This window comes from Symphodus melops (assembly GCF_947650265.1).
Source record: "Symphodus melops genome assembly, chromosome: 5".
NCBI lineage: Eukaryota > Metazoa > Chordata > Actinopteri > Labriformes > Labridae > Symphodus > Symphodus melops.
This window is the reverse complement of record NC_136695.1, coordinates 7,432,731-7,550,973: the sequence shown is the minus strand read 5'-3', so window position 1 is coordinate 7,550,973 and position 118,243 is coordinate 7,432,731. Positions and strand designations below refer to the sequence as shown.

The 118,243-nt window shown below is 41.5% G+C and overlaps 1 protein-coding gene across 1 annotated transcript; it reads left to right on the top strand.

The window, feature by feature from the left end:
• The first annotated feature begins 13,617 nt into the window (after positions 1-13,617).
• Positions 13,618-80,622, top strand: ubr5 (ubiquitin protein ligase E3 component n-recognin 5). Its single transcript, XM_079343123.1, has 58 exons — positions 13,618-13,906; positions 29,894-29,938; positions 30,041-30,122; positions 33,231-33,307; positions 36,569-36,688; positions 37,285-37,585; positions 37,765-37,924; positions 38,087-38,236; positions 38,982-39,193; positions 39,464-39,580; positions 39,705-39,815; positions 41,756-41,910; positions 43,646-43,763; positions 43,920-44,104; positions 44,450-44,559; positions 46,689-46,801; positions 46,949-47,095; positions 47,217-47,328; positions 47,453-47,607; positions 47,694-47,891; positions 48,116-48,326; positions 48,604-48,730; positions 49,930-50,081; positions 51,275-51,370; positions 51,773-51,896; positions 52,065-52,162; positions 52,860-53,017; positions 53,393-53,484; positions 53,578-53,724; positions 53,851-53,969; positions 55,010-55,136; positions 57,419-57,548; positions 58,939-59,099; positions 59,269-59,508; positions 60,091-60,214; positions 60,456-60,567; positions 61,026-61,157; positions 65,164-65,421; positions 65,523-65,791; positions 67,776-67,987; positions 68,129-68,362; positions 70,138-70,211; positions 70,338-70,510; positions 71,905-72,018; positions 72,384-72,601; positions 72,741-72,861; positions 75,016-75,361; positions 75,545-75,632; positions 75,724-75,868; positions 76,176-76,306; positions 76,454-76,514; positions 76,743-76,921; positions 77,062-77,146; positions 77,245-77,400; positions 78,656-78,769; positions 78,868-79,012; positions 79,188-79,273; positions 79,921-80,622. The coding sequence occupies exons 1-58, from the start codon at positions 13,845-13,847 to the stop codon at positions 80,131-80,133; spliced, it is 8,502 nt and encodes a 2,833-aa protein (XP_079199249.1). The 5' UTR covers positions 13,618-13,844; the 3' UTR covers positions 80,134-80,622.
• Positions 80,623-118,243: the final 37,621 nt, after the last annotated feature.

The following is a 118,243-nucleotide window of genomic DNA, read 5'->3' as shown; positions in this document are numbered from 1 at the left end:
CAAAATAAGTATGGTCTTATGGCTCCTCTGCTTCCAGGAGAAGGCAAACCTTGGTGACAGGCCTATCAAGGTAGCTTGTCTTGGTCTTGGTACAAGTCCCTTTTTATCTGGCATAGTTTGAACAATCTTTCCAATGATCCAGGAGTTACGTGGTGCTGTTTCATCGACAATTAACACAATATCTCCAAGATTAATGTTCCGTTTTACTCTCAACCATTTTTGACGCTCCTGAAGAAGAGGCAAGTACTCTTTAATCCACCGTTTCCAAAATAAGTCAGCCATGTACTGAACTTGTTTCCATCTGCGACGGGCATAAAGGTCCTCCTTTTGAAACTGTCCTGGCGGCAAACAAGGTTTTGTCTTCAGCAACAGAAGATGGTTTGGAGTGAGGGCCTCCAAATCATTCGCATCAGTGGATGCTCTGGTAATCGGACGGCTGTTGATAACAGCTTCTGCTTCACAGAGAACAGTATGAAGGCCTTCCTCGTCAAGGTTTTGCACCTTAAGGCTGGAATTCAAGATCTTCCTCACAGATCGTATCATTCTCTCCCATACTCCTCCATGATGTGATCCAGTAGGGGGATTGAAAGTCCACTTTATTCCTTTCTGAAGGAGGGTGTTATTGATCAGAGCATGATTCCATTTTTCAATTGCCTCCCTCAGTTCACGCTCAGCTCCAACGAAATTCGTTCCATTGTCTGACCTCATTTCCAATACTTGTCCACGTCTTGCAACAAAGCGTCAGAGGGCATTAATGAAGGAATCCGTGTCCAAAGATGAAGCCATCTCAATATGGATAGCTCGTATTGTCAGGCATGTAAAGAGTACACCATACCTTTTTACTGTACTCCTTCCTCGCTTCACCTCAAGCGGTCCAAAATAATCAACACCAACATAAGTGAAAGGAGGTGCATCTGGAGAAACTCTGTCACTTGGCAAGTCTGCCATCTGCTGGAGTCCTGGAGATGCATGCAGTCACCGACATACAACACATGAAGACAAGACTTTCTTTATTGCCACACTTGCACCAGGTATCCAATATCTCTGACGAAGGCTAGAGAGCATATGGTTTCGACCGCTGTGTCCTACTTCCTTGTGTATATGTTGGAGGATAATTTTTGATATATGAAGATCTTTTGCTAATATAGCAGGATGTTTGGCTTCCTCAGGCATAGCTGCTCTATGAAGTCGACCTCCAACTCTGAGAATACCTTCTTCGAGGACTGGATTGAGTTTGTAAATCTGGCTTATCCTCTTTACAGCTTCTCCTTTTTGCAGACTGTTAATTTCACCTGGGAACTTCTTTCCTTGACAAAAGCGAATAATAGCAAGCTCCGCTTCCTTGAGTTCCTCCACTGAAAGAGAGCCACTTGCAATCTCAGTTCTAACGCATTGCATCTCCTTTTCCATCTCTACTTCCTGTTTGTCTTTTTCCAGAAGTGACTGAGCCAGATTCAGTCTCAAATGTTTTCTTCTTCGACAAAGACATAGTAACAGGCTCTTAAACTTAAGAATCCAACCAACCATTTTCTTCAGCTTGGTCCAAGAAGAGAAATGATGGATCAGGCGGGATGCTGCATCATTCTTCTCCTCCTCAGCCTGAACAGAGTTTACCATTAAGCTTGTTTTGACCTCAGGGTCATCATCTGAAATTTTGCAAGAATTGTCAGGATTTACAGGCCACTCTTCCTTAGGTTCAATCAGGAAACGAGGTCCAAATATCCATGCGTCATTCTTTAGCAATGTCTCTGCCTTGACTCCCCTAGAGGCCAGATCTGGGGGATTGTTTCTGGTATCAACATATCTCCACTGAGACTGGTTAGACACGGTAAGTATCTTTGAAACTCTGTTTGCTACAAAGGTTCGAAATCTTGATGTTTCATTCTGAATGTACTTTAATACAGAAGTGCTGTCTGTCCAAAACACTGAATCCTTTAGAGACATCTGCAGCTCCTTTCTCCACATTACATCCATATTACTTGATACCATAGCAGCCGTCAACTCCATACGGGGTATGGTGATAGGTTTCAATGGAGCTACTCTGGCCTTTCCCATAATAAATGCACAGTGTGCTGTGTTGTGGATGCTGTGTAATAACAGGTAAGTAACGGTCCCATAACCATTTTCACTTGCATCTGCAAAGTGGTGCAACTGTGCACAAGTTACTTCTCCAAAATCCACTGGTTTCAGGCATCTGTCCACTTTCAAATCTTCAAGCTGAGTAAGCTCCTGCAGCCAGCCAGCCCATTCTTGTGCAGAAGAAGCGGGAACAACATCATCCCAACCAAGCTCTTTTCTGCATAAGTCCTGTAGGATCCTTTTAGCGGACAAGACCACAGGTGCCAGGATCCCTAAGGGATCATAGATAGAACTTACTGTGGAGAGGATCCCTCTTCTGGTGAAGGGTCTGTCTTTTATCGTAATCTTGAACTTGAACACAGTGTGTCATTGTCCAAGTCCAGATCCTTGACATCTTTGGCTCTGTCCTCTGGGGGTATAGCAGCAAGCACCCCACATCTGTTGCTAATCCATTTGGTAAGTTGAAAGCCCCCTTTAGCAAAAAGTGCACGTAGGTTCTGATACAGTGCCACTGCTTCCTCCTCTGAAGTTACAGATGCAAGACAATCATCAACATAGAAGTTATGGAGGACAGTTTCAATTACTTTGGGGGGAAACTGCTCCTGGTTGTCCTCTGCACACTCTCTGAGGGCATAACTTGCACAGCTTGGAGAGGATGTAGCCCCAAACAGATGCACGACCATCCTGTGTTCAACCAGGTTTTGATCATGGTCCCCATTTGGCCACCAAAGAAACCGCAGCAGATCTGCATCCTCCACAGGTACTCTAACCTGATGAAACATGGCCTCAATGTCAGCCATGAGTACTACAGGTTCCTTTCTGAACCGGGTCATGACTCCGATCAATGTGCTAGTGAGGTCTGGTCCTTGCAAAAGTTGTGCATTTAAAGAGGTTCCTTGAAAGGTTGCAGCACAATCAAACACAACCCGAATCTTATTCTTTGTTGAATGATATACACCGTGGTGTGGTATATACCATACACGACCATCCCTGCACTCCAAATCCTCCATTGGTACCACCTCTGCATATCCTTTAGAGATTATGTCATTCATAAAATCTGTGTAATCACCATGAAATGCAGCATCCTTTGAAAACCTCTTCTTGAGGCTCAGAGCTCGTTGTTCTGCCACTCTCTTGTTGTTGGGCATTTTCACATCTTTCTTCTTCAAAGGTAACCCAATACTGTAGTGTCCATCCACCAACTTAGCAGAGGCAGTTACAAACGTCATAAAATTCTCATCCTCTCTTGAGAATCCAACCTGTTCATCCTGACTGCATTCGGGAAAATTGAACTTCAAATGTTGCATCCACATATCATTCAGTTTTGCAAAAGAGATCCTGTTAACAGTGACATCATAAGGTCCATGAGAAATGTCACTGCTTTCAACTCCTCTGAGGGGCCCATTCACAGTCCAGCCCAACATAGTTTTAACTGCATATGGTCCTCCATCTATACTCCGAATAACTTGCCATGGCTCCAATGCTTTTGGAACATTTGTCCCGATTAGCAGGTCAATTCCTGAATTAATCTCTGTAATCTTAACATATTTCAGGTGTGGCCACATTTGGATATCTTCCTGACGAGGGATGTTACCTTGATGAACGGGCATGCTTTTCTGTGTGAAGACATCAGGCAGCTCACAACAACAATCATTGTCCAATGCAGCTACTTCCAAGTCTGAAACAACATGGCTGCCAACAACTTTCTCCTGACCCATGGTACGAAGAAGAATACCTGTCCGTCTTCCTCTGACATTTAGTGAGTTCATTAGCCGTTCAGTACAAAACGATGCTGAGCTCCCAGGATCTAGGAAGGCGTAAGTAATCAGGTTCAGATCCCCCTTTTTGGACTTGACACGAACTGGTACAATGGATAGTGTACAGTTATCTACACCGGCCCCAGTAAGAGCACTAGACTGGACAGGTATGAGCTCCATGCCTTGTTCTGTCCCAGTGTCTGTCGTTGCTTGCATTGAGTCACTGCTTTTTACCTTTTGGTGAATATGAAGTATACTTGGATGTTTTAAACTGCATACTTTGCATGACAAACGCTTCCTGCAGTCTTTGCTCATATGCCCAAAACACAAACAGCCAAAACACACTCCATGTTCCTTTAAGAAATCAATTTTTTCACTGTGCACCTTTCTTTCCAATTGAAAGCACAGATCCAATGTGTGTTCCTGCTTTTGACAAGCAGTTTCTGAATCATGAGAGGTATTGAAATCATGTTGTTTGTTTAATTCATCATTTGTGGCCAACTGTTTTCCATTTGTCACTTTTCTTCCAGTTTCAGAAATCCATTGTTTTGTATCCTCGATGAAACCAATGTTATATTTCAGTATACTTGAAAACCATTCCTTCTGTTTTTCCTGTTCCTCTGTTGGAAGTAATGGAATCACAGATTCGTGTAACAGGGTTGTTTCCTCCATCAGTTTCTCCAGATCCTGTAGGTGTGAGTGCACTCCTTTAGCATTGTCATCCTTTTGCATGAGTTCTTTGATTGTTTTTATAACTCCTTTAACTTTATGAACCTTTGTTTGACGATCCTTTTGAAGCTTTTCCACCTTATGTGCCAAGGCCTTTGCAGTGGGTTTGATTTCTCTTTTATGTTCATCCATTTTGAGCCATTGACATATGCGCTCCACAATCACTGCGCTGCGCAACAGACGCGTAAAACAGGAAATCCACACGGCACAGTTCCACAATTAATACAGCCACTTCTGTCTCATAAACACCCGACAACAACCAACAACACACACAAGCAACAACACGTCCCCAATGGACAAGCAGTAGTAACAAATCCAAACTGTGTTCAAACAAAACAACTTACACAGAAAGAATTCACACTGTGTTACATACCGCTTCCAGTGCTGTGCTGAGTGGCGTCGGGTTTGCTCTGTTGGGCCTGATGAACATTCCTCCAAAAAACAGCTGATTTCCGTGTCCTCAAAGCGATCCAAAGGCTCCGCAACGCGGAGATCCACTGCCGAAAGTCGGCTTCATTGCTTTAAAACAGCGATGTTTTCTGTTGACTAAATATTGCAGCTATATCGGCCTTTGCAGGTCGTCACAAAAAAAGGGTGCCGCGAGGGACTAAACACGGGAGGAAAGGCTATGACGCGCTGTCGTTATGAATGACTCTCCATCAATATGCTTTCAGTCATTTATTCGTCCCAACAATCAAAAACAGACGAGACACTGACTGCGTAAAAAGCAACTTGTGCAGTACGGTGTATGGCGGTCAACAGAAATTTTCCGCTCCCATGCTCACCCCCTCTATCCATCCAAGACAATCAACCAGGTGAACAGGTGAGTGCAGCCCATATAGTGGCGGCAATCACCACAATGATTTCCGGTAAACACACCCACCACCAGAAACAATAAGATTGCAAACAATAAACAAATAGGTAAACAAACCATTAAACCAAACACACAACCAACTTACATTTATGGCTCCTACATCGTGGCTGTCCCATGGTGTTACGGGTGAAAGCTTTTATCCTCTTCAGGGTGGAGAAGTTCCTCTCTGCCTCAGATGTCGTCATTGGTGTTGTTGTAACAATTTTCAGCTGAGTGACTGTCTCAGCAAAGGCCTCCTCTAAGTTGTTCTCAAAGATGGATGTTAACAAAGACAGAGCAGTCTTACCCGTGTGGAGCTCACTGTGACGGTACAGAGTAGTCAGCTCAGACTTCAACTTGTCCTTGTCTCCAACAGGCCACAGTTTCACAGCACAGTCAAGCTCAGATGTTGGGAATGACAGGACAAACTGAGGGAAATTTGTGCTGTCAAACAGCTTTGCAGCGATTAGATTGTCACTCTGTGAAAACCTCTGTTCCACCCGAGAGATGACTGTGTCACATGCCTCTTTCATCACTGGCGCTGTGTTGGTTACACGTCGGCCAGGCTCGTCAGCTCCATCATGAACGGTGGCGGCCAATGCATCAATTTGCTTTCGGATATTTTCAACATTGTCTTTGAAACGGGTGAGTGAACAGCTCACTCCAGGTGCATCAATGTTCTGTTTTTGCAAAGTGCTTTACAAAACATCCACTTCAGGCATGAGTAAAGAAAAAACTCCAGGATTTGCAAAAAGGCTCTGTCCCAGAGTTTTCTTGAAAGTCCATAAGCCTCACTTATGGTGGCCTCATCCCATCCTGGTTGTGTACGCATGTCCTACATTGAAGCAGCCCAGCGCGGTTCTCCCAAAGTGCATTCACAGTTCTGCTTTTGAAGTTCCACCTCACTGCTGGTGGCCTTGGAATGCGTCTGTGTGTTGTCTCGGCAAGAGCTGCAACACGTTTTGCGGCGCCAGAGAAAAATGTGGAAAAAGCCGTCAAATCTGCAAAAAAAACACCTTCAGCACACTGATCCTCGCTGAACAAAGTTGTTGTAAGGTCAGGTTAAGCTGATGGGTGTAGCAGTGAACAAACTGGGCATGTGGGTATTTCTCCCTCATTAAGGTCTGTACACCACGGACGTTCCCTCTCATCACAGCCGCACCATCATATGTCTGAGCAATAAGCTTATCTTCCAGCTTCAGTGGTTCCAGCACAACTTTGATGCTAGTAGAAAGGCCGACTGCACTTTTGTCTTTGACCTCAACGAATTCCAAGAACCTCTCTGTCACTGTATTGTCAATCAACATATATCATAGCACAACCACCATCTGTGATTTGCAAGAGACATCAGTTGTCTCGTTAGCTTGTACAGCAACAATGGATGTCTCGCCCACTTGTTTGGCTATCTCCTCCCTGTACACTTCATACATGCAATCTAACAGTTCGTTTTGTATGGTGCTGGATGTCCCTTTAAAGATGGGCTGAGTATCATAGTGCCTCTGAAGTCTCGAATCACCCTCACACATCGTCTCAAAAATGCAACAGAAAACGCCTGGGTTAAGTGAGTCCGCCGACTCGTCATGGCCCCGCAGTGTAGTTTTGCATTTTCTGCATAGTTTTATACAGGTGATGATTCGATTGAGAAAGTACCTGTTCTCCTCCACCTGCCGGTTATGCTGCTCAATGGATCGCCTGTCAGCGCTGTCAATTTGAGCCGCGACATTCACTTTTCCCAGTAACCCCAGTTTTACTGCACAGTCCAGGTGACTCCCGCTGCTCTCATGTTTTGAGATCCTCTCCGAAAGATGTTTCAAATCTTTAAACCCCATCCTCGACCAAGTGTCATAATCACCGAAAAGCAAACATGGAAAACAGAAGAGCGCCTTCTTCTCGGTGCTAACCGTTAGCCACTTTTTCTTTAAAAACCAATCCATATTAAATCCTCGGTTTGTTTTACCGGCAGTTTGAGTGATGACAATATCCATTGGTTGGTGTGCTCCATTACGCTTTACCTCCAACTTCTCCTTCAAACTCAGTGTTTCAAATCTGTGCTCTAATAAAAAATCCACTTTATTCATCTTCACGACTCTGCTAGCTTTCAAATCCTCCCGCTTCTTGCCGATTAATTCATACGGTCTCTGACAGACAGCCAGTCATCCGTTCCCTTCTGAATAATCAGCCAATCAAATCTAAAAGAACGCATGATGTTTCAGTGGGGCTAGGAGCTGTGAGCCCCACTTGTCATATTTTTAATCAGATTTACATTACATATACACTATGCGCATGCATATTATCACTTTCCCCCGTGCAAGACACATTGCACTGTGCCAGAGGGGCTGGCCCGAGTTTGCCCCTCTGGCCAAAGAAAAAGAAAGAATCAAATGCAAAGTTCTACCATGGAGCTAGTCTCTGTTGTTTGATAACCTTCTGTTTAAGGGGGCGACTGAATGCAGAGTAACTCTCAGTGAATCCACTGCACTATCTACAAACTGATCCAGCTGAGAGGGACTAAAGTGATAAGAGTTTTCAACTGGGTTAGGGCATAGTACTGAATCACAAGCAGCTGAAATGGCTTCCTTAAATTGAGCTACAGCACTATCAGATAAACTTCTAGAGAGCACTTTTTTATCAAGAGGAGTTAATCCTGGTAAGAAGAAGTCAAACGTTACTAAGAAATTATCAGATATCAGAATATTCTTGAAAAACTGTCAAGTTATTAATTTCAATGCTAGAACAAGGTCCAGGGTGTGGTTAAATCGATGAGTATGTTTGTTTATGTCACATCCCCGGGTTAAGTGTCTGTTTATTTCTGTTTCCCTCATGTTTCATGTCTTGTGCCTGTGTCTCGTTTCAGGTCTGTTGGCTGCATGCCCTTCACCCAGGGTCTTTTTCAAACCGTCCACTACACCCTAGCCCTACCCACTACCCCTCCGTTTGCGCGTCCACGCGGAGGGCCCGCCATATTAAGTCCGTCTCAAACCACTTAGCGGGGAGTGGTAGTGGGCCATAAAACCCTCCGCCAGCGAGTCTGCACCGATGCTGACTTGATGATCACGTGTAACGCCTATTGCGTCCGGTAGTCACGGAAGGAGTGACCTGTACAAAAGTAAGTTCCGTGCGTTGGTGTTTGTACAAACCAAAACACTGCTCCAACTAAGATGGACATTTAATATCGTCATACAGACGCTAACAACTTCACCTGTTTATTGTTTTAAAGGTTCAAATAAAAGCCTACTCTTCTTTTCTTCCTTCTGTTGACGTGTTTATTTGATTGTGCTTTATATTTAAAGGGACTGTTGCAAAAACTAAAGAATATTAAGTCATGTTGCAGACAACTTCTCACTGTTATTTATTTATCATTGTTCTACTTTTGATTTCTTTGTAAAACTTAATTTCGGCTACAACAAAAAAATAAACGTTTTGCTGCTGTGATGTTCATTTATAGTCTCCTTGTCTGTGCTTTCATTTAAGACAACCTGTTCTTTGATATTACAATAAATTAACTAAACATTAAATTATAAATTACAATAAAGAATGTGGGCTCCATCTGATCGTTTTGCTACAAGTCTACGTTAATATAATTTACTAGAGAAAAATAATCTACATAAAGAATATTACATTAATAATAAGCCGTTCCCCCAGGATGCCGCTGAGAAACCATGGTAACACACACTTCCTGTTTCCACCAACAGGGGACTTCATTCAGCTGCGAGTGTGACTTCTGACGGAGTGCACTCCGTCACGGAGGGGGAGTGTGTAGGGGTTGGTTTGAAAAAGGCCCCCAGTGTTTCCCAGCCTGCTGATTACCTGATGTGTCTCACCTGTGTCTTGTTAACTCCACCCCCTGTTCAGTATTTAATGTCGGTCTCCCCCTCATTCTGTGCCAGTTCGTCTTGTCCCAGCATTCTTCTGTATAGCATTCTTGTTCTGACCTCAAGTGTTTTTTGCATGCCGATCTTGTAACTCTGCCTTTTTGGACTGATTACCGTGTACCGAACCCTGCTTGAATCAAACATTTTTGAGAAATCCCCCCCCCCCCCCCCCCCATATCTTGTGAACTCCATAACCTGTCAGCTGCTTCCCATATATAACTGCTGGTCAAAAACGGTCCACGAATCATACTGATGTCCACAATTGTTTAATCTTTGCAGAAGATTACAGTGACACCGTGAAAACTACAAAAGAAGAAAAAAAAGTTTTTAGCCATCAGCTCGTATGACAACAAACATGAATTGATGAATATGTTATAGGGTAATTTACGATCTTGGGTAATGTTAATGCGGTTTAGAAATATGTTTACGAATGTTACTTGTTCAGCTAATCCTAATATACTGAAAGTGGCAGCTAGCAGTTGTTCAGGCACCTGAGAAGTACAGCGGTAAACTAGGGTAGGGTAAACCGCTAATGTCAACTACAAGCAGTTTTTGAAGAAATGACTTCTGTGTTTGACCACCCTGTAGCCAACAAAGATACTAGTAATCAACTGCTCACACTTCGTCAGGGTTCCCAAAGCGTTGCTGAATATTCCATTGAATTTTGCACTTTAGCCATCGAGTTAGGGTGGGACAATTGTGCTACACAGGGGATATTTTTGTTGGGGTTAAACGGGGCGGTTAAAGATAGCCTGGTGGGTCGTCCTGAGACTGGCAATCTGCAGGAGCTCATCACACTCACGCTAAAAAATGTTGTTATTCTCCTAGTTCAGATAATAGGAGCCTGGTCAGGGACCACAGCAATCCTCCTGACTCAGAGGTCCAACTTGAAGTTCCCATGCAGCTCAGTCGCAACCAGTTAACCCCCGAAGAGAGAAACAGACGGTTCCAGATGAGATTGTGCATCTATTGTGGTGAGGAGGGACACTGTTTAGTCAACTGTCCAAACCATTTAAACTAAGTCACTCACAAGTCGCAGCCGGGGTTCTGGTGAGTAGAGCCGCAGTGCTTAGTTCCCCCTGTAGACGCCTTAATCTTGAGACGAGTATTTTCAATGATGGTAAACCCTTTACCATACTAGCACTTGTCGATTCAGGTGCAGACTCCAATTTTATTGATTGCGAGTTAGTTATTGGGATGCAGGCTTGCCTCTCAAGTTTGATGCGTTAAATGGTCAACAGTTGGCTTGTGCTGAGAGTGAAACCAAACTGCTACCTACTAGCAGGGGATCACCGCGAACAGTTGGCTTTCCACGTCATGCCTTCTTCCCATGCACCCATAGGTACGACTGCGCCATTGATTTGTTGCCTGGTGCACTCTTACCTACCAGTCGACTCTTCTGATCTGCTCCTGAGAAAGAAGCTATGGAGACGTACATTAGAGAGTCCATCAATTCGGGCATCATTCGCCATTCATCGTCTCCACTTGGTGTAGGTTTTTTCTTCGTGGATAAAAAAGATAAGTCACTTCAACCATGCATCGATTACAATCACATTACTGTTAAAAACAGATACCCATTGCCGCTCATTAACTCTGCTTTCGAACCTCTTCATGGGGCCACTGTTTTCACCAAACTTCAAATCTGCAACACTTATCACCTTGTTCGCATCAGGCAAGGGGGCGAGTGGAAGGCAGCGTTTAACACTCCTCTTGGCCACTTTGAGTATCAAGTGATGAGTTTCGAGTTGACCAATGCACCCCTCCGTGTTCCAAGCACTGGTTAATGACATTCTTAGAGACTTCTTGAACCACTCGGTGTTCGTGTACCTGGATGACATTTTGTTTTTTTCTCAAACTCTGGAGGAATACACGTCCAGAAGGTTCTTCAGAGACATCAGGCGAGACTTCAGTTCTTCAGAAAAATGCGAATTCCATTCATCCTCTGTGTCATTCCTTGGTTACATTTTAGAGAGCGGGCAGGTGAGGACAGATCCTGCCAAGGTCAAGGCGGTGATCTTCTCGCAAACAGCTGCAACGGTTTCAGGGATTTGCTCATTTTTACCGTTGCTTCATTAGGAACTACAGCCAGGTGGTAGCTCCTCTAACCAGACTTGCATCTCTCAACGTTTCTTTTGTTTGGTCACCTGCAGCTGAGAAGGCATTCCGGGACCTCAAGGAGAGGTTCTGACAGCACCCATTCTTGTGCAACCGGACCCCAAGAGACAGTTCATTGTGGACGCTTCTGACAATGGCGTGGGTGCAGTACTTTCACAACGAGCAGCAGGGGACCAAAAACTACACCCCTGTGCCTTCTTTTATCGTAAACTGTCCCCTGCTGAGAGAAACTATGATGTTGGTAACCGGGAGTTGCTGGCTGTGAAATTGGCGTTGGAAGAGTGGAGACACTGGTTAGAGGGAGCAGAGACACCATTTGTGGTTTGGTCCGACCACAAGAATTTATCTTACATTCAGACTGCTAAGAGACTGAATTTTGGATGTAATTAACCCATCTGCTGTCTGCCTCAGATGTCCTCCCGCGCTCAGAATTCACCTGACATTCCATGTGTTGCAACTTAAGCCTGTCAACACCAGTGAGTTCAGCCCTCCGGCCGTCGCCCCTCCACCCCCGTGTCCTCCTCGTATTTTTCTTTAAGTTTCGTTTCATTAAAACCGAAAATAAACACGGTCGCAAGTCTTGCGAAGTGACTGCAGGTCTATTTTTTTAGAACGGCATTTAAATGAATCGGAGCAACGATGTAACTTAGTCTTAAGAGGCAGCGTCAATCAAGTTATCATTTGTTGCAGCAAGAAAGGCAGAGGATGATCAGGCAAAGAGGAGAGGAGAACTTTGTATTTTGAACTTGATTTTTTTAGAAAGAGCTAAGAGAATGAGGAACGAATGAATGAGCCTATAGATGCAACAGATAGGCAATAAAGATGTAAATGTAGCCTGGGCTGAAAAATGAAAGGACATGAATCAGAATATTTGAAGTACATGTTCAAGGCTGAACAGCATTTTATAATATTATTTGGATGTTTGGATGCATAAGTAAAACTGTGACTAAACATGGCATTACAATTGTAATAATCATGACTCAGTATACTGAGGCTTTATATTTTAAAAATTTAATAGAGTATGAGACAGGAGGAGAGGAGAGAGAAAGAGCAGGAGAAGGAACTAGTGAGATGAATGTGGAGTCAGGTCCAGGAAGCCCATTATCAGCCCAGGACCCAGTTACATCCAAAGAGTCTCTCTATATCACTCAGTCAATCAACATATCCTATACCAAACACTTCATATATAGTTAGAGATCACCATAGTTATTTATTGTGAGGCAGCAACACCACACACACAAATACTTAAGTTATAGTTTTATATATTTTATGATTGCAGCAACACATTCATACAAAGACACACTAAACAGTTTTGCTTAAAATAAATGTTTTTCGAACGTTGTATACAGTATATATACCCAGATTAATTTTTTTACAGTAAGAAACCAAAATGATTCCTAGTTCTCTCTCTTCTTTGTCCAGATCTATGGCATCAGTCTTTTTGCAATCCTAGTGCACTGTGTAAGCATTAAATAAAGCAACATAATGCTGAAAATCACTCTCTTTTTTAAAAATGTTTTCACTGTCAGATCTTGAAGAGTAATATTCAGGTCAGGTAATGGTGGCTTTGTTAACTCCTCCTAATAACCTTAACACCCACAGTGACATTTCTTTTTTGCTATATACCTTGAGATTTAGATACATTTTATTTTGCTCCACAACTAAGATTTTAAAGTCTTAAGGAAGTTTATAGTATTATTTTTTTAATTAGTTATGGGGAAAATGAACTGCAATGAAAGAATATATTGCAATCTATTTTAATTTAGTAAAAATACAGTCACCATTGGGATTAAATATAGGAAGTACAGAATAATAGTATATGCGAAAAACTGTTAGATTGGTTAATTTGATTTAGGCTGCCCTGTTACTGGTAAAATAGCATTGCAAATATTAAATAATAATAATATAGTATATTTTTATTGGCCTACTTTAGCCTGTTGTCTTACCTTTTGTACTGTAGCACTTATTTTGTAAAGAGGTTTCCTCACTGAATCTGTCTTTAGCCTTTATACACTAATGTATTTAAAGATGCGTTGACTGGCTTTAATTACGTATACGAATTTAAATAAATTAAATTAATAAATAAAATAAACGTGTGCAGTTAGGGCTCTGGTTACGGAAAAATACTTTGTGTTCTCAAAGTCTAATAATTTTTTAACAGACAACGTGCCTTTCTCATTGAAGCCAATCCCCTCCAATTTCAACCTATTTCCTGTTTCTCCACGGGTCCAACCAGTGGAGCGGTTGCATGTGCACTAATCAACACACAGAGGAGGCTTGCTAGAGCTAAAATGGCGGCATGTCTGTGAGGAGGCTCGGATCAAAACTCGAGGTTTTTCGTCATCACACGATTCGTATGAATCCACACAAACAGACCGATTACAAAACAAAACATTTTCATAGTTTTTACACGCCAGTGAGGGATTTTTGATTGACCCCATGACATCTATTCACTTCGTGGTTCACCCGTTGCCCGGGACCGAGGATCAGCTCAATGACAGGTATTTGATTGCGGTCCGTGGTAAAGCAGAATAAAAATCAATAGTCACGAGCTGGGTTTGGTATACAGTGTTTTAGATTGTATTTATGGACGATGTGAAGATTGGGTCGCGTTTTCATTAATGTTTAAAAAATCGAATGACCCATGGTTGAAACAAGGCCCAGCACCATGAGCAGTCCTCGTTAGCCTGCTGCTAGCCACCGAATTGTCCTGTTGAAGATGCTAGTCGTGAACAGGCTACGAATAGCTAACGCTAGCAAGCTGTTTCCTTGGTTCTCTGGAAGGATTGGCTCGCAGTCAAAGTTGAGATAGACAATGCGGGTTGGGGGATGGGGAATGTGAGGGATTGAGATGCCGTAAAACACTAATTTTGAAATTATACTCAATTTTGTGTTGCATATGACATATTAACTGTTATGACACGTGTCATTGTTTGGAGAAGTTTCGTTGATTATCATTATCAACGATGTAATGTTAGCTAACGGCGGCTATCTAATAGCTCATTGCTACTATTAGCAAGCGTATTCGATAACACTCTTTCGAAAAAGCCAACTATGTGTGTTTCGGGGTCTTTTGTGTCAAGTATTATTGAACGTACATGCCACAGTTAGTTATATAACTTGTCTATTTAAAAAAAAAGACAAAAAAATGTAGTTGGTGACAAAAAAACGTATAGCTGACTCTGTATTTAATCTAGTTATCTACTTTAGTAAGGGGTAAAGCCAGGCCGTCTACATTACAAATGATCAGTGATGTTAAGGTATTATGGTATTTTCACTGTAAATGCGAAGTGGCCACGGAATGCACTTCTTATACTTAACATTATGGATAGATAAATAAATGGATAAACATAACAATACTTTATCTTCCATTGAGACAGAACTGATTAATATGGTCTACATGAAGAAAGACTATAAGATAAATGTTCTTTCGAAGACCTTAATAATATTTCTGAATTCATGCTTAAAGTAGGACCTGGAATGTCAGGAACCTCAATTTGATTTACAATTCTTTGGGTCACAGTTGGATGTTGTGTGGTTTTATATTCATCAATATGCTTTGACATCAGTTCAATAATATGCACAGATGACTGAAATACCCAGATAATTCATTAGTCACTTGTAATATAAACAATGTGTGCATTGTTATTATAGCTTAGGAACAAAGTGGCAACTTTTATTTACCATTGCATTAATAAATGACAGGATAACACATTGAACAGGGCCTGCTTTTTGACTCCCATTTGCTAATGATAAATTAGTTGAGTCTCCTTTTTCTCAGTACTCCTTGCAAGTAGTGTCAGACACATGCTCTGTCTTCCATATGCTACATGTCATTAACAAGGCTTGTCCACAAGCGGAACACAATGGACAAGCTAGAAAAAATGTAAGTCTTATTTTAATAGACTTGAAATTTAGCATATAGGCTGCTTTCCTTGTCTTCTGACTACTGAAAGCGCTTTTACACTGGATGTCACATCTATGCATTCATACCCCTTCACACACTGATTGGAGTGGTTGCTATGTAGTGTAACTAAGGCCCCGTTTACACGGCGACGCTGTGACAGAAACGCATCGAAATGACTCAACTCCGGATTCGAAGTACAGACAGTCTACACGGCAGTCTTGCCTGAGTGAAAATGATGTAGTTCTCACGCCCAGCCAGTAGTGGGCAGTGGAACTTTACAACACGACGCACGCGAAACTCACCAGTACAACCACTTCCTCCACAACATCCTCTTTAGCGGCTAGTTCTCCCAAGTCTTACCTAAATGCTGCGTATGGTCGCCCTGTGCTTGGGTAAAGGTTGAACAATTTGCCGCAAGTATTCGATGCTCTTTTGGCGGCGACATACACAATGTATCATATCAAGGTTCTGTTTATACAACGCGAATAGCTGCTGAAGCACATAGCACATGCGAATCTGCCGCCATTGTTGTTTGTTTGTTCTCGACTACTGCGCATGTCCAAATGTATGGGGGGAGGTGTGGTGAGGTCATCGCAGCCAGAGAGTCCGCTCCGTTTTGTTCACATGGCTGCGATACGACCCCCCTATTCGTTTCGCTCCACTCTGGAGGTCGAATTCAAAAGCTTGCGTTTTCACCCCGTGAAACACTGACGCCGTGTGAACGAAAGGCCAATCCGATACTCAAGTGTTTCGTTTAACTGTCACAGCGTCTCCGTGTAAACAGGGCCTAATCCATTCATACACCGCTACTAAAGCAGCGGGAGCAATGCTGGGTTAAGTGTCTTGCCCAAGGACACATCAGACCTGTTTGCTCAGCTGGGGATTGAACACTTGACTTTCTTGTTGAGAGACGACGACTCTACCAACTTTACACAGCTGGCCGCAAGAGGTGGGGCTGGACAAGCTGTTTAGAGGCAGTGTCCATAACACATAGACATTACCTGTTGTTGTTTTGTTTGTTTTTTTACAGCTGTTTTAATTGTCAAAAACTCAGCTCAGTTTTGAAGACAAACTTTTTTCAGTTTCGTCTTCTGACAGGGAAGTGACGTTATGACTCATACCTGTTCTGGCCTCTCTTCACTGGCTTTCTTGTTGGTTTTAGGATCCATTTTACTTTATGAATTGTTTTTAAATCCCTCAATGCACTGCTCCAGAATGTGTACGAGTTGTTGTACCTCCATGCTCCAGTCAAATGCAGTTGCAGTTAATACACCAGATGACCCTGGATGTTCCAAGGTGCAGAAAGGTGACAAGAGCTTTTGCTGTGGGTGCTCCCTATCTGTGGAACAGTGTACCGTAAATTCCGGACTATAAGCCACTACTTTTTTGTCACGTTTTGAACACTACGGCTTTTACAAGGATGCGGCTTATTTATGGATTTTTGTGGGGGGGACAATGAGCTTCTGTTGCAAAAACATTTCACCTCGTCACGTCGGATCTTTATATCAGTCATTTTGCGCTTCATGCACGCACCCTCATCATGGAAAACACACAGAGAAATGCATATGATGCAGCTTTCAAGTTAAAGGCGATCGACCTGGCTGTCAAAGAAGCTAATAGAGCTGCTGCATCTAAAGTTGACACTGACAGCGACAACGAAAAAGAGACTGAGGAAGTGAGTAATGAAGTCATTCTGAGGCAGTGAATGGATGGACTTTTTTTTGTGAAATATACAACGTGGACACCTGCGGCTTATCAAGTGCGGCTTATAGATGTACAAATACATTTATTTACTTATCTTTAGCCGGTGCGACTTATATCCAGGTGCGCTCAATAGTCTGGAATTTACGGTACTTGTTAATATAAGAACTGCTCAGTCCAGTGAAAGCTTAAACTCAATTCTTTGCTCTGGCTTTTTACTAAAGTTGAGTGTGACATTTTCAAATGTTATTTATGCTCCAATTTATTGTTTCAATCTTTATTAGGGACCGAAGCACTGACCAGTGCGAAGGACCCTATTGTTTTTGAAATGATTATTTTTGTCGTTTTCTTTTTTCTTCTTCCTCTTTGGAGCCACTTTTGACGGCTTGAGCGTGAATGAAAACTCATCAAAATCTCCAACATCATCGGGTCTGGCGAAAAATTTGATATTCTCGTCATTTCGTAAATTTTTTTCGCAAGATGACTCAGTGGCGCCCCCTTCAAATTTTCAAAAGGGCCTCCCCATTGACGTTTTTTCGTCGTACGTGCATGAAAATTTAGTATAATATCTTAATATAGTCATACATTCATCAAACATCACACACATGATCCCAGTGCAAAAATGAAACTAGACATGTTGGCACAAAAAGTGGCCGTGGCTAAATGACTCAGTGGCGCCCCCTTGAAATTTTCAAAAAGGCCTCCCCATAGAGGTTTTTTTGTCCTACATTAATGAATTTTTTTATGCTCATTGGGCATGTCAGGAGCTACATAAAATCCTCTTACACCTATAGTCATAACCAAACAGGAAGTCCGCCATATTTTTTTGAATGCAATAAAATTGGCCGAAATTCACGTTTCACAGGTTAGCTATTTGAACGAACTCCTACAACAGCGTTTATCCGATCATCGTAAACTCAGTGTCAGTGTGTTCTGGACATGTTCAAGATCTCTCGTTGTGCTCCGCACGTTATTTCGTTTAAGGGCGTGGCCATAGCGTACCATCAAACATTGATGTCTCGGCGCATCTCTATTTTACCTTTCTGAAAGGCCTCCCCATAGAGGTTTTTTGCTTTTACATGCATGACAATTTTTTTGTACATTCATAATGTCAGGACCTACAAAAAATCCTCTTACACCCATAGTCAATACTAAAAAGGAAGTCCGCCATATTTTTTTTTAATGGCGAAAATTCGCGTTTCACAGGTTAGCTATTTGAACAAACTCCTCCAAAAGCAATTATCCGATTGACACAATGAGAATGTCAGTGTGTTCTCGACATGTTGAAGATCTCTCGTTGTGCTCTGCACGTTATTTCCTCAAAGGGCGTGGTCATACGGACACGTTGTTCGTCACAAAAAGGAAGTAGTTTGTTACGGGCCTTAATATAGTCATACATTCATCAAACATCACACACATGATCCCAGTAGAAAAATAAAACTACACATGTTGGTATAAAAAGTGGGCGTGGCTAAATGACTCAGTGGCGCCCCCATGAAATCTTAAAAATGGCCTCCCCATTGAGGTTTCTTTGTCCTACATGCATGAGATTTTTTATGCTCATTGGGCATGTCAGGAGCTACATAAAATCCTCTTACACCCATGGTCAAAACCCAACAGGAAGTCCGCCATATTTTTTTTGAATGGCTAAAATTCACGGTTCACAGGTTAGATATCTGAACGAACTCCTCCAAAAGCGTTTATCCGATCATCGCAAACCCAATCTCAGTGTGTTCTAGACAAGTTGAAGGTCTCTCGTTGTGCTCCGCATGTTGTTTCGTCAGAGGGCGTGGCCACGGCGTAGCATCAAACTTTGATGTCTCGGCGCACTGCAATTTTTTTACCTTCGATGACTGTAAGGCCTGCTACTTGGCCTCGTGTCGTGGCTTCACGCCCACGGTCGCACTCTCGCGGTCGCGACACGTGCCGACATGCGTGGGGTGCTTCGGTCCCTTCATCACCGCTTGCGGTTTTAATTTTATTTGTTTTTACTATTTGTTTATTACACTTGTACACTTTGGTTAATCAGGGTTGTTTTAAATGTGACTGATTGGTTGAGCTGCTGAAGTCTATTTGACCGTCCAAGTTTAATTGAGACTGTTTTTAAAGAAATGTATTCATTAATTGTAACTTAAAATATATGGATGCAAAGTAGATAATGACTAAAAATGGCCTGATAGAACATTTCACGTCAGTTGATATTGCTATGCCTTTCAAAAAGGCAGATTTTTTTCCTCTCCAGATTGTGGTTTTACCTTCTTTATTGTGTGGATATGACAAACTATACATAAGCACTAGGCCTGTGCTCAAAAAATCGATTGGGCAATATATCGCCATGTGCTCCTTCCCAATACGTACATCAATGCAGATTTTACATTATCGGTACAGCCGCAAAGCTGTGAAGGCCGTTTATGAAAACTCATTTCCCATTATGCAGCAGTTCCCATTAAAGCTTATAGGGGGCAATAGACTCAAAACCACATGATGCATGGCACTTTACAAATAAAACCAAACATGGATAAGAAACTCAATGAGCAAAACTGAAAGCAAAGATTAAGCAAGTATTTTGTATTTTTACAAACACCACACAGTTTGGAGTTGGACATGAGTCATCCAAGAGTCACAAAAATGAGGTAAAACTAGAGCTGCAGCTATTTAATATTTTAGTAATTGAGTATTCTATTGAATATCCCGGTTGATTAATCGAGTAATCGAATAAATCATACTTTTGCTTCATTCAGGTTTAACTCGTTTTGGGTCATCCCTACAAACCTGCTTGTATCCTTTGCAGCTACCATGGTAACGTCTGCTTGTTACAACCAACAACCTCTGCTCTACAGCTGCTGATGCTCACCATATTACTGACAGGGTCCCAAATTAACTTTGATTCACTGGTCAAGGTGGCAGGTAGATGAATAATACAGGCCAAGCATGTTTTAACGGCTGAAAAAACATTTTGTCTGTTACAGTGTATTTAATTGAGAAAGCATTATGTTCTGTTGAATCAATCACAGATTGAAGTAACAGAATCAGTCATTTTATCAAATCAGGAAATTGTCCGCATTAACATTACAGACTAAAAACTAAAATCCATCAGAGAATAATAAATTATTCCACTAAATGAGTTCTCTCTTGATTTTAGCTTTACCAACATTAGACATTTCATATAATCAGCCTGCTCATTATTAGACGTGTGTATCTCTGTCTGCTCCTGCTGCGTGTGCAGAATGCTCACAGACTGAGACTGTGAGAGGACTTTGCTATCGCTATGTTATCTGCAGACATGGTGAGAGTGAACGGAGAAAAGGGGCGCTCGTATGTGCGTGTGTGTGCGTTAGCCCTAAAGGGTCTGTGTGTCCGACTCAGCGTGCAGCAGAGAGAGGAGCAGGTAGCTGCAGCTACATTAAACGTGTTTAATACTCATGGCATAGTTTTGATTACGCAAAATAAACAAGGCCTCGAGGCAGCGGAAATTCCTCGAAAAAAATTTGTAATCGAATTATTCGAAGAATCTTTTCAGCTCTAGATAAAACCCAGCAGCTTAGTAGGACATGGTCATGATCCAAAACTAACGCACATCGTATTGTGGCCTCAGTATGGTGATACATATTGTATCATAAGGTTGTGGGAAATATCCAGACCTAATAAGCATGGTGATGGAAAATGTTGATATGACAGCTTCCTGCTGGGGAATAACAATTACTGGTCCTGTACTTGATGAGGGTCCACATTGTATTTGGATGGGTTATATCGTTTGAAACTGTGGAAAAGATTTGTGGTGTCGCCCATTTTAGCTGCACTTGGATTTTGCGGCATTTCCATAGATTAAGATTCCCAAATAACTGATCTTTACCATGCCACTTTTTGGAACCCTTCCGTTGGGGTGCCAAGAATATTGAGCAGACCTGAAAAGGTAGAGCTCAACACTGCAGTCCGTTGATTGGTTGAAAGAATCGTCACTTCCTGTGTGACGTCGGCAAACAAAACTCTGCCGTCTTTAAACCACACAGCTGATTGTTTACGTCTGTATTTCTCCTCGAGGCACACAGCCTTCTCTGAAACAAAGCCTGATTGAGTTCTTGTAATAGAGTCACATGCCAATGAAGTCGATGAACTGCTGGATGTCTCCCGCATTGGTTTGTTTGTGTTGCATTTTTCTCCTTTTGTTGAATTTATTAGTTAGCTGCTATCATATGACGCTATTTACATAGCGGCTATCGTCATCCGGCTTACACACCGCCTACTAAATAGGTGGCTGTGGAAACGCAAACTGGATCGGGCTTAATCGAACCAAACTGTACCGATCTGTACTGCACTGCTGAGTGGAAACGGGGCTCAATATAGCTCAGGGTCTGAAATTAGCACCTGCCAAGTAGATTTTTTGTTTCCGTTTTCTGTTAGGATCACATCTAGAGCTGCAGCTATCGAATATTTTAGTATTCGAGTATTCTATCGAATATCCTAATCCAAATCATACTTTTGCTTAATTAAGGTTTAACTCGTCTCAGGTCATCCCTACAGCTACCATGGTAACGCCTGCTTGTTACAACCATAGTTACAATCAACCACCTCTGCTCTACAGCTGTTGACATTCACCATATTACTAACAGGGTCCCAAATTAACTTTTTGATTCACTGGTCAAGGCGGCAGATAAATTAAAAATACAGGCCAAACACGTTTTAATGGCTGAAATAACAAGTAGTGTTTTGTGTAGCCTACACATCTGTTACAGTACATTTAACTGAGAAAGCATTATGTCAGATCAGGAGATTGAGGAACTTTCAATATATATTTGCTAAATTATTATTCCACAAACAAGTTCTGTCTTGATTTAGCTTTGAAGACATCAGACATTTAATATAATCAACCTGTTCATTATTAGAAGTGTGCGTATCTCTGTCTGCTCCTGCAGCGCGCTCACAGACTACAGAGACCATAGACGTATGTCTATGACAGTGACTGTAAGAGGACGTTGCTATTGTTATGTGAGCTGCAAACACAGATAGTGAACGGCAAAAAGCCGACCGTTTGACAGGATCACATGTTCCTGAGTCGTATGGATCACGGATCAACTGTGTACTGACTAAAAGTTAAAAGGGGCGTGCCACGCTCATGTGTGTGTGTGCATGCGTGTGTGTGTTAGTGCTGAAGTGTCTGTGTCAGACTGAGAGTGCAGCAGAGAGATTAGAAGGTAGCTGCAGCTACATTAAACGTGTTTTATACTCATAGCAAGGTTTATATGACGCAAAAAAAAACAACAAAAGACTTAATGAAGCCTCGAGGCAGCGAAAATTCCTCGATGAATTTTTGTATGGAATTATTCGAGTTATTCGAGGAATCGTTTCAGCTCTAATCACATCTCTTTTTTTAGCCCCTTTTTGTGTTATTAAACTGACCATCTTTCAAAAAACAAATGCCTAATAAACCCTCAGAGATCCTATTCTCAAATTATTATTTTTTTACAACTTTATTCATACTTTTTCCAAAGCAGAACGAACAGAACAATGCCATTTGTTAAATATTTTTTTACAAAAGTTGTCTTTTTTCAGTCATCTCATAATTCTTCTTCAGTCTCATTTTGTAAAATAAATTGTCATGACTGTGAACATCACGGGGCACTCTGAAACCAACTTATTTCAGCGCACGCACGCATACTAACAGACACGTACACACTAATTAGCTTCAGATAGCAGTCAGAGATAGACTAAAGGTATGTCTCATAATGAGCAGGCTGATTATATTACAGGGATACTTCACCTATTTGCATTAAGCTTTGGATCATTAGATACATGGTAGTAGTGTTGAATGGTTGTGAATCCAGCCCTCATTTTGCCCTGAAACAAGCTTTTTTTTTTCTTCTTTGCCTGAAAGTTTTTTCTGTGACGCAAAAATCGGCACTTTTTTTGTTTATTCATTTAAACTCTATTTATCCCCGTGGGGCAAATAGCGCACCAATCGGTCAACCACAGGACCAGCATACACCCTAACAGAGCACGGGGAGATATTCGGGATTAAGTGTCTTGCCCAAGGACACATCGGACATGTTGCTCGCAGGGGCTGAGGATCAAACCCTCGACCTTGTGGTTGAGAGACGATGACTACCCAATGATCCACAGCTGCCCAAATTAGTGTCACCTAAAGAATTTTAGGCTGACGGGGAAGAACTATAACTCTAGTTTCTCATGTTTTCATCCACTGAAGCTACAGAAATAAAGTCTTACCTTGGGTGTCAGTTTCATCTGCCGCTGTATGCACCCGCAGCAAACGTAAACATTGCATTGCGTCCAAATGTCTAATCGGCAAGTGGTGAAAACTTACTTCTTGTCCTTGTTCAGATTAAACAACAGGGTACAAAACAATACTTCACCATTTTGAAAGAAAAACAAAGTACTGTACGTTCAGAAGTCTTAGTGGATCAGCAAACAAGTTTGCTTATTGCTTGTAGTCTGAAGGCTCCGGTGTTCAGTGGAATCAGTAAGTGGCCTGCGGTGCTGTGCATTCTGGGAGTTGTAGTTTTTGATTTAAATCAGTTTAAAATAGATTTTCTGCTTTTCTCGGTCAAGAAGGCACCAAATACATTTTCTTTTTCTTTCACATTTCTGCTATATATGACCCAATCCCAAGATTTATGTTTCAATGGGTGAAGTATGACTTTAAGTATCTAATGTTGGCAAAGCTAAACCAAGAAAGAACATGATTATTATTCTCTGATGGATGTTAGTTTTTAGTCAGTGATGTTAAAATGCAGGGGCAGTTCAAAGGGGTAGTGGGGTCTGGGAACTTCCTTGCAAAATAAAGGCCAGTAAATGCACGCTGCTCAAAAAAATAAAGTTAACACTAACATAACACATCCTAGATCTGAACAAGTGAAGTACACAAAAATGATTCATGGAAATAAAATGTATTAACCATTGGTCTAGTTTTGGAGTAACACTCAAAATGAAAGTGGAAAAACACACTACAGGCAGATCCAACGTTGATGTAATGTCCTTAAAACAAGTCAAAATGAGGCTCAGTAGTGTGTGTGGCCTCCACGTGCCTGTATGACCTCCTACAACGCTTGGGCATGCTCCTGATGAGGTGGCGGATGGTCTTCTGAGGGATCTCCTCCCAGACCTGAACTAAAGCATCTGCCAACTCCTGGACAGTCTGTGGTGCATTGTGGCGTTGGTGGATGGAGCGAGACAGGCTCTGTCACGTCTATCACATGTGCTCAGTGTGAACCTGCTTTCATCTGTGGAAAGCAGAGGGCGCACGTGGCAAATTTGCCAATGTTGGTGTTCTCTGGCAAATGCCAAACGTCTTGCACGGTGTAGGGCTGTAAGCACACCCCCCACCTGTGGACGTCGGGCCCTCATACCACCGTCATGCAGTCTGTTTCTGATCGTTTGAGCAGACACATGCACATTTGTGGCCTGCTGGAGGTCATTTTGTAGGTCTCTGGCAGTGCTTCTCCTGTTTCTCCTTGCACAAAGGCAGAGGTAGTGCTCCTGCTGCTGCGTTGTCCATTCTATTTGCACAACAGCATGTGAAATTGATTGTCAATCAGTGTTGCTTCCTAGGTGGACAGTTTGATTTCACAGAAGTGAGATTCACTTGGTTTTGCGTTGTGTTGTTTAAATGTTCCCTTTATTTTTTTGAGCAATGTATTTGTTTAATTTCCCAAGTTCCTGATCTGATAAAATTGTTGAATCTGTGAAGTACAAGTACAAGCAGTGATTTATGCAGAAATGGGAAAACAGGGGGTGCAAAAAAAATACAGGGGGTGCAAATTTTTTTCAGTGTCACTCACGAAGGCGTGGCACGGCGGAGCAGAGGTTATGTGCTCCCTAACACACTGGTTTTGAAGAAAACTGAATAAGTCTCTAAATGGTGCATTCTGTTCAATAAGATGCATTGTTACACATTTTAGTTTTCACATTTTAGTTTCACTTTTTTTTTCATAATGTTGATTTACTGTACAGCCCCTGCCCCGACACACCCCTTCATCATTTGACTGCAACTCACTTGGTTCATGTTGTCTAACCCCTTTGTTGGCCCTCTGCTTCTATCTGCACTTTCTTTAAAAAACCAACAACAAACACATAAATTCATAATATTACATGTCATCCAGTAATAATAGATCCCTAGACCTTGATAAGTCAATCATCTGTCAGCATATTCGAATGTGGCGCTGACCCGAAAAGGTGGAGCTAAACCCTGCAGTCCGTTGATTGGTTGAAAAAATCGTCACTTCCCGTGTTACGTCGGTAAACAAAACTGCCGTGTTTAAACCATTGACTGTAATAAAGCTGATTGTTTACGTGTATTTGTCCTCGCCGCACACAGCCTTCTCTGAAACAAAGCTTCATTGAGTTCTTGTAGTAAAGAGTCACATGACAGTGACAGAGGAGATGAACTGCTGGATATCTCCAGCGTTGGTTTTGTTTATGTAGCGTTTTTCTCCTTTGTTGAATTTATTAGTTAGCGGTTAGCTGTTAGCAGTTAGATGCTATCATATGACGCTATTTTCATAGCGGCTACCATCATCCGGCTGACACGCCGTCTACCAAATAGGACACGGGTGGCTGCAGAAACGTAAACGGGATCGGGTTTAAGCTTTTCAGTACCGGTATTCGCCAAACATGTTCTTTGCCAGAATTAGAATGTAGACTAATCAGATATTTAGCGCACCGTATAGAAACCTGTGTAGTAAGCACGTCTATTAAATGTAGATATTTGCATGGCCTAGGTCAAGCCGTGCAATAATTTCAAGGCCGTGTTTTTTTTAAATAGGCCGTGCAAAAAGCGGTTTCGCGGCAGGCTACCTAAATCTATGAGTACAAGAAGTACAATGTTGATGCAGTGCTGTTTGAGTTCAACAAGAATTGTGGAAGCAGTGTTTCAAGGAAGTCAATTTTTTGTGGATGTTTAATTTCCCAAGAATATGAGTTAAATTGTAGTTTCCCTTAACAGATAATACATTTTAATCAAAATTTAAACCTGTAACTAGCCACCTATCCATAACGTCATTCTCATTAAAAGGTAAAATGTCAGTGTTAAATTCTCACTAGAGATGCAGCGATGCCATTTTTTTTGCAGACCGAGCACAAGTACTTACATTTGGGTACTCATCAATAGAGCTGGGTATCGATTCAGATTTCCCAAATCGATTTGATTCACAAGGACCCGATTCGATTCAATTCGATTAAGGATATTTCAGTCACAGTACCAATTTTACTTGAATAATTTTAACTTTAACTCTAACTTGGTGCATTATTAAAGATATTATTGTTGAATTAAGCCCAAAGCAGTGCAATTAATCATGTACTTTTTATTAAACATGACCAAAACAAAAATTTAATAATTTAAATCAAATCACAAGGCAGGCAGTGTAAATAAGGTGGCTACAAACACATTGTAAACTGAGGACATTCACTTTGCTGCCTGTGACTGTCTCACAAAGGTTTTGTGCAATATGATACATTGGTTGCAAAAAAAATCTAACAACTGTATCAGAAGAGAAACAACCAAAAGAGACAAACATACAAATGAATAAATAATTAATAAATAAAAGTAAACAACCAGAAATTTAAAAGGTTCTGAATTGTTGTATAGTGCAATAAGTCAGGTTTGAATCCGTTGCTCTGGATGTCCAACAGTCACAAGTTAGGGCGACTCTCTCTGCTAACTTAAGCCATGTTGCGATGCTATGTTTCACGTCTGCATACATGTTTGGGACTGTCACTTCACTTAATTGTTTGCGTGTTGGTATAATGTAGCGTGGCTCCAGAGTCTTTATAAGGACGCAGACTGCGTTTCTGGGTGGTGTCTCGATAAATGATTTCGGACATTCGTTGTGTTTCAACAATATTTCACCTCCACGCTGCAGATCTTGCACATAGTTTTGCTATTGTCCAGTTCATTGCTGCCTTCGTGTTTTTTAAATCCAAAATGCAAGTTTGTTGGTAGTGCCTTCAGTGCTCCCGCCAACAACGCTCGCGCTCCTCATCTAGTGACGAGATCTCACGAGATCTCTGGCTGTCCATGCAAGACTACTCGGCTTTAAACTGCAGGCTGCATTACACACAGTAGAAAAGACTATTAAATTATCGATTTTAGGATTTTATGAATCGATATCGGGCCATTCAAAGGAAAATCGATTCGAATCGATTAATCGATTTTTTTAACCCAGCCCTACTCATCAATACTTCCGATACGAGTACTTATTAATGCCACTGAAATGGAGGCATAACTTAGTTTTTAAGATTATAAAAGACGGACAGACCATAGATTTAGGTAGCCTGCCGCAAAACCGCTTTTTGCACGGCCTATTAAAAAAAAAACACGGCCTTGAAATGATTGCACGGCTTGACCTAGGCCGTGCAAATATCTTCATTTAATAGACGTGCTTACTACACAGGTTTCTATACGGTGTGCTAAGTATCTGATTAAGTTACATTCTAATTCTGGCAAAGAATATGTTTGCCGAATACCGGTACTGAAAAGCTTAAACCTGATCCCGTTTGCGTTTCTAGTTTCTACAGCCACCCGTCCCCTATTTGGTAGACGGTGTGTCAGCTGGATGACGATAGCCGCTATGTAAATAACGTCATATGATAGCAGCTAACCGCTAACTAATAAATTCAACAAAGGAGAAAAACGCTACATAAACAAAACCAACGCTGGAAGACATCCAGCAGTTCATCCACTTTGTCATTGGCATGTGACTGTTTATTACAAGAAATCAATCAAGCTTTGTTTCAGAGAAGGCTGTGTGCGGCGAGGACAAATACACACATAAACAATCAGCTGTGTTACAGTCAATGGTTTAAATACGGCGGAGTTTTGTTTACCGACGTAACACGGGAAGTGACGATTCTTTCAACCAATCAGAGGACTGCAGTGTTTAGCTCCACCTTTTCGGGTCAGCTCCACATTCACATGCTGACAGATGATTGACTTATCAAGGTCTAGGGATCTATTATTACTGGGATCTATTAGTACATACTATATAAGTTTTAATGGCAATGCTAACTGCACAGATTTAACCTTTACTCTTAGTCACATAGGGGCTGCTAAATCTTGTTTGGGGGATTATTGTATTGTATACATCTATCTGATCTATCTTATAGATACATCTATCTATCTTGTATCTATCTGATGACACATGTATTATTATAAGTTTATTTATTTGTTTGTTTTTTAAAGAAAGTGCAGATAGAAGTAGTGGGCCAACTACAATGGGGTTAGACAACATGAACCAAGTGAGTTGCAGTCAAATGATGAAGGGGTGTGTCGGGCAGGGGCTGTACAGTAAATCAACATTATGAAGCTTGGGAAAACTAAAATGTGAAAACTAAAATGTGTAACAATGTATCTTATTGAACAGAATGCACCATTTAGAGACTTATTCAGTTTTCTTCAAAACCAGTGTGTTAGGGAGCACATAACCTCTGCTCCGCCGTGACACTGAAAAAAATGTGCATCCCCTGTATTTTTTATTTTTTTTGCAACCCCCTGTTTTCCCATTTCTGCCAAAATCACTGGGACAGACAGACAGACATACACTCTCAAGTGGGCACACAGAAATAAACGTTGGTACTTTGACTTGATGTGGTTGAGGTCTGGACTTCAATTGCGTGACACTGATAATGAAAGAGGCCTAGCACTTCTCATCAAGAATAATATTTGATAAATAGTTGTAAATGCCACTGGTGTTGTCAGCCCTTGACCTTTTATTCGTGGAACAAGCACAGAAAAGGAGCTTATGTTTTTCTTCTCATGCACTGGCTCTTCTGTTTGGAAAATAATAGACTGGTTTAATGATGACGTATTTTTGTAGGCCAACCCGAAAAAATGGCGCCGGTGGTTCCTACGAAAATTCGCCCATGGGATTTTTGCATTCGATTTTGGATCATTGCAGAAAATAAGCTCTGTGTCCAACACATATTTCTGATGCGTAGCTGTTTTGTTCAGCGGGATAAGCTTTACAGATGAACATCATTTAATTGAATGCAGCCAAGAGAAGTAAAAAGCTAACATTATGCTCCAGTGAACTACACCGCAGTCGGTTTACAACGTCACAACCGTTATGCTTCATCGATCTAATCGGCGTATTTGACAAGCTAGCGAAACGTTAGCTTAATAAATTTTTATTAACGTAATATTTGCAAGAACACTAAAAAACATGACTAGAGGGTGTAAGGAGGATTAGGGAGAGAGTTCCCGGCGTGATATGTAATGTCGGCGACAACCACTGTAGTTTCAGTTAGCTACTCGTTAGCAACCGACGTTTAAAGTTTGAGTAAAAACATTAAAATTAACAAGTTAAGCTACGGTAGTTTATCTCGTCTAACCAAATGTCAACATCTCTTCAGCCTGTGTTAACCACAGACCTTATTTCAGGCATCTAACCACAAACGCATTCAAAATCCCCATTGACTTTTAGAGTTAGGAACTCATGGCGCTAAAATGCTAACTCACTGCCTAGTTTTAGCACTCAAAACTAAACCAGTGTATAGTCTGGAAAATAGCTACTTTTTGGATGCACTGCATCTGTCCAATATCCCATTAGAAAGTCATGTTACCTCATATGCGTTTGACATCGGGCCCAACAAAAACTGAAGTAGTGATGTGTTAATATACTGGGATTAATATCATTTTAAATGAGGATCAAAGACAAGACATGGAAGAAAACTGTTAAAGATGTTTTAAATTGTCTTTGTTTAATAAAAGGGTTACAGCAAATAAGGGGAAATATAAAATACCAATGTGTTTTCAGTTCTTATGCATAATACCTAGGTTTATCTATTGGATTTGGTCCTGAATTTAATGGCACATATCAACCTCCATTTATTCGGGTCTTACTCATGAATAATGCCTGTTCTTTCTTGTCAGGCTCCGGGAAGTCTCCGAGAAACTCAACAAATACAACTATAATAGGTAAGTTTTTGTGAACCCATAACTATTGGCGATGTAAATAGGATCTCTATCATTATTGTGCATCTTGTTTGTCTTCTTACCGTATCTTTTTTTTCAATGAAGTCATCCACACCTTGGTGTTTTGGAGCAGGCAACCTTGAAACAGTGTGTTGTGGGTCCAAACCATGCCGGATTTCTCCTTGAGGTAACAATGATATACAATCTTGTCAGATATTAAGCAAATGATGTGGTGTCTGTCATATTTGATTCGTACAAACGTTTTTTAAAATCACTATTTATAAACTGCATTTGACTTTAATGGTAATCACAAAGGAATTTGCTCCTGTTTTGATTTAGGTGGACATTTTGGATATGCACTGGATTTAATAGTTTATCATTTACACACTGTACACTGTTCAAGTTTGTCAGGGTGGGAGTCTTCCAAATCAATTCTTGGGGTTAACTCTTGCTTTAGACAGATATTTGAAATCATAAATGCATAATAAAATGTGTTTAAGATTAAATGCAGTTTCTTTGTTATGAGTAAATGCAATACTGTAAATGAGTGAAGTTTTTCCCAGGCTCAGAATAGGCTTTTTTGGGAAGAGTATGCACTACTGTAAGCATGATCAGCTTCATACAACAGTAAAGGCTATCAGTCTGTATTACCTTATTTGACAAAAATCCATGCATTTTCCTGTAATTTTTGACCATTTGTCTAACAAAATTGCTTAGTATGCCAGATTAAAAACAACTCAATGAACAAATCTGGATTATTATGCACTAGGGATCCTCAATAGTCAGACGAGTCAGACTGTTTGTGGCCCCCGAACTGTTATTCCTTCACTGTGATTTGGTTGGGTCACAGGGATAACAACTATACGCAGATAGCTTGTTACTTGGTCACTCCTGCTGCAAGCGCAATTTTAACTTTCATTTTTGTTTTTGCAGCAGTTGGCATGTTGAAGTTTTGCTGGCTGTAAATCGAAATTGCCTGTTTACTCCGCAACCAAACACTTTGCATGTTTGGTTGCATGAGTGATGACAGGCTGTGTTCTCTGGGGCATGGATGCTTAGGCGCGCATTTGGGCTATTGTTCTGCACCGTCACCGTCAAAATTTAATGTTAACAAAGAGGGTAATAGGAGGACCTAACGGGCAATGTTACAATTCTTTAGAATGCTGAGGCTGTGAATATTAAGGAATGTTAGTTTAATCATGGTGTTTCTCTTTAACATTATCATTGAAGAGAAATCAAAAATAAAGGCTTACTATTTATTTTTCTGTCATTTAAAACATGTTAACTGGTGTGGGGGGAAAAACTATCTTTTATCCTTCTTATATTATTATCTTATATCCTTCTTATATCTCCTCCACCTTGCACAGATTTTTCAGAGACATGGCATGTCGTACCATCTTTATGCCGACGACTGCCAGATCTACATGCCGATCTCTAAAACCAGCCACTGCCCCCTGACACCCCTGTTTGACCGTCTGTGATGTCAAGGCTTGGTTAGCCCAGAACTTTTTGAGACTAAATGGAGACAAAACTGAGGTTATGGTGTTTGGCAGCGCCCCCATCAACCTGGGAACCCTCAAAGAGTATGAGCGTCCAAAAGTTACCAGCCTTGGCATCACCATAGACAGTGATTTTAAATTTGACAAACAGATTTAATGGCGTTTTAAAATCGTGCTTTTATCATCTTCGTCTTTTAGCAAAAGTAAAACCTTTTTTATCTTTTAATCTTTTAGAACAGATTGTGCACGCTTTTATTTCAAGTCGACTGGACTACTGCAACGCACTTTATTCAGGTGTTAGCCACAAAGCCCTCTCTCGTTTGCAGTTCGTCCAGAACGCAGCAGCACGACTTTTAACAGGGACCAAAAAGCGAGAGCACATCCACGTCCGAACAGCCCCCACGGTGGAGTGTTTTAAGTCTCGTCTTAAGACCCATTTTTATTCCCTGGCTTTTTAACTTTGCGTGAGTTTTTGTGGTCCTCTGTGTCTTTTACTTATTTTACTAGTTTACTACATCTTTTATTGTTTTATTTATGGAAGCACCGTGGAAATTTTTGTTTAATTGTTTTTATTATTATATGTACAGCACTTTGGAGACATTTCTTTGTTGTTTAAATGGGCTATATAAATAAAGTGGATTGGATTGATATTAAGCCCTGTGTCTCCTCCTAACTACAATAACAGCAGCCTGTTGTACGTAGCACTGGGATCCTGGATTAGCGTGTTCTTTTAAAAGGTGTAAAATTCAGACACTGTTAAAGTCACAGTTTTGCCTGGCTTGGTGAATCACAATGCGTGTACTAACTTAACTTCTTTCGATTTTCTTCTCCCAGTATTTTGCACACTAGGGCAGAAACGCCCCATATTGCATATTCATTAAGGCAAATGTACTAAATGGACAATGTGTTGTTTTGCTCATATGAAAGACCAAATCCTCACTGTAGCTGTTAGTAGATCAGATAGCACACATAAGACATGCATAGCTTTAGGAAATCGGGCCCATATGAGACTACAAAAAAGTGGAAATTACATTTTATTTGAGTTTGTATTTTTGTTGTCGTTTTGAATGAAAAGGAAATTTGTTTTGAATATTACAGTATTATTGCATGTGGCCTGACTTACCTAAATAAATGGCACTTTGAGTCATTGGGAAAAAAAATCTTTGTGGCCCTTTAAGATTTGTATTTGAGATCCCCTGTGGTACACAATAAGAATATATATATATATTTTTTTTAAATCATTGCAGCAGTCTGCCATTTGTCGCTGTGCCCCACGATGCTCCGTCTGCAGGCAGCAGAGGAGCAGGAATGTCAAAAATGCTTAATACTCAGTATAGTTCAGTGTTTCCCACTCATATACAATACTTTTGCAGGACTAGGGAGAAAGTGCTGCTCTGCAGCACAACTGAGTTCCGATCTTCGGGCCATTCTAACCACAATAAGTATGAAACGATTTGACAGTTGCAGAGACTGTGCACTGTCCGCACCGTGCCCACCGCAACATGCATGCATCAGGTTTATAAAAGAATTGGCTCTCGCCGCAGATGCTTCATGGTGTGTCTCTGTCGTGACAATTAGCGTGTGGGTTCAGGATGGCCACCTGCACCGCTTCTCCCAACACATTGCACTCACAAAAGGATGTTGAAATTACCCCCTAGGTCGCACTTACTCCTTCCCACTGAAGACAAAGGCTGCTTTGTTACACATTTCTGCTTAATTTTTCCTTTTTTAAAGGTTTACACTTCATATCAAACGTCAAATGTGTGACTGTAAAACAATACATCCTTCTCTTTTAGGATGGACGTGTGTGTAGAATCAGTTTTGCTGTCCAGCCTGATCGCCTGGAGCTCAGCAAACCGGACAGCAGTGATGGGTGAGACACTTCTTTATACTGTGTTCTGTCTTGTATTATAGCTTTTGGCACTGAGAGGGTATAATCTCAGTAATGTAAATAATTTATTGTGGAAATATCCTCTATAGAAAAGGGTGAAGAAGCACAGCTTGAGATACACAATGAATGTTTTTGGTAGCTACATTTGCAATAATTATACCACATGTTTCAACATTTTATACTGGTACAGTAGTTACACTGGTATATTTTACACAGCCACCTTTTTAAATGAAAAAAATAGATGGTAAAAGTGAGTTGTACAGAAGATTTTACAGTATATGCTATAAAAATACTTGCTTTTATTAATATATGGATGTATAATGTAATTTGATGGTCAACATAGCACATATGGCCTATATAATTTATAACTAGTTTTTTGTGTTTAACTAAGTACTGTGGCCGCTGCAAAAGGCTCGGCAGCAGCTGAAGCGACGTACAATATGAAAAACAGCCAATTCAAAAAAACGATTTAAGATTCAGTCTTAGATCTTATTACAACGAGCAGTGTGCATTCCATTCGATTCCAGGGAAAAGTGTAGCTCAGTGCTGGACTTGGCGCCATGCTTCCCAGTCTGCTCTCGCTGAACCCTTACTCAAATCTCTTGTGATGGGAGCTGACAGATGTAGAAGGGGAAGGGAACTTATTTTCAAACTACTAACATACTAATTAACCCCATCAGAGCGGGCATTTCTCTGGCGGTATGCCCCACTATCCAGCATGTACAAAAACACTTGGTGCTGAAAGTGTCTTTGTTTGATGACGTGGAGTAATGCTTATCTGTAGCCAAGAGATTAACAAGTTCAACTTGACTTTGACAGCGGGAATGTCGAAAGCACAGTGGGTCAGGTTGTGAGCACGGGGCAGAGGGTTGTGTTTGAGCAAGTTTGTTAGCCACACAGCAGTGTTTTCCTCACAATTCATTTCCATACAATTGGTGTGTAAACAATGAGCTCCTCTACTTTTTGTTTGCCGTCATGCAATTGTGACACACTTATCCATGATAGTTGATTTGTGAAAGGACAATTATGGAGCAAGTCAACTGTTGCCCCACACTACAGTTGTCAATATACTGTATTCAAGCACAACAACGTCCAACTGTTTTCAAGACCATTCTTCTGTTGCTCATGATTCAAGGTTTAAGGAAAAATGAGCAATATGTTCCTAAAGGTTGTGCAACATGCATTCTTGTCACTGCTTATTACTTAAAAACCAATATGATGTTACACATTTTACATTTAAGTCAGCACGATAGTGTGATTCTGTAGAGCTTACTGTAAGAAATGACATTATTAAATAAAGGGAACACTAAAATAACACATCCTAGATCTGAACAAGTGAAGTATTCTTATTAAATACTTTGTTCTCTACATAGTGCTGACAACAAAAAACACACAAAAATGGTCGATGGAAATAAAATGTATTAACCATTGGAGGTCTAGTTTTTGAGAAACACTCAAAATTAAAGTGGAAAAAACACTACAGGCAGATCCAACTTTGATGTCATGTCCTTAAAACAAGTCAAAATGAGGCTCAGTAGTGTGTGTGGCCTCCACATGTCTGGATGACCTCCCTACAACGACTGGGCATGCAGTCTGTGGAGCATTGTGGCGTTGGTGGATGGAGCGAGACATGATGTCCCAGATGTGCTCAATTGGATTCAGGTCTGGAGAACGGGCGGGCCAGTCCATAGCATCAATACTTTAATCTTGCAGGAACTGCTGACACACTCCAGCCACATGAGGTCTAGCATTGTCTTGCATTAGGAGGAACCCAGGGCCAACCACTCCAGCATATGGTCTCACAAGGGGTCTAAGGATCTCATCTCAGTATCTAATGGCAATCCGGCTACCTCTAGCGAGCACATGGAGGGCTGTGCGGCCCCCTCAAAGAACTGCCACCCCACACATTACTGACCCAAACGTATATTTAAAATTTCTCAATTTCCTGATCTGACAAAATGATTGATTCTATGATTGATTCAAAAGAACATAATGCTTTCTCGATTAAATGTACTGCAACAGATATGTAGGCTACACAAAAACAGTATTTGTTATTTCAGCCATTAAAACATGTTCAACTACCTGCCACCTTGACAAAAAGTTAATTTGGGACCCTGTCAGTAATATGGTGAGCATCAGCAAATGTAGAGCAGAGGTGGTTGGTTGTAACAAGCAGGCGTTACCATGGTAGCTGCAAAGAAGCAGGTTTGTAGGAACGACCCGAGACGAGTTAAACCATAATTAAGCAAATGTATGATTTATTTGATTAATCGATCGGGACATTTGATAGAATACTCTTTATAAAATATTTGATAGCTGCAGCTCTACATTGATGTGCCATCCTGGATGAGCTGCACTACCTGAGCCACTTGTGTTGGTTGTAGACTGTTTCATGCTACCACGAGAGTGAAAGCACTGCTGGCATTCAAAAGTGAACAAAACATCAGCCAGAAAGCATCGGAGCTGAGAAGTGGTCTGGGGTCACCACCTGCAGAACCACTCCTTTATTTGGGGTGTCTTGCTAATTGCCTATAATTTCTACCTGTTGTCTTTTCCATTTGCACAACAGCATGTGAAATTCATTGTCAATCAGTGTTGCTTCCTAAGTGGACAGTTTGATTTCACAGAAGTGGGATTCACTTGGAATTACTTTGTGTTGTTTAAGTGTTCCCTTTATGTTTTTAGCAGTGTACTTTCTCTCAATATCATATATTTCCTTGTTATTGTAAGTTTGTTGACTTTTGGTGTGCATTTACTGTTTTTGTTTCCTAGTGCCTCTGTTATGGTTAAAATGTACTTCTATTATTTTACCAGAAATCTAAATTCAGTGCTAATTTGTGTCTGTTAGTCCATTTAAGAAAGTTTTACAAACTTAATCCACATTAATTCAAGCTATTTATTTTGAACATCGGTTGTGTGAATAGCCCAAGTTGAGAACATAGCTTTAAACTACTTTTTGTTAAACTCAGACTTCTGTTATGTCATCTTGAAATCGGAGAAAGCAGTCGCAGCCCTCAAACCCCCAAGAACTTTTAAAAGGAAAAGTCTTGAAGGAGGAATAAGTTGCAATCAATTCTGATTTCAAAGGGTGTTGCCATGCTAGTCTCCAAAATCCCCCCTCCCATTTGGTACAATAAAGTATTGAAAATTAAGTTTCTGTTTAACTTGGTAATATATGGAAGTTTTTGTCCCTGTGTGGGACTTCTGTAGATTTGTGACTGATCTCCCATCTTTTGTTTTCAGTTCAAAGTTGAGCAGTGGTTCAGGGACAGGAAGGAGCTCCAGGCCAGGCAGGACTAGTGATCCGCCCTGGTTCCTGTCTGGCTCTGACACACTTGGCAGACTGGCAGGCAACACCCTTGGGTAAGTTCTGGTAGGGTTAATACAGACAAATGAGGCTGAAAAAGTTAGTTGTTCAGCCCTAAACTAGCAGCAAGGAAGGGGTGAATTATGAGGGGATTTAATCATTCCAAAGAATTAACATAAAGGTGCCTTAAAATCTAATGGATATTAAAATTTGTAAACATAAAAACAAAGGTCATTTTCTTCTACTCTGAAATGACATCTGAAAATGAGCAGAAACGAGACTAATCTTATATTATCTACCCTACCCCTCTTTAACAAAACAATTCATGGCTTTTGTTGCCACTGGATAATTGATTTCCCCTTAAAATGATCTTGTTGCAACTGTGATTGAAGGTGTTCAGAATTTAAGAAAAGTGACACTTTACAGCTTAATGCTGAACTGAAACCTACAGGTATTACTGGCCTCCTAATCAATTATGGTGGACATTTCTTATAAAAACCTGAACTCTAAGAGCATCTGATAAAATAATGAAAATTGCCACTTAAAATGTTTTCCTAAAAATGCTGCTGATGCAGACTGCTGTTGAATACTTTGGTTCATCAGATGTTTTTGGCAGTTGTATCTGACTGTAGCCTCTCACTGTATATAACAGGAGTCGCTGGAGCTCGGGTGTAAACGGAGCTAGTGGAGTAGGAAGCGGTGGCGGAACAGGGGGAGGTGGAACAGGTGGTGGCAGCAGTGGAGGAGGGGGAGGAGGCGGCGGCGGCGGCGGCGGAGGAGGAGGAGGAGGAGGTGGTGGAGGCACATCAGGGAGGTCTTCAACAGCAGCTCGTGATTCCCGTCGACAGACCAGGGTGATTCGTACAGGAAGGGATCGTGGCTCAGGCCTTCTAGGTAGTCAGCCTCAACCAGTGATACCAGCTTCTGTCATCCCTGAAGAACTTATTACTCAGGTATTGATTTCTCACGATACCTGAATCTTTGTAAAGCATTTTTTTTTTCTTCGCGTTGTGCCATTCAGCTGTTTTTATACTGCAACAAAATGTACTGTTTTCAGTGCACATTGACTTTGATATCAGTGCTCACAACAATGCTGAAACATTTCCTTTTATTGTTTTTGGACTTTTCACAGGCCCAGGTGGTCCTCCAGGGAAAATCCAGGAGTGTTATCATAAGGGAACTCCAGAGGACCAACCTGGATGTCAACCTTGCAGTCAACAACCTGCTGAGCCGAGATGATGAAGATGGAGATGATGGAGATGACACCGCCAGCGAGTCTTACCTCCCTGGAGGTTTGGCAAATAGAAAGAAAATGGGAACAGATAGAACAGTAGCTGACATATAGTGAAGAACATTCAAATCGCCAAGACACTATGAGCAACATTTGCAGATAGAATTGTGTTTTTTTGATAATCTTCTCTAACTTTGCCAACTTCTGCCTGTGTTCTATTCAGAAGACCTGATGTCTCTGTTGGATGCAGACATTCACTCAGCTCATCCTAGTGTGATTATTGATGCTGATGCAATGTTCTCCGAGGACATCAGCTACTTTGGCTACCCTTCCTTTAGACGCTCCTCACTGTCTCGTCTGGGATCCTCCAGAGGTAAATCGTCATCCCTCCTCAGACAACAAAAAGGGAAAGCAGGGTAATCGAGGGGCTTTGGTTGCAATGCTGGTGATGGCTTTTATTGCTGGGATGGAGCCTTAATAGTTATGAGTAACAGTTCTTATCTTCTAAGAGAAGCAGTTCTATCTTTTTATTATTTTCAAACAATGTTTCTATGACAGCTGTAATATAAAAATGGTAGATTTTTCTCTATTTGCTAAATGTAATCTTAGTCGTGATTTAGGTTTTTAAACAAATGTTTTTTGGATTAATCTTGCTCGCTGGTGCAGTATTTCTCAACAGTCTGTTAACCAGATTTTTAATATGGGTTTTAGGCTAAACAGACTTTATATGTTTGATGTTGTATTCTGCATGGCTGTAGTATATACTGTAAGCTCTCTGAGAAAGGCCCGCTAGGACAACCTGTCTGAACAGGGAACCTCTGAGGCAGTTTAATTGAAGAAAAACCAAACTAGCCCACATGTAGCCCATATGCATGTTTTTGTTTCTATTTACTTCTTCTACCACATCGTATGTTAACATATTGTGCGCAAACTAAAACCCACCTCACCCCCCAGTGTAATTTAACTCCTCAACCACTCAATTTCCTGTACTGCAATTTTGATTTGCATTACAGTGATTTTTAAATATTCTATTTCTCATTTCTTAAAACTATGTTGACGGGTCTTTCCCAGAGAGTGGCTTACTTCTATCCCACTGGTGTGACCTTATTGCATACCAGTTCTCCTTCTTCCCTTAGAGCGAGATTCAGAGCTGTTGCGTGAGAGGGAGTCTGTATTGAGGTTACGGGAACGCCGGTGGCTAGATGGGGCCTCATTTGACACAGAGCGAGGCTCCACCAGCCGTGAGGGTGAGCCCAGCTTGGACAAAAAGAGCATCCCTGTCCAGAGCCCAGTTTCCCTAGGAGAGGAACTTCAGTGGTGGCCTGACAAGGTAGGAGTAATTAAAACAAAGTTTTAGAATTAATTTTATAGGTTTTTTTATTGATGAAGAAATGTATTTGTTAGTTTATAAAGACTTTATGCAAAAAATACCTCACAGATTTGTTTCGTTCAAGTGGAAAGTTGTTGAATACTACTTTATTTGATCATATGTCATTGTCTCTGAAACAGCATCGAAGTCCACTTGTTACAAACTAAATTATTTACTTTTTTTTTTTTTTTACTGTATCAAAAATGATCTGAGAGCTCACTATTTTTACAGGATGGTGTGAAGTTTGTGAGTATCGGTGCCATGTTCTCAGAGCTGGTGGCTGTCAGCTCTAAAGGAGAACTTTATCAATGGAAGTGGAGCGAACCTGAGCCTTACAGGAATACACAGGTAGATTTTTAACTCTATAAATAAAAGTAAAATAAAATGTTAAAGTAGTTTAACTGTCTTGAAAACAAATGTTGACTTCTTGAAGAGCTAATATCTCTAACTTTCTTTTCATTTGTCCCACAAGAATCCTTCAATTCATCACCCACGTGTGTCCTTCCTAGGCCTGGCTAGTGAAAAGATCACCTTATTATCTGCCAATAGCATCAGAGCCACTGTGGCTACGGAGGCCAACAAGGTACATCATATAGTTGTTTCCTGAAAAATTAGCTTGAACTTACTCTTGATAGCAACTACATAATTAGTTGAAAATAGTACAGACATACATAAATCAGGTTTTCAAACTGAAAAATGTCATCGTTTTTTTGGAAAATGATGGGCCCATTTTGAAGTGGATACCAGTAACACAATTCAAAAAAGTTGGGATAGATATTGCCTTTCTGCTGCATCACTTTTTTTTGTCAATGTTTCGTAAGTGTTATGGAATTTGAGACCTGTTTTGGTCATTTTAAAATGTTAATGTTTTACCATTCTTGTTTAATGTAGGATTTCAGATGTTTAACACTTAAATGATTTCATTGCATTATTTTAATCTTCAGAAAGATTCAACTACCTGTACTTCAGAGCCTCTTAAAGTAATAAGTTGTTACTCGCCAAAAAAAGTGGCACTTGACCTTCATGGACATGAAAATAAAATTTCTTCAACGTAAAGATTTGTTTCAAAATGGGTTTACCCGACCTTTCCAAGAAGCCCAGGTGCAAGGTCATCTTTTGACGCTAGTGTTTTCATGATCCTGAAGAGGCTTTTCTGTATTGGTACAACAGAGTAAAATACACTGCAAAGGTTGTGAACGTCAGTGTCACATGTTGACTTAGCAGAGTTTTACTGACTGGATCACTCCTGCAATTTGAATGGGGTTCATACTCTGAAGGATTAAATGAAGGTAAAACAAAGTATGTACATTAAAAATCTGCAGCCTATTAATGAGGACCCAGGCAGAGCAACAGAGATAGAGGCTCAATTCACTTGAGGCAAGATTCTCTCCTTTATGCAAACGAATAGAGCTGCATGTGTAACAGATAATTATTGTCTCCTGGGTGCCATCAAATCCTCAAAATCAGTCACAGAAGAGACTCTCAAAATGCGCAGCATCAAGAAGCTCATCCGCTCTAAACTCGTCCAGCATATATCATGTGGTCAGATACAAAGGAGCAGCTTGCAGACTGTTAAACAAAACAAGGGACGTATATACTTATTCTGCTGAAAGCTTTCAGCAAAGGTGTATGATGACTTAAAACCTAAATGGACTACACAAAAAGACCTTGACCACACGTAAAGTTGAGACCATGGTCCAACTGCAAAGTTCACCAAAAGTCCTTATTTAAGTGCACCAAGTCAATAAAGGTGATTCTGAAACGGATTTTTATGAAGCCACTGATAGTTGACATACACATCCATCTTTTGAAAGCATGATGCAGTGGCAAATAATAATTTAAAATAGCAACGCTATGCAACCCGTTTCTGTTTTTATAAAATACAAAAATGTGCACAGATAAAAAAAACAATAGACAAGGACAAGCAAAAAAACGGCAAAATGTTAGCAGAGATGCAATACAGTTCAGACAGAACCAACAAATGTATTTATTAAAGGCGACACCATGTTAAGTAATACTGCATTGATTGACATTGCAAAATTAAAAATTTCCTCAAGGGCTTAAATGGTGCAGAAACGCAAGAACTCTGGAAGTCTACGTATTGTGATTATTCATATATATTTGTCAATGTGAAAATGCACTCGATGAAAAAAAAAACAACTCAAAAGAGAACACACGACTAGATCATAGTTATAACATGCTAGAGAAGGCACACATTTGTAAACAAATTGATCAGAATGCAGCAAAAATAATCATATTTACTTAGTTCATGAGTGATTTTATCTTATTTCCAATCACATCATTTTCAAAATCAGTGATATTTCTCAGTTTTAACATTGATGTTTTCTTTGTGCTCGGTTCCAGCAAATAAGGTGTATCTGTGTTTTGCAACACATCTCATATTTATTGTACACCCTGCTTTTTCTGGCATGAGGTTCATATTGAGAAACAAAATCAATGAATGAGAACTTTATTGTTGTTTGTAATAAATTGTTAATTAACGTGTGTTTGTGTTAAACATAGGTGGCCACCTGGGTAGATGACACACTAAGCACAGTGGCCTCTAAGCTCGAGCACAGTGCTCAGGCTTTCCCTGAGCTTCAGGGTGAACGTCTAGTGTCACTGCATTGCTGTGCCCTCTACACTTGTGCACAGCAGGAGAATAATCTCTTCTGGTGGTAAGAAAGTGTTTTTTTAAAATATTTGAATCGGACCCTGTTTTTTATTTAAAATGTTTAATTCCCTAAAGTGTAGAAAAGTGTTCAAAATTGTTATTGGATAAAGAAAGGCTTCTTTACAATGTTTATGTATTTGTACATTGTAGTTGAAGAATTCTGACGGTCAGTACGTTTACATTTAGTTTGAAAAAGTTGAGGTATTGTGTTATTCTAACTATATTGGAATTTTAAAACAAATGTCAACATGTAAGACTTACTGAAATTGTACTAAATCAACTATTTTGAAGTTGGACAAACAAGGCTGGGTATTGATTTACTCTTGCGTGTACAATCAATTTGGAAGAACAGCATACTTTTGTAGCATAAGTAGCTCTGTAATCTGCATTCTGATCAGTAAGAGGGAACTTCTATTTTTTACCGTTTGACATACAACCAGTTGCTAACTTGTTAGCTAGATAAACTGGAAGAAGGGCCAATATTATGTAGCTGTATCGCTAGCTACTACAGTGGAGTTGGACATACTTTGATTTAAAAACATATTTCCCACGGTGTTTGTATTCTGGGACAAGGACAATAGTCGAATAAAAAACTGCCTAATTGATACATAATTCAGCTTGACTCAATTGTACACGCTAATGTAGATAATGTCTTTTAACGGTGGCAGTGTTTTCAATACATATACTGGCCTAGGGGGATATTATCCAAATTCAATCATTGCATTTTTATAAAGCACATAGAGGAACATACCTTCAGAATAAGATGCAGTGGCTTTGAGTAAGTAAATCTATCTGTTTGATGGCAAGACATTATTTTTTTTAAGCCGCCCTAGGAGGAGTTAATCCTGCAACGACTACTGGTGAAAATTACCTTTTTTAACTGCATTTTTTCCCTGCAATGTAGGAGGTGCCAATGAGCCATACACATTTACAATACCCATGCCAATTGTCTGACTTCTCTAGTAGGTTCATGCCTCTGAGTTTTGTGACTGTACAAGTCCCTCAAAGTTTGCTATTTCATGGTAAACGATGTGTCGTCATGTCGCCACATGGTTAGGCCGTTCATTTTTAGAAGATAGCAGGGCAAAGTGGGGTTATAGTCCACCACTAATGATTATTCAGAAGCACTGGCTTCATTTTGCTGTTAGGTGGCATTGTGAATGTTTATGAAATTACTAATGTGAATGTGTTAAGATTTGCAGAGTTATCATGCATGTGAAATATGAAGAAAAAAAATGGAATTCAGAATCCTTGGATATGCTGTTTGAATCAATAACTTGGATCAATGTATTCATGTACACACTAAGGAGATTAATGGTTCAGGTTATTTTCATAATTTCATTGAAAGTATTCATAAATTGATATTCATAGAAAATGTATGAGTCATGATTTAATGGTAGAAAATGGAGGCAAATACATTCTGTTTTGTTTTGTTTTTTGCTGGGGGGGGAATTTTAAACAAAGAAAAAACAGAATAGCAAAAGACCAAGTAATTTGAGTTTCCTGTTGTATCTTTCATCACTTGGACTACAATGATTTGCACAAGTCTTCAACTCTCCTATAAAAGTACCTTGGTTCATGAGCAGTCCGACTGTGAGATTGAAGCAACTGTAGGAGGCTCTTTAAGACATGTTTAGCAAATGTGATATTTCTTCAATTGTAAGGGAGAAACGCTAATTTCAGTGAACAGTATAAATGTCATTGAAGTCTTCACACTTCACTGCTTGCATTTTTTGCAGGGGAGTTGTGCCTTTTAGTCAACGGAAGAAGATGCTCGAAAAGGCCAGAGCCAAAAACAAAAAGCCAAAGTCTAATGCTGGCATTTCTTCAATCCCCAACATCACTGTGGGCACACAGGTAAGATCATTTCCCACTGTTTGGTTTTTGCCTACTAGATTTTATGTTTTAACTTGTACCATGTAAGTAATTATTTAATGCTTTGAAAATAAAAGAAACTGAACAAATCATTGAAATTTGTGTAACACGTTATAAACTGAAAATGTCCCTCTTTAGGTGTGTTTGAGAAATAACCCCCTCTACCATGCTGGTGCAGTGGCCTTCTCTGTCAGTGCTGGGATTCCCAAGGTGGGAGTCCTGTTGGAATCTGTCTGGAACATGAATGACAGTTGCAGGTTCCAGCTACGCTCACCAGAGAGCCTAAAAAACATGGAGAAGACCACTAAGACCCAGGAAATCAAGTCAGTTTCATTTTATGAAGAAAATGTTGGATTTTAAGTCAAATTAAATTAGGCAGTATACCTGCCATCTTTACGTATGTATGTATGTGTGTATCTATGTATGTATAGATGTTTTAGGTATTCATTATGAGAAAACTCCAAGTAAAAGTCAAAGATTAAATTTGCATACTCTGTATTTGGTATCATTAACCACTAAAGCCTTTGTCCAGCAGTGATTTTTTTGTTTTAATACTGTTGAATTCCTATTTTAGACTGTTATGAATAGTCTGTCTAGTATTGAGATGGTACATTTTTTTCATACCATGAATCTCAAATTCACCTCTCTATATTGGCTTTCTCCAGTAGACCGGAAAGCAAGCCAGAGCTTGTAAAGACTGAGATGGGTCCTCCTCCCTCCCCAGCTTCCACCTGCAGTGATACCTCTTCCATTGCCAGCAGTGCCTCACTGCCCTACAGTATGTCAGCTCATCTCTCGCTATGTCTTCCTTTCAGCAACGCTTGAATATTGGCTGTGTTAAAAAATGTAATGAGCAGAGCATTTTTATTTCTGTTTTTTCTGTAAGTTCTTTGTAAAATGATGGGGCACAGGCTTTAATCAGTAATATTTTTAAGTCAATGATGCAAGGGGATCTTAGATAGCATTGTATTATTTGGTTGTCCTTTAACCTCCTTTTATAATATAACCCTATGGCTAGCTGTGTTAATTAAAGAGATATTTGTCAATAGATAACATTCAGCATGGCACGTATATGAAGAAGTATGCCATTGTACCAACACAGACAATTAGTAATGTAGTACAGCAAATGGGTTATGGGACTACCATGGAGGCACATTCTTTCCCAATATAACTGAGGAATAGTTGACTTCTCTTATCTCAGTGGTGCCATGTGTATTGTGCTTCTCCATCTTGTGATGATACATGACTGTCCTAACTCCTTGTATGTGGGATGGTGGTGATGTAGATTTCTAATTGAGCAGGATGAGGTGGCATGCTAGAAGGCCTATGAGGGGGCCTACAAAACTGGTGCACTACCTGATTGGGTACCATAAGCCATAGCCTACTCATTGTCACTTTCCTTTAACAATGCTCTAAATTCCTGAAAAGCTGCACATTGTCTCCTTTTTGCTTCCTTTTGTTGGATTGTTATAAAATAATTTGATATTACTATGAAAGCTAGAGATGGTTGATAGATGCAACCACTGTTGGTTACTTTGCTCTTCATCTCCTCTCCATTTCCTCCTTTAGTTGCATTATCTGGTTGCACGGTATCAACAGTTAGCATCATTCCCTCTCAGTGTATGACTACAGCCCCGTTTCCACACAGCAGTCCGGTACGGATCGGTACAGTTTGGTACGGTTTGGTTCAATTAAGCCCGATCCTGTTCGCGTTTCCACAGCCACCCGTGCCCTATTTGGTCGGCGGTGTGTAAGCCGAATGACGATAGCCACTATGTAAATAGCGTCATATGATAGCAGCTAACTGTTAACTAATAAATTCAACAAAGGAGAAAAACGCTACACAAACAAAACCAATGCTGGAAGACATCCAGCAGTTTATCCACTTCATTGGCATGTGACTCTTTATTACAAGAACTCAATCAAGTTTTGTTTCAGAGAAGGCTGTGTGCCACGAGGAGAAATACAGAAAAGTGCTGCACGTCAGCTCTGTCTCCATGACAACAGTTTGTTGACGACATGGCTTCGTTACTTTTAACTGCATATTTTATTTGTTCCCTTTACTATGAGCATCTATCAAAATATTCTTGCCCTCTTACTTTCTCTGGACAATGAGCTTCATAATGACGGCCCCGCTATCACGGCTCTGATCAGATAAGGAGTGAGGAGGATCTGGCTACAACACAATCCATAGGAGACAACAATACGGGAATATTATTGCCTTGAACGGGAGTTGCTACTAGTTGAAGCCCGGTTTCTGTCATATTTCAGGCTTGCTAAAATTAAATAAATTTGAGACTGAAACAGCCAAGAACATCTTCTCCGCCAATGTTTTTGGTTGTCAGGTTACGAGTACCAGCCTTTCAACCTTGTGCTTGGTTGGTTGGAAAAAGCGCTGGTGATGTCAGCTGCGCCTTTTTGAGAAGTTGTAAGATTTATTTTTATTTTTTTAAAGATTTGTTTTTGGCCTTTTTGCCTTTATTGATAGTGAAGTAAGGTGGATAGAGTCGGAAACGGGGAGAGAGCGGGGAGAAACATGCGGGAGGTGGGCCACAGGCCGGACGCAACCCGGGCTGCCCGCACGAGGAGCAAGGCCTCGCTACATGGGGCGCGCACGCTTCCGCTGCGCCACCGGGGCCCCGAAGTTGTAAGATTTTTGCCTTGAGCGGCTGCACAAAAACACCAGAGAGCTTGTTGAAAAGATGCTGGGCGCTGCGCTTTTCATCCAGACGGGCGTGCTGTGTAACTGCAAAGAGTTGTTTAGAGTATTTTTTCTTTGTTTTGCATATGTCATTTTGAATGACTTTGTTTTCCTCTCTTTTTCATAATGGATGTTGTCATCATTATGCTTTGTTTGAATATACTCCGATGAAAGGACTAACATAGAGTAATCTCTACTACTTGCAGAGCGAAGGCGTTCAACCCCTGCTCCAAAAGAAGAAGAGAAGGTGAATGAGGAGCAGTGGCCCCTCAGGGAGGTGGTGTTTGTGGAGGATGTTAAAAATGTCCCTGTGGGAAAGGTAGGTGCATTTAAAAATGAGTCGGTGTATAAGTTAGACTTACTAAGTGTAGTGATGTCTTTGTAGATTATGCTATCAATTTTGTTACTGGTCTGTCTTTCTATGATGTGACATTTCACTAACTTATAACCTTCTCATTTATCATAGGTGCTTAAAGTAGATGGTGCATATGTTGCTGTTAAGTTTCCAGGAACATCTAGCAGTGTGAGCAACCAGAACAATGCTGCTCCCACTGACTCTGACCCTTCATCACTGTTACAGGACTGTAGGCTCCTTAGAATAGATGAGTTGCAGGTATGAAACGGATTCAAAGTGTATGCCTGTTCATTACTGTATTTGAGTTGGAAATTAGTTAGAACATCTAATCCCCTGACATTTATGCTAACTTCTTTCTCCCTCATTTTGTTCTTGACAGGTGGTCAAAACTGGCGGCACTCCTAAAGTTCCTGACTGTTTTCAACGAACACCTAAAAAGCTCTGTATCCCAGAAAAGGCAGAGATTCTAGCTGTGAATGTTGACTCCAAAGGTAGATTTAGGATTTTTTGTTTCTTTATAACAGTGAATACAACACCTTATTGACTAAATTCTTTGGATCTACAGTTCACTACAGATTTGCATTTTTTACCTTGAACTATCTCTCTATTCCCCAGGAGTACATGCAGTTTTGAAAACTGCAAACTGGGTAAGATACTGCATCTTTGACCTAGCCACAGGCAAAGCTGAACAGGAGAATAACTTCCCAACTAGCAACCTGGCCTTTCTGGGGCAGAGTGAGCGCAATGTTGCCATATTTACCGCAGGACAGGTGAGATCATCTCTCCAGTTTCCCCCATGATATCAGAAAGCCTTGTTATTTGTAAATCTGAACTGTTGATACTATATGTCCTCCAGGAATCTCCAATCATCCTTCGTGATGGAAATGGCACAATCTACCCAATGGCCAAGGACTGCATGGGTGGAATTCGAGATCCTGATTGGTTGGACCTCCCTCCTATAAACAGCCTGGGCATGGGGGTGCACTCTCTGGCTAATCTGCCTTCTAACTCAACAATTAAAAAGAAAGCTGCTATAATTATAATGGCTGTTGAGGTAAACAAGAGTTTACATTATAAAAGAAAAGACAAACAACACGTGGATGCAATTTGAGTTTCACTGTGCTCCTAAAAGTTGACTTAGTTTCTAGTAACACTTATCAGATACATCCTTACTTTACTCTTGTGTTTTATTCTATCTTGTTTTTTCTTCCAAAATGCTGCCTAAGGCCCCATACAGACATGAATTTGAAATCTTTGTGCTCAATCTCTGTCTTGTAGAAACAGACACTGATGCAGCATGTCCTGCGTTGTGACTACGAGGCCTGTCGACAGTATCTGGTGAACCTTGAGCAGGCTTTCCTGTTGGATCAGGGCAGCCAGGCTCTTGGAGCCATCCTGGACAATCGCTGTGATGGAAACCGTAACATCCTTCATGCTGCTGTCTCTGTCTGCTTTCCTGTTAGTAATAAAGAGACCAAAGAAGAAGAAGGTATCTTGGTGTTTATGAATTCAGGCTTCTTAAAATAGATCAGAAAAGCACGTTGCCATTTTTACATGGTTGTTTCAGACACATTTCGCATACCAATATATCTCAGATTTGAAAATATATATCGATAGAAAATAAAAATATTTCGGAAAGAACTTTCCCTTCAAACAATATTTTGAATTTGTGCTCCCAAATCATTTCTTAAATGCGGTATCTGTGTCCCTCATACTCTAATAACAACATAATTTCTGTACTAAGTCACCAAGCTGTGTTCTTTCAGAAGCTGAAAGGTCGGAGAGGAACACATTTGCAGAGCGTCTGTCTGCTGTGGAGGCAATTGCAAATGCCATTTCTGTGGTATCAAGCAACAGCTCTGGGAATCGGACTGGTTCATCAAGTAGCAGAGGGTAAATAACTAGTTATTCTTTTTTATTGCCCCACACATAATCTATAAGAAAAACACTGTTTGACTGTTTTGCTTGCACTTTTATAAAAAAAAAAACAAGAAGATTTTGATATGTTGATCCTATTGTTAGCATTTTGTCTTAGAGAGAGATCTGAGATCTAAGAGATCTGATCCTGGTATGGCACCTTGTCTGTTCACTCATGACATGTTTGGTGCAGACTGCTCTGAAAATTATAGGAGTTCAGAAAACAACCTATTGCTTTCAACTTCTTAATTCTTTATCAATCCTCTTTAAAAGAAGAATGAGCAACATTTTACAAATAAATAAAGCAGAAATCGAGTATATCCTCTGTAAATGTCTCTGAGTTATGGCTCTCTACAATGAGTGAGAAGCTTTGTCCACCAGATGTTTTGTGCCAAAGCTGTGTTCACATCATGTTAACTTGGACTGGACGTTCTTGCATATAAAGCTATTTATGTCCAGAAATAGAGAAACAAAGAATAATACAGCCTACTCACTGCTTATTTGGATGCCATGTAAGGGTGTTTAGAATCTCGGTCATTCCGTGTCTATTTATTTGCAATATGAAACTTCAAGCGAACCGAAGTGTGCAAACATTAGTCTGCTGACACAACAATGCAGGCCTGCAGCAAGTGCAGATTGCAGAAAGGAAAATTTTGTCCGCCACTTGCTCTAAATGGTGCTTAATTATGGTGCGTTCTAATTCATATCTCCTTTGTGCAAACCCAATGGGAGTGGGGTTGGAGGTGTGCCGCTGGAGAAATGCAGAGGCTTCAAAATAGCAGAGTTGTCACCAAGCAGTTTGTTTTAGTTGATGCTGGTGCTCAAAACATCTACTGGATCAAAACGCTGCACGTTCTTCCTTTTAACAATTATTTCTTTCAATGTCTATTAAGATTTGAAATAACATGTTTTGTTTGATTTGCCAAGGGTTTGGCAAAATGGCAATGTGCAGTGGCTGTCAGTGTTCATGTGTATGTGAAAGTAACAACATAGATATACTGCTATTCTGCATCATGTGTTTTACCAAGAAGATAGATAGATAGATAGATAGATAGATAGATAGATAGATAGATAGATAGATAGATAGATAGATAGATAGATAGATAAATACTTTATTGATCCCGAAGGAAATTCAAGAATGTTTAATCTTTTCATGATGTATGTTTTGTCACTAGGCTTCGTCTAAGAGAGATGATGCGAAGGTCTCTTAGAGCAGCAGGTCTCAGTCGTCATGAGTCTGGCCCTTCATCCAGTGACCATCAGGATCCTGTATCACCTCCTATTGCCCCACCAAGTTGGGTGCCTGACCCACCACCCATGGACCCTGGTTTGTACCATTTTTTGATGTCTAATGGAGAAGATTATTTGTTACTGTCAGACAAGCAGTGGAACTGACAAAAAACATTAATGTAAGCAATATATAGTGGAGGTGTTGTTACAAAGTATTCAAACCTAAAACTCAATTATATTTCTACACCCACCCACCTTTCCACAGCAAGTGTAATGAGTTATGTTACCAGTTATCATCCAAGAAGATTGTACATTGTAGTCTTAATTTAATAATTAGGGTGGTTGCCTGAAAGGCAAACGCACTACTACTATTGTCGATATTATTATTATTCTTCGCCTTATTATATCCTCAAAACGGGCCGCGCTACTCCTCCCACAGCGTTTGCGCCACACACACAAGAAACTTTGTGGAAACCTCGGGCACACGGTTTGGACACAAATCGAGTTTAAGTGACAAAAATTTGGCCAAAATTTGCCCCATTCAAAGTAAATGGCAAAATTTTAAATCCTAGAGTGTAACTGCGATTAACATATTTGTTAATCGCCATCCTGAAGTCATTGTTGCTCACATATATAAACAAAATACATCAAAATAAAGCTCTGACTGTCCTCTCACTCATAAAGCAAAAAGTAAAAACATAAAATGTTTCAGTCTCCCAGGGGAGGCATTTGTTTGACAGTCACGCACCACATACACACACATTGGGCTCTCACTCTAACTGACCTCCAGAATTTCACAGTTTTCACTCGTTTTAAAATTGCCACTGTGGTCCCAGTTTGATTGCTAGATGAAAATACGGATTGGTGATACCATGTTTAGTTTTCAAGATATTTGAGGTTTTGCGAGCAGTGGTAAACCCATTCAAATACATTGATGGAATGTTCTGGCAGGTCAAAGCTGAATGTCAACCAATCAGTGAGCAGCTTATCAGAGTTAGTGTTTAGAGTGGGACAGAGTTCTGTCTCAGCTGTTAGATGGCACCATTCTTCCTGCTGTCCCACACATGCACGCACACACAGACAGTCACGCACACACGGCAACCACCCTCACAATTTATGCAGGAATTGTCTAGTTTTCCTTATAATTTGAAAACATTTAAAACACTGTGGTTTGAATGCTTTAAAAGCTACACAAACATTAATTAAAGGAGCATTTGTAGGCCTTCTCAATCTTGTAAAATCTGAAACCTTTGTTATTCATTGGAGCTGTGATTGGATTTTTATCAACAGATGGTGACATTGACTTCATTCTAGCACCAGCTGTGGGTTCCCTAACCACTGCCTCCACTGGGCCCAGCCAGGGACCAAGCACCTCCACCCTACAAGGTACATAACATCCTCAATAAAGAAGAGAAATTAAAGGGGTACAAGTTGTCAAATTAACATAATGTCATTTTTTTTTCTTTGTAGAGGTGCACTGTTCAAAGTTGTCCGATGATCAACATACTTAACCAGGATATCATTATTTGGGGTTACTTTTTTACATTTGTGAGCAGCTTGTTGGCTGGCTGGCAAGATCTTTCTTTGTAAAGTCTGAAGTACAGCAATGCCTTGTTAGTCAGTAAAGTATGACTGTAGAGCTATAGTATTACAATATCATACTCTATCATCGAGAGTGCATCCGGTCACCGAAATGTGCATGTGATGATATCGGCCTAATCTTTTATCAGTGTTTATTTATGCTATGTGTTTGTTCATCTAATAGACATATCTTCTTCATATAAGCAGGGACATCCAGCGAGTCATCTGTGGTTGAATCGAAAGACAGGAAAGCCAATGCCCACCTTATCCTCAAGTTGATGTGTGACAGTGTTGTTCTGAGGCCACACCTACGGGAGCTACTCTCTGCAAAGTAGGATTTTTTTTTAATTCACATGTGATTATAATTCAAATGCTTATTGTTGACGAAACGGAAGGCCTTTTATGGAAGGATTACCTTTATTTGTCTGCTATTGTGTCAACTGCCCACTTGTTGAATTTAAGTGCTCTTTATATAACGTATAAAATAATTTTTTGACAGAGATGCCCGTGGAATGACCCCTTTCATGCTAGCAGTCAGTGGGAGAGCCTATCCTGCAGCTATCACAGTACTGGAGGCTGCCCAGAAAATGGCTAAGAGTAAGTTACTGTAATTGAGAATCTGTCTACCTTATGTTTAACCTGTTTTTTTCATTTAATTTTATTTAATTACAAAAGACAATGCACATTCCTGTTGCACAAAAACAGGAAACCCAATTAAAATGTACATTTTCAGTGCAAAGACACTGTCTACTGTCAGCAGTTGTACTGTTCCACAGTGGGAGTGTTTCTCTGTCACTGATTATCATGGAGTTGTTATGAAAATAGATAAATAATCTTGTTATAGCTGGCAGGCCTCACAAATTGTTACATGAATTAAAAAAAAGAGGTTGTACGATATTTTAGGCATACTATTAGGCCACCTTGGATCACCGAGGTGGAAATTCCTTCATATGCTTCATATTGGCATAGATACATTGCATTGCATACACTGGTCTGCCCGGGTTAAAAACTTCCACGCTGGGGGCAATTCTGGTTTTGTGTCTTTTAAAGGTGGCTGCATGAGCTAGGAAAACCACCCACCTTCCAGTTGAGAGACAACTGATTCTATCACTGAGTTACAGCTTGTGTGTCATGTTATGTCATTTGGTAATAGTTATCAGATTAGATGTAAGTTAAGAGATTAATTACTCCTGACCTGTTTTTCTGCCTGTTTTACCCCAGCCGTCAACACCTAACTGTCATTCTTCAGTTTTCTTATCTTCCTTATACTTGCGTCTTAAATGTCTTTACACAGTGGGTGACCCAAGCATCACAGAGAAGGAGGATTCAGATTCGATTTTCATGGAAATGATTTGTCCATTGGGGACAAACCCAGATGAATCGCCACTCTACGTTCTCTGCTGCAACGACACCTGCAGTTTCACTTGGACTGGAGCCGAGCACATTAACCAGGTCAGGCCTTCAAGATGAAATTTGGATGAAATCACTCTTCACCATAAAAATGATATGTTGTTGAGCCCAATCAATCTGTTTGGGATGGTAGTTGCTTACCAAGTGCTATGATTTAAGAACAGTTAAGTAGGTGAAATCATGTCAAGCTAAAACTGGATGAAGGATTAAATAAATGGCATATTAATTACTGCTAGGTATGAAACTAGCTGAATGAATTATTTCCTCTTGCCAAATAAAGTCCGGGCAAACTGCATTAGCTTCAGGTATTCTCTTTGTCACTGCTCAAGTGGGGCTTAAAACCAAGTTGAAGCTTTTTTATTTGCATGCAAATCTGGGCAGTACCATTTTTCACAGTAACAGTAACTTTGTGTTCAGGACATCTTTGAGTGTCGAACCTGTGGTCTCCTCGAGTCCCTTTGCTGCTGCACTGAGTGTGCAAGGGTATGTCACAAAGGACATGACTGCAAGTAAGATAAAGTTCTGAGTATGGTATAATTTAACATTTTGAAGGTATAAGTGCATCACCTGCATTTCACAATTTTTTATCTGCTTTTTGCCAGATTGAAGAGGACTTCCCCAACAGCATACTGTGACTGTTGGGAAAAATGTAAATGTAAAACATTAATTGCTGGCCAAAAGGCAGCTCGCTTGGATTTGTTGTACAGACTACTCACAACCACCAACCTCGTCACTACACCAAACAGCAGGCAAGATTTTTGTTTTTACTGAAATGGCTTTTACGATTTTCACTGTACATAGAATTGTGTTTTGCGTTTGTGTTTTGTAAATACAAGTTGCTTAATGCTGTGAATAACGTTTGTTACTTTCTGCAGGGGAGAGCATATATTACTGTTCCTGGTGCAGACAGTTGCTAGACAAAGTGTTGAGCACTGTCAGTACAGACCACCACGCATTAGAGAAGACAGAAACCGCAAGGCTGCTAACGCAGAAGGTAGGTCCATGATCAGTTACTGGCTTATCACTACTGATTTTAGGATACTGTTTTAGTGACTTTCTTCACAATTAAATTTTGCAGGCTTGTACTACTATAACCTTCTTAAGGGGATACTTCACCCATTTTCATTAAGCTTTGTATCATTAGAAACATGGTAGTAGTGTTGAATGGTTGTGAATCCAGCCCTCATTTTGCCCTGAGACGAGAAAAATATATTTTTCTTTACCTGAAAGTTTTCTTAATATGACGCATTATCAGTCAATCAATCAATCTTTATTATTATTATGTATGGTGTCAATTCATAACAGGTGTTGTTTTGAGACACTGAGCAAAAAGCAGGTAAAGGACGTTACTGTTTGTCTGTTAACATTAACAAAAGAGCAGGTAACAAGACCATGCTCATCGTTATGTTTACAAAAAGCAGGTAAAGGACCTTACTTATTGCTATATTACAAGAGCCCAGCTTAATCTGTCATAGCGTGGCAAGACCCGGGCTCATGACAGAACAGTCATCTGCTAACTTAATCATCATATTGCATCAGGTAAAGGATTTAAGGCAGGCAGGGAAGAACTGCAAATCTAGTTTCTCATGTTTTCATTCACTGAAGCTACAGAAACATTGTATCACGTCTAATTGGCAAGTGGTGAAAACTTACTTCTTGTCCTCGTTCGTATTAAACAACCCGGTACAAAACAATACTTCACCATTTCGAAAGAAAAACAAACGAAGTACGTTCAGAAGTCTTACTGAATCTGCAAACAAGTTAGCTATAGCTAGTAGCCTGAAGGCTCGCTCTGGTGTTCAGTGGGATCAGTGAGAGTGGCCTGTAGTATTTGATTCAAATCAGTTTTAAAATAGAATTTCTGCTTTTTCTCAGTCAAGAAGGCACCAAATAAAAACATTTCACATTTCTACAACATATATGACCCAATTTCACTACAGCTTCAAGTTTCAATGGGTGAAGTATCGCTTTAAGTACAAAGCTTATTAAAAAAGGATTCCTTCAAGTTGTCTGCCTTATTTTCCTTTATTTCAGAATCTGATATGCCTGATCATGATCTAGAACCTCCCCGCTTTGCTCAACTGGCTCTGGAGAGAGTCCTGCAGGACTGGAATGCCCTCAAGTCAATGATCATGTTCGGTTCTCAGGAGAACAAAGACCCGTGAGTATGCAGCTCAGTGTTTCAGTTTAGTTTTAAAACCTTTAAGGGTTCTGAAGGCCCTGTTTCCAGTAGTTTAGTTTTGTTCATCTCTGTATGGCAGACATTTTGTAGGGGAAGATCCCCAAATAACCAAACTGTACCATCCTACTTTTTGGGGTGCCAAGAATAGCCATCCGACCCTGAAAGGTGGAGCTAAACACTACAGTCCGTTGACTGGTTCCATACGACAGCGGCATTGAAAGATGAACACAACCCCCTCGTGTTTAAATACAAAGTCAATTGTTTTTTTGGTTATTTCTCCTCACGTGACACAGCTTTCTCTAAAACAAAGCTTGATTGTGGTTTGTGACAAAGAGCCACTTGCCAATGCACAGTTTCTCTCTCAGAGGTGTTAATTGTCCAGATATGAAGCATCTGTAGCGCAAACTACTATGAACGTTTTTTCTTCTGTCCTTTCATTTCCTTGTTCCTCTCTCTCTCTCAAAAAAAAAAAAAGTCAGCTGTGGTCACATTTGATCCCTTAGTGCACATATTATAGGCTCTTTTGTTTATAAAGAGATAAGCTGGAGCTCTCCTTTCTTTTCCTTGTCTCCCTCTCCTTTCATTTACTTTCCTTCCTCCTCCTTTAAACAAAAACAAAGTCAGCAGCAGCGGGAGCGGCACACTGCCGTTGCTAAATGCATATAGGGGAAACACTGTAGTAACAAAGTAGATGAATTGCTGGATGTTGGTCTTTGTTTACTTCGTTTTTCTTTGTTGAATTTATTAGCAGGGTACACTGTGTGTAAGTTTTTTTTTTTTGTTTTTTTTTTGGCCATTCTTAGAATTCTTTAAACAAAACAATGAAATGAAAGTCTTATTTGAATAGTCTAAAATTAAATTTATGCAGGTCTCAATTTTATTGTGTTCTTGCATAGGGTGGAATCAATACTACCATAAATTCTGGACTATTGCGCGCATCTGGATATAAGCCGCACCGGCTAAAAATAAGTAAATACATACACACATATATACATATACATATATAGGCCGCACTTGTTTATAAGCCGCAGGTGTCCATGTTGTAACAAGAGCTATTTACACAGAAAGACGTTACACAAAAACATTTTTTTTACTTTTAATTAAAGACGTAGGCTACCGGTAACATCCGCAAATACGAAGCCTAGTGGAAATCCTTTATCGAACATGTCTGTAACACAGCTGATGAAAAAGATTACCGCAATATATTTCACAAGGAAAAAGTCCATCCATTCACTGCCTCAGAATGACTTCATCACTCACTTCCTCAGTCTCTTTTTCGTTGTCGCTGTCAGTGTCAACTTTACATGCAGCAGCTCTATTAGCTTCTTTGACATCCAGGTCGATCGCCTTTAACTTTAAAGCTGCATCATATGCATTTCTCCAGGTGTTTTTCGTGATGAGGGTTTGTGCATGAAGCGCACAATGACTGATATTAAGATCCGACGTGACGAGGTGAAATGTTTTTGCGACAGAAGCTCATTGTCCCCAAGACAAATCCATAAATTAGCCGCATTATTGTAAAAGCCGCAGTGTTCAAAATGTGAGAAAAAAAAGTAGCGGCTTATAGTCCGGAATTTACAGTATATCATAATAACTGTCAAATATGTTGTCTTGTTGCAATGCATTATGCTCATAACAGTGATGTGCGTGTAAGGCTTGCCATGCATCAGCTTGCAGGAAACGTAACTAACATCCCTGCTCAGAAAATATGGACAAGTCCATTTTTGGTGGCAGATGAGTCCTGTACAACATTTATAGCTTTGGTTAGAGCTGTTTAAACAGTTATGGTGTTCTCTTTTTGCTTCATAATTTTTTTGCTTCAAAGTTTTTTTTAAACTGTGCATCATTTGCTCCCTTTATCTATTCAGCTTCAAAGAATGTGGTACCAATGATATTTAGGCTATAAGTCAACAATATGCCCTGCTCTGTGCAGTTTGCTTTTTCTAGGGTTTTTTTTTTTATTGCAGACCTGCAAAAAAACAAAACTGCTGGATGAAGTATCGAGCCACTGAAAGCTCCAGACTGATTTAACCCCTGGTTATGATAAAAAAAATAGCAGACTTAATATATTGATACTTTATTTGTAAAGTCATACAGAGGAGAAATGTGCATGGAAAGGTAAGGGTTTTTCCCCAAATGACTGTTAGCAAAGGTACATTAAATGCTAGCTTGCTTACGTCCTCACAATGGGTATTTGGAATGGCTGACAGAACAAATATTTTGTCTTTGCTTTTATTTTTATTTTTTTTCGTTTGTCCAAGACTTAGTGCCAGCAGCAGAATTGCTCACCTCCTACCTGAAGAGCAGGTCTACTTGAATCAACAGAGTGGCAGCATTCGCCTTGACTGTTTCACCCACTGCCTCATTGTCAAGTGTGCTCCTGACATTACTGTAAGTCCAGTTTATTCCTCTTCTGTCTTGCATAGGTTGAATATTTTCCATCTTTGCTTCTCTATTTTAGACTCAAGTGTGCAGTAAGTAACTCCTGTAGAATCCTGTTCTCCTGTAAAATGTAAAGGATTGAATTACGAGACAGACTGTAGATTATATTAGGATTTATTTGACCACGGTCAAAAAACATAGCGTGACAAACCTTTCATGTTAACAGTCTTGCTTATATTCTATTAACAGGCTAAAGGCTGGTTCACACGGCAGGATTATAAAATTGTCGGCCGATTTCCCAAACTTTAGAGACCACACACATGGCGATAAATAATCAGAGGTTTTACAGTTTTGGTCGTACAGTGTGTGGTGTGCGGCCACACGGCAACATCAACACACCACACACCAACCGATTTCACTCGCGAACGTCCCCCGATCAGACAGGAAATCTTGCAAAACCTCTCAAGATCAAACGTGATTCCAGAGTCAACAAACGGACAAAGAGGATGTAACAGGGATCGTTTGTGCTGTTTTTATGTGAAAAACACGTTTTAAAAAAAGGCGTCGGTCAAAGGAGTGGAGACAACGGGAGCATGAGCTGTACTTGCTACATGTTGATATGGAGGTGAGTTGTTGTTGTTTTGCTACCGGTGTTTCCTCGCTACGTCACCTCGCTTTCTGATAGGCTACGCATCACAGTCAACAGGCTCGTGCTCATTTCCCCTCGGGGGGACACCACACATGATGAGAAATCTGGCCAAAACAATCCCAACATGTTGAATATCCCCGATTTAAGATCAGAGCGATCCCGACATTCTTCTGACCAGACGAGAGCAGTCTTAACATACCACACACGGCAGGATGATCTTATAAGATTATCTTATGATGATCGGGGCGTCTTAAAGATTATCGGAAGGGGAGAATTGGAGCCAAAATTGGCATAATTATCCTGCCGTGTGAACCAGGCATAAGCCTACAAATTCCTTTCCTTTTTGGTACACTTCTAATAGGCTAGGAAGTAGAAATTACCTTCACTTGAAATTGTAGACATATACACGCATTATATTAGCGCTGTACAGAAGAGAAATACCCTAAGATGGTAGACATTTAAAATAATATATCCATTAAATTACCAAGATGAATGAATTCCTAAAAAAAAAATCTTAACAGAAATGTAGTTTTGCTTATGTAAATTTTGTAATCTGAATTTTTCTGTCTTAACAGAGTAATTCTTCTTATAGAAATCAAAAGGCTATCTTAAAACAATTACATTTAAATGCAATCAGTGGTAATGCGCTTTCTTATTTTGTGATCAGTACTGTTGGCATCCCTTTTTTTTTTTTTTTTTTTTTATTAAATATTTTGTTTTACAAATAGTATTTTTGTTCTCTTGTATTAGTTTATTGACACCTTACTTGGTACGCTGGTGAAGGAGCTGCAGAACAAGTACACACCCGGTCGGCGAGAGGAGGCAGTCAGTGTCACCAGGAGGTTCCTACGTTCTGTAGCCCGGGTTTTTGTCATACTAAGCGTTGAGATGGCCTCATCCAAGAAAAAAAAGTAAGTACACATTCTTTAGGGTTTTTAGGTGATGTTTGATAATAATTGTAACTTGATCGGTCAAAATACCAGCTTCTACAAAATTAAGTACACATTCTGACAAGACTTTGAAAAAGTGTTTTGAATTAATCAAATGGTACATCTGTCTTTTTAAAATCCCTTCCAATAGCAACTTCATCCCCCAGCCAATTGGAAAATGCCGTCGAGTTTTCCAAGCCCTGTTGCCCTATGCTGTGGAGGAGCTGTGTAACGTAGCAGAGTCGCTGATTGTTCCAGTGCGAATGGGTATAGCCAGACCCACTGCTCCTTTCACCTTAGCCAGTACCAGTATTGATGCTGTTCAGGGTAGCGAGGAGCTCTTCTCTGTCGAACCTCTCCCTCCCAGACCCTCACCAGACCAGTCTAGCAGGTTAGTGGATTGAGTGTATTTTCTTGTATTAACATACATTTTTTAAAACCCTTATGGCTATCCAGTGAACAAATCTCAAAAGTCAACTCCATAGAGTAAGTAACGATAATTAATGTTGGACTTATTGAATCCAAATGAGGACTTTAAAAGCCTGACACACATGCAATAAGCATTGTTTGAGCAGTGAATAAAAAAACACCAATTATTTCTTTGTAAATCCAGAAATTAAGGAATCAAGAAACGTAAAATCAACATTGAATCAGAAGTACCCGTATATGCAAAGATTAGAATCATTTGGGAAAATTTTCATCACTGTCAACTAAAAAGGCCATTAGAAGCACCTCACACTGTTTCCACTGAAGTTTTTTTCTAATTTGTCATAGCTAAGTTTTCATGACCATGTCTGTTTATTATTAAAGAGGACAGTTCCAAATTAAGAACTCAGGAAAAATATAAATTCAGGGAATTATTTGGTGTAGGAAACAAGCTCAGGTATATAAACCCATCAGTGTCTTAACTTGGTCCTCCGTATTATAGTATGCCTTAATATGCCTAACACTATAAGAATTGTGCTTTTTCCAGCTCAAGCCAGACAGCTGCCTCCTACATCATCAGGAACCCACAGCCTCGGCGCAGCAGCCAGTCCCAGCCTGTCAGAGGAAGAGAAGAGGATCAGGATGACATTGTATCAGCAGATGTTGAAGAGGTGGGACTCTACAAATAATTAAGGCCATGATAAAGTAAACGTACAAGGGTGGTCATGTTTTTTTCATGCTAAGGCCATCCAAAGCCCACAAAGTTGATGCAACATGTCAGGATGAATATTCTTCTGCTATTAATTTTGTTTACTGCATTTCCTTCATTGTTTAGATCAGAAACAGAACATCTCTGTCTTGCATTAAGTATTTTTTGTTTCTTTTTGTTGTCTATTTTGCATTGTCTTTCAGGTTGAAGTTGTAGAGGGAGTTGCAGGTGAAGAAGACCATCATGATGACCAAGAGGAACAGGGAGAGGAAAATGCTGAGGCAGAAGGGCAGCATGATGAGCACGACGAGGATGGTGAGACGCACCTTACAATATAACACAAGATAATATAAGGTTATACTAATGACATTTTTAATAATTATTTGGCAGTATACAAGTATTTGCGACGCACAGTTGGATAGATTGGAGAAATTTATGTTGAGCAGAAAGCTAAGTTAGACTTGGACACCCACTAATGGACTTTCCTGAGAAACATATCAGAAAATGTGACTTTTCTACACAGCACTATAAAAGTGAAATGGCAGAGGCCAATACAAAACTATCAAATGATGGAATTGACAGTCATTCAAAACAACCAGATAATGGCTACTCTACCTCACAACAGTTCAAAAAAATTGAAAATTGATTTGTGTTCTGTTTGTAATTCAATTCAATGATACTGAAGTTAATTATGTTTTCTAAGTAATTACCTGAATCTGAAACTCAATGCAAAGTAAAGTGCAGCATCTTTTTTTCCTTATTTCTGCCTTAAGGGAGTGACATGGAGCTTGATCTGCTGGCTGCAGCTGAAACAGAGAGTGACAGTGAAAGTAACCACAGCAATCAGGATAATGCCAGCGGCCGCAGGAGCGTCGTCACAGCAGCAACGGCAGGCTCTGAAGCAGGTTGGTTAACAGCTGCGTTGATAATGTATTTGATTTTTTTCAAGATCACATATTTCCCAAATGTTAATTTAATTTTTTTTTGAAGTTTTGTCATTTCTTATTAGGCTTCCTCAAGCTCAATAAATCCAAAACATTTAGACTCCAACTACTTAATTGAAATTGATTTCCCCTTTTCTGAACCATGGACTATTTTCCCCCTCAAGTCTGTCATTACAAGTTACCTACTGTTTTACAGTACACCGTAGCATTTGGGTCTGTGGGGAGTTATATTTGTAGAGTTAATGATAAAATCCTCCCTGGCTGAACACCCAACGTATTTCATTTGCATTCAGTAGAGTGTCCTTGGCATTTCCTATTTTTGGTATGAGCACCTCTTTAATTAAATGAATATAGAGATGTCAGGGCAAGAGTAAATTGCAAAAATGCATAGTGTTCTGCTGAAAGTTGTCCCTTTCTCACCTTTCACTGTTATTGTGCATGTCAGTACTGTTGAAGTACTGAACTGTACTGTCATCTCAATTTTAGCTTTATTTTCTTTTCTAACACACTTATCAACTGATGGCTCTTCACAATTGGGCCTGTTTTCCTCCAGGGTCATCTGTGTATTTTTATAAGGATAATGATGATAGTAGTTCCATCTACTCTTTCAAGTTGTTGTGTTTCTGTCCATTATACATTTTCTAAAATGCTTGTTTTTCATTTGTAACTCTGCTAAAGCTGATCAACAGAAACTGTAGATGTTCTAATTTAAGCATCAGTGATTCTCCTTCGAATTCATGTTAGCTATTATAGTGTTGTAATTCTCTAACATTCGTTGCTGACAAAGATAGATAGATAGATACTTTATTGATCCCGAGGGAAATTCAAGGCATCCAGTAGCAGTATACAGACAGGCAGGACACAAGACATTAGTTACAATACACACCCGCTGCCCCCCCCCCCTGTATGCAATAATCCCCCAAACAAGATTTAGCAGCCCCTATGTGACTAAGAATAAACATAATTATGTGTTGAACCTGTGCAGTTAGCATTAGCAATTAGACTTAAAACTTATATAGCATAATGTACATAACCTGTGAGGAGAGAAAAACATGTGCTGGTTAAAAGAGACCTGTAAACAGTTAAGGAACCTTAGAAACAAAGTGCTGACCTTCTAGAAACTAGTTACATGTGTATGTACAGAGGTGTTGGAGGTAGTGCCAGAGATGTGAGTACAGTCGTTAAACAGTCAATGCAGGAATGTAAAATGGCTCACCAACTTAAAGGAGCAGTGATTTGCATTAAGTGTCCTAGACAATAACCTGAAACCAGGAGTGCTGAGGGTGATTATCATTGAGTACCCAACTATTGAGGAGCAGATTAGCATTAAGAGTTGAAGACAATAGAGTGAAACTTGACTTAATTAGGGTGATCATGTCAGCCATTACAGATGTAGCATAGCACAACAGTAGGATGAAACCAGACATGATTAGGGTGATTATCTTTAAAGTGACCAGTGCTCAGTAAAGTGACTATCAATATGCATTACAGTATCCAAATTGGGGGCTGACTCTGAGGTCAGCAGTGCAGATGAGGAATGAGAAAAAAGTGAAAAAAGAGTCCAGGGATCACCGTGTGCTTCTTCCCTACCGTGACAGTGAAGTGTTATACAGTCTTATGGCCAGGGGGACAAAAGAGTTCTTGTGTCTGTCCGTGGAGCACGACTGTGACAGCAGTCTTTCGCTGAACATGCTCCTCTGCCCGGTGAGGGTGCTGTGCAGAGGGTGGTGTGTGTTGTCCATGATGGAGAGCATTTTGTCCAGAGACCTCCTCTCTACCACTGTCACCAGTGAGTCCAGCTCTGTGCCCACCACAGAGCCGGCCCTCCTCACCAGTCTGTCCAGGCGTGCTGCGTCCCTCTTCTTGCAGCTTCCTCCCCAGCACACCACTGCGTAGAAGAGGACGCTGGACACCACAGACTGGTAGAACATCTGCAGCAGCTTTTTGCAGATGTTGAAGGACCCCAGCCTTCTCAGGAAGTACAGACGGCTCTGTCCCTTCCTGCAGGTAGTGTCCATGTTAGGCGACCAGTCCAGCTTGTCATCCAGCTGCAGCCCCAGGTACCCGTAGGTCCTGACCACCTCCACGTCGACCCCGCCGATGGAAACAGGTTCTAGATGTGGTTTGTTCCTTCGGAAGTCCACCACCATCTCCTTGGTCTTGGAGGTGTTTAGCTGCAGATGGTTGTCACTGCACCACGTCACAAAGTCCTCGATCAGGCTCCTGTACTCCTCCTGTCCATCCCTGACACAAGCAACTATCGCAGTGTCGTCCGAGTATTTCTGCATGTGGCAGAGCTCAGAGTTATACTGGAAGTCAGAGGTGTACAGGGTGAACAGGACGGGGGAGAGCACGGTCCCCTGTGGTGCTCCGGTGCTGCTGACCACAGTGTCAGATGTGCAGTCTTTCAGTCTGACGTACTGTGGTCTCTCTGTGAGGTAGTCAGTGATCCACCTCACCAGGTGCGAGTCCACCCTCATCTCGGTCAGCTTGTCTCTCAGTAGGAGGGGATGGATGGTGTCGAAAGCGCTTGAGAAATCAAAGAACATGATTCTCATCACGCTGCTCCCTTTGTCCAGATGAGAGTAAGCCCTGTGTAGAAGATAGAGGATGGCATCGTCCACGCCCACCTTTGCCTGGTATGCAAACTGCAGTGGATCCTGTGCGTGTTGTACCTGGGGTCTGAGGTGTTGGAGCAGCAGCCGTTCAAAGGTCTTCATAACGTGGGATGTCAGAGCGATTGGTCTGAAGTTGCCTGGCTCACTGGGGTTCTTCTTCTTGGGGACAGGGGTGAGGCACGAGGTCTTCCAGAGCACAGGAACCTTCCCGAGCCGCAGGCTCATGTTGAAGATGTGCTGAAGTGGCTCCCCCAGCTCAGCAGAGCAGGCCTTTAGCATCCTGGGACACACCTTGTCTGGGCCTGCTGCTTTCCTGGGGCGGAGTCTCTTCAGCTCCTTGCTCACCTGGACTCTGGTGATGGTGGGGGGGAGGGGGGATGGATTGTCACTGGAGGTTGTATCTGTTCTGGTGGAGGTGTTGGGGAGAGTGAGAGGGGGGGAGGGGGTGTGTGGAGGGGTGCTGGGGGGACAGGCACTCGCTGCAGCGACGGGGCTGTCGAACCTGTTGAAAAACAAGTTGAGCTGGTTTGCTCTCTCAGGGTCCCCGTCTTCTGCGTTGTTTTTCTTTTTGCAGCCTGTGATGGTCTTCATGCCCTCCCAGACCTCTCTCATGTTATTCTGCTGCAGCTTCTGTTCTACCTTCCTTCTGTACTCCTCCTTTGCCTCTCGGAGTCTGACCTTGAGTTCCCCCTGCACCCGCTTCAGCTCTGCCTGGTCTCCCTCCTTGAATGCCTTTTTCTTCCTGTTAAGGATCTCCTTGACATCGCTGGTGATCCAGGGCTTGTTATTCGGGAAGCAGCGCACAGTTTTAGTGGGAACCACAACGTCCATACAGAAGTTCATGTAGTCAGTTGTGCAGTGTGTGACCCCCTCAATGTCATCACCATGAGTCTCTTGTAGGGCACTCCAGTCAGTGGTCTCAAAGCAGTCTCTGAGCGCCTCCTCTGCCTCAGGAGACCACTTTCTGAAGGTGCGTGTAGTTATCGGTTGTCTCTGGATCATAGTTTTGTACTGTGGCTTTAGTAGGACCAGGTTGTGGTCGGACTTACCCAGAGGTGGTAACGGGGTGGCAGTGTAGGCGTCCTTCACGTTTGCATACAGGAGGTCTATTGTCCTGTTCTTCCTGGTGGGACAGCTTACAAACTGGTGAAAGTCTGGTAGTGTAGAGTTCAGAGTAACATGGTTAAAGTCCCCTGAGATGGCGATGAAAGCATCCGGGTGCAGCGTTTGTAATCTTGATTACAATCAGATTTTTAAAATAGGAAGCAAAAAAGGGAGATGAGAGGATTTTTTTTTAATTATTGAATATGTCTCTCTCTTGTATTTCTTCCTTATCCTCATCTGTGAAGGTGCCAGCAGTGTCCCTGCCTTCTTTTCAGAGGATGACTCCCAGTCAAATGACTCCAGCGACTCTGATAGCAGCAGCAGTCAAAGTGACGATGTTGACCAGGAGACGTTCCTTTTAGATGAGCCTCTGGAAAGGACATCGAACACTTCCCACAGCAACAGTGCAGCCCAGGCTCCTCGTTCAATGCAGTGGGCTGTTCGAAACACACCAAGTCAGAGGGTGTCTGGAAGTGCTCCCTCCAGCTCCTCAACACCGGCTGGTCAGTGGATTTGTTTTTGTTCGTGGAATTTTCTGGCAAAATGTATATTTGTTATTTGTTTAAAATGTATTCACCTGTTGTGATATTTTTGTTTTTAACAGCTAGCTCCACTGGCCTGATATACATTGATCCCACCAACCTTCGTCGCTCTAGTGCTATCAGCTCTAGTGCTGCTGCGGCAGCAGCAGCTCTCGAGGCCAGCAACTCCAGCAGCTATCTGACATCTGCCAGCAGCCTAGCACGAGCATACAGCATTGTCATCAGGCAAATTTCAGATCTCATGAGTCTGATTCCGAAATACAACCATCTAGTCTACTCTCAGTACCCTGCTGCTGTTAAGCTTACATACCAAGATGCAGTTAACCTACAGGTAAGATGTATCGAAGTTCTGTACCTTTCGGTTTGGAGACTACCAACTCTGCAGCACAAGCAATCTACATTGCCCAGAGTTAAATTTAGATTGATGTTCTTGTCTTAAAAACAACTTCTTCACATAAACCAGTTACCTGCGTATATAAATCTTATGAAAACTCAGCTACTCACATTCACGTCTGTGAATTCCAAAACGGAAGATTCAGAAAAATATTTTTTTCACATCAGTAGCTGGAGTTTTTCCAATTTGTTTGATCGCTTTATGATTAATCTCTACTAGAGCTGAAACGATTCCTCGAATAACTCGATTACAAAAATTAATCGAGGAATCTTCGCTGCCTTGAGGCTTCGTTAAGTTTTTTTTTGTTTTTGTTTTTTTGCGTCATCAAAACTTAACTATGAGTATAAAACCCATTTAATGTAGCTGCAGCTACCTGCTCCTCTCTCTGCTGCACTCTCAGTCTGACACAGACACTTCAGCGCTAACACACACACACAAGCGCGGCACGCCCCTTTTAACTTTTAGTCAGCACACAGTTGATCCGTGATCCATACAACCGAGTCGGGAACACGTGATCCGGTCAACGGGTCGGCTTTTCTCCGTTCACTCTCTCCGTGTTTGCAGCTAATATAACGATAGCAACGTTCACTTACAGTCTCTGTCATAGACATGCGTCTATGGTCTCTGTAGTCTGTGAGTGCGCTGAATGCACGCGCTGCAGGAGCAGACAGAGATACACTTAAAATAATAAACAGGCTGATTATATTAAATGTCTAATGTTGTCAACGCTAAATCAAGAGAGAACTTGTTTTGTGGAATAATAATTTAGCAAATATATATTCAAAGTTTCTCAATCTCCTTATGACATAATGATTGATTCTGTGATTGATTCAACAGAACATAATGCTTTCTCAGTTAAATGTGATGTGTAGGCTACACAAAACACTATTTGTTATTTCAGCCATTAAAACGTGTTTGGCCTGTATTTTTAATTTACCTGCCACCTTGACCAGTGAATCAGAAAGTGAATTTGGGACCCTGTCAGTAATATGGTGAGTGTCAGCAGCTGTAGAGCAGAGGTGGTTGGTTGTAACTATGGTTGTAACAAGCAGGCCTTACCATGGTAGCTGCAAAGAAGCAGGTTTGTAAGGACGACCCAAGACGAGTTAAACCTTCATTAAGCAAAAGTATGATTTATTCGATTACTCGATTAATTGATCGGGATATTCGATTACTAAAATATTCGAAAGCTGTAGCTCTAATCTCTACATTGAGGAATTAGAGTGCAGAGCTCTAGCTGTCTTCACAGCAAACCCTACTTCTTTGACCTTACGGTGTGCATCAAATAAAACACAAGCCTTAACATTGAACTTCACAGGGGCGCTGATGGCGCAGCGGCAGTGTGCACGTCCCCATGTATTGCCTGTGGGTCCTTTCCCGCATGTCTATCCCTGCTCTCTCCCAAAAATAAATATTTAAAAAAAAAAACATTGAACTTCACAGGAAACCTATACAGACTACTTTTTGATTCTCACTATCCACTATAGCACAATTTATTTGTCATTAGGTCCTAACACGATACTGTTCATAATGTACCTACAAGACAGAGGGGAAGAAAGAAACAGAAACTTGTCAGGGATGCACTTTAGAAGAAGAGGATTTCTTTTATTGATCTCCGAAGGGGAATTAGGTGTTTACACTCTGAGTGAGGCAGGCGCTCCTGAGCTGGTTGGATTGGCGGGGGGGCGGGGACACCTTGTTCGCAGGAGTTGGGGACCGAATCCTCGACCCTTCTGTACCCACTAACCCACTGCCGCCTCCCAGCCCCTAAATGTATGGCAGAAGCTAGTCCACGTTGACGTTGATATATTGATAGTCGGCAACACTAGCCTTTGATATTTTTTGATAGTTTGTTATTTTAACTAAAATCTAATCCAATTAACGAGTTAAAAAATATGTGAAATGCTATTTGTTTAACCAGAACTATGTTGAAGAAAAGCTGATTCCAACTTGGAACTGGATGGTTTCTATCATGGATTCGACAGAGGCTCAATTAAGATATGGCTCAGCACTGTCTTCTGCTGGTGACCCCGGTCATCCCAGTCACCCACTCCATGCCTCCCAACACTCAGCTCGCAGGGAGCGTATGACTGCTCGGGAGGAGGCCAGTCTTCGAACCCTGGAAGGTCGCAGGTAAAAAATACGTTGATAAACCCAATTGTTCTGTACAGTTGCGAGTCTGTTGGGTACAAAGTTTTGGAGAAACACCAAGGTTAATGTATGTTTGAGCAATTCTATATTATCTAAGTTTGTGTTTCTGTCCGTTTTTTTTAGGAGAGCAGCTACCCTACTGACAACTCGCCATGGCATGCTGTCAGCACGGGGCGACTTCTTGAACTATGCCTTGTCATTGATGCGCTCCCACAATGATGAGCACTCTGATGTTCTTCCTGTGCTGGATGTGTGCTCACTGAAACATGTGGCATACGTTTTCCAGGCTCTTATTTATTGGATTAAGGCCATGAACCAGCAGACCAATTTGGACAACCAACAGATGGACAGAAAAAGGTAAATGTGGAGACTGAGAGCCAGGGAGCCAGGGACATTGATGTCTTTTTATTCAAAATTGAGAGATTATGTCCACTTTTTCCTTGTTATAACTTCAATTCACTTGGTATTTCATCAATATTATGGTTTAGGTTCAAAGCTTATCGTTACGTGAATGAATTATCTGTATAGAATGGTAGAAGCTCAGTCAGTAGGGACTGAGTTGACAAAGAGTAAGGTCCTCTACCTGCTTTTTGTAAAGTGTCTTGAGATAACACCTGTTATGAATTGATGCTATACAAATAAAAATTGATTGATTGACTAGGGTTATGACCTGAAGGGTCACCAGCTCAAGTCCAGGTGCGCGCCAAAGTATGGAATTTGTTCTGATAGCTGGAAAGGTTGTAGGTCACTTCTTGAGCACCGTCGAGTCACCTTTGAGCAAGGCACCAAACCCCCAATTGCTCAGCTGCTCTGTTAATGTGCAGCCTTTTACTCTGTTTGTGCATGTCCATAGGATCCTGTTGGTGCATTTGTATATACACTGATTGACTTGGAATTACATTGTTGTTTAAGTGCACACTTCTGTGAAAACAAAACTGTCCACTTAGGAAGCAACACTGATTGATAATGAATTTCACATGCTGTTGTGCAAATGAAATAGACAACAGGCGGAAATTATAGGCAATTAGCAAGACACCCCCAATAAAGGAGTGGTTCTGCAGGGGGTGACCCCAGACCACTTCTCAGTTCCCGATGCTTTCTGCTAGTGGTACTTTCACTCTTGTGGTAGCATGAGACGGAGTCTACAACCGACACAAGTGGCTCAGGTAGTGCAGCTCATCCAGGAGCAGCAGGACCGCTACCTCCGCCTTTGTGCAATGAGGAACAGGAGGAGCACTGTCGGAGCCCTGCAAAATGACCTCCAGTAGGCCACAAATGTGCATGTGTCTGATTAAACAGAAACAGACTTGATGAGGGTGGTATGTGGGCCCGACGTCCACAGGTGGGGGTTGTGCTACCAGCCGAACACCGTGCAAGACATTTGGCAAATTTGCCACTGGCGCCCTGTGCTCTTCACAGATGAAAGCAGGTTCACACTGAGCACATGTGACAGGCGTGAGTCTAGAGACCCGTGGAGAACGTTCTGCTGCCTGCAAAATCCTCCAGAATGACCAGTTTGGTGGTTGGTCAGTAATGGTGTGGGATAGCATTTTCTTTAGGGGCCCGTGCAGCCCTCCATGTGCTTGTTAGAGGTAGCCTGACTGCCATTAGGTACTGAGATGACATCCTTAGACCCCTTGCGAGACCATTTGCTGGTGTGGTTGGCCCTGGGTTCCTGCTAATGCGAGACAATGCTAGACCTCATGTGGCTTGAGTGTGTCAGTAGTTCCTGCAAGATGAAGGCATTGATGCTATGGACTGGCCCGCCCGTTCCCCATAGAGAACAAAGTATTTAATAATACTTCACTTGTTCAGCTCGAGGATGTGTTATTTTAGTGTTCCCTTCTATTTTTTTGAGCAGTGTATTTCAGCTGATGTGTGTAGCTTGTTTCAATTACAAAGCATTAAAAGTAATTTCCTTTTTGGGAATAAAGAAGTACAGCATTCGTGATCCACTTTAAATTGATTAACCAGATTTACAAAACCATGAGTATAAAATGTTTATTGTAATGCAATACAATGCCTTTTTGCTGTTCATCTTGCTAACAGCTCTGTATAAAAAGCTAATAGCTTACCAATCTTAAAGGCAAACAAAACTGCCAAAAAGTTCATCTGTATTTTAACTCTTGTAGGAATCGTGAGATTTTAGAACTGGGTTTGGACAATGAAGATTCTGAACATGAGAATGATGAGGACACCAACCAAAGTAAGTCAAATAACTGATATTAAAATGACAAATAGATTTTATGTTGTATAAACTACAATGTGCAACTGTAATTTAGAAATAAGTATATGGTACGCACATAGTTGATTTCTTTGTGCCTTGACCTAGGTTCCACTCTGCAGGACAAGGACGATGATCAAGTTCCAGCCGAAACCGGTCAAAACCACCCCTTCTTCCGTCGTTCTGACTCGATGACTTTCTTGGGCTGTATCCCTCCCAACCCCTTCGATGTCCCCCTGGCTGAAGCCATTCCCCTGGCTGACCAGCCCCATCTCCTGCAGGTCAGGATAGTTGTTTTTCACCTTTTTAATATGTGCATTTCTCTTCATCCCTCAAGCTGGCAAAAGTAGTCGTTTACTGTGAAAGCTATATTTGATTGAGAGGTCAGATTACAGTCGTGTTCTTGACTTACAGTATCTCATAATTCGAACACATTCCATTTTTGTGACTATAAGTTGCCACAACACAAGAATATCTTGTCAAAAAATTTATTTAATTTACCAGTCAGGACAAGGTGCTTCCACTTCCATTTAATCAGCATATGATTTGTCCAGTTTTCATCCAGGATTTTGTTAAACAGTGATGTCCATAACTTTTACAAGGTTGACAAAAAACAGCTTAATATTTAAAGTACAGCTCTAATAATATTTCACTGAGTTTATATAGGTTCTGCAAATTTAAACGACTGGTATTTGGCAAATCTAAAGGCCCTGACAGGCCAAGAATAAACGAGCTGTTTTCTCCCATTCACAAATCTCCTAAATGTGACTACATTTTCCAGGGGTGAGCGGCATTTGTAAACTGGATTTATTTTTTTGCAGCTGCCAGCTCCCTTATAAACTTTCAGTAGCTTGGTCTGGGGGTGGCCTGTTTATTTTTTTTCCAGAGCTGCTCCATGTTCTGTAAATAGGGTCCTTCAATCGTAGAATCAATACAGAGGAAAAAATGTCTGAACATGCTCTGTGGATTGTCACAAGCAAGCACAACACAGCTATGGCGTCAGCAGTAAACAAACAAGAAGCATATCGTCCCATGGACATCCAAAATGGATGACCAACATCTGTGTTTATACGAGTCCTTTGAAACATACCAAAATGGAACTGACAAGTAAGGGAGTTGGAGCAAAATTGTGATCGCAGTCAATGAACCAGGTGGCTAAAAGTTAGTCACAAAAGTTAGCTTGACCATCATGTAAGTTTACTCTTAAGTAAACTTAAGAGTTCTTTATCTATCTAAAAAAAAACTTGAATTTCCCTCGGGATCAATAAAGTATCTATCTATCTAAGTCGCTTTTCAAACTGCAAGATTATAAGTTTTGAGTGCGAGGCTCTGGTTGTTGAAATATTAATATATTATTGTGTAGTGTAATGTTGGTCATCCCATTGCACACAAACTGTTAAAACACTTTACTTTACTTTACTTTTAACTTAACTGTTAAAAACTGTATTTGTTGTCATTACATTGCTCTCACATCAAAAAAAAAATCTTTCAGTACGTGCCAGGCTTTAGATGGAGATCTTAAACGCATTTTTTAAAAAGCCCAAAAAAAGAAAACATTATCTGGGCAGCCTGATTCAGGGAATAGTCTCTTTTTGGTAGACACTCTAGTAATAGATGGACCAGTGTTATGTTTGCTATGATAGCTTAAACCTAATAGTTTATGTCCTCCTAACAGCCTAATGCCAGGAAGGAGGATCTGTTTGGTCGTCCCTCTCAGGGTTTGTACTCTTCCTCCTACATGACAACAAAAGGCCTAGCTGAAGCAAGCATGGACAGGAACTGCCTGGAGGTAAACATGGGCTCCTCTCTACCCTCCCCCTCTCAGGTATATCACCCCTCTTTACTTGACAAAAAAGCTGGCAGATGTGTTCTAACATCCACTCATAACAAACATTATTGCAATGTTAGGGTTAATACATGATTACAAACAGAAATGTTTATAAAACAAATCCAGGATTAATTATGTCCTACTCGGTATTTTTGTTGGATTTTAACAGTATTGGAATTGGTAAATAATGGATGGCAATTCAAGTGTGGGTATTAGAACATTTAATCGGTTTTGTGTCTAATTTCCATTCATTAATCATCACTCTGTAACCTCATGACATACATGTGTTCATAGTACTAAACAACATTTGAATCCTTCCAAATCAGATCCTGCCAACAAAGATGTCCTATTCAGCCAACCTGAAAAATGTAATGAGTATGGATTGTGGCCCGGGGAGCAGAGGGAACCAGTCATTGATGGAGCAGGACGTGGAAGCTTCAAAACAAGGCCCATCCCCCCATGACCTAGCGGCCCAGCTGAAGAGCAGCCTTCTTGCAGAGATCGGCCTCACTGAGAGCGATGGACCTCCTCTCCCATCTTTCAGGTACCACATAGTTGTTGATACACAAATACAAAAGACATTTACACACAGGCACAAGTACATACACACGCACAATAATTGTGTTTACATTTTAGAAATAAAAAGTTATAATGGCATTGCGTCCTTCTCCTCTTCTGTCAAGACCTCATTGTAGTTTCATGGGGATGATGATCTCACATGACATGCTGCTTGGCCGCTGGCGTCTGTCACTGGAGCTCTTTGGACGTGTCTTCATGGAGGATGTCGGAGCAGAGCCTGGATCTGTAATTTTTTATTTGAATGTTGATATTAACTAAGCAAGGTTTTCTCACAATTTCTAGATTTTATTGAATAGATTTAAATCAGAGGGTTTCAAAGTGTGGGAAAGTGAGCCTATTCGCTAGCACCTGTTTTTAAAGACTGCTGTGGTGACATGTCATTCTCCTTGCACCAAAAAACTACCGTAAATTCCGGACTATAAGCTGCTACTTTTTTCTCACACTTCGAGCACTGCGGCTTCTACTCCAGTGCGGCTTATTTATGGATTTTTCTTGGGGGACAATGAGCTTGTGCCGCAAAAACATTTGTCCTCGTCACATTGGATCTTAATATCAGTCATTTTGCGCTTCATGCACGCACCCTCATCATGGAAAACACACGAAAGCTGCATCATATGTATTTCTCCAAGTTAAAGGCGATCGAGCTGGCTGTCAAAGAAGCTAACAGAGCTGCTGCACATAAAGTTGAAACTGACAGCGACAACGAAAAAGAGACTGAGGAAGTGAGTAATGAAGTCATTCTGAGGCAGTGAATGGATGGACTTTTTCTTGTGAAATGTATTACGGTAATCTTTTTCTTCAGCCGTGTTACAGACACTGTTTGATAAAGGATTTCCACTAGGCTTCGTATTTGCGGATGTTACCGGTAGTACTGTAGCGTCCGTCCGGACGTTAAAGGACGACGAGAGTGTTCAAATAACAGCTTTTAATAACCTGGTCACTGTCGGCCGTGACCACGCCGTTTACAGCAGAGAACAACACTCATAACTTGCCGCAACAATCCAACTCTCTCACCCAGCGTTCTCTCATACAGCCGCTCAACACGTTCTCGCTGGTGCATTCACTGACTCTCCACATAATCGGAATTATGAACACATTATCAACTACTGACTTTACAACATGAACCGTAACAGTACGCATTTAATTAAAAGTTAAACAAATGTTTTTATGTCACGTCTTTCTGTGCAAGTAGCTCTGTTATAACGTGGACACCTGCGGCTTATAATCAAGTGCGGCTTATATATGTACAAATACATTTTTTTACTTATTTTTTAGCCGGTGCGGCTTATATCCAGGTGCGCTCAATAGTCCGGAATTTACGGTAAATGTAATCTTTCAAAGCCTTGAGTATTTATTTTGCTGTAGTGGGACCTTGGAGAGGATGACAAAAAAACTCGTCTTTATGAAAGTGCTCATACACCATGAGCAGCACACAGTTGGCAACATCTGTTGCCTTATCCATCTCATTAGAAAAGAGAGGGCTTTCGTGGATACTGTCAAAGTCATTTTTATTCTTTTAACTCTTCTTTTAATTCTTTTAACTGTGCTGGACATACAGAAGAATCTAGAAAAAAAACATTTGTCTGAAACCACGGTGTAAACTAACTGTAAAAAGATTTTACAAAATATATATAAATTATGAAGGATAAAAATATAGATATACAAAAATTACAAGATAATGTGCAAAGATGAGCATATGGAAAAACAACAATAAATGCGCATGGACTTGTATCAACCACAAATAAATATAAGGCACAAACTTTGTGAATAAAATATTTGTTTTTGTGTTTTAAAAGTCCTTTTGTTTTTTAAAGTGACTGATGCTAATGTATTGCTGACGAGGAACAGTCTTTATAAAGTAGCATTCATGTAAAAGTTTCTGATGCTTATTGGTTTCCAGCACCTGTTCCTTCACATCAAAGGCTAATCTATGGTGCTGGATGGTAGTGTCAGATACTGATCAAATAATTCGACAGCAGTAGCTCCTGCCATCCTTGCCAAACACAAATCTCAATTAGCATGGAGGAAAAGCTGTTTCTTCTGTCTTTCTTCCTATCAAAAACCCCCCTTTTGCTTGGTCTGCAAACTTGGTGCTGGATCTCTATATGACACTTGAGGTCTGATGGTCTCACACTGGCATCCGTTAGCACCCACTAATGAGATGCCTCCCCTGCAGTCTCTGGTGGCCCAGACGGGGGAAGCAAGCCTCACACTTTGAAACCTTTGAAATAAAAGATAATGTAGTGGTTTGAGTAATAAATGAGCATCAAGAAGTAATATGTTGCTGTTTAAGTGCAGAAAATGCATAGTTACTACTATTTAACAGCAAATTTGGAGAGTAGAGTAGTGGAGAGTCATAATGTTTATTATATATTCCAGATTCTTACAGAGCTGGGTGGCTTTGAGGTAAAGGAATCTAAATTCCGTCGTGAGATGGAGAAGCTGAGGAACCTGCAGTCCCGTGACCTGGCCCTGGAGGTGGACAGAGATCGAGACCAGCTAATACAGCAGACTATGCGTCAGCTAAATACACACTTTGGTAGGCGCTGCACAACAACACCCATGGCCGTGCACCGGGTGAAGGTCACCTTTAAAGATGAACCTGGCGAGGGAAGTGGAGTGGCACGGAGCTTCTACACAGCCATTGCCCTGGCCCTCCTCTCCAACGATAAGCTGCCTAATCTGGACTGTGTTCAGAGTGTCAGCAAGGGCATGCAGGCCAGCAGTACGTGTCACCACGATTACAATTCAAGTATGACAATACATAGGAACTTAAATGTATCAATGATTTTTTTTTCTACGTTGCATTCAATGGTACTTGCTCAGTTTATATGAAAAATAAAGTTTCTATTCCAAAAATATACGGTAAATTGTAAACATTTTATATGTTATGTGTTTGTATCTGTAGATCTGATGCAGCGCTTGAGAAACAGAGATAGGGAACGAGAGAGGAGAAGTGGAGGACTTCGAGCAGGATCTCGGAGAGATCGTGACAGGTAAACAAAGACTAAAAACGTATATCTTTTGATACAAAAATAAAATCTTCTTTCATGTGACACTAAGACAAAACTTGTTTGTGTTCCACAGAGACTCAAGGAGGCAGCTGTCCATAGACACCAGGCCTTTCAGACCTTCATCAGAGGGAAATCCCAGTGATGAGCCCGACCCTCTTCCTGCTCATAGACAAGCCCTGGGTGAAAGACTCTATCCACGGGTTCATGCAATGCAGCCGGTAATTAATAGTTTAATCTGTTTATGCTTTGAGTTAACATGACATATTTGATTAATTCTCTTTTCTTCTGCTTGTGAGGCAATAAATAGACTTTACTTATTCTAACAGTAATAACAACAAATCCATTTAATTTAAAGAGTAAGACCTTTACTTCACTGATGTCAAGCTTTATTTATTTTCTTCATGAATAACATACATTTAGACTTGTCTACTGTATTAACACATGTATGACTACCAGTAAGTCAAAGTGGAACATTTGATGGGTTTCTTACACTTTATTTAGATTAGTTGTATCTGTTCTCCTCAGGCATTTGCCAGTAAAATAACAGGCATGTTGTTGGAGCTGTCCCCTGCCCAGCTCCTGCTGCTGCTGGCTAGTGAAGATTCTCTCAGAGCAAGGGTTGAGGAGGCCATGGAGCTCCTCATTGCACATGGCAGGTAAGCAGTTAACACTTAAACGTACATACAGCTAAATAGGGTAAGCATTTGAGCTTGGTATTCATAATGAAACATCATGTAGAGCAGAGCTATTTTAAATATTGATGTTTTGTTTCCACTAAACTAACCTCTCTCTGTCTCTTTTAGAGAAAATGGTGCTGACAGCATATTGGACCTGGGTCTCCTGGAGGCCCCAGAGAAAGCACAAGTAAATTTCAAATCTCAGATTTTATTTTATATTGTCAAAGCATTTGTTTTTCTTTGTTCATAATAATTGTTGAACATCTCTATTGGTTTGACATACTGACTAATATTTATGGCCTTCACTTCACATACTTCAAATGACACAAAAGCTTCTTTGCACAAATTATACATTCTAAACAGCAAGTGTGCCACAATTAACAATCACCCACCACCACCTTTTGTGTACTTGCAGCAAGAAAACCGTAAGCGTCATTGTTCAACACGCAGTGTGGTGGACATGGAGCTTGACGATCCAGATGACGGTGATGACAATGCTCCTCTCTTCTACCAGCCTGGCAAAAGAGGCTTCTACTCTCCTCGCCCTGGCAAGAATACAGAAGCCAGACTTAACTGCTTCCGTAATATTGGCAGGTAGTGACTTGTCTTTGTGATTTTATAAAGAGAAATAGGTCTGGTTTTAATTAGTTTTGGCCCAAAATAAATCGCTTATCTGCCCAAAAAGTACAAATCTGAAGGACACAGTTTAATATTATTTTCTATATTCTTCACAGAATACTGGGGTTATGTCTGCTTCAGAATGAGCTCTGTCCAATCACATTGAACAGACATGTCATCAAAGTGCTGCTTGGGAGGAAGGTAAACGAGCAAATTAAATTATACTTCATGTAAATGTAGACTTTTCTGCATGATTTTTGAGAATAAAGGGGCATTAATTTTTATTTTTTCTACTGCAGGTGAACTGGCATGACTTTGCATTCTTTGACCCAGTCATGTATGAGAGCCTGCGGCAACTGATCCGCCATTCTCAGGCTGGTGAAGCAGAAGCAGTTTTTGCTGCCATGGACCTGGCCTTTGCCATTGACCTCTGCAAAGAGGAGGGGGCTGGACAGGTAACTACACATTAGCCCCTACTGTAAAAAGACAGAGCAAAGAAACAATGCAAGAGCAAAAGAGGTGGCACATAATTAAATAAAATAAAGAAACAGGATGGGTGTTGCATGCTTTTACACTGTTGCCCCTCCTGTCATCTCCACTATTTTCATTTGTGTTTTCTCATAGACTCACATTTACGCCTATACTGCTGTCTCCTTTGCAGTCCTATCAGGCATGAAATCGAAAAGAGTTTGAAAGCATGTGATGCATATTACATAATTTATCAGACTGATAATTTCTGTCAATTTAGAAATGAGTTATTCTGTCTATAATAGCTGACCAGTCTGTCTGTAACAGATTTCCTTGTAGCATGTGGGAAAAAATAGAACATATACACTTTTTTTGTGCTAATGGTAAGCTGGTTGCACACCCTCTCTGTTGTACCAAATAGCTAATAAAGGGGAAAATAAAAATGTTGTTAAAGGCTGTTTCCCTAATTGTGGGCATCTGTGACCAGCCTTCCTGTCTTTGATTTCATGTCATTCAATCATGTCCAGGATCTTAAAACTACATCACACACATAGGTGCAAACGATAGGTTCAATCAATTCCACAAAGATAAAATATACAATTTACAATAGCGTTCCACACAAACAAGATGCTTGAAAATCATTGCAATACTGTTGTTATAGTGTTTTATTCTAAAATTGACTGGATGTTCTCTGCGTTTTGTCTGATTTTTCTGTCTGGGTTGTCAAATTCTGTCCAGCATGACGCGTGCCTGTCACACACTCCGTCGAAAGTAGACAGTGTATTTGAATCAGAGACTGACCACTCGCTTTGTGTACACAATTGACGAGAGTGGCGGCTAAGTAGGTCTACACTGTAGCGCAGAGTACTGACAGAGTATGTGTGAATTACTTGCATGCACAGGCAATGTTAAACACAAACAAAAGAACACAAATCGATATGAACTGAGGAGCCACATGAGACCGGGCGAAGAGCCATGGGTTGGCCACCCCGGTCTATGCTATGGCAGTACAGGGAAACTTTCAAATGTATTTAATGAGAAAACTGTTTTACCATCTTTCTACAAAAAAAGAATAGGGGATGAAAGGATTAGAAAAATGACATACTTTAAATGTAAGGACAAGGAAACGTTTCAATGCCCAGATATTAATTTTACTTTTACTGTGTTTGTGTGATGTACAATAAAAAGGTGCTTTGAAATATTATGCCATGACAAATTGTGCCTCCTTTTTTTCTGGTTCAGGTGGAGCTTTTGTCTGGTGGGGTCAATATGCCAGTCACTCCTCTTAATGTGTACGAGTATGTCAGGAAGTATGCAGAGCACAGAATGCTTGTGGTGGCTGAACAGCCTCTCCATGTAAGTGAAACACTCAACATAAAACAAAACAAAAATCTGGTCCAATGTGTAAATCAGCATATTTTTTATACCAACTATAATTTGTTTGTGGTTCCTAGGCAATGAGGAAAGGTTTACTGGATGTACTGCCTAAAAATGCCCTGGAGGACCTGACAGCAGAGGACTTCAGGCTGCTGGTGAACGGCTGTGGAGAAGTCAACGTTCAGATGCTCATCAGCTTCACCTCCTTCAATGATGAATCTGGTATTATGCACTGTCCGCTTTCTTTGCCTCCTTCTGTCCATTATCCAGCTTTATCTTAAATGACCTGCATTCATTCTGAAAAAGAGAAAGATTTACTGCTGCACCTTTTTTTTTTTTTTTTTTTTCTCATTTTTTTGGAAACAAATCAAGCAAACACTTTTATAACATTCAACAGGGGAAAATGCAGACAAACTACTGCAGTTTAAACGCTGGTTTTGGTCCATAGTGGAGAAGATGAGCATGACTGAAAGGCAAGACCTGGTGAGTATGTTCTCAATGATTAACCAGTGCAATGACTGTTTTTATTTAGATGCTCTGTTGGGTGCCTAATACTGAGAAACAATCTGAATGACTACATACACCTCCAAAGAATCAGTTTTCAAAATTATGATCACAAGTGTTTTTGTTTACAGTATTGCTTTCTTTCAATGGAGAAATTTGCTTTTCATTTTGTGCATCGCCATAGAACAAGACTACTTACCAGTACACTTTCTCTCTATAAATTAGACATAGATAACTATAGAAATTCTCTAGTGAAATAGTGCAGATAAATCAAAACCATTAAAGTCCACTTATGTACACATATTCAGTTGAATGCCTTCAGCACTGTGTCCAGATAGCAATAAAAGAAATTCTGACTGCCGGCACCTTTTTTATTAAAATAGTTTTCAATGAGGGGAGTGTTTTTTAATATACATAAAGTATATTTTTACGTCATGGTGTTTGTGTGTGGCGACAGTGTTTCCCCAACTTTTTTTTCTTTTGCCATCCCTCATTAAGTCTGACTACGTAGTAGCAAATGCGTAACGCAGTTTTTTTTAACTGTCTCAAAACAGAAACTGTTCGACTTGGTGCAATGCTCTTAATGTGAAAATGGAAAACGTGAACAATTATTTTCATTTCCTCAGGTTTACTTCTGGACCTCCAGTCCATCTTTACCAGCCAGCGAGGAAGGCTTCCAGCCAATGCCCTCCATCACGATTCGGCCTCCAGATGACCAGCACCTCCCCACAGCCAATACCTGCATCTCACGCCTTTATGTGCCACTCTATTCTTCAAAACAGATACTTAAACAGAAGCTCCTGCTAGCCATTAAGACCAAGAATTTTGGTTTTGTGTAGACGCTTGACAGAAAAGAGGTTAAAAGGAATAAGAAAACATGTTTACTGTTGTGAAATATTTACCTAGCTTAATTTTTGTAGATTAATTTTCTGTGTATACAGTTTTATGAATTTGACATACTGTCGCTATCTTCCCAGGCTGTAATATTTGTGTTGTGAACACAAACACCTTGTTATTTTTTATTTGTTTCTTTTTTGTTCATGAAGTCCAGAACATTCCTCCATTGGCCCCAGTAAAATCTAAACTCCACAGCCATGCTTTAATGGCTTGAACCTTAGCTTCCCAGATATGTGGTTTGACAGAAGACTGTCAGCCGAAACCCAGCCAAAGATGACAGCAGTAGAAGTATTTAAAAGAAAAGACACACTGTGACTGAGTTTCCTTTCCCTAAAATACTATCAGTGACAGTTCACTGCTGCCTTTGTGGAAAGTCCTTTTTCTTGTACAAGGGAAGTAGGGAATTTCAAAATAAACTTGGATGCAAATAACTTTTCTTTGTCTTACCTGTCTTTTCTTGATTTCTGGTAAGGGGCCTCATTGGGGCATCAGTTTAAGAGAAGGTTTTAACGGCATTAAGAAGTTGTCCTCCTGTATAAGACTTGACCCACTAGTATACACCTTATATTCTTCCCTTAACCCAAGTGAATATTGTTCAGTAAATGTACACAAAAACAACTAGTACCCTTTGATCATAACCCTAATTTTAAGTTTGACAATGAAACACCTTGTGCATAGGACGACAAAACACAATTTTTTTGCTCAACTTTAGACACTTGCTACTCGGTTGTGATGTGCATGGTCGAATCTGCAGTTTACAAGTAACAGTGAAGGCAACATTTTCCTACTGTCAAAACAGAGTCATTTGAGGTGAACCTGCATTACTTGCGCATGCACTGTTGGTGGTCAGCAAATATTTACATTCATTTCCTTACCGGTTCTGTCACTGCAACTTGTACAATATAAGCAGGCTGGGTGTCTTGTTAGCCTGGTGCTGCTAGTAGATGGTGATTACTTGATTTATTTTTTTCATAATGTCGAAGACGTTGCGTGATGTTTAGCGCAGTGGGCACTGTGGCTTATCGATTCGTTATAAGAAAGTCTTAGAAATGGAGCAGTGGCAGGGCGCAGTCTCTCAGAAGGTCAAGCCACTTACACATAACCTGAATGAACTGAAGGCTAAAGGCTTGGGGCTGCTACACTCAGAACTCGGAATGGATTTAGGACTGAAGCCAGAGTTTATTCCATCATGGGTGATCCTTGGCGTTATGTACCGTTCTGGTGCTGGTGGTCGCTCTTTGGGTCTCGGCCTGCCAGGCTATCTTCAAGACATGACCCGCTGTAAGACAAGTTGACGATGACTTTCTATTAAAGTCAGGGCTCATCCACATTAAACTTGAAGTGCTGAAGAGAAGAAAGAAGGATGCTGAAAAGGCATGTAAATCAAACCAGTCTAAATTTTTGGCCGTGGCATTAGTAAAGTTGGCTACTGCCTCAGTAAAAGTTACATTTCTCGCTAAGTTAAGTCTCTGGGTCTGACAAACTAATTTTTGAATGTCTTTTTTTCCCCATAATGGGTAAGATATTACATTTTAGATCATTGAACTTTTGTATTTGGTGATGGAAAGCATCTTGCGACCCCCCTCTGTGTCTCACAAGCCAGGTAACTTTGTATGAAACGGGACCAAAAACGATCAGCAAGTATCTGGCTATGCCTCCATCTTCTTTTTCCCAGCAACTGAGTGTCTGCATGAACAACCTGAGGAAGAGAGGAATCTCGCCGCCCCATGTGAAGGAGATTTGGGGTTCTGGGGTCAGGGTCTGCTATGTCAGAGGATGCATATCCAATTGGTTTGAAATTAATGATTCCTTCTATTTCAACTAGCAGTGTGTGTATAGGACTTCTTCTGTAACCGCTTGGCTTCCTACTGAGAGCAGTTTTGATTGATCTGATTTTCCTTTTCCATGTTCCACCAAAGTGGGGGGTTAAAGTGGAATTGAATTTGGGATTTACTTAGCTTTTCTCTCAATTCTGGATTCATGGCCACAAATGACTCTCTTAACTCTCTATCTCCTCCTTTGAAGTTGGTGCCACAGTCCGAGAGAAGCTCATAGGGATGTCCTCTACATGCAATGAAACGCCTGAGGGACATAAGAAAACTGTCAGAATCAAGGCTGGTCAATAACTATATGAGTGCTTTGGGTAGTCATACACTTGAACAGTATTCCCCATGTCTTTTTGACTCTGCGGCCAATTTTAATGTTATGGGGGCCAAAACAGTCTACTCCTGTAGACCAAAAGGGGGGTTTCAGTAGCCTTTATCAGGAGGGAGGAAGGTCCGCCATTCTCGGATACACAGGTTTTGACCGCCACTTTCTGCATTCAGTACATGACCATTGATATTTTTGACCGCTTGTCTGCCACAGAGAATCCAGTAGACAGCGCATATCAGTGAACACTGTCCAGTCCAGGATAAAAGAGTCTGTCACCATAATCTTTAATTAGGAGATGTGTCAGAGGATGTTTAGGGTCAAGTACTATTGGATGTATAGTATCAGGGTCCAGGTCTACACTCTGTCTAAGTCTGCCTCCCACTCTAATGACGTCCAGTGTTTTATCAAACTCGGGAGAGAGAGAAGCTAAGCGGCTATGGCGTGGGATATTTTTACCTGCTTTCAAGGCATGCAATTCGTCTGGGAAGCTCTCAGATTGGGCTTGAGAAATAAGAGCAATCCCTGCTTTGTCTCTTGATATAGTCGTGGGATCAGAAGTGGAATAACAAGGTGAGGTCTGCATTGTCTGGTATGTTGCCTCTATCAAGTTTGTCCAACTGTCCTGCTCCTTTGGATCAGGTAATTTTTGATGCCTTAGCTGGTTGTGTTAGTCCATAAAAAAAGGTTTCCTCACCTCTGTGGGTATCTCCTTTGCAAGGGCCGGACAGGTAGGCCACTGACTAGGAGGAAGGTGCAGGAATGACGGGCCTGTAGTCCATCTTTGTGTAGTCGTTAGATCTTTGAGTGGCTTCTCTCTGGTGATATCATCTGCTGAGTTTTGTTTCGAGTCAACATATCTCCATTCACTGGATGAGGTGAGTTCAAGTACTTCCACGATTCAGTTAGCTACAAATGGCTTGTACCTGCAAAACTCAGTACCACAGTGGAATCAGACCACAGGAAGGTTCTGTCAGTTGGGACAGTTAGCTCAGATTTGATTAGTTTACCTTATTAACTCTTGATAACTCTAAACGAGGTATGGTGAGTTGCTTCAAGGGGGCTACACGTGATCTGGCCAAAATGAGTGAAACATGAGTTTCTCCTTGTTGGTTTGTTGTTTTCATGTATGCCACTGAACCATATGTCCTTTCTGAATCGTCACAGAAAATATGTCGTTCTCTGTTTATTACTTTGCATGAAACATGAGGATTATCACCATCATACCACCTGGGGAGGGAGATATTGGTTATATTCAAAAGTTCACTCTCCCATTCTTCCCATGAACGTTTTAGGTAGCTGTTTGGTATAGGCTGATCCCATTGCTTGTAATTCATCCAGAGCTGCTGCAGCAGGACTTTGGCCCTGGTGGTGAAAGGTATGATGTATCCTCCCTAGGGTAATATTGGGAAGCGAGCACTCTGTATACATTTGTCATGTTAAAGTTTGGTAGTATATAGGTCTGTGTCTATAGCCCAAGGTATCGGGTACACAGTGCCATCTTAGACCCAGTGCGCCCTCTACAGGCTCTGTCGGACTTTGATTCAGCCAAAGCTCAACGCTGTCTGATCTGGCAGTTGGTGGTAGATGATCAATGACAGATGGAAAGTTGCTTTCCCATTGTCTAATTTCAAATCCTCCAGTAGACAACAGGGCCTTTGTCTTGAGGGGAAGTTCTTTTGCTTGACTGGGACACACCGAGGAGTGATGGGCCTAAAGTGGGGCAAGGGAGAAGCTGCTCATTGAGTACTTGGTTCTGATAGGTAAATGAGCAGTTAAAAACAACACGATGTTTGCCATTATGCTCTACTAAGTGATGTGGGATATACCATTATTCCCTTGACCCAGAGACTTGTCCTGCATTGAGTTTTGTGACATAACCAGCCTGATTCAGCTTGTTGATTTCATTGTTGTAGGTTTCTGCCAAGTCAGGGTATTTCTCTAGTTTGCGCTCAGAGCGGCAGAGAAGGGGCATTACTGAATCTGGCGGGGCTTTCAGTTCAGGTACAGCCTTCTTTCTTAACAATTGAGTCGCATAACGTTTGATTCCATCTATGTCGACTCTAACAGTATCGTCTTTGCCTTCAGAAGTTCTATAGCTTCATTATCTTGCCTCGACCTGGTGATCAACTTTTCGTTTCTGAAGGTAAGTACATAATTTTGCCACAATCGTTCCCCATGGTGTTTAAGGTCAGTGTAAGGGTTAACTGGTGATATAAAAAGGCACTGGGATGTAGAAGACTCACCAAGAAAGGTCGGTCCCTGCAGAGCCCAACCAAGCCCTGTTCTCACTGCAGCTGGAGCTCCTTTTGGACCATAATGGATTTTATCTATTGGTGGGATTAAGAAAGGATTGTCAGAACCGATGAGGATGTGTGGCTGGACTTTAGAAAAGGAACCATGTGGGAGACCATGTAGATGGGGGTGGCGTTGTTTCAGTTTTTCCATAGGATAACTTTGTTCAACCAGCATAATCATGTCTGAGGTGAAGGCTCTCTCAATTGAGAATTTTATCTCAGGGATTGATCCGGCAGAAATTTGAAGGTTCACGGTTCTTCCTTGCAATGTTTCGGTCTGCTGTCTTACTGTTCGCAGCTCAAGGTTTTCTGGCTCCCTTTCCAGCCTAAGATATTCTGCTGCACCCAAGGGCGGATATCTTACTTCAGCATTGGGGGGGACAACAAAAGAGTAATTCCTTGGGGGAGATGCCAAAGCTGCCATAAAAACTACTGTTTTATCATGAGAGTGCTTGATAAAAGGAAATGCTGACTCATATTTATAAACTATACTGGATAATGAACTGTCAGCTGGTCCTCTGTTTCATCAAACTTAGGGATGTGAAATGTATAAGAGACTAAAGTAATGACAGGAGGGGGGTCTGGGGGGATTCTCCCCCAGGAGAAAAGAATAGCTGTTGTAACGTGTAAATGAAGCTTTATTGGAGCATTTTGAGACTCATCTCCACTTTTTTTTCTCTGATTGACACTGAGAGTAAATATCATCACGATGTGAAACTGACAGAAATCCATCATAGAGACAGAGAATTGTAATCTGCAGATAGGAGCGTCTCTACCTCCAAACAGCTATGGCCAATGTTATTTCAACAGTAGTTTGCGTGTTTTAATCGTTATGAGGATAGTAATAACACTTTCTCAATCTGCAAAGCTTAGCTTTCTAAAGAGACCTTATTTGTGCTTGTAGTCCAAACGGTTCAAGAACAGTGTTGACTTTTGTCTGTGAATGTTTGAAGAGAGTTGACAATCGTCACCAACTCACTCACACGCTCCACCGACAGTCGGACATGCACTGCGATGTTTGGGGGGGGCGGGGCTTCAGCAATGGACGAAACCACTGTCAAGGCAAGGGGGGACGAGATCTTTAAAAACTAAAAAAAAAAACACACACATTATTATGTCTCTCAGAAATACATTTATGATAACATTATTACTGGGGGGACAATTGACTACTCTTCTAGGATTGGGGGGGTCCGGACCCCCCTGTCCCCCCCCGGGATTTCCGCCCTTGGCTGCACCTGGTAGTAGCATTGTATGCTCAGATCCATCATCTAGGATGGCATATGTATCGAATGTCTTATTATTGTGGTGGAGTCTTACTTGCACCACTTTAAGTTGCACTTTCGCTGATACACTTTGTTGGGTCATGTACAACACTCTAGATGCTGATTGGGTCCTATTTACCTCGTGTAGAATGCCTAGATGTTGGCCATTACACTTAGGGCAAGGTTGTCTCAAAGTGCAATCAGCTGCTTTGTGAGTTCTGGCACATTTCTAACATCTGTTTTTTTCCTTCAGCCACTTTGTCACTTTATGTGGTCCTAGTTCCTTTAAGCTTAAACAATTTGTCAGGTAATGGGAGGTTGGGGTTTTTGCCGCTGTCCTGGAGCACTTTGTCCCTGGGTAGACTTCCAGTCAGTTCCGTGGAGAATGGTGGCAGTAGATGTCCGAAGATATCCTACTTGATTCTCTTCTTTGAGTTTGTGATGGACTAATTTACTGGTTACTGGCCTGAGCCACTACTGCTTGACACTACTGCTTCCTCTAGCCATAAAGAGAAGTCAACCAGGTTGTAGTGAGAGGTTGGAAAGGTTGAGCGGGTGTGTCTGGCAAAAAAGAAACTCGCTCTGCAATGAGTTTACTCAATAATCTTTGGACATGTGAAGCCCAAGCTACTTCTGAAGCACCTTCTGGTGAATTAAGTGATTGTAATATGCCTACTAATGACCTAAGTCTAACAGGAAAGTTTCTGAAACCCCTCTGCATCTTCATGAGCCACTCTGGGAAGATTTAGTATAGCTGGTGTGGTTGACCATACTGTCACTCCAGGGCTGCCATAGCTGTGGTGAAAGGCTGTATCGCTCCCTCCAGGAAAAACACCGGACCAAAGGTTCACAACTGATGGATTTATTCTTCATTCCTTTCCACCTTCAATCCACTTGTCATGCCATAAATCCACCGTCAAACTTAAATTCAAAATTACGCTTAATTAACATAAATTATGAACAGAAACCTTTGTGATAAAACAATACAATAACTGGTAAACACATACCTTGTTGGTATACTCCTTAGAGAGAAAGAATCTTGACGAAAACGATAACAAAAAAATCTTGCTTCTTAAAGGCCGAAAGGTATAGCTTGTTCAATAAACAAAAAACAGAGACACATCCCATACTTCTTTCCTCATGGTCTGCAAGTGTGTCACATACTTTCTGTTCTCCCCCACAACAGGTGAAACGTACTCATTTCCTATTTACATTAAATTAAATATTAAAAATAGCATTTAAACAAAAAACAAACAATGTGACATAAATTATATTTATGGCAATTAAAGGCTGTGGGTTATGGGCATAAGAAAGCACCATATGGCGAGCTGAGGGGAGGCATAGATGATCCAGAAGGATATGAAATTTGTACAATTCAGGTTCTTCTTCAGGCAGGAGATTTGTGAAAGCCATCTTTAACATCAGGAACTCATGCGGGTCATTATGGGTGAAATAAGGGAATGAAGGACCTTCAATCCGGGATGCGTATCTTGACTGCTGTACAGAAGCTACTGGTAGAGAGTAACTGTGATTAAAGGGGGCTTCTGTTTGTGGGCCATTAAAGGGGGCTGGCTGATCCAGAAAATACTGGTTATGAGGCTGTGGCACAGGCTGCTGTGGTAAATGTTGAAACTGGTATGGAGCTCTAGTACCTGAGCAGATGGCTGGGAACTGGTTGATGACACTTGAGGTGGGGGCATAGGAGCAGGTTAAGTGGCATAGGATGGTAATATTGGCCCCTGTGTTAGTGGTAAACAACTGTGAGGGCCATAGTCTGATAGGGTGACAAATGGCTCTTTTCTGAGCTCTTATTATGGCTGCCACTTAACTGCTTCCAGGGTTAAGGGAAAAATGCTAGGTTTTTGTTGTCTTTATTGACAATTTCAACATGTACAAAATGTTTATACAAAGTCGTGAAAGGATGAACAAACAATAGCAAAATATGCAGAACAAATAAATTCAAAACATGAGTCGAGACTAGGGGGGATTATATACAAATTAATTAAAAGTACAGACGACAAAACTGGAGCTATGACAAAAAGGGTTTAATTATCCATAAAATAAACAATACTATAAAAATCAAAAGAAGGATTATCGTACCAAAGAATGTGCGAGGGTTCACCTCAAAATTAAACCTATTTTAGAGAAATGCAGCTGTTAAATAGATCTGGTGAATTATTTTAAAATGGGTTTCTTTCACATTAGTAAAAACAGACATCTTAATATATTTGGAATGTGCTTTAGTTAGAACAGAAGGCTCAGTTTACTCTGGTAACTTAGTATGCAGCCCTCTGTGGTAATCATGGAAAAACCGAGATTTCAGGATACCACGAATAACTTTGTTATTATATTTTCTATAAACAAGTTACATTCATCAAACCACAAGTAAAGTAATATTTGTTAACAAAGGATGTATAGTCTTTAGGTCACCATTAGAACTCAATAAATCAGTAACAAATATAATATTTTTCTTAACCCAATCATTCTTTACTAAGGATTTTCTATTGATTGTGATCATTCTATTGTTCCACTAAGTTGAACAGTGAGGAGAAAAGTTATAAATGAATATCATTTTCCAGAAATGGAGAATCTGACAATGACAGGTCAGACAGTTTCATTGGAATTTTGATTACCTCAAAATCACATTTTAAAAGAAAGTCTAATCCTCCTATTTTATTAAACAAGGATCTAGGAATATGAAACCACATAGAGCTTGGTTGGGGGAAAAAAGACTTTATCCAATTGATTTTAAACGTGCCAACCATTGATTGATTGATTGAGACCTTTTAATGTAATGAGTTTTGTTTCTCCATATGAATTGAAAAATCAATGAATTAGCTTTATTTATATTGCTTGAGGAAATATAAAGGGAGTGGCATGGATAAATAAGCTTAGAGATACCTTCTGCTTTAGATAAAATAAGTGCCAAAAATAGTAGGTCTCTGGTCAGCCAATGATTAAGAGATTTTCTCATATCTGTTATACGGTTGGACATTAATTTCTTCTCTTCTAAGAAGGTTCTTTGTTAATGTTATTCCTCGGTATTTTACTTCTGATTCTACTTTAATAGAAGCAATGGTTCTGTAAGAGCCATGATTGTTTTACCTTAGGCCACCAGAGGTAAGGCTGGAGTGCCACCTTGTGTGGGCTGAGGGTGGCTACAGATGTTTTAAGATGCTGTGATTTATATTCAAGGATGGTAGTGGAAGGAGCAAATAGTTTCGACTGTGCTCTGATTTTGTTTGTATTTTGAGCGTATATGGTTATTGGAACCGACAGAAAAATAAATCAGTTTTTGAGTTATTTATGGCAACTTATGACTTTGATTATTTTATTTTATTTAAGTGAAACTGAGTACATGTTGGACAATTCGTGGGGATTAGGGTTAGTAAGACCCTATTTCATAGTTGGTGACAGGTGCTGGTGATATACAATCTATAAAAGTATTGTTCAACAACTCACTGATGTCTTTCCAAAAAAAATATACAATTCAACGGTTAAAGCATCAAGGCCTGGTGACTTTCCTTGAGACATCTGCAAAATTGCATGATCTAATTCTTCAATTCTGAGATCATCCTCCATTGCAAGCTTAAAGTGAGCATCCATCACTTTCTTATATTCATTGATTCTTCTAAAAAGTGTAAGACAGCTTTCCTCTGAAAAATTGTATTTGTACGAGTTACTGTAAACATCTCTTATTTCTTTCTCAATTTGGTCTTTAGTATTTATATTGACATCATTGATGGTTAACTTCTGAATTTTCCTTTTTGCTTGTCTGTGCTTTTCCAAATTAAAAAAATATGAAGAATTGTTTTCACCTTCCTCTAACCAACAAGCTCTAGAGCGTACAAAAGCCCCTTTTGATTTTTCCAGTATACAAGTTATCCAAGTCAGATTGGAGGCTATTTAACTTGACATGTTGTTCCATAAATAAATCTTTTTTTATGACATAATTGTTTTATTTCACTTATCAACTGTTGTTTTTCTTTCTTAAGTTTTGAGATATATTTGCTTGTTTTAATTGCAGACTCTTTAGTTTTAAATTTAAGCCACTCCCATTTGCTACGATATGACATTTCCATTTCAGAAATTTCTCGAACTAACTTTATCAGTGAGGTAAGTTCAAAAATAATTTCCTTGTGGTTGTGACATAATCCACTACAAGGAAGACCACGATTGGGGACTAAATTAAAATCCCCACCTTTTATGATTTTATCGGTTCTATAAGTCACTTTCCAGTCCTCTATCAGTCTGCTCAAACAAGAAAATAAATTTTTGTTCAGTGGTTTTTGGTTATAAACCTACACACATATCAGAATGTAATTATCATTATACTCAATCACTACCATTACCCAATGAAAATTTGTGTCACTTCTGTGGTAAATTATATTCCCAGAAAATCTGTTAAACAAAATCATAACTTCAGCTAAATGTGATGTACCATGACTGCTGTTTCCAAATTTTAGCATCAGCTTCTGTTGAATGAGTCTGTTGTAAGAAAATAAATGTAGTCTTTTGCTCCTTACAAAAAAGAAAAGTTGCCTTACGTTTTGCAATATTTTTCAATTTAAAGAAATAACAGATAAAATTCACCAAGTCTATTCAAAGAGAAAATGTGCAAGAATATAATGCGCAGGAATTAGTAGCTTTGTCCTCATCAACCTACTGATTCAAAAACGTTTTAGTGTAACATCCTTGTAAACAGCTGTGCCACACATACACTTAAAACTAGGCTGCGTGCCTGTAACCATAGAAACAAAAACTTTTATCACTTTTTATTTTGAATCAACCCGTTGGTCATCAATGAATGCATACCCTTCTTTGAGAAACGCTCTTTTCCTGTTTCTCCTCGCTTCTTGCACAAGCGGCCACAGTTTGGTGCGAGCCTCTCGGTCTGCATTGGAGAAATCTTCCTTAAATCTTATGTGCATCTCACTCCAAACTCTCGTTTCCCTTGATCGTCTCCAGACCTCATCCCGAACGGTTCTCATCCCGAATTGGATAATTATGGCCCTCGGTGTGTTGTTGGAGTGAGCAGGATCGTTCTTTCTTCCCAGATGATCGACGGTGTCCACTGTGTATGGAAAGCAAATTGAACATATTAGATATCTTTGATATCAAAGCTCAGTTTCCTGTACTAGTGAGGTCTTTGACTGCACTAGAGCACCAGTAGAACACTGAAATATGTACTAGTAAACTAGTACAAATAAAACAAATCCAACATGTTAACTACTAAGGTGATAAAAATGTACTAGTTAACTAGTAACACATATTTTGTGTCTACTAGTTAACTAGTTAGAGCCAAGATGTCCACAAGTTAAACTAGTTTTACTCTTTTTAACCTTACTAGTTCACTACTAAGTCTTTAAATGTTTACTAGTTAACTAGTAAGACCAAAATGTCTACTAGTACCACTAGTGATGAAGTTACACATTTTACTTGTTTACTAGATGAGGCTCTAAATGTTCACTAGTTAACTATTGAGAGCAAAAAGGCAGCTAGCAAACCCTAGTTTAAGTCCCTTTAGTCTTACTAGTGAACTAGTAAGGCTCAAAATGGTTAACTAGTTATCTAGTAAGACCCACAATGTCACTAGTTGCACTTGCAGGACTCTTGTTGGGATTACTACAAATGTCCAATAGTTACACTTGTAAAAGGCATTTGGACTTTACTAGTAAAGCAATTATGTTAAAAAACCTTAGCTAGTTATTTACTAAGGGCATAATGTCACTAGTACCACTTGTGTTAGTCTTATTGATCTTACTTGTTAACAAGTAGGGTTTAAGATGTTTACTAGCAGTACTAGTAAAAGTCAAAATGCACACTTGTATCACTACTTGGGTCTTTAAGCCCTTACTTGTAAACTAGTGAGGCTTTAAATGTGTACTAGTTAATTACAAATAGTCAAAATGTCCACTAGCTTCACCAGTTAAACCCTGTGTGACCTTGATAATTAACTAGTGAGGCCAAACACAGTTAACTAGTTAACAAGTAAGAGCTAAATGTCCACTAGTTGTACTTACCAGGGTCTTTTTGGCAGTACTAGTTAACTAGTTAGAGAAAGTTACAAGTTAACTAGTAGTCAATAAATCAGGATACTAGTAGATATCTGTGTTCAACTAGTTAACCAGTAAAGTGTTTTGACTGCTTAGCTTGTAAACGTGTCAAATTGTTGGATACAACTAGTTAACTAGTCGAAAGCAGATGTCCACTAGTATGCTATTTTGTCTACGACAAGTTTACTAGTGCCACATAAAGTCTTCCACTAGTTTACTATTGGGGCCAAAAACACTTCTGCTAGTTCAACTAGTGGACATTGAGGCACTTACTAGTTTACTTGTAAACTGTACAGGGCTTTACTAGTAACCTAGAACAGTAAAAATTGTTCTCACTAGTGTGACTAGTTGACATTTTAGCATTTACTAGTTGAGTAGTAAACATTTCTGAGCCTCACTAGTTAACTAGTAGGGTTTGAAACTCCAACTAATGTGACTTGGTGACGTTTCTCTTACGAGTTACCTAGAACTCTAAAACAATTCTTCACTAGTATAACTAGTTGAGAATATGAGTTTAACTAGTTAACTAGTAATTATGTATGTCTTACTAGTTAACTAGTAACATAAAGACATATCAACTAGTTAATTTGTTTAAATCATTTAAAACAACTAGTTAACTAGTGTATAATATGTAAATGAGGTGGGTGGGATTATAACAAAATCCTGGTTCCTAATTTGATGTTGTTTTTATTTTGAGAGCCTATTGGAAGCCTCAATCTTCACTTCTTCCCCACCTCCTCATCATTATTTTTTGCAACAAGTGATACTAGTGACATTTGTGATCTAACTAGTCAACTAGTATAACATGTAAGAGTCACTAGTTAACTAGAAAGACTCGTAAAACTTTGTAATATTTAATTTATATTGTATATGGGATTTTGGTTGGGGAACTAATGTTTCTGTTTTAGGGAGTCGGGCAGATTTCCCTCTGCTGCTTTTACTGTGTGGGTTTAGTTTTGGTGTTGTTGTTTTGGGGTTGGTTTTGTTTCAAGTCCTTTTTTTTTGGTTTTGTTTGTTTGTCGTTCCTGCCACTTCCTCAGTGCAGCTCCCGTGGTCCCAACAATAATTGAGCCAGCTATTGTATGGCGACACAGGGATTTTATGTTATGATCAATAAACGTTTGACACCTTTCTTTTCTATCTAATTTTGTGTCCATTTCCTTTTTGTTTGGTCATTAGTTTGACCCCTGCCGGGGATTTCTATAGTAACCTGATAGCACCTGAAAGGGGGGTGTTACACTAGTAAACAAGTAAAATGTGTAACTTTATCACTAGTGATACTAGTGGACATTTGGGTCTTACTAGTTAACTAGTAAACATTTAGAGACTTACTAGTGAACTAGTAGAGTCAAACTAGTTTAACTAGTGGACATCTTGGCTCTAACTAGTTAATGAGTAAACATTTTTAGGCTTACTAGTTAACTAGTAGACACAAAATACGTGTTACTAGTTAACTAGTAGACCTTTATGACCTTACTAGTTAACATGTTGGAATTTTTTCTTTCTACTAGTTTACTAGTACATATTTCAGTGTTCTAGTGCAGTGAAAGACCTCACTAGTACAGGAAACCGAGCTTTGATATCAAAGATATCAAATCGGCTTTCCATACTGATTTGATGTTGTTTTTTATTTTTATTTTGAAAGCATATTGGAAGCCTCAATCTTCACTTCTTCCCCACCTTTTTGCAACAAGTGATACTAGTGACATTTTAGATCTAACTAGTCTACTAGTAAAACATGTAAGAGTCGCTAGTTAACTAGAAAGACTCGTATAAACAAGGCTAGTGCAACTAGTGGGCATATGCTCTCTTACAACTTAACTTGTGAACATTTAGAGCCTCACTAGTAAACAAGTAAAATGTGTAACTTCATCACTAGTGATTCTAGTTGACATTTAGGTCTTACTAGTTAACTAGTAAACATTTTTAGGCTTACTAGTAGACACAAAATATGTGATACTAGTTAACTTGTAGATGTTTATCACCTTACTAGTTAACATGTTGGAATTTTTTCTACTAGTTTACTAGTACATATTTCAGTGTTCTACTGGTGCTCTAGTGCAGTCAAAGACCTCACTACTACAGAATCAGAATCAGATTTATTTGTCATTGATACAAGTACAAGTACAACGAAATTGCTTTGGTCAAAGAGGACCGGTCTGCAGCGATACTTCGCGCTGACCTGGCTTCATCTCGGAACCTTTGGAGAGGGAAGGGGAGGGCATGTTACAGGTAGGATGCAGGGGGAGGGGGGGCATAAAAAACACTACTTCCATGCTGTGCCTGTAGAGGGAGGCACAGATTGAATGTAGGGAAAAAACATTGCCCTTGACACAAACATACAGTAGCACATTGTGTAAGGGTGGAAGACGGGTGTGTGCCAGGAGAAATGCGTCATATGTTTGTGTTTGCGTGTGTGCCTGGCTTCTCCGGGCTCGCTCAGGTCAGAATGTTCTCACTCGCGATAACCGGCGAAGAACACTACGTGTGCTGTGGAGACAACCTCGGTGCCTCTCAGAGTTCGCTGATAACATTGCAAAAACACAGTCCCACTCAGCGCACAGGGTTCTCACCTGTGCGCCGACGTGAGTGGCTGCATATTCAGTAGCTCCGTCCCTGTCGTACTCGTCTGATATGTTATTCGTTTGTTTTGGCTCTGTGCCAACTTCTACTTTATAGTTTTATAGTACACTTTCAGTGTATCACTTTATGTATCCTATGGATACTTTTTCGTGCTTTCGTGGAAATAGCAGCGGAAAACTTTCTTATTCAAGGGAGACGCTGTTCTCACTCCGGTCAGCGGGACAAGCCAGCATCGTTCACCCGATACCAGAGGAGCTGAGGCGGCGGTATAGAGGCTGTAGAGCCGGGGCTCGGCTAAAGGCTAAGCTAGCGGCTAAGCGATGGAGGTACAAGCCCTCGGTTCCGGTGATAGTTATGGGGAACGTAAACTGTCTAACCAACAAGACAGACGAGCTGGCTGCTCTCGTGAGGAACAACCGCACATTTAGAGAGTGCAGTTTAATGTGCCTCACAGAAACCTGGCTGACTCAAAACACCCCGGACGCTAACGTGGATCTACCGGGCTTCACTGCAGTGAGAGCGGACAGAGACACGAAACGCAGCGGCAAACGGAAAGGAGGAGGACTCGCGCTGTTTATTAACAACAGATGGTGCCACCATGGACATATTACGGTGAAGGAGGCAACGTGCAGCAAAGACATCGAGCTGCTGGCGGTAGGTCTCCGTCCTTACTACATGCCCAGAGAGTTTTCTCATGCGATCGTGGTTTGTGTTTACGTCCCACCCCGCGCGCACGCCGAGACGGCGTGTGACGTCATCCACTCAAACATCTCGAGATTACAAACGCTGCACCCGGATGCTTTCATTGCCATCTCAGGGGACTTTAACCATGTTACATTGAACTCCACACTACCGGACTTTCACCAGTTTGTAAGCTGTCCCACCAGGAAGAACAGGACAATAGACCTCCTGTATGCAAACGTGAAGGACGCCTACACTGCCACCCCGTTACCACCTCTGGGCAAGTCCGACCACAACCTGGTCCTACTAAAGCCACAGTACAAGACTAAGATCCAGAGACAACCGATAACTACACGCACCTTCAGAAAGTGGTCTCCTGAGGCAGAGGAGGCGCTCAGAGACTGTTTTGAGACCACTGACTGGAGTGCCCTGCAAGAGACTCATGGTGATGACATTGAGGGGGTCACACACTGCACAACTGACTACATGAACTTCTGTATGGACATTGTGGTTCCCACTAAAACTGTGCGCTGCTTCCCGAATAACAAGCCCTGGATCACCAGCGATGTCAAGGAGATCCTTAACAGGAAGAAAAGGGCATTCAAGGAGGGAGACCAGGCAGAGCTGAAGCGTGTGCAGGGGGAACTCAAGGTCAGACTCCGAGAGGCAAAGGAGGAGTACAGAAGGAAGGTAGAGCAGAGGCTGCAACAGAACAACATGAGGGAGGTCTGGGAGGGCATGAAAACCATCACAGGCTGCAGGAAGAAAAATAACAACACAGAAGACGGGGACCCTGAGAGAGCAAACCAGCTCAACTTGTTTTTTAACAGGTTCGACAGCCCCGTCGCTGCAGCCAGTGCCTGTCCCCCCAGGACCCCTCTACACACCCCCTCCCCCCCTCTCACTCCCCCCAACACCTCCACCAGGACAGACAACCTCCAGTGACAATCCATCCCCCCTCCCCCCCACCATCACCAGGGACCAGGTGAGCAAGGAGCTGAAGAGACTCCGCCCCAGGAAGGCAGCAGGCCCAGACAAGGTGTGTCCCAGGATGCTAAAGGCCTGCTCTGCTGAGCTGGGGGAGCCACTTCAGCACATCTTCAACATGAGCCTGCGGCTTGGGAAGGTTCCTGTGCTCTGGAAGACCTTGTGCCTCACCCCGGTCCCCAAGAAGAAAAACCCCAGTGAGCCAGGCAACTTCAGACCAATCGCTCTGACATCCCACGTTATGAAGACCTTCGAACGGCTGCTGCTCCAACACCTCAGACCCCAGGTCCAACACGCACAGGATCCCCTGCAGTTTGCATACCAGGCAAAGGTGGGCGTGGACGATGCCATCCTCTATCTTCTACACAGGGCTTACTCTCATCTGGACAAAGGGAGCAGCGTGATGAGAATCATGTTCTTTGATTTCTCAAGCGCCTTCGACACCATCCATCCCCTCCTACTGAGAGACAAGCTGACCGAGATGAGGGTGGACTCGTACCTGGTGAGGTGGATCACGGACTACCTCACAGAGAGACCACAGTACGTCAGACTGAAGGACTGCACATCTGACACTGTGGTCAGCAGCACCGGAGCACCACAGGGGACTGTGCTCTCCCCCGTCCTGTTCACCCTGTACACCTCTGACTTCCAGTATAACTCTGAGCTCTGCCACATGCAGAAATACTCGGACGACACTGCGATAGTTGCTCGTGTCAGGGATGGACAGGAGGAGGAGTACAGGAGCCTGATCAAGGACTTTGTGACGTGGTGCAGTGACAACCATCTGCAGCTAAACACCTCCAAGACCAAGGAGATGGTGGTGGACTTCCGAAGGAACAAACCACATCTAGAACCTGTTTCCATCGGGGGGGGGTCGACGTGGAGGTGGTCAGGACCTACGGGTATCTGGGGCTGCAGCTGGATGACAAGCTGGACTGGTCGCCTAACATGGACACTACCTGCAGGAAGGGACAGAGTCGTCTGTACTTCCTGAGAAGGCTGGGGTCCTTCAACATCTGCAAAAAGCTGCTGCAGATGTTCTACCAGTCTGTGGTGTCCAGAGTCCTGACTGTCTGTATACTGCTACTGGATGCCCTGAATTTCCCTCGGGATTAATAAAGTATCTATCTATCTATCTGTCTCTATCTGTCCTCCGGCAGAAACAACAGGTGCGTGTGTGGGGGAGGGGTGTGTAGCATTGGGAGCGTGTCTCCCTCCTTGTCCATCCGTGGAGGAAAAATTTACCGTCTGTGGGAACCAGATTAAATCCAACAAACTTCTTTAGGACGGGGGGACACGTTTTGTCTGTCCCCCCTAAAGTTTTTCAAGTCCGGCTCTCAACAGGTTCAACTCGCCTTGCATCGCTGTGAGCTTTCCCCAGATTCCATCCATCCTTCGGCCTAGCTCAGCCAGTGCCACAGTCTGTGCTCCAACAACTTTGCCAGTTACAGGAAACTGAGCTTTGATATCAAAGATATCTAATATACGTTAGATCAGCTTTCCATACTTAAGAGTTTATTTACATACAATTTGACATTTATGTACAATGAACATGTACATTAGGGCACAAAAAAATAAAGATACAACAGAACAACAAACAAAAACAAAACAAGGGATCAATTTAAATCAAAAGCCGACAAGCTCTCACACAGACATAGTGCCTTCCTATGTTTCAAAGAATCAACATAAAGGTGCAGTCCCTTAAAAAAAATGCTAGAGTAGGGCAGTTTTTGAGAATTTACATTTGTGTAGAAAGTATTTGGCAAGTACTAGTAAGTTGTTCATATTAAATTCTAGTTTTCTGTCCTTCATTATAAAACCGAGTTTCAAACTGTTGTATGTCAGGGGTGGCACATCCATGTTATTATAAGCTGTCCAACTTGTGAAATTCTTCCAAAATAAATCATAAACCTTGTGTGACAGGGCGGGCGTGGGGATTTTATCTTAAACTACAAAATAAACTACAGACAACGCCACCTGGGGACTTGCACCCCAGGAGATACACAAATAAGGAAACCAAAACAGGAAAATTAAGGACACATAAGTTCGAAAGAACTGAAGAGGCAGTCGTGTTATCAAAACAAAAAAAGGTATTTATTATAGTAAATCAAAAGGAAACAAAAAGTAGGTTGAACCAAAGCTATAGGGAGGGAAAACTAAACACAAGGACCAAATACTAATAAGTGGATTAAAATAATTGTTTATTTTAATACAAATTATAATAGTCAAAATCAAATTTACTAAATATATTAAAACACTAATCAAACAAAGGAATAAACAAAACTGAAGCAAAATAAGGCAAAACTGAAGCAAAATAAGGCAAAACAGGGCAAAACAACAGCAGTTAAAACACCTAAAAAAAGAAGAAAGAAACCATTAATAAAAACACTGATAACGTGTAAAGTAAAACCAAAGCCACCCTACTCACCAGGAACCCTTCAAACAAATGCCAGGCTGATCTCAGGCACTCAGGTGCATTAAATATGCCGACCTGATTGATGAGCAAAGGGGGGAGGGGCAGGTGAGAGGCTGTGTTCAAGAGCAGCATGGTTGGACTCTACTACAATCTACCCCTGGGCTTTGAATCGTCGGCCCGACGATTGTATCACTACTGCCATGGTCTAAACATAGCACAGACAATTGGCACAGGCACTTGAGAGTTCGTAGCCCCTATTGCTCTACTCCTTGCTGCCTGAGGGAGGTGATTAACATTCGGGTGCTGCCCAGCGTTTGTGCGGTTGGTCCTTCTCAGTGCCTCACTGTTGCCAAGGGCAACATTGGAACTCTGGTAGTGGGTTCCTCCGACTTCGATCCATAGGAGGTTGTGCTATAGTCTCCAGCTGGACAGGTTGAGCAGCATAAGTCGGCTGACTTGATGGACCGGTTTCTGGTGTCAGAGTGGGTTTGGAGACCAAAACAAACCATTCACCCTCCGGTGCAGGTTCATCGTCAGGCAGTGGTTCAATCACTTCAGGCCGCTCTGGAAGGTGGCCGTCAATCTCACGATCCAGCTTGCTTTTCAGCAGTGATCGATGGACATGTTTTACCTGGTTGAGGTCATTCACAGGGGCAATGGTGTACACAGACCCTCCTACTACTGGAGCCCTCAGGACCTTGTAGAGTTCTGAGCTCCAGATGTCTTGGATCTTGTGTCGGCCTCTGAGTCCAGTGTCTTTGAGGTACACAATCTGACCTTCTTTCAACGGGACACCCGTCACACGCTGATCATGCCGTTTCTTTCGTTTTTCCGCCGCTTCCTCCAGATGCTTGGTTGCTGCTTCAAAGGCGTGGTGGAGCCTGGTCTGATGTTCTATGATCCATGCATGGGTGCTGCCAGCAACAGGTTCCTGCACTCTGCCCAAAAGGAAATCAACAGGTAACTGAGGATCTTGGCCAAACATTAGAAAATATGGGGACTCACCAGTGGATTGGTGTGCTGTGGTGTTATAGGAAAAGGTCACTTGTGGCAGATAACAAGCCCAATCCCTCTTCTTGGTAACAGGTAGAGTGCGTAGAAGGTTGTGCAGTGTACGATTAAAGCGCTCACATTGGCCATTGCCAGCTGGATGGTACAGGGTAGTGCGACTTTTCTGTATTCCGTACATACTGCACAGCTGTTGAATTAGGTTGCTCTCAAAATTTCTACCTTGGTCCGAGTGGATACGATTTGGCACCCCAAACCTGCAGAACCAGTCATTAACCAACACCTTTGCAACTGTAGAGGCTTGCTGGTCCCGGGTTGGGACTGCCTGGGTGTATTTGGAAAAAACATCTGTCATCACTAGGACATTCTCAAACCCGTTCTGTGATGGTTCCAGTATCGTGAAGTCAACAGCAAGGATTTGGTTGGGACGGGAGGCAAGCAAATGACCCATGTATGCACAGGCAGTTGGTTGCGTGTTCTTAGCTACCTGACAACGTTCACACTCCTGGCACCATGTCCTAATGTCATTGTGCATTCCTGGCCAATAGCACCGCTGATGAACCAGATCCGTTGTTCGGTCGACCCCTTGATGTCCATGTTCATGGTGTAGCTGATGCAAAACCTGGTCCTTTAACGACATTGGCAATATCAATTGTAATACTTCCTCACCCTTGGGTCGACAGACTCTCCGATATAGCACTCCATTTCTCTCCACAATCCTGTCCCACTGTCTGACCAGAACCAGAAGATCCTTGGAGGTTTGACGCCGTTCAGTTGCATCGGGGCCCCTCTTCCTGGTCCAAAACTTCCGGAATTCTTGGATGGTGGGATCTGCTTCCTGCAACACCTGCAGGTCAGAGCTAGTATGACAGGGGAAAGATGAGATGGTGGCTTGAATAGCCTGGGTTGCTGTGTTATTTGCAAGGACTTGCTGTAGTGGCGCTGGGAGTCTGACACCAGAGACTTCACAATGTGAAGCATCTGACATGGCTGGTAGCCGTCGTGACAGGGCATCTGCATTTTGGTTGTTCCGACCAGGCTTGTACTTCATGGTGAAATCAAAAGCAGCCAGTTGTGCAGCCCAGCGCTGTTCTGTAGCACCCAGCTTTGCTGTAGATAGATGGCTTAAAGGGTTATTGTCAGTGAACACAATGCATTTCTGACCCAGCAGATAGTCTCTGAATTTTTCGGTCATGGCCCATTTAAGGGCCAGAAACTCAAGTTTCATAGAGCTGTAATTGCTCATGTTACGCTCTGTAGGCTTGAGGCCACGACTAGCATAAGCTATGGGTCTTACTTTTCCATCCTGCTCTTGTGAAAGAACAGCACCCAGTCCACTGTAGCTGGCGTCAACCTCAAGTACAAAAGGTAAGGAGAAATTAGCATAGCCTAAAATTGGAGCAGACACAAACCTGCTTTTTAGTCCCTCAAAGCTTTGTTCGCACTCTTCTGTCCATGCAGCAGACAGACTCCTTCCTGTCGGTTTCTTTGACTTTGAGCTAGTTAGTTCAGCCACTACACGATGCAAAGGGGCAGCCAGTTTAGCGAACCCTTCAATGAAGCGACGATAGTAGCTAGCAAATCCTAGGAAGGACCGTAACTCAGACACCTGGTTAGGCCGTGGCCACTTTGACACAACTTCTATTTTTGCAGGGTCGGTGGACACACCTTTACTGGAAATGACATGTCCCAGGTAGCCTACCTCTGACTTGAAGAAAGAGCACTTCTCCAGTTTGGCTTTGAGACCTTCTTTCTGGAGGCGGCCAAGTACAGCGTCCAAGCGTTCCACATGTTCAGCTACGGTAGAAGAGAAGACAACAACATCATCCAGATATAACAACCATGACTGGCAGTGCTGATCTCCGAAGATCCTCTCCATTAACCTCTGGAAAGTGCTTGGTGCATTGCACAACCCAAATGGCATTCGGTTCCATTCAAACAGACCAAAGGGAGTGCAGAATGCAGTTTTCATTTTGTCTTTTTCGGCAACGGGTACTTGATTGTACCCAGCCGCAAGGTCGAGGGTCGAGAACCAGCGGGCCCCTGAGAGGGCGTCGAGGGACTCCTCAATGCGGGGCAGAGGAAAGGCATCTTTACGGGTCTTATTGTTCAAGAGTCGGTAATCCACACACAAACGGAGGCTGCCATCTTTCTTCTTGACCAACACGATGGGAGAGGCAAAGGGGCTACTACTTTCTCTGATTACCTGTGCCTCAAGGAGCTGGTGGATGTGTGCCTTTGCTGCCTCATACTCCGACGGAGGGATCCGCCTGTATCGCTGACGAACAGGGGCCTCATCAACTAGAGGAATTTCATGAAAAATGAGGTTAGTACAACCTAAATCACCTTCATGTGAAGAAAAGACACCACTGTACTTCTGCAACAGAGCCCTGACCTGCACCTGCTCTTCCTGCCTGAGGGCTGTTAAATCAATCGCGGCAATTTTATCCTGCACTGAACTAGTCACAGACTGGGAGGACACTGTGGCAGCCATCTTCCCCTCTTCGAGACCTGATGGAGAGCTTACAAGATCGGCATGACTCAGGGTACCAAGAACAGTGCGAGGGTACAGTACAACATCCTGAGTCCCTACATTGACAATCGGGATATACGCAGTACCTCTTACCACTCGTACAAGCGCTGGGGATGCTAACAGACCTGCAGGCAAGCCATTGCTCAAGGGCTCAAACAACACGGCATCCACCAGGTGTTGAGAGCAGGTGGCTGCCACGATTTTCATGGTACCCCCAGGAACTCTGCAAACTCTCCCCCCCTTCACCTTTGCACGACTTAAGCGATCGGGAGGGGCTTTGGCCTGGGCCTGGTGACACTTTTGGAGAGCCTGCTGAATTTGAGTGGGAGCCTGCAACACAGACGGTAAGTCAAAAAGTGCTGCACCATGCTGTACAAACAACTCCCAGTAACATTCCTTGATAATGTTCATACCAAGCACACCTGGAACTGAAGGTACAATGCCTGGGGGATCTTTGACCACCAGCACCCCTCGTCTGGCCACATTCTTACCACAAAGTTGAACGTTCAGCTCGAGGTAGCCGACATATGGGATAGCCAAACCATTAGCAGCACTCAGATTTAACCAGTTACAAGATTGGAGTTTGTCAGGACCCCATGGTTCGAAATGCTGTGCAAAGAAACTTGCCGTTATAGTGGACACCATTGACCCGGTGTCGACCAGACATGGGACTGTAACACCACCCATAAGCACCGCTAAGGTGGGGCAATCTGCCACCAAACTTTCGGGGTTATCCATTGCAGACTCTGAGCCTAAGGGGCCCCCACCTGAACTTTGGCTCAGTAGTTCAGGGGGCGAAAGTTTCCCTGGTTCTGAGGGCGCTGCCTGCCATTGGAACTGGGGCGCATTGGAGCGGGAACTGGCAGTGGAGCAACATACTCTCCCTCGCACTCCCTGGCAAAGTGGCCTGGCTTTTGACACCTTCTACAGATTACTGTTTTCTTACGATTTGGTTGGGTTCCATGGGGGTTGCTTAGGGTGGCCAGACTTTGCGTCAGGTGATTCAGTTGCTCTTGTTGATTTTTAAGAATGTCTTTTAGTTCACCTAACTCAGCACTAAAAGAGTTACCTGCCTGGCCATAGCTGGGATGGCTTTGCTGAATGGTGTGTTGCAGACCAAATACAGAAGGGACAGAGTGGCTTCTACTCCTCCCACCCCCGGGCACCCCCTCTTGTTCCCACCTAATTGCTTCAGTGCGGACAATGATCAAGGTGGAAGTAGGGTGGCTTCGAACATATTGCTTCAGCTCCCTGCGAAGAGCACAATCAGAAACATGCTCAACAAATTGATCTCTGAGTAACACATCTTTGTTTGGCAGGTCATTCGGAGTCTTCAGAACAACTTTTTCCCATGAGACACATTAAAGCATGAGAAAATTCTTGCAATGTTTCACCTTCTTGTTGCTTTCTTGAAAGGAACTCTTCTTGCAAAGACACATATGACCTAGTACACCCATACAATTCCTGTAATATAGCCAAGAGCTGTCCTGGATCTTCCTTCTCCTCTCTGGAGCGGTACTTAATCTCTTCCCAAGCCTCTCCCTCTAAATGGTCGAAAATGAAAAGTGCCTGCTCGGCTGGCGACAGGTGTCTGGCACGAATGCTAGCCTGGACCTCCTCGACCCACTCAACAATGTTTAAACCAGTCCTGCCCCGAAACATTGGACATTTCCTCTCTCTCGGTAAATAAACCAGTCTCTCAGTTACCAGACCATTGACTGAAGGGTTTCCGGAGGCAGAGGAGCTTGTTGAGGCGGAGCTGGTCCCAGGAAGACTGTCGTCCCATCGTTGACGCATCTGTCGATTTTCAGCCTGCAGCTGTGCAACCAAGTCCTTTAATTGGGCTATTTCCTCCTCCATGGAAAAGCAGAGCAGAAAGGGTTAACAGAGTACCAGGAGGCAGCGCGGAGATCCTTCCAGGACCTGCTGCTGTTTTGCCCCAAATGCCAAAATTAAACAAACCAAAAAAAATTTGCCTTAACCAACTGAAATGCCAAAATGAAAAGAAACTACACGTCTCTGCCTTAACAGTATCCTGCCGACAACGCCAAGAATGTGACAGGGCGGGCGTGGGGATTTTATGGATTTTCTCTTAAACTACAAAATAAACTACAGACAACGCCACCTGGGGACTTGCACCCCAGGAGATACACAAATAAGGAAACCAAAACAGGAAAATTAAGGACACATAAGTTCGAAAGAACTGAAGAGGCAGTCGTGTTATCAAAACAAAAAAAGGTATTTATTATAGTAAATCAAAAGGAAACAAAAAGTAGGTTGAACCAAAGCTATAGGGAGGGAAAACTAAACACAAGGACCAAATACTAATAAGTGGATTAAAATAATTGTTTATTTTAATACAAATTATAATAGTCAAAATCAAATTTACTAAATATATTAAAACACTAATCAAACAAAGGAATAAACAAAACTGAAGCAAAATAAGGCAAAACTGAAGCAAAATAAGGCAAAACAGGGCAAAACAACAGCAGTTAAAACACCTAAAAAAAGAAGAAAGAAACCATTAATAAAAACACTGATAACGTGTAAAGTAAAACCAAAGCCACCCTACTCACCAGGAACCCTTCAAACAAATGCCAGGCTGATCTCAGGCACTCAGGTGCATTAAATATGCCGACCTGATTGATGAGCAAAGGGGGGAGGGGCAGGTGAGAGGCTGTGTTCAAGAGCAGCATGGTTGGACTCTACTACAATCGCAATAAAACAGTAAGTGCTCAAGTGTTTCTACTTCTGTTAAAGTGCACATTAATTACTGTCCAAATTAAATATATGTCTTAGGAATTCACCACCACATGGCTAAATGTCATTTGTTGTTTTAAAGTGTACCTCTTTGGCTTTAGGGGAAACTGGAAAGCTCAGAAAACTAAATCTAATTCTTTTTGCCATCGAGGTGGAATATTACTTTAAAATATTCTTTCTTTTGAAAGGGTAGGGGAAAAAGATGATGGTAGAGATGGTAACGCCCAGGTATTTAACCTCCTTTTCGATTGCAATACCTTGAATAGACACTAGGGCTGATCATGGATTGATATTAACTCACATTTATTCAAGTTTGAATGGGGCCCTGAAGTCTTCAAGAAAACAGATATAAGCTTTAGAGCTTGTGGTAGCTTTGTTACATTTTTAAAGAATAGAGTCGTGTCATCCGCCATTTGGCTTATGATTAGAGGTCCTCCCATAACATTTAACTGCTGTGTATTGTTTGAGAATTTAAATCATCACTGCCAAAACCTCCACAACAAAAAATAAAGAGTTAAGGTGAGGCTGGACAGCCTTGACGAATTCCCCTTTTCACTGCAATTCTCTTACATGTTCCCATTGGCAGTATTATACAGCTATGTATATCTTTATAGAACATCTTAATTACTTCCTGAAAGCATTCACCAAAGCCAAAATATTTCAATGTATCCATCATAAAACAATGTTCAACCGTATCAAATGCTTTACAGAAGTCCAAAAACAAAATCAAACCATGATCTTCATTCTTATCTGCATAGTCTAATAGGTCAAGCACTAATATAATGTTGCTATTTTTCTATTTACAAAATAGAAAAATAGTTTTTAACTTCACATTGTCTTTAAGACCCCTTATATTCAATGAGAAAGATAAACTTTTATTTAAACAGACCATCTGCTGGAGAACGTCACAGTGTGACCTGGAAAACATCAATGAACAGTTTAATAAAGGTTAATTTGGTATTGAAGAGCCAGTTAAAGTGACTCATCCTCAAATAAAGTCGCCCATTTACTTTTTTATCAAGTAGTGGGTATGTCAAAGGTTTATTGTTTATCTTCAGCTTGTATGCGGCGACTGTTTACAAACTCAAAAGGGCCGTGGAAGTAAGCATTCTCTCCATTCTTACTTGCTTGGTTGATGAGAGACCAGAGGGCTTCACTTAGACTTAGACTTAGACTTAGACTTAGACTAAACTTTATTGATCCTTTGGGATGACTCCCTCAGGAAATTTAAGGTTCCAGCAGCATGTACAATAAGAGTAAAAAATAAAGATAAAAATGTAACACAAAATACAAAAAGTATTGTAAGTAACAATATACAGAATAATACAGCACCAATAATAGAACAGAACACTCTTCCATTGGAAGGAAAAAACCAGAAATATGCATGGTGGGAGCAAAATATACCAAAAAAAGGCAATGATTATTGTTGCGATTATTGCACTTGGTTGAGATTATTATTGCACATACGAGTAAAAAGTGTCCATGTGTTATTGCACAGTGAGGGTAGAAGGAAAGAAGGAAAGAAAGAAAGAAGGACGCTCCAACTCCTACCCCTCTGTCCCGTGTGCTCTAGTCCTCCTCCCCCCAAGTGAGGAGTTGTAGAGCGTGATGGCATGATGGACAAAGGAGTTTTTGAGTCTGTTGGTTCTGCACTTGGGAAGGAGCAGCCTCTCACTGAAACGGCTCCTCTGGTTGCTGATGACAGTGTGCAGAGGGTGGCTGGCATTGTCCATAATATCCAGTAGTTTGTTCAGTGTCCTCTTCTCTGCCACCGTCACCAGAGAGTCCAGCTTCATGCCGACCACAGAGCCGGCCCGCCTGATCAGTTTGTCCAGTCTGGATGTGTGCTGTTTGGATATGCTGCCCCCCCCAGCATACCACGGTGTAAAAAAGCACGCTGGAAACCACGGACTGGTAAAACATCCCCAGCAACTTGCTGCAGATGTTAAAGGACCGCAGTCTCCTTAGGAAGTTCATCCTGCTTTGTGTCTTCCCGTACAGGTGGTTGGTGTGTGTTGTCCAGTCCAGTTTATTGTCTAGACACAGCCCGAGGTATTTGTACGAGTCCACGGCCTCCACTTCAGCTACCTCTAACAGAAGAGGTTGCATCCTCTGTCTGGACCTCCCGAAGTCAATGACCAGCTCCTTGGTCTTAGAGGTGTTGAGCTGTAGCTGGTTCGTGTGGCACCATGCAGCAAAGTCCCCCACCAGTGTCCGGTACTCCTCCTCCCTGCCATCCCTGATACACCCGACAATGGCTGTGTCGTCAGCGTACTTCTGTATGTGACACAGCTCGGAGTTGTAGCAGAAGTCCGAGGTGTACAGGGTGAAGAGAACAGGGGCCAGCACTGTGCCCTGGGGGGCTCCAGTGCTGCTGACCACAGTGTCAGACGTGATGTCCATCAGCCTGACGTACTGAGGCCTGCCCGTGAGGTAGTCCGAGATCCAGTTCACTAGGTGGGGGTCCACTCCCATCCCGCTCAGTTTGTCCCGGAGCAGGGGGGGCTGGATAGTGTTGAAAGCACTGGAGAAGTCCAAGAAGAGGATCCTAACAGTGCCGCTTCCCATATCCAGATGGGAGTGGGCTCGATGTAGCAGGTACAGGATGGCATCCTCCACACCAACATCTGGCTGGTACGCGAACTGCAGGCAGTCCTGGGCGTGTTGTACCTGGGGTCTAAGTAGGCTGAGGAAGAGTCGCTCCAGCGTCTTCATTAGGTGTGAAGTGAGTGCCACCGGTCGGAAGTCATTCAGCTCGCTGGGCCGGTTCTTCTTTGGAACCGGAACGATGCATGATGTCTTCCATAGGGTGGGCACTCTCCCTAGCTGCAGGCTAAGGTTGAAGAGCCGTTGTAGTGGTTCCCCCAGTTCATCAGCGCAGGTCTTCAGTAGCCTTGGACACACTTTGTCCGGACCTGCTGCTTTCCTGGGTTGGAGCTTCCTCAGCTGTCCTTTGACCTGGTCTGTGGTAAGATGGGGTGGAGATTGTGTTGAGGAGGGGGGTGTTGTGGTTCCCGGGGGGAGGTGTGCAGAGGGAAGGAGGAGAGATGGCTGTGGTGAGGGTGGGAGAGGGGGGGGCAGGGGCTGGTCGAACCGGTTGAAGAAGTCGTTCAGTTCGTTTGCCCTCTCCATTGTTCCCCCTGCGGCCCTGGTCTTTGTGTTGTGACCTGTAATGGTCCTCACACCTTCCCAGACCTCCCTCATGTTATTTTCCCTCAGCTTTTGTTCCACCTTTCTCCTGTAGGTGTCCTTTGCTTCCCTCACACAGCACTTGACCTCCTGCTGTGCTGCCTTCATGGCCTCCCTGTCTCTGCTCCTGAAGGCAGCCTTCTTTTTGTTAAGGACAGCCTTAACGTCCCGCGTTACCCATGGCTTGTTATTAGGGAAACAGCGTACAGTCTTAACAGGGGCGACCACGTCGACGCAGAAGTTCAAGTAATCCGTCACACAGTGTGTCATCCCCTCTATATCCTCACCATGCGGATCCATCAGCACCTCCCAGTCTGTGGTGTTATAACAGTCTCTGAGGGCACTTTCCATCTCTGGGGACCACCTCCTGATGGATCTAGTTTTAACCGGCAGCTTTTGGACCAGGGGGGTGTAAGATGGCTGTAGGTGAACCAAGTTGTGATCAGACTTCCCTAATGGGGGGAGGGGAGTCGCTCTGTATGCATCCTTCACATTAACATACATGAGATCTATTGTCCTGTTGTTTCGTGTAGGACAGTCCACAACTTGATTAAAAACAGCCAAACTTGAGTCCATAGTTGCGTGATTAAAGTCACCAGAAATGATCATAAGTGCCTCAGGGTGCCGTGTCTGCAGCCGAGCAGTGACAGAGTGGATTTTCTCACATGCAGTGGCTGCGTGCGCACTCGGAGGGATGTAAACACAGATGGCGATCACGTGACTGAACTCCCTCGGTAGATAGTGAGGCCGCAGGCTAACAGCTAGCAGCTCGAGGTCCCGGCAACATGAGACTGTCTTTACGGAGATATGTCCTGGGTTACACCAGCGGTTGTTAACATAGATGATGAGTCCCCCACCTTTACTTTTCCCGCTCGCTTTCGTGTCTCTGTCGGCTCTCACGGCAGTGAATCCCAACATGTTCACGTTAGCATCCGGTACTAGGCTGGTCAGCCATGTCTCCGTAAATATAAACAAACTGCTCTCATGGTAGATGACGGAGGGAATAGATGGCTTGTATCGCCTCTGTTTCTCCGCTTTCTCGGCTTTTACCTTAGCTCCAGCCTTGCAGCCCCTTGTTTTCCTCCTCAACTCTTCCGGTATGGGGTGTCGTATCCCAGCGTGTCCCATTGTTCTTAAAGCCAGCAGTTCCTTACGAGAAAAAGTGAGAAAACTGGCTCCTGGTCGGGTATTAAACTTAAGTGTATCCATAGGATATATAAAGCACACGATCTCTTCGCAGGGAAGAGTAAACAAAAGGCTAAAAAGTTTTACAAAAACGTTAAGAAAAAAGTAAAGAGAGAGAGCTGCTGGAGAGGCAGCCGTCGCTCACAGCGCCGGAAGTATCAATGTACAGACTCACTTACAGAGACTAGAACAATTGCTTGGAGTTACAGGGACTGCTTTAAGTTGGTTTAGATCCTATTTATCAGACAGATCTCAGTTTGTGCATGTTCATGATGAGTCCTCTATGTACACCAAAGTTAGCCATGGAGTGCCTCAAGGATCAGTGCTTGGGCCGATTCTATTTACATTATATATGCTTCCTCTAGGTAGTATTATGAGAAAACACTCCATGAACTTTCATTGCTATGCAGACAATACTCAGCTCTACATAGCAATGAAGCCAGAAGACACTAAACTTCGTAAACTAGAAGCCTGCCTCAAGGACATCAGGACCTGGATGACCAGACACTTCTTACTGCTCAACTCAGACAAGACTGAAGTTATAGTGATTGGACCTAAGAACCTTAGAGAGACTTTCTCTGCCGATATGACGGCCCTTAGTAGTATTAGCGTAGCCTCTAGTACCACTGTTAGGAACCTAGGAGTTCTGTTTGATCAGGATATGTCCTTTGATTCATACATTAAACAAATTTCAAGGACAGCTTATTTTCACCTTCGTAATATCGCTAAGATCAGGCAGATCCTGTCACAAAATGATGCTGAAAAATTAGTTCATGCATTTGTTACCTCCAGGTTGGATTACAGTAATTCTATTTTAGCAAGGTGCAATGGCAAATCTCTAAAGACCCTCCAACTCGTCCAAAACGCTGCAGCTCGTGTTCTTACTAGAACTAAGAAAAGGGACCACATTACTCCTGTATTGGCTTCTCTCCATTGGCTCCCTATAAAATCTAGAATAGAATTTAAAATCCTTCTGCTCACCTACAAAGCTCTAAACGGTCAGGCACCATCCTATCTTAAAGAGTTAATTGTACCGTACTATCCGACAAGAACATTACGTTCCCAGAATGCAGGCCTGCTCGTGGTGCCTATAGTCTCTAAAAGTACTATGGGAGGTAGAGCCTTTAGTTATCAAGCACCGCTCCTTTGGAATCGTCTACCAGTCGGGGTCCGGGAGGCAGACACACTAGGTACTTTTAAGAATGGACTTAAAACTTTTCTTTTTGATAAATCTTATAGTTAGGGCTGGCTTAGGACCAGCTCATAGTTATGCTGCTATAGGCCTAGACTGCCGGGGGAACTGGCACCAGGATCTCTCATCTCTCTATCCCTCTTTCTCTCCCAGCTTTCATAACTTATTACTGCTTGTCACTATCTTTATATTCTAACCTCTCCTTTTTCTGGGAGCTCCTGAGCTCTCTTAGGTTCCTTGGGACTGTTGGTGAGAATGGCCTGCCCCTCAAGTGCTCCACTTCTTTTTCCAGCATCAAGACTCTTATTTTGCATTCCTTTATCTCTTCAGCATTAAACTCATAAGCTTTGGTCAAGCTAGCAATGATTGAACACATTTTTTTCAGCTGCATGCTAATTTCTTCAAACTTTTGTTCTTTTTTGTCAAATCTTGCCACAAGTGTGTTAATTGCTGCAAGTATTGTGGAGTTTGATACTTAGCAATCTTTTGGTCTAGATATTTTTCGAGTATGAGCGCCTTTAGGCGGGGTGGAAGGACTGGACTCACCGTCTTCTTCTAATCTAGTTTGTCTCTGATTTTGTCAGTGTCCATCAAAGTTTGTGAGGCATACTCGTGGTCACTCACTTGGGAGCGTGATGAAAAGTCCCTGAGACGAAATAGACACAGGGGTAATCAAAAACAAGTGAGACTGGTTACACAGGTGAAGACAATCAGACAGGCGGGAAACACAATGAGCAAAGAACACATGACCAGAAACACTGAGGACAACTACACAGTCGGTAAAACCTGACACTGAAAACAAGATATTACAAAATAAAACAGTAAACACTTGCGACTAGACTAAGAAATCCTAAACACCAAACTAGGAACCTTAACATTAAAACAGGAAACAATATTACAGACAACATAGAAGGACACAAGGACACAAAGTAACACAGAAAACACTGAAGACTAGAACTAAATATACAGGTAAAAGCCAGTAAATTAGAATATTTTGAAAAACTTGATTTATTTCAGTAATTGCATTCAAAAGGTGTAACTTGTACATTATATTTATTCATTGCACACAGACTGATGCATTCAAATGTTTATTTCATTTAATTTTGATGATTTGAAGTGGCAACAAATGAAAATCCAAAATTCCGCGTGTCACGAAATTAGAATATTACTTAAGGCTGATACAAAAAAGGGATTTTTAGAAATGTTGGCCAACTGAAAAGTATGAAAATGAAAAATGTGAGCATGTACAATACTCAATACTTGGTTGGAGCTCCTTTTGCCTCAATTACTGTGTTAATGCGGCGTGGCATGGAGTCCATGAGTTTCTGGCACTGCTCAGGTGTTATGAGAGCCCAGGTTGCTCTGATAGTGGCCTTCAACTCTTCTGCGTTTTTGGGTCTGGCATTCTGCATCTTCCTTTTCACAATACCCCACAGATTTTCTATGGGGCTAAGGTCAGGGGAGTTGGCTGGCCAATTTAGAACAGAAATACCATGGTCCGTAAACCAGGCACGGGTAGATTTTGCGGTGTGTGCAGGCGCCAAGTCCTGTTGGAACTTGAAATCTCCATCTCCATAGAGCAGGTCAGAAGCAGGAAGCATGAAGTGCTCTAAAACTTGCTGGTATACGGCTGCGTTGACCCTGGATCTCAGGAAACAGAGTGGACCGACACCAGCAGATGACATGGCACCCCAAACCATCACTGATGGTGGAAACTTTACACTAGACTTCAGGCAACGTGGATCCTGTGCCTCTCCTGTCCTCCTCCAGACTCTGGGACCTCGATTTCCAAAGGAAATGCAAAATTTGCTTTCGTCAGAAAACATGACTTTGGACCACTCAGCAGCAGTCCAGCTCTTTTTTTCCTTAGCCCAGGTGAGACGCTTTTCGCGCTGTTTCTTGGTCAACAGTGGCTTGACACGAGGTATGCGGCAGTTGAAACCCATGTCTTTCAAGCGTCTCTTGGTGGTGGATCTTGAAGCACTGACTCCAGCAGCTGTCCACTCCTTGTGAATCTCCCCCACATTTTTGAATGGGTTTTTTCTCACAATCTTGACCAGGGCGCGGTGATCTCTATTGCTTGTACACTTTTTCTGACCACGGTTTTTCCTTCCCTTTGCCTCTCCATTAATGTGTTTGGACACAGAGCTCTGAGAACAGCCAGCCTCTTCAGCAATAACCTTTTGTGTCTTTCCCTCCTTGTGCAATGTGTCGATGGTCGCCTTTTGGACAAATCTGAAGTCTTCCCCATGTTTGTGTAGGCTTCAGAACTGGACTGAGAGACCATTTAAAGCCCTTTGCAGGTGTTTTGAGTTAATCAGCTGATTAGTTTGTGGCACCAGGTATCTTCAAAATGTAACCCTAACACAATATTCTAATTTTGTGACACACGGAATTTTGGATTTTCATTTGTTGCCACTTCAAATCATCAAAATTAAATGAAATAAACATTTGAATGCATCAGTCTGTGTGCAATGAATAAATATAATGTACAAGTTACACCTTTTGAATGCAATTACTGAAATAAATCAAGTTTTTCAAAATATTCTAATTCACTGGCTTTTACCTGTACATCAAAAAACACTTACACAGAGGGAAACAGGAGGGAAAAAATGAGAACTAAAAATAAGACAGGATATCAAAACTAAATCATGACACTTATGCATCGTAATCTATAAATACTTCCTTTCAATTGACTCAGTCTTTCTGATTTGTCGTTTAACTAATTGCGAAATGAAGTGTTTCATGTCAGATGTTACTGCTGATGTTTCCTGTTTCTGTGATTGCTTTATGGCCAGAACCGTGTAAGAGCATCTTAACCGTATGTACCATTATATTGTCATTAACTTTTCTCATTTTGTCTTCAGAAAGTTTTGTATAGCTTGTGATTGATAGTTCTTTTTATTGCTGACTTTTTTTTCATCAGCCAACTAATCTACCAACATGACCACTGCAGACATTAGTTCAGTACTTTTTTTTTCTTCTTTTTTTTAAAAATATTTTATTTTATTTTTTCTTTAGTAGAACAGAATATAAACAACAAAGCAAAAGAACAATGCCAAAATAAGAAAAAACTAACAAAAACAAAATAAAAACAGCACATTTGGGTGGAGTTGTGCCATATACGTCACACAATATTCAGTCAAGGAGGAGCATTTATAGAATGTGGATACAGGATAGCAGCAAACACAATAGCTGTTAGGGTTAAGTTTTATCTAGCATCATCAGAAAAGGTTTCCACATCTTCAAGAAATAGCAATGGGAGTTTGATCTGCTGGCACGTATCTGTTCCATCTTAGCAGCAGAAAGCATCTCATTAAGCCACCTTTTGAAGCATGGAGATGTTGGAGACTTCCAATTCAACAATATAAATTTTTTTGCAACCACCATGCCGGTGCTTAGGGCTTGTTTTTGATGGGATGGAAGAGATTTTGTCTTGTCTGAACAGCCAAATATTGCTAAAAGACAGTCCGGCTGAATGGTTGTTTGATACTGTTGGGAAAACCAGTTAAATATGTCAGACCAGAATTTACCGAGCACTGAACACTGCCAGAACAGATGAGCTAGTGAACCTTCTACAATACCACACCTGTCGCACTGAGAGGAGATTGATTCAAATATCTTGCTCAGCTTTACTTTAGAATAATGTAACCTATGAGTGACTTTAAATTGAATTACTCTGTATCTGGAATTGATTGAACAGGACTTTATACGGGATAACCCTTCCTCCCACAGTTCATTAGATAGTGGAACTCCAAGTTCCTCAGTCCAAGCCTCCCTGAGATGACTGGTGCTGACTGGTTGCGTAAAAGCAGAAAGGAAGAAAGAGATCAGATGTTTGGAGTCTGGGGGAGACAAAAATCATTAAAATAGTGACTTTTTGGCTTGAAGGGGAATTCTGAGATGTACTCGTGTATAAAATGTCTAACTTGGAGGTACCGGTAGAAATGTGATTGAGGAAGGTTGAATTTGGTTTGCAGCTGAGGAAAAGAGGCAAACCTATTGTCTATATAAAGATCACCAATACAACAAAGTCCCTGCTTTCTCCAGTCCAAAAACACTCCATCCATCAGCCCAGGTTTAAACAGATGATTGCATGCTATTGGTGTGTATAATAACATATTAGACAGGCCAATGGACTTTTTCATTTGATTCAAGATCTTAAGGGAATTTCTAAGGACAAAGTTAAAGCCAATTAGATTGTGTGAGGGTTGTGTTCTGGAAGAGAGGTTCCTGTAACGGATAGCGCTTCAATTTTTAACCAGAGTGGAGAGTTAGCTGGCCAGTCATGTTCAGGGAGGCCCTGACGCCAAAAGGTTAGAGCCCTTGCATTAGCAGCCCAATAGTAATGTTGAAATACAGGAAGGCCGAGGCTGCCATTGTTTACATCCTTCTGTAAGTGAGATTTAGAAATGCGAGAAGGTTTATTTGCCCAAATAAAAGACAGGATAATTAAATCGAGCTGCTTGAAGAAAGACAGTGGCAACATAACAGGAAGATTTTGGAAGAGATACAAAAATCTCGGAAGCACAATCATTTTTATTGCATTGATGCGACCGATCATGGAGAGGGGAAGCAATTTCCATTCTCTTATATTAACTTTTAATCCTTCTACCATGTCTAAAAAATTCAGTTTCAGTAACATTTTAGGATTTCTGGGGATTTTTAGTCCAAGATAATTTATGTGGGAAGTCATTAATTTAAATGGCAAAGATCTCAAGAGGGCAGGATTCAAATTATCTTTCAGAGGCATAAATTCACTTTTGCTCCAGTTGATTGTGTATCCTGAAAGCACACCAAATGAATCAATGATGTTTAGGTTAGGAACAGAAACTGCAAGGTCAGATAAGCAGATTAACAAATCATCAGCATATAGGTTAACAAGGCACTCAACATTTCCAGTACACAGATGTTTGCCTCGTAGAGAGAGCTAGGAAGTCTCTTGTTTTTAACTGAGTCGTTCACCATCCTTAACATGAGAGGGATTATTTTAGCTTTAAACACCTTATAAAACTCACCAGCAAACCCATCTGGGCCGCTGCGCCACCGGCGCCCCGTGACAAGATGTTTTTTAACTGAAGTGAGACAGGGCCATGATCGGATATTAAAATGTTATGATAGGTATAATTTGTAAAGCTGGGTAATAGTTCTGAGGATATTAGGAAGTAATCAATTCTTGTATACGATTTGTGTACATGAGAATAAAATGAAAAGTCTTTGGTAGTAGGATGCTGTAAGTGCCAGATGTCAACCATGTTCCTTGCTTTGATTAGATCATTAAGAGTTTGCACTGAAGCTATAGTAGGTGGAGGTTTTGTTGACAGCCTATCCAGCATTGGGTCTAAATAGCAATTAAAATCACCTGCAATTATTATATTGGAGCAAGAAGCTGGTATCAGGTCAAAAATTTTAACAAAAAATTCTGGATTATCTGTATTTGGAGCATAGATATTAAGCATTATTACTGGTAATGAATTTATATGACCTGAGATCATTAGATATCTGCCGTATGGGTCAGCTATCATAGAGTCAAGGCGAAATGGAATATTTTTTCTCAGAAGGATGGCAACACCTCTGGCTTTGCGAGTAAAGGGCGCTTGAAAAACCTGAGATATCCAGTTTGCTCTTAGCCTGCATTGTTCATTTGAACAGACATGCGTTTCCTGAAGGAAAATAACATCTGGTTTTAACGATTTAAGATGAGAGAAGACACGTCCTTCTCTGACCCAGACCCTTCACGTTCCATGAGACTAATGTCATGTTATTATTAATGCTGCTATGTGCTATACTGTCAGATACCGACACAACTCCTGAGATAAAGACAGTTTGGCAACCACCCAACATAACTAAAATAACAACAACATACCATACACAAAACAAGGTGCAAAACGGCACCTGTAAATAAACGAACATCTGGTGACTAGCTTCCAGAGCAATAGAAAAGAAAAAGGCTAACCATACGACAAGTTAGCTCAACTCCACTGCCAGTACATAATGAAACCAAAACTAGACAGCCTTCATGTTTTCATAGAGATATTGCCAGGATAGTGAACAACAACATGACATCACGATGTAATTAACCCCATCTAAACATACATGGATGTTGTCACTCATCTTATGACTTTTTTAAGTCAGTATTCAGAAATGTCATTGCCTCACCAGGCGTGGCGAAGACCTTGAACTGGCCGTTGTGCTTAATCCGGAGCCTCGCCGGGAAAAGGAGGCTATGGTCCACCTTGAGTTCCCGAAGATCGGTCAGGACCTCATTAAACTCTCGCCGTTGTTGCATCACTTCAGGCGTGTAGTCGGGGAAAATAAGCACCTTGCTACCGTTATATTCCAGTTCTCTCTCCCTCCGGAGGCGCAGTATAAGCTCCCTGTCGCGGTAGAAATGGACCCGGGCGATAATAGCACGGGGCTTGGAACCGACCTGAGGTCGTGGTCGCAGGGTCCGGTGTGCCCGGTCGATCACCACCGGGGACTGGAAGTTGTCTGCGCCGAAGAGATTTGGGATCAGTGCCTGGAAAATTCGGTTGGTTTCCCTCCTTCTTCTTGTTCGGGTATGCCAATAATCTTGATATTATTCCGGCGTGACCGGCCCTTGAGGTCGTCCACTTTAAGCTTCAGTGCTCTATTCTCTTCTCGGAGACCGGAGAACGCCTTTTCCAGGCTGCTGATACGGTTTTCCTACTCCGACACCTGCACCTCGATAGCTTCTACCTTTTCCAGCACTTCTGCCTGAGAGCTCTGTACTGCCTGAAGAGTTTGTTCCACTTTGTCAAATCTTTCGTTGATGTTTTTCAGGATTTTATCAGAAATCTTCTCCCACATTTGAGGCAAATCGTCAGAGTCATTGCTAGCATTAGCCTTGGCTGAAGCTGAGCGGTGTGTCTCGACATTTTCACGCTTCTTAGGCATGGTGTCGCAGGAAACAAGTTCAGCTCAGGTCCACAGGTGTCAAGAAACTCTTAAGGCTTATGGAAATTTAAAGAAGTCCGTCAACACATTAGTTATAATGTTCGGCTTGGAGGAGCATCTGGAAACGCGTCTACTCCATGCGCCGCTCACTAGCGCCCCCTAGTTCAGTACTTTTCATTATAAAACAGAACTTGATTAATCCTAAAGGAATTTTGGTGCCAGTTGCTCAAACATTATAGTACATATACTTGAAAAGTACAGACACAAAAAAGTATGATAGTAACAGTATAAGCAAAGTACAACAGTATAGGCATCACTGACAGAAGTATTGGCAGTTAAGACCCAGACATAGACTCTGTTCCAGACCCAGTTCCAGATAATGACACTGCTAGTTCAACCTGCACAACGTCTTGCATCAGATAAATGAAATTGTCGGTCACAGCACCTTTTCAGGTTTTAAAAAGTCTTAAAGGTCCTCAAAAGATGTCCGAGCAGGATGAGGAGCAATAGTTTTTCTGACAGTCAACGATTTAATAAAAGCGTGATAACTATAAAAGCTGTGCGTTTATTTTGTCACCTGCAATTTCTGAGCAATAAATCATCTCTTTCTTTCATTTTAAATCAGCCTTATTTTATCATTGAATTAACTGGAAATGTGTCTTTAGGAAAGCACGGGTCAGAAACTTCTAGCCTTGCAAAAAGTTGCCACGACACCTCCTGAAGCTTCTCTCCAGAGTGGTGTGTTGCGTGTGAGGTGTTGTCAATGAAACTGAGCTGTTTCCTTGGCATCCTTTTCTCAGAAACTTCCTCAAGAGACTCACGCTTCATTTTGAG

Bases quoted from the DNA above. Each gene is read 5' to 3' on its own strand.
- ubr5 (XM_079343123.1), top strand. From the start codon at position 13,845: ATGACATCTATTCACTTCGTGGTTCACCCGTTGCCCGGGACCGAGGAT. The intron at 60,568-61,025 runs GTGAGACGCACC...TTCTGCCTTAAG, and splicing joins TGATGAGCACGACGAGGATG to GGAGTGACATGGAGCTTGAT. The intron at 75,362-75,544 runs GTACGTGTCACC...TTGTATCTGTAG, and splicing joins CAAGGGCATGCAGGCCAGCA to ATCTGATGCAGCGCTTGAGA.